At 37.8% G+C, this 144,179-nt stretch overlaps 7 protein-coding genes and 2 long non-coding RNA genes across 12 annotated transcripts in view; 7 read left to right on the forward strand and 2 right to left on the reverse strand.

Annotated features, from left to right (window-relative positions):
• Positions 1-1,715: 1,715 nt before the first annotated feature.
• gclc (glutamate-cysteine ligase, catalytic subunit) lies at positions 1,716-15,327 on the reverse strand. The gene is made up of 16 exons (XM_014981845.2): positions 14,715-15,327; positions 12,751-12,863; positions 9,714-9,896; positions 9,330-9,443; positions 9,044-9,102; positions 8,698-8,834; positions 8,514-8,588; positions 7,053-7,169; positions 4,802-4,940; positions 4,310-4,422; positions 4,124-4,216; positions 3,933-4,037; positions 3,767-3,848; positions 3,581-3,690; positions 2,544-2,664; positions 1,716-2,441 (listed from the first exon to the last, which is right to left on the reverse strand). The coding sequence occupies exons 1-16, from the start codon at positions 14,862-14,864 to the stop codon at positions 2,260-2,262; spliced, it is 1,893 nt and encodes a 630-aa protein (XP_014837331.1). The 5' UTR covers positions 14,865-15,327; the 3' UTR covers positions 1,716-2,259.
• Positions 15,328-19,152: 3,825 nt separating this feature from the next.
• On the reverse strand, positions 19,153-23,155 carry klhl31 (kelch-like family member 31). The gene is made up of 3 exons (XM_014981846.2): positions 22,880-23,155; positions 20,725-21,925; positions 19,153-20,653 (listed from the first exon to the last, which is right to left on the reverse strand). The coding sequence occupies exons 2-3, from the start codon at positions 21,891-21,893 to the stop codon at positions 19,921-19,923; spliced, it is 1,902 nt and encodes a 633-aa protein (XP_014837332.1). The 5' UTR covers positions 21,894-21,925; positions 22,880-23,155; the 3' UTR covers positions 19,153-19,920.
• Positions 23,156-23,250: 95 nt separating this feature from the next.
• Positions 23,251-31,023, forward strand: eloal (elongin A, like). 3 transcript variants are annotated; one of them, XM_014981848.2, is made up of 11 exons: positions 23,251-23,959; positions 25,418-25,474; positions 25,557-25,669; positions 25,740-26,631; positions 26,731-26,830; positions 26,901-27,068; positions 27,136-27,233; positions 28,898-29,078; positions 30,072-30,186; positions 30,535-30,644; positions 30,794-31,023. In XM_014981848.2, the coding sequence occupies exons 1-11, from the start codon at positions 23,882-23,884 to the stop codon at positions 30,853-30,855; spliced, it is 1,974 nt and encodes a 657-aa protein (XP_014837334.2). In that variant the 5' UTR covers positions 23,251-23,881; the 3' UTR covers positions 30,856-31,023. The 3 variants fall into 3 exon arrangements, with proteins under 3 accessions (XP_014837334.2, XP_014837336.2, XP_014837333.2); XM_014981850.2 differs by having other exon boundaries at positions 23,253-23,959; positions 25,821-26,631; positions 26,728-26,830; XM_014981847.2 differs by having other exon boundaries at positions 23,254-23,959; positions 26,728-26,830.
• Positions 31,024-32,630: 1,607 nt separating this feature from the next.
• On the forward strand, positions 32,631-60,254 carry lrrc1 (leucine rich repeat containing 1). The gene is made up of 14 exons (XM_014981851.2): positions 32,631-33,391; positions 41,652-41,769; positions 42,987-43,065; positions 44,641-44,730; positions 49,011-49,067; positions 49,147-49,210; positions 50,176-50,250; positions 50,831-50,975; positions 51,918-52,036; positions 53,426-53,509; positions 54,942-55,057; positions 55,796-55,959; positions 56,839-56,978; positions 58,860-60,254. The coding sequence occupies exons 1-14, from the start codon at positions 33,233-33,235 to the stop codon at positions 59,016-59,018; spliced, it is 1,569 nt and encodes a 522-aa protein (XP_014837337.1). The 5' UTR covers positions 32,631-33,232; the 3' UTR covers positions 59,019-60,254.
• A 149-nt stretch (positions 60,255-60,403) lies between these two features.
• Positions 60,404-66,097, forward strand: LOC106914805 (uncharacterized). Of its 2 annotated transcripts, XM_088012794.1 has the most exons (5): positions 60,404-62,477; positions 62,666-62,743; positions 63,028-63,288; positions 63,471-63,566; positions 64,559-66,097. In XM_088012794.1, exons 3-5 carry the CDS (start codon positions 63,043-63,045, stop codon positions 64,649-64,651), a joined length of 435 nt encoding a protein of 144 aa, XP_087868920.1. In that variant the 5' UTR covers positions 60,404-62,477; positions 62,666-62,743; positions 63,028-63,042; the 3' UTR covers positions 64,652-66,097. The 2 variants fall into 2 exon arrangements, with proteins under 2 accessions (XP_087868920.1, XP_087868919.1); XM_088012793.1 differs by lacking the exon at positions 60,404-62,477 and having other exon boundaries at positions 62,484-63,288.
• A 9,907-nt stretch (positions 66,098-76,004) lies between these two features.
• On the forward strand, positions 76,005-105,855 carry mlip (muscular LMNA-interacting protein). The gene is made up of 12 exons (XM_014981854.2): positions 76,005-76,197; positions 79,021-79,146; positions 85,986-86,123; positions 86,410-87,975; positions 89,037-89,111; positions 90,531-90,608; positions 90,689-90,772; positions 90,895-90,939; positions 92,429-92,473; positions 93,425-93,487; positions 93,564-93,686; positions 105,409-105,855. The coding sequence occupies exons 2-12, from the start codon at positions 79,033-79,035 to the stop codon at positions 105,625-105,627; spliced, it is 2,550 nt and encodes an 849-aa protein (XP_014837340.1). The 5' UTR covers positions 76,005-76,197; positions 79,021-79,032; the 3' UTR covers positions 105,628-105,855.
• A 10,885-nt stretch (positions 105,856-116,740) lies between these two features.
• LOC148155322 (uncharacterized) lies at positions 116,741-118,032 on the forward strand. The gene is made up of 3 exons (XR_015765403.1): positions 116,741-117,044; positions 117,143-117,205; positions 117,469-118,032. It is a non-coding gene; the product is annotated as an uncharacterized LOC148155322 (long non-coding RNA).
• A 7,701-nt stretch (positions 118,033-125,733) lies between these two features.
• Positions 125,734-127,082, forward strand: LOC148155323 (uncharacterized). The gene is made up of 3 exons (XR_015765404.1): positions 125,734-126,094; positions 126,193-126,255; positions 126,519-127,082. It is a non-coding gene; the product is annotated as an uncharacterized LOC148155323 (long non-coding RNA).
• An 11,049-nt stretch (positions 127,083-138,131) lies between these two features.
• The window catches only part of sack1b (scaffolding CK1 anchoring protein B), a 7,582-nt gene continuing 1,534 nt past the window's right edge, over positions 138,132-144,179 (forward strand). Inside the window, exons 1-5 of the mRNA XM_014981858.2 lie at positions 138,132-138,297; positions 139,768-140,241; positions 141,539-141,703; positions 142,463-142,587; positions 142,889-144,179. The exon at positions 142,889-144,179 is cut by the window's right edge and continues 1,534 nt beyond it. Of these exons, the coding sequence (XP_014837344.2) occupies positions 138,238-138,297; positions 139,768-140,241; positions 141,539-141,703; positions 142,463-142,587; positions 142,889-144,179 (2,115 nt within the window). The 5' untranslated portion in view covers positions 138,132-138,237. The remainder of the gene's footprint in view (positions 138,298-139,767; positions 140,242-141,538; positions 141,704-142,462; positions 142,588-142,888) is intronic.

Genomic DNA, 144,179 nt, shown 5'->3' on the forward strand with positions numbered 1-144,179 from the left:
ATAAAAAGGCACTCAAATCATTAGACCTCCCACTGTGGTCAAAAATGTGTGGTTTCTTCTCCCTTCAGGGTGGTGACATATCAAGATTCAGAAATCAAGGAGAAATTATGAATAAAGTAACAAACCTGTTGGTAGGAGGTTCCTTATGCCATGCAGTTCTTTAAACTGCTATTAATCATTCTCTGCATTTTTAGATAGTTATAGCTTTTCACATTAACACCAATTAGATAGAAATTGACAGATAAAAATGTGTTGCAGGTAATCAGTCATAATAGTCTCAGAGTTAAAATGTGGAATTTTAAAACATCAGAATTAATCTGTCTAAACCTACAAATGTTCCCAGAGCTGTGTGTCCACTGGGTAGGTCTGCATCAGCAATAATCATTATCTTATCTAAGAGGTCAAATTGAGGTAATACTCTCATCTGTCACTGCAACGCACTGTTGTATCAGACTCTGGTTCAACAGCACCACCTTGTGGTTGGACACACACATTTCACGATGTGCCTCAAGTTGTTTTTATGCACCGACATGTACAGTAGTCACACGTCTTAATGAACTAGAAAACGGTCAAAAAGTTAATATTGAGAATTTAATTAAAAGAACCGAACTCTTATGGTATAGATGTGTTACTTGGCAGACAGAAACCCTTCACAATCAGGGTAAGTCACAAAAGGCCATTGCTAACAATGCTTGCTGTTCAGGGGTCTATAACAAAGCCTATAAACGGAAAGTTCAGTTGAAGAAGAAAAACAAGTCATCTGACCGACGTGCCACAGAATCATTTGGTGTTACCAGGAAGATGAGAGACACCCAACCCAAAATTCCAGATATCCTGAGGGCTGCTGTTAAAGAAATCTGGTCTTGCCTAACCACTGCATGAAGCATCAGGCTGATCAATGTTTCATGCCACTTTGATGAAGTCATTCCTGTGAAGCCAATTGTTGAGCCTATCTAATGCACAATACCTTGATGACTTTAAAGTAGTCTGGCATTGTGCTTTAAAATCCATTTTTAATGGTTTATCCAATATTCTAATTTCTGAGAAACTAAAGGTTGGGGTTTCGTTAACTTTAAGCTCTCTAAAATTACACAGATGACTTGATGTCAAAATATTTCCCCATTGAAATAAATTTGCTAAAAATAAAACTATCCAACATTCAGTCTAATGTTGAATTATTTGGTAACACTTCATTTGAAGGGGGGTGAATAAGACTGTCATGACACTGATATAAATTTGTTATAAAAGAATTACTGATTGCACTTTAAAAATGAGGTAACTATGTTATTAAAGGTAAAGTTTAAACAGTAATGATTTCCTGGTTAATGTCAAGTTGTCATAACAAAGACATTTTGAATAATGTCAACTTTATATTAAAAGTGTCATAATTTACTGAATGACGCTTTATGACAACAGTCATAAATATTCATGAAGGCTTATTCATGTTCATGACATGTGTTATGTCATGTTTATGACAGTGTCATGACAGTCTTATTCAACCCCCTTCAAATAAAGTGTTACCAATTATTTTACTAATTTGATTTTGCTAATACATGTAGATAGATATTAATACCTATAGTTTCTAAAATTCTTATATCTGGTGAAAAATGATTAGCAAGTTTAGCTTTCCTGATTTGAACTGTGTAGCTGCTAATATGCAAGAGGCAACAAGGACAAACAAAAAAAACAATAAATAAATAAAATGACTAAATGACTTACAGATTTATAGATTTATTTGGAAAAAGAGTTGCGTTGCAAACAGTGCCTTAACATTTTCATTTGAATACAACAATAATTTCAAGGTCCCCTCTAAGAAGTCAGCAGAACGAAGCAACCGAAATGCAAAACAAAGAAAAATCAACCCTAATGTTAAACATCTAAATCAACAAATAGGAAAAACGATAAAGAAAAACAATTGTTAATGATTTAAAGAGCAAAAGGTTCGGTATTTACAGAAGATTAACAGCAGCCTACTGTACAGCTACATTTACAATTTCACACAGATATGCTTAATTTTCAGACAAAAATAAATACACATCTGATTTTCTATTACATTACCATTCCATAGTCCTATTAAAATAATTCTGTAATCATAAAAATCTCATACAGCGTATATATACACACACGTGATGCAGGTGTGCTTCTTCACAACACACACATGCAGCTGCATTCTTTTTAATTGGACCTCTTTCATTTGGTCTGTCTTCTTCGTGCATGATTGAAAAAATAATAATAATATGACGTGCGTTTGGAGCTCTCTCACTTCACCCGGTTGACTGGGTTACCAAAAAGCTCGGGGCACTGCTCTTCGCCTTTAGCAATCCTGTCGCACCTTTTGAGCAAGTCGTAGTTGATCTTGTCGGTAACGACACTGTCCTGCTTGTACTCGGGGTGCTTTGCAACAAATTCCCTCATCCACTTGGCCATGGTCATCAGTTCTCCTGTTTGGATCAACGGCGGATGGAATCAGTGGGAACAAATGAACATTGGAGCACAGACATTTTTTTTTTCTGCTTAAATAAAAACCATTACTGGTACTTTACCTGAGGCACGTTTCTTGATGAGCTTCAGATAATTTAAAATAGTGCACCTGGTGTCAACGTCAACTTCCATGTTTTCCAGATAGCAGTTAAGGATTGGGATAAGGCCTTGAAATACTCCCTCCTGATGATGTAAAACATAAAAATAAAGCTGAATTGATGTCTTGAAATAGGGCAAAGGAAAGTATAGACAGTTGTATAAATACCTTCCTTTACAATACAGTATTTTGCAAGTATTGATAAACCTTAAACTTTCCAGCTTTAGTCTTATAGCCACAAAAAAAATCTCTGATTTTATGTGAAAGACCAAAACAAAGCAGTGAATATTCTCTAAGCAGAAGGAAATAAACAGCTTTTACAATACTTAAATATAGCTTTTTTAATTGGTCTGATATAATACTCCAATATTAAATGTTATGTTTTGATTAACTATAAGCAGAAAATCATCATAATTGTCAAAAATTAACACTTTCAAACACCCATCTGTGTGTGATTAATCTACATAACGTGTTTCTCTTGGTGATAAAGTTCCTGAAATAAATGGGCTCTCCAAACATATTCTAATTTATTGAATGGGTTTTCATAGTTTATAAAACCATCTTTCTCTGCAACTAAAGCTACAGTTTTATTGAGATATGTCCCTGCATGCCTCAAATGGATTTAGTTCTGGACTTTGCTTGTCTTTTATAATCCAATCCAACTTTAAACTTCTCCACAGCTTTACCCCTGGCATGTCTGCTGTATTCCCTGGCCTTCATTTCAAATAAAATAAATCATCCATTGTAAAAGAAAAAAAAAATGTATCAACAGTTTCATGACTTTGTATTGGCCTACCACACAAAACCTCAAGAAAATATGTTTTCTTGTGGTTGTGACAAGTTTAACCGGTATGATTACCTTTGCAACACTTTCCTTTCACATATCTGAGGCCGAGTGTTGCTCGTTGCGATTGTTTGTGCGCTCAAATGTATCACTGAAGACTGGCATAGCAGGGGAGAGATGAACTCATCTGACTCGGGTTTAGTCACGAACAAACTCACCTTCCCGTTGATGATTGTGTCGATGCTCATCAGTGTGTAATCCTCGTTATTGCCCTCAAACTCTACGCCGTTCTGAGCAGAAGAAGCACAATCCAAGCCTGGGTTGCAGCCTGTTGGAAAACATCACAGTCATTTCCATCTGAACCATTCAACGACACTTTGAGTTCCACTTCCTGTTCAGCCCACCTTTAAACATGTCTTTGCGGAAATAAAACATGCCCTCCTGGACTGCGTTTCTCTTCTGTGCCACCTTCATGTTCTCATCCACCTGATAAATCATAGGTTTTATTCCGATTTAAATCTTAGAACTAATATTTTAATAAAAACAATGTATCCAAGCGGTTGTTAATACCTTTGATAAGGGGATTAGGAAATCCAGCTTGTAGGATAAGATCACTCTGGTAAGCAGGACAACAAAAACCACATATGCGGCATTTTCAAAGTCAGTTAGCTGAACCTGGAAAGTAAAACAAACAAACGTAACTCGTTATTAAAAGTCCTCCAAAATAAGCCCAGATAAACAAACGTCTATATCACAAATACCTCCATGGGGCGAAACTCGACCCTCCAGCCGATGTCGGAGTTCGGAGGTGGAGGTTTGAACCGCATCGTCTGCCAGTTGGTCGACTGAAGGTTCTGGATGAAAAATGAACGCCAACTGAGCTTAGACCCATGTTCCGTTTGTGGAAAGAGATTAGCTTCTTTGAAAGAGGTCTTAAAAATCCTCACCTCAAAGTGATCCGATTCGTTCTCATCGTCCAAATGTATTTTCTCCTCAAAGACGGAGAGCGGGTCTCGTATGAAGAGGTGAGCTATGTGTTGAGCCAGAAGCTTGTCAATCCCTGCAAACGAGACATATTTAATGCACATCGAGTAGAGCTGCTTGTCCTGGCAAAGTGGTGGAGGGGAGCGGGGCCTTGCTGGAGGACAGGTCATCAGTCCTCACAAGACACTGAAACATGCAGACATGGTAATTTAGATCAATTAACCCAACACGTGTTTTTTAACTGTGGGAGAAAGGAGTACTGGGTGAAAACCCACACATGCAACGGGAGGGCATACAAACTCCATGCAAAAGAATCAAACTCAGAACCTTCTTGCTGCAAAGTAACAGCGCCCCCGAAGGCACCACCAAGCAGTATCATTGCGCATTTATACACGTTCTTGTAGTTTTAAAAGTAGACTGTAACTTTAAAAAGCGCCGAAAAGAGACATCGGTACCTGCACCGAGCAGCTGCTTGTTTATCTCCTCGTCTATCGTCAAATCGATGTCGTTGTACTTCTCCCCGCAGCAAGACAGGTAGCTGTCAATCGAGTCATACCTGGACTTAAAGATCCTATACTTGTTGTTTTTCAGAGGCTGCAAAACAGAAACGAGAAAGCACGCTTACATTATAATATTCAACTATAAATCTATAAATTTGCCTGAAATTAAATATTTGCATCATACAAATTGTTTTTTTGTTTTGCTATTGACAACAGGGAAAAGATTGGGGAAAGAGGAGACTTTAAAAATCTTTCTCTGAATTAACTGTTGTACTCAGTGTATCCAGAGAATAAACACAGAAACGGCATTTAAGAAACTAAACCAAAAATAGCAACAAAACAAAGCTTCTTCCAATTAAAACCAAGACTCCAACATTGGGCTGTTATACTTCAGTTTGCCGGGTTTAAATAGGGAATTTAATAATCATTTGGTTTGAGCTGCTTAAATACTTGATTTTAGTAAAATCATGATCTATTCCCATAAACACAGTCTTAACCCATATTTGTCTGTTTATTATATTTTCTATTTCTTCCCTCAAATGTTTCCATGTTCAAAAGAAATGTTAAAAATGCATATACTCTAGGTTTATCAGTTTTACCGTTTTAATGTATGTAAAGTGAGACTCTTGATAAATTACATTGCTCATTATATTTCATTCAGCATATTTTGTTTTACATTCCTGCCTGGTTGTGGATTCATTCCACACCCATCGTGTGTGGGTCATTAGACCTATCGTCTAATGAATCACTAACCCTCACAGTTCATTATCTTGCCCCAGAATCTGAGAAGTAAAAAAAAAAAAATGCACTTCCTGGTGCACTGCTAGGAAACCAACAGCTCTTCCATTCAATAGACGGTGACAGATTGGGCTGTCTCAGTCACTAATTGATCTGCTTGAACTGAGCACGGTCGTTTTCACAGTTCAAATATAAAGCCACACATTAAGCCTTTCAGCACTCGCTAAAACTGCTGGAAGCTGCTGTGCTCCGTTTCGATAATGTACTCTCCTTAAGTAACACAATAAGTCTCCGAGCTGCATCAGGAAACAGTGTTTGAATCTTTGTTGGTTTTGGGGTTTTTTGGCATCAGTTGGACATGGGTCAGGTACCAGTGTTGAGATAAATCAAAGTTTAAAAAAATTATTAACAAGAAATCAGAGAAAGGGTTCTCTGGCTGTATGGAGGCTAGATTAGTCCGCTGGTGCCCCTCTTTTGCTGAAAGGGACAGTATTACGTTGTTTTCCAGGCACATAGTGTTATAAAATGTCACCATCAAGTAACTATGTTACTTTCAATAACAAAAATGCTGCATATATCAAACATAATTTCAAAGAAATTAGACTTTGCAATTTGATGCCTTTGAAACTCTTTCTCTTTAAGAAGCTCCTGCTCGTCGTCACAACAATGCTCCTTCTTTAAGTCGTTTATAACCGTTCTTAGGAGGGTTGGACTGAGAAGTGGTTCATATGATAAGCTCAGCAAATGAGCAGTTCCACCAGGAGTTTATTTTGTGAGAATAAGCATTTAGGGAGCCCTGAATGTCTGCCAAAGGAGTTTCAAGGATTTGGCAAACATGCATGAAAGAATCAAAGCAACACTCCAATGATTTTTGATGAGGGAAAAACAGTACAACATGACAAAAAGACAAAAACATAATACTGCCCTTTTAAATAAGATATCAATTGACAAAAATAAAAACATGGAAGGTGATGTCTAAAATAAAAATTTCCCAATCTCCATGTGCTTCGTGGAAGTAGTGATGTAGTTGGAGGGCAGAACTCCAACCAAAGTCTGCCATTGTTATGCTCCAACTCACCAAGGGAGTTGTTCACAGCCCACATCAGCTGACTTCTACAGCAAAGAGTCAGCTTCCTGCGTTGAGGAAGTGATGGTTGATGTGGCAACCAACAGCTTGATTTAAAAGTGTAAACAAGACATTTCTGATGAGAAATGAATTGGCTAATATGTGAACTAAATCTGAATTTTGTGCTTGGCTCTTATCAGGGTCGCTACACTGAGAGCTAACAGTATGGGGAGCGTTACAATAGTTACGTTTTCCCACAGTGCAGACGCCGACGCTGCATGCCACATCCTGTCTTCCTGCACTGTCAGCTATTGTTTGAACACTCTCAGCAGTGTGGAATTTCAGGTCTATATTTGCAATTTATAAACAGCCCGTGGGAGCAGAGAGGCAGCCTGTCCTCACCTTCAGGCCTCGTTCCTCTTGGGTCCTGTCGTCCACCGAGGCCGAGATAACTCCCCAGCGACAATCAATATCAGACATGTACCCTCTGTAGAAGGGTGAGGCAGCGCTCAGCGCCATCTGCAATGAAAGACAGGAGGTTTATTTACAGTAATTATTAGAGATGTGGCGATCAGGTTTTTTCCTGCTGATTCCGATCACCCATGAGGGCCGATCACGGCCGATCACCGATACCGATCATATAATTATTATTTTTTTTAATCATAAACACTACTGGTTACATTATGTGGAAAAAGGAACCATGAATTCACCTTAATTTAGACGAAAAACTTGTTTTTAATAACTTTTTTCCAAGTAAAAAAAAAAAACAAAACAAAACAGGCATTGTGCAAATTGTACTGCTATAGTAATACTATCTTTAACAGACTGAAAACATATGAAGGCTCTGAAGAGGCTAAATAATGCAAAAAGTCAAAATAAAACCTCTCAACATTGCCAAAAAATTCAAGTATAAAACTTAACATTCAAAGGCAAAAACAGGTACAATAAACAATCCAGAGTTACTGAATGAAAACTTCCTGATAGCATGGCGGCTAGCTGATTACTGCTAGTTCTGAGTGGCTGTTCCTGACTGAGCGGAGTAATTATGCAGATCAGGGAGGAGATCGATTATTTTTTTAGAGATTATCTGTCTCATGTTAGGACAGCGAAAGTTTTAATATGTATGTAAAATGTATTTTTTAAGGTTAGATCCTGCAGCTTTAAACAGAGATTCGGTGTGAGAGTCACTACCAAGTGGAGCTGAAGCGAAGCTCCGTCTGTGAAATATTACTACCTGTAGCGTAGCAGCGGTTCAACAGGAGAGCAGAACCAGCGTCTTACATCGCAGCTTGAAGACTTAAATTATTTTCCAGGTTACTTGTTTAGCTTTCTGACCGTCATGCTAATCCGGGTTAGTGTAGCTGTGCGCTGGTTTACCTGCTATCTCATCCTCTTTTTTTTACTGCAGTGAGCCTCGATGTAGCCAAAATCCGTCAAGTATGGCTTTGTTTTTATGCCAAATTAGATTCGTCGTGTTGATGCATTTTGACCGCAACACGCAAACTTCCCCGTTCACTCAGTGTGTTATAATTCCACACGACATCGCTTAGGATTTGTTGCTGCGGGTTTGCCAAGTGTGAAGGAAAGAGGAGACCAGCTATACAGGCAGGCTGCGAAATGAGATGCAGGTGATTGGTTTGTGTGATTGGCAACAAGAGACTGTGATCAGCGATCACCGATCATACACTTTTTCATGGAAATCGGCCGATTATGATCGGTGGCCGATCGATCGGCACACCTCTAGTAATTATGATCTAGTATTTTTAAAATAAAGATCTAGACATATACTAATATTTTTATGCATCTCTTGATCACAGCTGAATAATTTCTAATGGGAAGCGCAAATTTCATGCAACCACTCACCACGATGGGGCAGAATGTTGCTAGTTGGTCATAAAGATACCTTGCCTCATCAATGCTGCAAGCTTGGAATGTCACCTGCAAAAACATCATAAATGAGGCTGAAGTCCTTTTATAAATCACTGATTGAGACGGTGGAGCAGTCGGCATTCTCAGAACCCAGGTTTGCATATTCAAAAATACGTACTTGCAGGCAGCAGTTGCCCATGCCGAAACCCATGGCGTCCATGTAGATGTGGTCAGGAAGGGCTGCCCTCGCTGCTTCACCGTCGTCCTCAGGGAACTGCTCCACGAATGGAGACGGTGTGTTTTTATCTTTGTAGACTGCAAGAGGAAAAAGCAGCCAAATCGCATCTTTTGCTTTATTTATTCAAAATCCTGTTAAAGTCTAAGGAGTACTAAATCAAGCCCATGAGTCTGAATGTACAGCAGGAGAAATTAATTAATATAACACCGCTGACTTCACCCACATTTACAGCAGATTGTAAATGCAGTTAATGATAAGATGAAGCAAGAAAATGAATCAAACTTACTTGGCACATTTATCACAACTTTCTCTCCTCTTCGGTGCCGTATGTTTCTGGTCAGGGTGCTGAAGAGAAGAATTCAATGTTGACATATAGAGCCTTATAAAAGTGTTCATGTCCTTTGAACTTTTATTCCAATATAAAACTATTAAAATTAAAGCAATGATTCTTATAGCCATAATTTAATTTTCACATTATATTCAGGTCGATGCTTAATGTAACAAAATATTTAGAATATGGTATTTTGTATACTAGTAATTCATTTCAAACCTTAGAAAGTCAACCAGCCCACCTGAATCTGGGGTGTCTGTTTATGGCTTCATCTGGGAAAAACAAAGACTTTGACACTCCTTTTTCAACGGGAGTGGGTCGGTACTCTGGTTTGGTGAAACCTGGACAGCCTAACCTGAAAAAAAGGAAAGCACGCATCAGCTGCTAAGGGAAACAAACCTGTCAATTACACACATACTGGCCACTCAACATTCGACAACCTGCACTCAACCACCGTTCAGCTACCGTAAGCGCTTTTCTTAGGGGCACAAGTGTCAGGAGGAGGTTGGAATCAAATCCACAAGTTGTTGATTGCAAGATGACTACTACTAGCTGAGCAACAGTTGCCCTATTAAGTGAATTAATAACTAGTGGCTCTACGTTGATCAACACAACTGATAAAAACCTTGGGAAGGAGGTGATGGTGCAGAGCGTCATATTCTTCTTCAGGACAGACGAAGCCTCCAGACGTCTCTTCCTCATGTTGCCCTCCACCGTGTTGAACTCTGACATCGTTCCCCCGTACGGCTGCCCAGGAGTTCCCTCGATCATGTAGCTGCCATACTCCGGTCTCCAAAGTGTCGGATGACTGTGGAAGTGCAAAATGTGTTGCTAAATCTTTTGCTTCATCATGTCAGCCGGAGAGAACCCTGTTCTCAGTATCGCATTGACCTTTTTCAGAAAATAAACTACGCACTTTCCCTTTATGGAGACGGCACCAGTAATCCTGGCACCATAAACAAACACGACGCATTTGTGCTTCAGAGCGTGCTCTTTGGTGTGTGCAACAGAGGGGCAGTAATGAGGTATGCATGGGATCTACTATGGTCACTGCTGCTGGTATTTCTCTCCCCCTCCCCAGTCCAATTGGCCATACAGATTTACACTGACGTCAGAGGCAGGCAGACAGGAGCCTGTATAAACACAGTCAGGGACGACTCTTTAAACAGGGCTCCTACACATGTCTTCTCATGTCAAATTTCAGTACTTTTAGAGAGTTTGGGAGAAATAAAATTCAAAATAAAAGTACTGAAGATGTTTCAGTGGTCGGATTTTGTATATGGGTGAAATTCAGGTCTCTGAACAGCTTTAGGTATAGGAGTGCTGCAGAAAAAAAAAAAGATTTGCATAACATTTCCAAATTTAGAGTTTATTTTACCACGTCCTGCAGTATTCAAATTTGAAAAACTGCATTTCAAAAAAAGTAATCCTTGGAAAATTAGTTGTGGTATTTTCTTATTATATGTTACTGTTAAAATGGGAAACAAAATCCTCATCTAACTTGTGTCTAAAGTTAACAGAGTTTTAGAAAACAGTTTCAATCTAGTAGAAATTTCTTCAAAAAAAGTGTTTGTGTCTTTTTAAAAAAACACAAGCAGGAGGAACTTTTCCCACCTTTGGATGAGATGTAGTTGCTTTCTTCCTGCAATAATCAGTTACTGCTTTCAAATTGAAAACAATCTGATGCAACACTTTAAATATCAATAAGTCTGTGAATGGCTTAATGGGTAAAGTTCAAGTTATGTGATTCTAAGGAATTATGAGCGCTTTAACCTGTAAAAGCTTAAATCCAGTGGTAATGATTATAAACTCTCGGTGTCATCTAGGCTTGAGTTGTTTTAGGAAAAACAAAGCAGGCCACCGACACCTGGCAGAACTCATGGGAAAGAATGTGCTTTTCGTAGCGATACTAAAGGAAGCCCCCCAAAAAATAAAACCACAAATACTCCCAAATTAGCTGTTTTTTAAAGTCTATAAGTTCCTATACTGGCACATTTGTGTTTTTCCTTTTGGACAAATCGGTGGTAGAAGTATTTAAATCACAAGCTGATATTCATGTAACAATAACAATATAATAACTCTCACGCATGCGAGAGCGCATACTTTGAATGACGAGTATGAGCACGCTATACAGTGCATGCATGCCGACAGCAGCAAGAAAAATATAGAAGGTCCCAGCCAGTGATTAATGGATTTCATTAAAGACAGCGATAATGACGCAGCTGGATAATGAGGTTCAGAGTTTCACTTCAATAAACAAGATGGAAGAGGAGTGGCTTCTCACAGATTCAGACCTGGTATCTTAAGCATTTAACTTCTCATCTGACGGAGTTGTTCCATGACTCGGATTAATCAGATGTAAATCACAAAGAACGGAAGTTAGAACTAGATTCTACCATGATCCAAACTGATACAATCAACTTATGGGTTGAATTTTAGCTCCTATTACACATCTCTGAGCTTTTCTTTCATTAGTGATATATTCTGCTTGTGTGACACCAACAAGCAACATTACGTGTCAGTGTCAGGCACGGAACTTAGTTTTAGAGTTTTGGAGAATATCTAAATAAATATCTATCTCAAAAACATTCGTTATCTCATTACTTTCGGCCAAAGTTATTTAAAGCCACAGTGACGGGCCCACAGACTGCAGTGCAGGGTCTGCAGCAGCAGCAGCACCAGCGCTTCTTGTGGTTAACTAGCAGGATTAGGTCAATCAGAACTCATTATCACTGAAAACTACAGCGATTTGTAGCTGGTGTTCTTCCTATAATAGTAGGTGAATCAAAAATAAAAATGTAATGCCTTCATATAACTAAGATGCATATTTAAAAAGTCATATCAGCAAGATTTTTCTTTCAAAGGAAATTAGATTACTATACTTTATTGTATCACAATAAAAGTGGTGTGTTTATTTATACAATCTCCTTTGAAATGTGAGTGTTAGTCATTCTTAGTCGCATACTTCTCTCCTTGATTGTGTTGAAAAATGAGACAAAATAAGCCAGAGCAACTTTACTGTATGTCCTCACCAGAACCAAAGCTGGGTCAGATGTCGGGTCAGGTAGCAACTTTCCTCCTCAACACCACAAAAGTGTGAATTACAGAGTCACACTGACAAAAAGACGCCTACAGTAGCAGTGGCCTTTAATTTGATACGTTTTGATTTTAGAAGCATCTTAAACTAAAAAAAGAAAAATTCCCCCTTAAGGTAAATAAACAGCAGAAACAAACTGTGTTATTTCATGTCTCAGATTTTAACCGACCGAGTCAAGTAAGTGTTTCTCTTATACCAGGTTTTTAAATAATGCCGTGAGGCTGTAGGCGATGTTTGCTACTGGTTATTTGCGTAAATGCACGCCCAAGGGTGTACAGGTATGGGAACCATCTTCATTGCCAAAGCAAAATCATAAAAAAAGTGTTGATGAACACAACCGCTGTTCAAATATGTTGAAATTCAAGATTTTCAACAGATCTTATCTTCCACTTCAGTTCCTAGTATCAACTTAGACATAATCAAAGCTCTGAATTTCTCCTTACGCTGGTGTTTACATGCTTTCACATATACGACAAACGCCTCAGGAATCCTTTCATGACAGTGTTGTGAGTGAAGCTAATTAAAAAGAAGAGTGTGCATCAAGATCTCTGTACAGATGACTTACTTTGGGTTTGTATTTTCTCCCTGTTCTTGTAGAGTTTCCAAAACATCTCCACCATTCAGCACCAGCCGAACTTTCTCATCGTTGTCGTCCAGCTCCACCAGCATGTACTCAACCTAAACACACACACACACACACACAAAAAAACAAAGACACTGAAAATTTACATGCAAACACAGCACGCCTCCTAATCCTAGCACTGGCTTTACGTTGAGCAGACTGGGAAGCCATCACATCAATTCCAATTCATCAGGAAGGTTTCCTTGACTTTGACTCTGCTGGGCTGTAATCCCCCGTCTGAAAGAGGGATTAATCTATAACAACAGCATTCCATGTCGATTCAAATTAAAGACTCAGCATTCAAGTTGAAGCACAGTGAAGTTTTGTTACTCGGTAAAAGGCTGGAAAAAAAAGAAAAGAGATAAAAACTTTAAAGAATTGGTAAAGCAAACAGGGCGCTGATGAGTCAAGCACATAAATCTTAAGTATTTTGTGTAGGAGGGACTGTGCCTTCAGTCACTCAGCAACTGAATATTTTTCTTATTTACATTGGAAGAGGGGCTTTTTTTTCTTACAAGAAGTATTGTCTGAGAATTAACAGTTACACACAGTGAAATGCTGACGGGAGACATAGCTCATAAAAGCTGGACTTGCAAATGTTTGTGTTCAGGTCATGAGGAAGGCTGTTTGGACTTGCAGTAGATCAGGGCCATAAATGCAGCATTATTCTAAGAATGTTTGTCGAATATTGTTCTTGCATGGTGGAAATATACATGTCCTGTGTTTTCACGTGGCTGCGTTTCTCTACCTTCTGTATGCACTGACAGAGCTACTGCTACCATTAATGTTGTGTTATTAGCTGATCTTTAACAGAAAGTGCTGCTCTTAAACCACCGCTCCATCTCATGCTGTTCCAGCTGGAGGATTCCCCCTGCAAGACATGTTTTTTTTTTTTTTTTTGGTTTTATAGGTGTTACGGTTCTTAACAAAAACAACAAAAAGCTTAAGTAAATCAGTAAACTAAAACAGAAATGTATATCTGCCTAGAAAAGCCTCATCTATGCATCTCTATTCAACCCCCAGTGAGTCGGGGCAGTTGGGACGCTCCATCTCATGCTGTTCCAGCTGGAGGATTCCCCCTGTTAAAAGAGACGTCTTTCCCCACTGTTGTCACATGCTTGCCCAGGAGGACTAATCATTGACTTTATACAGTTGGCTGGGTTTCAAGACAGATGTATTTTTGAAGCTGAAGTGCACCTATTAGGCCTGTGTTAATATTTTTCTTATTTACATTGGATGTGCTTTCTTTTAATATGTAAAAAGACATATGACATGAGACAGCAGTTTGGAATCCAATAGAGAATCCCAGGCAGGTTCTGCTGGAGGTTTCTTCCTGTTAAGGGAGAGTTTTCCTCTCCACTGTCATTGTAGCCAGGCTCGGTATGAATGATGGCTGCAAAGTCGACGATAATGCCAGCAATTGTCTACAGTTGGTACATGCTGCAAGTACTTAGATAAAAAGACTCTCTCATTCTGATCTCTGTTCTACTGACTGGTGTACCACTAACCCAAAACTTGATCTGATCTTCAATAAATTAAACTAAATAAATAAATTTAATTATTGAATATTTATTTGATCATATCTTCATGTGGTAGACTCCCATGTCTTGTTAAACACTTTTAGATAACCTTTGTTTTAAAATTGGCACCATTTAAACAGACAAAAAAACAAACATATTAAACAACCTAAATGCAAACATTATGGAAAAAAATAAGTTTTTATAAAAAGTAATCAAACAAATGTAATAGTTTAACTTTACTGCACGTAAATAGCAAAGTTATTTACTATTTATATGCATCCGCATACTAGAAACATTCAAGAATGCGGATGAATCAGTAAGGGGGCCTTATTGCATCATGCCTCACTGATCAAAAGCATTGAGCATTGTTTAAAGTCATGTTTTTACCTCGTCTCCCCACTTCAACACATCTCTCTGACGATCCTTGACCTTATTGTAGATGTTGAGGAACTGGATGATGCCATGCTTTCGGATGTGGTCGGCATACTTCTTTGTTTCTTCCCAGTTCAGGGGAGATCCTTGCGACAGTAACCCCATGGCACAGACGGACAGTCGACCAGTGTCCTGCTGGCTGCTTATTAACTGCGAACTGCACGCCAAACGTTAGCTACCTAGCTAGTTGGTCCAACTTGCGGAGATCTAGCATGAAGTCTCAGTCCAAATAAGCGGTACAGTCTTGGTCCCACGGGATGAAGCAGGTAGCTCACAGGAAGAGTCTGTTGATGCTGGTTAAGCGGCGTGCCTGTTCCGTAACCTTAACTGGGTATCCAAGTACAGACAGGCCAGCCCCTGCTCATCACCTGCTAATTTCTGGTTAGCTCGGCCGAGCACAGTCAATAGTTGGGGACAAACTGAACCAGCTCGCCGGTGTCACGTAACGTCTGTTTGGTTGACGGCTACGCTCTGAAACTGTTTCTCCTAAGCTCCGTTACAAGGTGAGCCGTTGAACTTCGCCGTTGCCGAAACAGACTGCCGCTCCACGCAGAGTTACGCTGAGTTAAACATATGAACGCCCTCCTGGATTTACACACGTGACGCCTTTGGGAGGAGCGAAGTTACGTCATCATGACTCAGCATCCTTTCAGCTAAGCTCCTCCTGCCGACCTGTCAATCAGAGGGTAAGAGACAACGATTGCATTTAGAAATAATAATAATAATAATAATAATAATAATAATAATAATAATAATAATAATAATAATTATTATTATTATTATTATTATTATTATTATTATTATTATTATTATTATTATTATTATTATTTTATCTTTTAACATTTCAATGCTACCTCGGTGGTATCTATGTCACCAAGATCGCGCAGTGTGCATGAATTGTAAAATTAAAACATTTTTAAATATTATAGTCTGTGTATACTGGCATTTGCTCTGCTCTTCATAACATTACTGTTGATTGTTGTTGAATTTGTTGATAATTTACTCTAAATTGTGCCTATTTTTATGCTGTTTTTTATATATCAATCTTTGTCATATATTATAATGTATCTTTATTCTGTTAACATTGGTTTGCTCTTCTTCAAATTGATGCAGACTACATCATTTTGTTACAAAATAAATTTATCTTCATATGAATCTTAAAAACGAAAGAGGTAAGATAAAAACAGAGAAGTTTTTTCATTGTGATCTTTCCTTTTTTGCATTTAACTATATTTTTTGTGATTATAATTTTGTCATTTCCACTAATCATGCTAGTTCCAAAAGGATGAGGGCACCTGAATTACAGTTATTTTCAGTGCTCTTCCCACAAATATTTCTCTTATGCATCGAAACGACAAACTGATTACTGGGTACACATCATCTTCAGGGTTGTTTGAAAGAAACTATAATAATTCTAAAGCAATCTTTTGTATTCATCCTACATAGATAGTCACTCATGACCATGGGATAGTTCAGTGTTTTTCAACCCTGATCCTTCAAGGATGTGGGACGGCATTTTTTAGATGTTTCTGTGACTGGACACACCTGATTTCAGCTGATGGCTGATTAACAGACCTTGGCTGAACTGTAATCATCTGAATCAAGTGTGTTAAAGCAGAGAGACATCTAAAACCCGTAGGCCAGTGTGTCTTGAAGACAGGGTTGGAAATCATTGGCATACTTTATAGAAATGTCTTCAGTTTCATAAAAACAAAACTGCACTGAATTGTTTTAGTAACTATCATGTACGTTGTGGTGTAACAGTTACTGAAAGCTTGTTGTTATGTTTGAGATATTCAGGAACAACTTATAGGTCAGAGGTTGAGGTACAATATTACCATTTTCAGAATATTCCCTCTTGGTGATCCACATAAAAACAAACAAGTTTTTTTTAAAACATTTTTGAAGACATGAAAATATAAAAATATTTTGGAATCCCAAAACATCCAGTGGGCTAAAGTACAGCCTTGCCTTGCAACACAGTGTACAGACGGATGATTTCAAGCCTTTATTTTGTTAATAAGGTCTTTCTATAATAAATTAATAATGATTTATAGTAATTTAAGATTAGAATGTTACATCAGACCATTAACACTCTTTTAAAAGCAGAACATACTTTCTAATTTATTGAGTATAACTGTAATTGAGTGTGTACTTATAAATTGTACTTATAAATTGGACAAAGAAAATCTGTGTGAATGAAACACAGACCCAAGTGCTGTTGGCTGGTATTCGATGAAGTTAATTGTTGTACGATTTCCACGTTGTAAAAACACTTCAAAGGCACATTTGAAAAAACCCAGAATAAATATCTCAGTCATGCCCAGGGAGTAAATTTTTCACATGCATTCTGTACTACAGGCTATCAACAGAATTAAGACTTTATCAAGCCAGTGTTTATGTACAATGAGTAAAAATACAGAACAAAGAACAATGAAAAACAATTTTACATAAAAAATCTTTAAAGTTTAGGACACAAAATTAGGTCTCTTTATATTTGTATAAAAAAATCATATTTTTATGTGTTTTCCTTTGTGTTTTACTGCTGAGTGCAGTACAGTAGCAATAAGTTGCTTAGTCATATGACTCTGACCTCCTAGAAGTGAATGAGTCATGTTAATGACCAGAATGTCAAAGGTGACAGCGTTTCATAAATGCTTGAATGGACCATTATTCTAAGAAAAAAACCATGTGCAATAATGACACAGCAACTTCTATGGAATGGTGTGTTGACAGCAACTTCATGGTTCGGTGTTGAGCATTTTTTCTTTTGTCTTCATTCACACCCATCCCAAATATGGATGCAGTTTAGCTTGCAGTGTTGTGATTAATATGAGCTACTTATCCTCTGTTGGTTTTTTTTTGTTTGTTTGTTTTTTTTTGTTTTAATGCAAACACCCACACAGGAAACAGGAGAATCTAAGAGCTTACCATGTTTCACATTATACTCAATAACAATCTTATTGAGACTCCAAAGTTCTGGGTAAATGAATACTGCAAAAAAATTTACACCAAACATTTTTTCCCCCAATAATCTCAAGCGAAGCATGAAACATTTAAAAACAACACAATGGAGGCCCTTGGCATAGATGCCGCACCTGTGCCACCTGTATCACATTTCATCTAAAGTCAAAGATTATGTAAAGCAGCGACATGTTTCCGCTGGCTAGTTTGTAAAAGGTGTTCAATAATGGGAGTGCCTCTTGGTGATCAGTTTTGTGCAGCTCATTCATGACTAAGGGCAACTTTTACACACATTCAGATAAAGAGTATAATTGTACAGGCATGACATGAACTGTTATTGTATTCTTCTGAAAGCTTTGAGTCAGTACAAACAGGAGTGGGTGTGCAAGTCATGCTCTGGTTACAAGGCTAATGCAATATTTAAGCAGGGGAAATGTACTCTAATGACGTAGAACTAATACATCAATGACCACTAAATAAATGTTGTGCTGTGAATAAGTGTTTTTTTTTTCAACTTTTACCTCATGTTCTTACCTTTTTTCTTCCTGTGTTCTTAAATGATATGAGTTTCTAGTAGCTTGATTAGGATTATAAATGGCATGTTTCAAATTAAAGGTCAAATCCCTAGTCAATTTTAAATTCAAATTCAAACATGCTTTGTTAATCTCATAGGGAAATTAAATGTTGCAGCAATTTGAACTATATTGTTTTCTTCAAAAATTCAAAATAGAAAGCTGAGAGCAGAAAGGATCCTCTATTGTGGCTCTGTAATACACACAATCTGAGGAAGTATCAGACGAAACACTGTTATTGTTGGCTTAGAGAAGTTTTTTTCCATTATGTTCTTCATTTTGCAGTTTCTCAAAGATCAGAATTTTTTTTGCTGCTGTCCAAAGGGGCAGTGATTTGTTAAAAGTTCAGATTTACCAGAAGTAAATTCCCTTTTAATTCTGTAAATGTGGGTAAAACAACATAAAAAAAAAATACAAACATTTTTTCTCTTTTACAATAATACTGAAGCAGAGGCATTAATTTGCAAGGGAAGAAAACCCTCTAAACTTAATTTGTATTTGTTTCAGCTGCTCTACACAACCAAAACCAGAATAATTAAATTAATTCTCATGTTTCTGCTTTAAACTTTGGAGTTTTTAATAAAAGGAGAATCAGACGATACAGATTCGTTGAAGCAATATTTAACTCTTTTTCCTATCATACTGTAACGGTTTAAAATGAGATACCAAAAGCAAAATATTAATATTTAAACATCCTCATAATAAGAAGACCAGCCTAACATGCTGGTCGTTTTTAAGTTTTTTTGTTTTGCTCCACAATAAGACCTTGGATACCTGGACACCCGCGAAATATAATAAAAATAGCTGAAAAAATAATTTTACAAACTGTTCCTTTGTGATAAAACACAGTTCGCAGAGAAGATAACAAGTTGTCACTTTAATTTAAAAACAAACATAAAACATAAAGACATGAGCAGTCAGGAAATTTATGACCTTCAGGACAAGCTCAGGCTCTGAACTTTGTTGCTGTCTTGGATTTTTCTTTATATTTTTAAAAATAAATAATTCCCATCTGAACCCATTTATGAACCCAATCACCTACTTTCACCACAGAACCTGTTTGAATTGTACCAGCAGTTATTAAAACAGAAAATGCATACAGCTTAGGTGTACTGCATGCTGCAACTGAAATGCTAATTGAATAATTAATTAATTAATTGAATACGCTGAAGCACTGATCACAAGCACCTACTCCTGGTAGGTGTCATCACACTCATTCCTTCTGCAGCTTCTTATCCTATTCAAGTACAGTATGAGAAGATCACAGTAGCAAATTGCATTATAACCTGGATCAACATTGTTCTCATGTTTCTTTCAACGTATCATGTTTTTAGATGAAATTTGCCTTAGTTTAATTGTAGCGGCGGAAGTAAAAATATTCCAGTTGAATTGGCCCCTTTAAAAATTAGTTATGCGATATTATGTTTTGTATCATTTTAAAATATTTTGCATCAAAAAAGCAAAGTGTAGCAGTAATGAAATAGTTTCTAAACATGTGGTAAACCTTGCATTTTTGCTAAACTTTAGTTAAATAAAGAAACATGATGTCCATTTGGTACCAAGAATGCAACAGACAAAGTGGAGATCTGATCGACTGAACTATATCATTGTTGAGCTCTAAACCCTTATATACTGACTGGTGCAGATGAAACTGAACTGGCTCTGGATTCTCGTGTTTTCCTTGTAGGTATGGTGACGACACAGCATGAAATGCCAACTGTAGCTTCCGGCAACTCGTCATCTTCAGTCCACTCATTGAGATCAGGGTTGTAAACCTGGATGCACTTCTTGTACTTCTTCTCACCCTCGTTCCAGCCCCCCAGGAGATAGATCTTGTTGTTCAAAATGGAAATGCCAGCGGTGCTAACCCCTGTGTGAAGGGGTGCGCAGTAGCTCCACTGGCCACTGTGTGGGTTGTAAGATTCAACAACGAGGACATCAACTCTCTCTCCTCGCCCTCCAAGCTGGCTGCCGCCAAAAACATAGGCTCGATCTCCAATAGTAGCAGCACAGTGCCACCCTCTGGGAGTGCTCAGACTGCTTTTGTCCTGCCAGGTGTCGGTGGAGGGGTCATAGGCGCACACAGCTCTGGAGTAGGCATTGTTGATGTAGCCTCCTGATACTAGGATCTTACCATCAGTAACAGAGCTGGCATGACAGCAGCGTGGCACCTCCATGGCAGCTTTCATCTGCCACTGATTAGAGGAGGGTACATAGCACTCCATGGAGGCCTGGACACCATCAGCATTTCGACCGCCAATAGCAAACAGGAGGCCATTGAAGGTGTTGAGGCTGAAGTGGGTGCGTCTTTGGATCATGTTGTTCAAGTGAATCCAGGTGTTAAAGCGGGGGTCATACCTAAACAATGACAAGCAATAAGTCACCACAGAAAAGTGACGGAAAATAAACTCAAACAGAGTAGCTGGTACCTGCAGAAGTTGCTAACAGCATGTTTTGCCTGGTTCCTTGCATCATTCTGGTCCTCACCACCTGCTATGTACAGGAAGCCATCCAATACTGCCACACACTGGTTAAAACTCTTTGCTGGCATTTCCGTCAACTTATTCCAAACTTTATCTTCATCTCTGTAGAGCACATCTTTGCTGAGAGATTTCTCCGTCAAAGCAGGACGCCCTCCAACTGTGAGAATCACCTTGAGGCCACCGCGTACCTTTGTTCTACGTGACTGGAGGATGTTCTGCTGATACGGGAGGAGATGGTAATTCATGGCATCAACAAGTAACCGGTGGCATTCAGGGTCTTGCATCATCCTAGGAACACTCTGGACATGATTAACAAGGTCTTGAGCAGAGATTGTTCCAAAGCGGATGAGAGTTAGGAGATCTGCTGCGTACTTTAGCCTTTTCTCGTCAAAGTCCAACCATTTCATGGCAATTTGGAAGGCTGTGACTTCAGAGGGCAGCTGCAAGGAATCATCAGAGAGAAATTCACTGATCTGCTCATATGTTAGCTTCAGGAACTGCTCCATTTCAGAAAACTCAATGAAGTTCTCCCGCATGAACTTTTGAGCTGCTTCCTTGGTTTCTTTAAGGTCATAGGCATCGGCAATATTGGCCACATACATGCAGTTCTCTACACTGAGTTCCTGCATCAGGAAATCACTACACATTTTTACCAGGGTGTTGATCTGAAGCAACCTGGCTGCAGCAATCGTGCTGCCGATACTGTAAAGGGATAAAGTAAGCTTTCCTGAGTAGGCATATGTAATTGCAGTCGCCAGACCAACTGGTGAGAGATCGTTCAGGTCAATCTTCTGAAGGCTCGAATCCTTCTTCAAGATATTTCTAATGTACTCACTGCAAGAGACCATGACAACCTTGTGGACATCAAATGTTGTTGATTTGGTGGTGACAGTGAGGTCACAGAGGAAGCTTTCTTGTCGCATGTTGTTCAAACCCTCCAGAAGATTTGGTGCGTACACAGAATCTGTAACTTCAGTTGAGATGCAGCTGAAGCCATTTCCTCCCTCAATCAGAGTGTTTAGTCCATTAATCTTGTTAATGGGACTGTTTTCCACCATAATGTCATTTATGTCTCCTTTACTCTTCTTGGTCATCTTGTTCTTTTTGGGTGCCATGGTTGTAGCAGTGGAACACAGCCCGTATCCTTCTGAAAATGTGGACACATGTCAGAGTTTACCAGAAAATCATTTCAGAGATTAAGAAAAATGCAGAAATCATTCTGTGATGCAGCAAATGAGGTGTAACAAACTCTAATCAACATTGTGATTGCAGGCATAAAGTACACATTTCTGACCAGCTAAACCTCATAGAAGAACCATTACTCTGTGGCAGAACCCTCAGGGTCAAAACATTCACTCTTGAAGACACCAAAGTCATGAGTGAAGGTTCACCTGGCCCTGAAACCTCTTGTGATGTTTTAAAACAGTCAAAAGAAACCTCAAAAGATATTGACCCAATCTAAGTGGCAATACAAACAATTACTTCTATACTTTAAATTGTAGGAGCTATTTCAGGTGGCAAGGAACCAACATAACCAATATTAGGTTGGTAGTGGTTGTTAATTTTTTGTCCTGTTTACTTTACACTAATCTGTCCTTTCAAAGCTCTACAGTTCTTACTTATTTTTCTAAAAATTGAAATGAATTTTGATAAAACCATTCCTTGACACCTTAACATGAGTGCAACCAGTTTATTCTGCAAAGCAGGAGTATTTCAACATGCCCCCCATGCATCTGTCGCAGTTTATCAGTAGCAAGTCCAGGAATAGCATTGCTGGGTGGCTCTCTCATGACCCTCCTTTTATAGTCTTTAGGACTTGAGCAGCAGGCCTCCCTCGTGTCCTCTGGCAATTCAAACTGAAACTAAAAAAACTCTGTTGTATCCTTTTACTCATCATAAACATTTTAGATTATCCTAAATAAGTCTGCACCCTCCACATGGGAATAAAATCTCTTCACAGCATCGCATACTCAGTTGACTTAATACTTCCAGTATTTCTGTACAGAGCCCTATAATATATATTCAGCAATAAAATACTCCCTTTTCTCAGTTGCATTTTCAATGTCATCATCACGATAAAGGCTTATGAAGCTGAACTTACCTGAGAATGGAATTGAGGCCAAAGAAGAAGGAACCTGTGCCTCCAGTTACTGGAGCAGGAGAGAGAGAGACCAGCTTTCACCTCCACAGAAAGACATGGGGTAAACTCCTCCTCCATAGAACTGAGTGCCAATCAACAACTGTATAGCAGCAAGCAGGGACCAGAGATTCTCCTCAACAAATAGTTCCCCCCGGTAGTCTCCATTTATTATGACAAAACACTGTGAAACCAGTCAGTTAGGAAAGTTAAATCACTGGGTGACAACAATCACCACCATTCTGTAATCTGTGAAAGCACCTATTCCATCACTCCCTTCTTCTGCCTTGGTGAATTTTTTTAGGAACAAAGGATATAAAACAATATTCTCTCTACAATAACTACCTTGAACAAAAAAATAGCCCTCAATGTGATTTTGAAAACAATTTTGATTTGGCGAACTTGTCCTTCATAGAATTCTGTCTTCAGATAGGAAGAACAATTTTCACCCAACATCAGTGTCTTGCCTCACATTTGACAGGATATTCTAAATCTACAAGAAGTCACAGATTCCTAGAAGCCTAAATCTTGTGGAAAGACTTTTCTAAAGAATTGAAGCTTTCGTGGTCGCAAAGTGTTGACCGACTTCATACTCAATACTTAATCTTGTGAATTAAGAATTTATTGTTTTTAAATTTAGAGTTATAATTAACCTTTAAGTTAATTTAATGTATAGATAAGAGATCATCGTTGTTTTAGTCCCTGTTGTTGTTCACGTGACCCCTTTAGTATTTTATCTAGAATTTAATAAAAATTAAAAAAAAAAAAATAAAAAAAAAAAACAGAAGAAAATACAAAAATACAAGAACTTCTTCTCACAACTCCATTAAACAACACAAATGTTGTTTGATCTAATTTATTATCTCGAGTAGGGGTTGCGTTTTCTCGGTCCCGCCCATTATATTACTGTCATCAATGGGCGCGCGCTGCCCGGTGTGCGCAAGAGGTTGCACGTGAACCGTCGTGATGGCCAGAAGCTCAGATGTGGTGAAGAGAATCATGCGGTTCAAACTTCAGCTGTCAGACAAAGCAGAACCTACAACGGTAGATTTGATTTCTTTATTTATTTAAGTCCGCACATAAAACCGACAAAGCAGGGGGAAAAAAAAAGTTTAATTTTAGATTTTTCTTTTATAGCAGCCGATACAACCCTCTATTTAAGACCTTCAATTATCCTAATATACTAGAAAAGTTCCCAACCACTCGATTTAATCTCATAATGTTTGCCGTAATTAACATTAAATTTAAAAACATAAATTGGTACTGAGAGTGTATTCCAAGAAAGTGACTTAAAAGTGTTTTCTGTTCATCTTTAGGGCTAACGTAGAAGCTGAGAACATGCTCAAGTCTTAAAACGTATAGCTGTAAGAGTCCGTCCTGTTTATATGGGAAAGCCTCAGGCTAAAACTGGCATCTCATCCATCTGCTCAACTTATTGCTGTTGTCCGTCAACAGTGAAGGTGGGGGCGCTGTGCAGGCAGTTGTAACGCTGCATTTAAATATTGGACGAATTTTCACTGAAAGCACTTTAAATGCAGGCATGAAATGGAAATCGCATTAGTTTTTAAAGACATGAAGCCAGAAACCATTTATAGATTAGGGAGTGAGATTAGTGGGTGTGAGTATCCATACATAGATCTGCTCTAAATGTACAGTCAGCAGCTGTGTTGACCCCAACCCAGCACTGCCTTATTTGGTGCTTCAACTGTTAGTTTCAGTGCAGCCATCTACCTATTGGCCGGCTTATTCATAAAATAAATTTTATAGCCAACAATAATTGTATATTTCTCACCAGAAATGTCAAGGAAAAAAAGGTGGTAGTTTGATTTCTGTTTTCAAAATGAGAGGTATACAAATTAAACTGGCACCTTTTCTTCTTGTGCTCAATAAAGTAGAAAAATTTTAATACAACATAAGATGAACACACTTCAAAAATTCTGGTGAGTTTAGAAAAAATACAAGTCATTCTACTGAATGGGTTCCATGATTCCTTACAAACATAAATTATATTTATAAATATGCATGGAGATTATGTGGAATATATATATATATATATATATATATATATATATATATATATATATATATATATATATATTCCACATAATTTTTGTTATACTGTATAACAAAAATGTGCCACAGGTGATCTATTTGGAAACATTTATGATATTAAAGAAAAACAATAACTTTTTAATTTTAATTTGATGTAATTTTATTTTTTTAAGTAATAAAAAACAAATAAATTGCCCCTTTTCTTATATGTTAAGATCCTTTCACACCTCAGGTTTCAGCAAAGTATTTGCTTCACCCCTCAATGTCACTGCTCATAAATGGTTGAATTGCTCACAATTACAAATGTGCAAATAACTACATGAAAAAGAAAATGGGATTGTGTTTCATTCTGCACTTTCATTTTAAAATGACTCCTTACTGATTTTTCTTATAGAACAGCAACTTTCAAAAACATGAACTCACCCAATATGTCTCCTATTCTTCTTTCAGGTTCTAAAGATTTTGCAGAAACTAAAGGATCTGGATATCACACTAGATATTCTTTCTGTAAGTTTGTATGCTATAGAACAAGTACAGATATTTTAAAAATTTTACCGTATGCTCTAATGAGTTTTGAAATTCACAATAGGAAACTGGAATTGGCAAAACGGTTAACTCCCTGCGGAGACACAAACAAGCGGGGGAATTTGCCAAGTTGCTAGTTAAAGGCTGGAAAAAACTGATTCCAAAGGAATCCACAAGGTAATTTATTTAATTTTTGATTGTAAAATTTGCTTGAATATTCCTGAATTGATTTTTGCACTTTATGCAGTCATGGTGATGATGTAGCATGGTTGGATAGTGTTTCTGTTAAAAACAAAGAGGATGACCAAAGCTGTTCTGATTATGGGAGTCCACAGAATGACGATAACAATAACTGCCCTACATCTAATCATGAGGATCAATATACTTCAGATGAACAGGCCCACAAAATGCTGAGTAAGAAAGAAGAGTTGGAAGAGCAGAAAAGAAAACTCAGTGTGGACAAGAACGATAAAAAGCGTCAAGAAGAAAGCAAGACACAACTTTGGAAGGACATTTCAAAAAGCAGAGCTGAAATAGAAGAGGACAAGATGGACAACAATGTTGCCTCCAAGATGAGGAAACAAAACAGTGATAACATGCATGGAAACAAATCCTTTGAGGGTTCTTATAAAAAATCCAAATCTGAGTCTAGGGAAAAGTTGAAAGGAACCTCTGAGAGAGAACGAGAATCAAACACAAAATCAAAGCCATCAAAAGAATCAATGAAAAACAGAGAGACCTTTTCATCCAGTGACAAGCACTCAAAAACATTAAAATGGGCCAAAGAGGACAGACATCTGGAGATGTCGAGGAGCTCAGAGACTCGAAACAGAAAAAGGAAAAAAACAGACTATGAAAAGCATGACAATCTAAAACCCCATCCAGATCCTGAAAGTGAGAAATATTCAAAACACAAAAAGGCCAAAATGGGGCACCAAGATGCAGAGAGTAATGGTGATGAGGAGGAACCCTCCATGTCTTTTGAATCTTACTTGAACTATGACGTGAATGTGGAGAAGAAAAAAGAACATTCAGGAGTGAAGAAAACTCCGAAAATGGTCAAGACTGCGTCAAAAGAGCCAAAATCAAAGCATGCAGGGACCAAGCCTCTGAAGTCATCTGCTTCTTTTCCAGAACAGGTATACCTGATATTTAAAACTTTATGTGTAAACTGGATGCCATAGTTGTTGTTGTTGTTGTTGTTTTTTTTGTAACAATTCTTAAAAATATGCCAGAAGACACAGGAATCTTTAATGCATTTGATGGATGTCCCATTACCCGCCGCTCTCCCAGAACTGGAAAAGCCTTCACACAATGACTACTACTTCGAAAAGAAAGGTAATACTTGTTAGAAATTACATCTGTAATCTCTCTTTTAGTTGTTCTTGATATATTTTCTTTATTGAAGTTGATAAGGAGCCGGATTCTTGTGATGTTTCGGAGGAGTCTGTAGTCTTCACTGGTCAGCGGCTGAATAAGAAGATGCAAGTGTACTCTGGTGCAAAAACCCTTTTCCTCCCGACTATGATGAGCTTGTTTCAACAGTGTATACGCACACTCCAGAACAACCTCAACTGTGAGTAGTGTGAAAGCTTTTGCAAGGTATTTGGAGTTTACATTTAGAAGCATGCATCTCTTTTCAGTGCTCTATGAGACCGGTGGAGTCCCATTTGAACTTCTTGAGCCAGTACTGGAGAGGTGTACACCAGAGCAGCTGCTGCGAATAGAGGAATACAACCCAGTAAGAACGTTATTCAGTACTTTTTTGATTAATACCAGCACAATATTTAGAATGAAAGTGATGGTCAGCTGATGACTTCCAGCAAGCTTGTGGATGTGTTATAGTGACAGAGCTCTCATATTTAAAACTTTGTCTTTGTGCTTACATTGAGCTATGTAAATTTACCCCAAAAATTTCTTTACCTCTCTCATTGTGTAACTCTTAAGCTACATAACTAAACCTATAGTACGTTTTATTATTTTGAGCCAAAATAAGACAACAGGAATATATTTGGACCAGTTGATGTCCTGTTTGCTGTTTAAGAGCCCTGTCTGCCATCCTTCCAACTTCTAGTCCTGCGCTGGGGTAGATCACTTCCCCAACTAAGAAAAAAAACGTTAAAGTCCTGTCAGACAATGGAACGTATGGTGGCTACATGTGGGCAAATTCTGTGCTTCCTTGACACAAACAGGTTTGTAGAAATAATCACACCCATTTTTTTTCCCACAATTAGTAAAAATAGTGTCCTTGGTGTTTTATGGTGATTGAGTAACTGTCTTGGACAGGACAGGACAGGACCGACCTACTAGGTGTGCACAAGACCTATTTATTCAAACAGGACAAAACAGTGATCAAACTACTACTGCAGCTCTTCAGAGTATGACATTGATGGAAAGGTTTTGTTGCCTATCATTTATATCTGTGTGTAAGAGCCTTAATTTGTTGATCTTCTTAGCACTCCAGACTGCTAAGTTTTAAAAAAATGTCCTCTTGTAAATATAATTTAAAAACTAGAAATTTGTTTCCTATGATATGAAATTATTCTCACTCAAAATACTCTTAATCCTTTTAAAATGTAAGTATTCCAATATTTTATATTTTTTCACTAATAGTTTTAAGAGCACATCAGATATCAACTGATTGAAGGCTCTGAATCAAACCCCTTCAGGATAATGTAATGGCGTTAGACAGCCACTAAGTGTCGTACTTGAGCAGCAGGGGAAAGTAAATCTGAAGTAGCTCACAGATCAAACTAGCCAAATTCAAACAGATCAGTCTGAAGTCTGGTCTGATTATTGTTACTGTAGAAATTTTAACAATACATAATTTAGGTGCAGTAGGACTCAGAACTTGGATTACCTCAATAAGCTTACTTGCATAAACCAAAAGCTTTGTTGCAGATTAATTTTCCATTAATCAATTATTACAGATTATTTTACTGGCTCCCATGAGCACAACATTCAGGGGTGTGTTGAATTTAATCAAAGCTTAGTTCTACACTTTCCTTTGCACACTTGTTTTGTACGTGCCATTTTACTGCCCACATGTGATACTCTTATGACTTTATAGTCTGTCTGTAGATAAGCAATATCTACATACCATTTGTCATGTTTGTCAAGATGCTTAGCTTACTGGAGCATTGCTTTTTCTGAGATAATCATTCCATCTACCATCACAAAACCTCCCGCATTCATTCTTGAACTGCTTTCTTATGTGAAAAACAATTTAACGTTGCATGCCAGCTTGCAAATCACTTTCCCATACATCACATGTTTGCAAGCAATTCTCACTTTGGTTGTTTAATTTATCTTAAAATTTCTTTGTTCAAGTTATATACTCACTGTATGCACTGTTTTGGAATGCTTGAATGACTATGAGTTGACTTTTTCTTCTTCTTCCAACAGATATACATCGGAGTGACGGACCATTTATGGGGAAAACACTGCCAGAGGGATTTCAAAGACTGCAAACTTCAGGAATATGAGTCATGGAAAGAGATGTATATCAGACTGTCTGAGGAGAGGGAGAGGAAGCTCAAAAGACTGACAAAAACGATTGTCTCGGCACAATCTCAGAAGCCGAAGGGTGGGTTCTCTGCTCTGAAAACAGCTCTTCGCTTTCTTAAAGGACGAGTTTAATTTCATGATTGCACAATTTTGTAATGAGATGTTCACTTGGTGCAGGACTCTGGATTTATCTTTCAAACAGATTATTTCCCTCATTTGTGAGAAAATCTAAATCTACACAATCTCTGGGAATCTAGCAAGATCCTGAGCATGGCTAAAGTAGTAAAAAGCTCTTCAGGTTGTCTTTGATGTTTGACAAAAACTGAATCAGAAAAAAAAGTGGGATTCTGATCAATCTGACTGTTCATGTTGGCAAGATGAACTTGCGCCCTCATCTGGTCTTGTGATATTCCTAGTTTTAAAACCTTAATATTTCTCTCACTTTAGATGTAAGCAGGCTTCGATGAGTCAGTTTTCTTGAAACCATTTCTTAAAACACATCTGCCTTACTTGAATGGCTTGACATGTTCGCTCACATTTTAAAGGATTCCTAAGAGTGAGTAATGGGCCTCTGTTTTGAGACATTTTACAGCCAAGGAAACTGGGAAGACATGGATTACGATCGACAGTCGGAAGTGAACTATATATTAAAAAGTTACTGTACTACATTTATTTAATGGGAAGTTTAGACATTAATTATAGCACCAGAGGTGGTTAAAAACAGTCATGTCTTAAGAGGGAATATTTGACCAATTGACTTAATTAACTTTGTTTAATATCTAGGTGAAATTATACTACTACAATTAAACAATTAAAAAAAAGTTTTTACTCAACATCTACATGGCAAAATACAAATACCATTTTTTATTTAACTAAGCAACCAGACCATTTTAATAGTGGCATTTGTTTGAGAAAGACAATCACAAGACTATAAGTAAAAACTCACACTAAATAATTGGTCATATCAAGTAAAAACTATAGTTAAACATCACATAACATAATTAAAGTGCTATTTTAGATGTTCTTTTTAATGGCCTTCCAGTCACCATGCCCTGTTTTTTGCTCCTTTCAGGACGGCAGGTGAAGATGGCATTTATCCACACCGTTGCTAAGCCGCCAAGAGATGTGCGAATTCAGCAGGAAATTCATGGAACTGCTATGCACCAGCCTCATCAGCTCAAGTGCAGGTGGATGCCACCCACATACTAAATTTAAGGCTGTTTCTCAGTTGCTTGTTTGGAGTTCTTTATCTTTGACAAAACATGTACACCTGGCTCTTCCACATAAAAGCACAAAGTGATCACTACACCAGCAGCTTGTAAGGGTCAGACTCGTGTGATAACGGTGAATGAAATGCTTTTTGAGTGATGCTAAACAAACAAGAACTTGGGAGTGTGTGCCAGACAAATGGGTTTCTTCTGCTCGGAGGCAGTTTTAAGGCTTTTGTTGTTTAGCACTGCTTTAATCAGCACTCTTATTTTCTTTTTAAATATGTATATGAATCACTAAACCTATATATTTTTGCATGTTTACAGTAATAAACATCAGGAGAACCCAATGAGGTCCAGTTGCAATGAGCCCTACAGGTCTAGCAGCACCAGCGGCTCTGGCGGAAGCAACAACCAAGATCCTCGGAAAAAAATAAGTGAGCTGAGTGTTTGTGACTTGATAGCAATTTCTCAGATAAATGTTGCTACTTTTTTTCTGCAGTAAAATGAGAAAATGTAGTAGATGAGCATAATACTAAATAATGTCAAATTCCTGCTCTGTAATCCATTTTTGTCGTTTTCACAGAAGTTGCTCCAATGATGGCAAAATCCTTAAAGGCGTTTAAGAAACAGTTGGGACGGAGATGAACTCTAAGATGTTTCTATTTACAGGTTGCATATGAAGAATTATGTGCATTATCATTAACTTCAAATTATATTGTGTCTTTACTGTGATATACTGAAATTAAGGCTATTGGCATCCTTTTCTGTTTGATCTCAATGATATAAAACTGAGAATAAACTCTGCAAATTGAACCAGTTTCATATCGTCTTTAATGGGGGTGCCACATGGCTCAGCAGTATAACGGATGTACCATATAGAGGCTGCAGTTCTCAATGCAGTTGTCCCTGGTTTAATTCCTGACCATGGACCATTTGCTGCACTTTCTTCTCTTCTGTCTTCCCTACTTCCTTTCTGTTTACTGTTAAATAAAGGCCACCAATACTACAAAAACCTTTTAAGTCTTGAATGCTTCGATCTAAAACAGCTAACTGGGATGTGGCTCCCCCTAGAGGATTTATTTCTCTCAAACTTTTTAAGCTGGAAAACTGTTTTTTTTTTTATAAAATCAGACGTTTTAGTGAATGATCAGTTGTAAATATGTCACACTTCTACCCAGTAGCAACTGACTTGTCATCTGTAGGAGGTCTGTTGTGTGGGCCACAAAATGCTTCATCTTTTTTCTGCATGAACACACATTTGAACAATTGGGAGCATTTGCATATTTTCAATTGAACACATTTTAGTTATTTGTGATGAAACGAACCCATTGCACCTCGCATAACCATGATCTGTGATGATTTGCACTAAATTATGTAATAGAGATTACTCTAGAGTTTAATACGGTTTGATGGAACTAAGGTCAACTTTTGACCTGGAAAGAAGGAAGAAATTACGGATAAAAAACAGGGTGGATTTTCATCAGCATATATCCAGATCTGTTAGTCTGTAGGAATGCTTTTAGCATGATTTATTCGTGGAGTTACTTTGTCAGAGGATGGTTTTTGAGGAAACTCAAAATGGCTTCCTCAAAAACTTTTGAGGAAACTAATGCACATCTAATCACCTTTTTCCAAAGTGGTAAAAGCAAGCAGGTACCAGAAAAATGTGATTTTGACACAACACATTTTTTAATGTACAGTCCATGTGCATGATCACTTGCAGACATTTCTTTTAAAAGTTTATTTTTATCTAAATGCTGAGCTATGAATCAATTAATAAAAGGAACCTCAGCTCAAAGAATGAACAAGATAGTTGAAAATATGAAATTGTCTTATTTCCAACTATTTAAACAAATGGCTTAAGTGAGGTCTTCTGTTGAAACAAAATTTGGTCAAACTTTAAATTTAATTTTGATACAAGTTACTAGAAATTTGTTGCAACATGTCTCCCCTTTTCAAAAATGCTATTTTAAGCTCGTCAAACTCTTGCCCTTTTCAATTTTTAGACACACCAACTGGGAACAAGTTGTGCTTTTTGCAGGACTCTAGCTGCTCACGACTAAAGACGACAAATGAAATGAAGCATTGAAATGAAGCAATGAAAGGCATGTTAAACATGAATATGATAAGATCTATGGAGGACAACCACAATAAGAGTTATGGAAGACATTTTGAACAAAATTAAATAAAATATATTTGAAATTAAATATCCATATAAGCAGTCAAATTACAGGACAAAAATTCAAAGATAGGGTTAAATTATGAAAATACCACACGAGTGGTATTTTCATACCACTCTCATGTGTGGTGGGGGAGTAAACTGAATATCAGAAATGTTCAATTAGAAAATATTTAGAAAGTAATTTAAAAACTCCAGTATCCCCTAGAGAGAAGAAAACAGCATATCACAGTAAATTTGGATTCATAATTTGATTAGGCTGCCTCTGTGCACTCTGAGCTTATGGGCCATCATGGCGGCCTTGTGCGGGACGGGACTATCCAGAGGAGGGACCGGAGGGAGGAGCAGCTTGGAGCGATGACGCAGGATAGGAATGAGGGAGTGAATGTTCCGGGTCAGAAACTGGACGGGAGAGGAAATTAACTCCGGGACAAAACGAAAAAAACAAAAAAAAATCACAACATACCTACAGAATGCCACCCTCTGCTACGCAGAGATGTAACCCGTTGTTTTTACTCCGAAACTAGTTTTTTTTTTGGCGGCGAAGGTCGAGAAGAAGAAAACACAGGTGCCAAACTACGAACTACAAAGTGAGCCAACGACGGAGAGCGGATTCTCCTGTTCGTCGCGACTTGCCGAACGCCAGCTCGGTAGCCACTCGTTCACACCCGGAGTTTCAGTGTTTACTTCGCGGCGAGTTTCGCCTTCGTTTGTGCTCTGGTTGGTGAATCGAGTTTGAGGACTGTCCCGCCGTAGCAAACTGTTGCATCCCCCCTTTTCCTCCCCACAGTTTGTTTATCGCACGGATACGGGATTTATCTCCCTCTCCTTCCCCCCGCCGTGATGTTTCACTGCATCCCCCTGTGGCGGTGCAACCGTCACGTCGAAACGATCGATAAACGCCACTGCACTCTGAATTATGTTCCCGACGAGATTTATCGCTACGCCCGGAGTTTGGAGGAGCTGATGCTGGATGCCAACCAACTCCGAGACTTACCCAAGGTAAGCAGAAAGCGGCTTCCGCTCGTCCATTTAAATGGCAAGTTCAGATGTATGGTAGAAAAAAAAATGGCGTGTTTCTATTGATTAGAAATGTGTCCCAATGGTTAGTGATTCAGAGAACCGTACCGACAGAGCGGGCAGGGCATCCCGTGAGACAGCGGTGGGACACAGGGACAATAATTACGCAAGATCAGCAAGGCAGAGAGGTGGAAACTTTTCTCCTAAGCTACCTCCACCCATCACAGGTTAACTGAAAGTACGAGACAGAAAGCGATAAACATTTTTATGAGATTTCCAGATGTTTCATCCCGACGGCAGATCTCTGTCTATATGCCTAATAAATGTCAAGAGCTATTGACCTGTTGTGTTTAAGCTATTATCTTAAAAGAGGTTTATGATTCAAAGCCATGGCTGAATGCAGTGTTTAACTTCCTGAACAAAAAACAAACAAACAAAAAACCTAATAAATAAGTCTCCATATAGGACACGATGACTCTTATTGCAGTTTGTAAGCTTGAGGTTATTCTCGTTGCACTATTTCTCTTAGAGATTAACACTAGTATTTTAATATATTTGTCAAGACTGTGGATTTTAGAGAAACCATGGTGCAAATTAGGCATGGTAGCTAGAGGAACCACTTCTGGTTTCAGTAATCACCAAACTGTTCCTACAATTTAACGTCCTTCTGAAGGAAGGAGTGTCACACAACCACTCCAATGCTTTCTGTGGTTGTTTGAACCATCCGGTAACACAGTCCCTTCCTGTTCACTGCCAGTCAGCTGGCTGAAAGAAGTCTACAATGGGTTTCTCCTTGCCTTACAAAATAAGTATGAGTAAAATGAGTAATGCATTTGCTATGCTATAAGTGACTAGTATAAAAAAACAGATGCTGTAGAAACTGAATTTGTGTCACTCATCTTCTTTATTAAGGTAATGCTGTATTAAAGCTAGGGTTGAGAGGTTATTAGTAACTGTATCTGGTAAAATACTGACTGCTGGCTATCCTGTATTTAATTCTAAAATCAATGAATAAAAAAAGAAAATGTGCATACAGCAATTAATTCATGTTTCTTTTACACTGCTAGTGTAAGGCCATGCTAATTTTACTCAAGGTTATCTTACTGTAAGAATATTATACCACCAGCCCACGTCTGGTTTATATTTAACCATGCACATGGGATTGATATGACATGGTATCTTTTCACAAACGTCGTGAGATGTGACTAATGGGTATGGTTAAAAAAAAAAAAAAGGAAATTACTTAACATATTTTGAGAGTACATCTGCTTTTGCTGCCCACATGAATCGTTTTATCTAACTCTGAAATATGAAACTGCATTTTCGACATGTTTTTTCTTATAGGTATTTGTGTCATCAGCACCTCAGCATGAACAGATGCTAATATGGTGGTAGAGTCATGTTCATTAAATTATAAAGTCTGTAGTCAGATTATTCTTTCTTGAAATGACTTTTTCTACTTATTTCGATTTGGCAAGTGTTATTTTTGATTCCTGCAAACAAGTCTTTTACATTTATGTGACATTATTATTGATTTTTTTATGATCTCGCATTGACCTGTGGACTGCTATAAATTAGGACCTTTTATTAACCCAAAACATTGCGGAGGGACTATCTGTTTGTAGACATTTACTAGACCCACCACACGATCACATTTCTTTACTATAGAGTGTGAGAAAATTATAATCATCAGCAAGTATGAAATATCTTGCTGAGGTGGGAATGAGAGGATGCTTTGTCATATTGCCAAAAAGTTGGATATGTGAAGACCAAAACTGCTGAAATACAAACTAGCAAAGGATGTAAAATTAGAACTGTCCCTAAGGTTGAATCTTATTTCCATTTTTACTTTAATTTAGTGAAATAATGCTTCAATAAAAACATTTTTTTTTCTCACTACCATAAAACTGGGATGGTTATTATTATCTCCAGGCACAGGCTTTCCAGATTACATAAAGATAGAAGTTCTCAGTCACAGGGATTCTATTTTAGCTTCGCAGAAACCACAAAGAAGGACTGTTGACGAGCGGCGAGAGACATTTTTGAAAACTTGGGTTACACAAGTCTGCTCTTATATGCATCGGGGTTTTAAAAAAGTCTTCATGTCAGTGTTTGTAATCTAAGATGCCCAGTTTCTGTTGGTTTTCCTACCTTCTTATTTCTTGTGTTGCTGCGTTTGCTTTCTTAAACCTACCCAGGAAACTGTTTTAGTCGTAGAAAACATCGTCTGCTCAGCTCTTTGAGACACTGACCGTGTCCTTGCGATTGATGTCTCACTGTACTGTTAAAAAGCAAAGGGGTATGGTTACTAATTTATTGGATTCACAGCTGTTCTATACAAGTGGGCGAAGTATGAAATGAGACTTTAGCCCCCTTGAGAAACTCTCCTGAGCTCATAGCTGCAGGCATTGTGTGTCAGGTGGGAAGCTTAGCTGGATTGAAGAACTATTTTGTCTTTGCAGCATTTTTTTTCCTGCATTGATATGTGTGAGGCATGATCACTTAGTCCCGGTAGCATTATTAACTTCGTGTGCCTGTGGCACATTTCTTGGTTTCTTTGCTGAGGAACAGGTATCTGGACAGAAAACGAAGGACGGCATTATGTGTTCGGTTTTGATTGCCTCGATCAAGCTGTTGATTGTGTTGTGTTGGTTTTCCAATGAAGTCTTGGTAAAACGAGGACATGAGTAGTCACAATTAAAGTTTGTAAAACCATCAACCAACACAAAGGGAAGAATAAGACTAGATGCTTGGTAGAGGGAAGCAGTTTTTCCCCATTTGTGCTCGAAAGTTTGTGTTTAGCAGGTGCACTCTTATTGCGACAGGACTCATTAGCATGACTGCGAAACAGTTTAGTCACTTCGGGACTCAGTTTGCAAATATTCAAAGCATCTTCAGATAATGGAGCTGAATTATTTCCATGTCAACAAGATAAGATTTTATTGTGCTCCTTGGAATGTAAATTGAGTCTGAAGTGCTTGCTGACCGAACCCTTGCGGATGAACCTCAGGGCTCACTCTGCTCCTTCACCATGTTTTACTCAGAGGTTTTTCACTAGACGTGCCACTAACTTAATCATTGTATCAGGAGTGATGCAAGGGAACCAGGACACGACAACATGTTCCCAGTCAATCATTCACACCAGCAGGCGGATAAAAACACGCACCGGGAGTTTGAATGGGAAGAAAGGCGTGTTTGCAATAAAACAAGACAAGACAAGCTCAACTGGAGCGAATAGCTTCAATAGTTGTGAAAAGAGCAGGTTGAGGAGATAGACCAATGGGTTTATAATGTCCGGTCTGATTGTATAAATTCTTTTATACAATATGTTTATTGAGGAAGTTGAGCGGCTTGGCAAACATGAACTTGTTTCTCTAAAGTTATTCTTGCAGAATATGAACGGTGTGCTTGTATGGGTTTGCAAGCAGCACTTTAATTTAAATGAAAAGGCCGACATTTGAGACTGGTTGGTTGCTGAGAGGCTCTTGCCAGTTTACCCAGTTTAAAAATGAATGCAGTTTCCACCTTTCCCAGCTAAGGTAAAGCTGTAAGACAGGAGGTATTATTATTTTAGCTGCAAAGCTTCCAATGCTTCAAATGTTAAAACGGTAAAATAAAGTGACCAGTAGTTTCTTGATGCATTTTCCACCCCAAAATCCACAATTTTTTTAGTGATTTTGGCTAAATGTAAGAAGAATTTAGACTTTTATGCCTCGTTCCCACAGGCCGTTTCGGTACATGTCAACAAGATGTCTGTTTCCAGGGTAAAAACCCGTAAGCGACCCGTACAGCACTGTTCCAGACCCTTCTTCAGCTGTAGGTCCAGAGTACAATGAAACAGTAATGTTATGGTGAAGCTATTCGCAAAGCTAATCATACAATATGAAAGATTGTTGTAGAATAATATAATGACTGACTGACTTTTTTTTACGTCATCGTGACTGACAACACTCTCTATAAGTTACACGTGAAGCATCACATGTAACTTATAAGTAACGATTCCTCATATATTATTGACATCAAGACTGCTGATGCAAAGGAAATGTTAAAATTAAGCATTTATCTCAGACTTTTGCTCGCCGACACAAGTTTGTGGTTTTATTTTAGTCCGACCTGCCGATTTGTAAAGTGCATCAGTTCCTCCGGAAGCACAACATGGTACTGCTACCCACGTGCACGGGTGTTCTTATTGTTGCAAACTCCCACCATTTTTGTATAAATGACATAGCCAAAAACTTAAGTTTTAGTTTCATCAGACTACAAGACATGCCTTCAAGATGAAGGTATGTATCTCAGAGTGCATTTGAAACTGTAATCCGCCTTGCACGTAACTGATTGTGCAGATAAATAGGATATCTTCAGACATCTGGGATCCAGGGTGATCCAGACCTGTGGAGGTCCATCCTGGTATCTTGACGAATAGAAATAGTTTTGGTAATCTTCGCTGTCAGACAGCAAGGAGAAAAAAAGGCTTGTGTCTTTTTATTCTGTGCAAGTAGATATCTGGCTGCTGCAGAGCATTGTGAAATCAGCTGTTGTGCATCATTTGAAGCCTTTTGAATGTTTGCACACAGGGGTGAGGAGATTAGCGTAGAACAACATTGGGTTTTTCAACAGGAAGCTGCGGGGTTTATAACTTGTATGAAGTGGCAAAGGAAGAGCTGCTGCGAGTGCCGGTGGTCAAACCGACAGACTAACTCTAATGTGATTACTGGAAAAAGCGCTGTAAAAGGTGGTGCAGTTGTCAAGAGTCTGACCAATTACTGGACCGTTTTAACTCGAGCACGATATCTAATACAGAGTGCCCTCTGAAGCTGTGTACGTATTTAATTGACAAAATATCAAACTATGAGGTCTCTTAGTTTGAACATGTGCCTCTGGTGTTGTGGCTTGGAAGTCAACTTAGATTTTTAGTCACCAAAAGAAAAAAAGGCCCAGTGTTTATTGAAATTTGTCTGCTGCTCACGCTCTTCAGAAACACGCATGCGGGTGAAACTGGTGACTCAGACGCTGTCTGTAGATTTCAGAAATAGCTGTGTTTTCTTGACCGGACCTGTTTTTGTTTTTCTTTGTCGTTCACGGTGGTTGTTTTGGGGCGGGGTGCTGATGACACTTAACGGGAAGAACAGGTTTGCAGTCTGGCCTCTGAGCAGAAATCGTAAAGACTGGCGCTGTTTTGAAGCCAACAGCTGATAAGACCAGAGACGCCGATCAAGCACACCTCTAAGTTGTTTCGATTATTGTTTTTCACCATCATAGAGGAAAAGACGCCATTTCTTTTTCTGAAGCTGACTTTTTTCTGTAGTTTCTGGTTTTGGTTTCATTTGGTCTGATCTCACTCAGTTGAAAGGAGAGGAAAGAACAAGAGACAAACTTGAGCACTTCCCTTGTGGTTATTAAACCGGTTTTAACAGACCTGAAAGGGAAAATAATTATTGGAACCTAAATGCTAATCAAACATGGCACACAGGTTTGTTTGCAGGATGAAATGATGGATTAGGGGCTTTTCAAACTGTCTTAAGATGTTGGAATGTGTTTTGCTCCAGGGTGAAGTTTGACTTTTGGACTCTGGCTTTGTTTATTTTGCACGCATTATTTCTGTATCTGAATATCGTTCAGTTATTACAAGGAAAACAAGTTGCATATGTTATTCAGAGCTGGTTGACATAGGGATAGGCAGTATGACTTAATAAATATATATTTTTTCTCTTTTTTTGTTTCTTAAATAAATTAGAAGTGACTGAAAAACATGCTTTTATTTCAATCATTCTTTTAGAAAATTGACCTGAATTCAAAGTTGAAATAAATACAAGCTGTAAATCATGGTGGCATATTCAATTAATGCAGTCCTGGGTCTACACTGAGGTCACATCTCCTGGTACTTTATAGACAAAGTAACCAGGCACAGTGTTAAAAATTAAGCAGTGGGAGCAATGATTACATTTTGTTAAATTCATACTAAAGATCAGAAATGGGTTCTTATAAGATTCTCAATGTATGAAAACTTTGAGGAAAAACTACCACTATGATACAATTACAAAATGATCTTATGACTTTTATTTGGAACTAAAAAGCAACAATTATTCCTCCCGCTGCTAGAATCACTTGATTTTTTCGATTATAATAATCGTGTGTTGTTCTTTTAACATATGGACATATGCAAGCATAAAGAATATATACTTTTTAAATTTAGTAGTGGTTTTCAATTGGTTACTGTGCAGAATATAATTAATTTTTGCCATCTTGCCAAACAAATGCCAAACAACTTGATGTTAGCTTGTAAATTAGTCATGCTATCTGCTGTGGTAGAGCCTGCAACATACCACTCGCGGCTTGCCCATTGTAACTTTTAACCTAGGTTATGTTATTCAGTATTCTCTCCATGGCTCAACTAGAAAATATTTCCTACATTTTATAAGTTAAAATAAAGGTGTGATTTTTTTTTTTGCATGCAGCAACCTGTGGAGTAAGAGCAGTATTTGTTTTTTGCTTTGCTCCAAATGACTGGAAAAACCCCCTGGTTATTCCAGCAGATTTTTTAATCCGCAACTTTTTAAAATCTCGCTCTACCTTGATACCAGTAACCATACACACACACACACACACACACACATATATATATATATATATATATATATATATATATATATATATATATATATATATATATATATATATAATTATATATTAAATTAAAGTCTGAAAGAGTAACTGTGTGTCAGTCTGACAGTAGGAAACCAAAAGAGGAACAACAGTCTAGTTTCCTCCTTAAAATATAACATCCTCGAACTGTTGACGTCCACATGTTTAAAGGTTTTAAAATCTTTTCTCCTCCTCTCTCAGCCCCATAAAATATTAGTAGAACAAGTGTATGCATGAAGTGAAGCAACAGACATCTCTAAACTCTTTTAAGAAATAAAGACTTACAGTTAAATATAGCGTAGAATGTGTAGCAAACTAAGAGATTGATTTAATATTGAATATGTAGTGCAAAGTTAAGCGAAAGGCTTCATAGATAAGTCCTTATTGCTGTTGGTACCTGCGAAGCAGAGAAAATGCAAAGCCCCAAGGGAAAACTCCATTTCCTGCCAATATATTAAGGCAACCTGAAGCAATATTGTTAGCGAACTGCTGCACAGCTATGCAGGCGAGTTTCTGTCTGTTCTTGTCAGGACATCAACTTTTTGAACTGATTTTGTCCTTTTTAAATTCGGATGTGCATTTCTTCAGAATGGATCGGTGAAGATGCCATTGGATTTCTTCGCTTTATGAAATGGAAGTGTGCGCGTAAATTAAAATGTGGGCTTCATTAGTCAGTTTTGCTTCAATTATTCAGACTGATTAAAACTGAAGTGGAGGCTCAAAAGCCACAGGATGAACTAAAAAAATAAATCGTGATGCGAAATCTCAAAGACGGACATGCACTGATGAGGCATTTTTTTTGCAAATACCGGTTTATTAGAGGTGTCTGCTTGGATTTTGATCGATTTAGATTTTTTTTCTGAAATCTGACATTTGAGTGATTGATCTGCATGTAAGTCAGTTAAAGACAATTTTTTTGATTTTTATCTCTTGCTCTGTGTGCATAATTTCCCATTTGCTTCTTGTCCTTAGTCTTAATTTAGTGGGAAAATGATGAAAGACAATGACAAAGAAAAACAAAATAAAAATCTGTTTGCAATGAAGAGGTTGCATAATACCACAAGATTCTGATCACCTTATGTGCTGTCTCTATATGCAGGTTTGCATTTTTTTTAATTAATAAAAAAATCATGAAATGAAGCAGATTTATACCCCAGTTCAGCGTAGAAAAGCTTATCTGTAATTTTACCACCATGGATGTGTTGTATTGCTGTCTGGTGTGACAGCAAAGAGAGTCTGATGGGGCTAAATGTGTTTGGAAATCACTGATTTTATCTTTTGCTGTTGTAGGTTGCAAACTGACGCAGCAAAAATATTAAGCCTCTGCAGTTTTTCCTCTTCTAAACGCAGCCACAAATTATCTGTGGCAGAGAGTATTTTAGTATCTCTCAAAGTGTCAGCAGATACTGAAATGCAATGTTAGTTTATCAAGCAGTTGTGCAAAAATAACAACCCAATCATGTGGACGTAATTGTTGATCTTTAAACTTAAAAACCGTTGCAATTTGTTCAGGATATCCACAGTATTTTTTTGTGTGCGGTTTAAAATGTGCTTTCTCATAAAAGGTTTAACTGATTGTATGTCGTTTGTTTTTTTCCAGCCACTTTTCCAGCTGTTGAAACTGCGAAAACTCACTGTGAGTGATAACGAGATCGCAAGACTTCCGTCAGAGATCGGCAACCTTACGGAACTAGTCGAACTGGATCTTTCTCGAAACGGTAAAAGAAAGAAAACACCTGTGCAACACCGAAGTGAACCTGAGTAGTCAAGCGATACGACTGTACTTCTGTTGATTTTTGGAAACATCTTTATTCCTGACAGCCTAAGCATCCTGCGTTGAGCAACAGTGCAGAATTCAGCAAATGAATCAACGTTGACAGGTTTACTCCTCATTTGTGAAGCTGATGTAACCAGAGAGCATAAAAACACAGAATGGTTTCCATTAGCATGAGGCTCTGTGGCTTCGTTGAATTTAGGGTGTAGAAATACATTCAGAAGGGAAACCAAATTCCAAGTTGTGCTCTTTCAGATGATTTACAGTAGGCTTAAAACTAATTTTTCAGTGAAGTTTTTAATGTCATGTCAGAAATCCTGTGATCTTTTTCCCATTTTTACCTGTTTTAGCTTTGAAACTTACTGTATTTTAACATAATTATGTTGGATGGATCATTGCCATTCATTGTATGTTGCATAACTAACAAGATTTCTTGTGTGTGTAATTCAATCTCAATGTAAATGAAAATGTTCTCAAAAGGTCTCAGAGGTTTTTTAGTGAACAAACAGCACCAGGAAGATAAAAGTTAATAGTTACTGTTGAATGTCTTTTTGTCAAAAAAAAAAAAAAAACATTTTTGGGATTTAAAAATAAATAAATCTACATTTCATAATCTGAATAAAAGATGAAGAGGGAGACCTCTCTACTCATCTACAGAAAAGTTAAAAATAATCAATCAGCTGTGATGATCATCCCTTTCTCGTTGGCGATATTTCGTATCCGTTATGGTGCAGGCAAAACATTTTCATCTACTCCCTTGAGTATTTTTCATTCATAATTCAGGTTTTAACAGCAGCCTCACCTATTAGTGTCTATTCTAGGCAGTTTTTATTTGTGTTCTGTTGCTTTACAAATAAAAAAAGAAGGGTGGAAGATGTTTTTTCATTGAACAAAACTATCCGGAACATTTATATGGATTTGCAAATAAGTGAGAATGTGTGTGCTCACACTGCTGAGCTGACTGTAGCTCATTGTCAACACAGATGCATTTAAATGTTTCATCTCCCGTGTACCTCACACAGGATGTGATTTTAGTTTATAAATCTTTTTCTTCTTTTGTGAATTTCGCATATCACCTGCATGAAAACAGTTTTGTAATGTCTCATTACTTCTGTATCCTACATGTCTTATTAACAAAGATTTGCTTTTTCCTTTATTCAGATATTATAGAACTCCCAGAGAACATTTCAAACTGCAAATCCCTGCAAGTGGCAGATTTCAGTGGAAATCCATTATTAAGGTAACTTAATAGATATTATCTCTTTTTTTCCAAAATTAATTTTAGGGCTCAGTTAATTTGACAATACTGTAAATGTTTGCCTGCATTTCCCTACAGTAATGAAAAACACTTTGCATTGTTCATAGATTTTCAACTTCCTTTGCTGTTTTATTCACCGTTAGAAACATTTATGGGTCTAACATTTTACGCATTGAGCTTCTTTTTTTAGTTGAAATCCGGTCTAATCAACACCTCAGCGTGTGCAGCGCCACACGCCTTTGACAGTGTGATGCTTAGGAAGCTGCAGTGGGTGGAAGCAAAAGTCTTTGCAATTCAATATTTTACACATTTAACCCCATCAGCCCTTTTTCCACAGTAGGGACCCAATTTTCCACTTGTGCATCGCTTGTATTCCAGCACTTATTTTGCTGTGGTTCGTCTCTGGGTCTGTTGGGATGCGAAGCAATTTTGTCCATCAGCCTTAGACAAGAACAAGGTGCAGTGGGTAGAAAGAAATTAATTGCAAGAGCATAATAAACCTATCCTAACCAGTAGCATTCATTTCAGTTTTTCCTTAGGGCCTGGCCAGCTGATTCACATTTTAATTGATTCTCCATCTTTTATTTTTCCAATGCACAGCTGATGTTTTGAAGGTCTTGAATCCAATACAACATGGATATATATAAAAAAGAAGATCATATATAAATTATTTTCTTACTTAGATTGTGCAACCATGTTTGTAAAAAGCAACCTTTTAGGATTCTAGAAATCATGCCCTGAAAAAAGACAGACCTTTAAACCTTATCTGATTTTGAGCTTGACCATTTAGACCCTCATTTCATGCCCACATTTCGCCATTTTGTTCCTTTCTATACCCACTGAATCCATTTAAACAAACCATTTAGCACCAGATGCACTTATTTATTTTTCTTGTTAGTTTATCATTTTGATTAATTATGAAAGTAAATTCACATATAAATTCTCAGATTTCATCTCCTTCTGGTAGATATTATTTATTGGGGTCACGTGCTCACATTTTCCTAAATGAGCAAATGTTTGCAGATTTCTTTAATTCATATGTCGTCAAAGCAGGTCCAAATTATTGTATGGTTGTTGTGAAGGCTCCTATGACAGACAGCTCCGTTTTACATATTCAAAAGTCAGAAAAATACATACATTGCATATAATTTGGAAGTCTGAATTATGTTTTTGGTCCAAATGTTGCAAGGAAATTGTGTTTTTTTTATAGTTTTTTTAATAGGAGGCCAATAGGATGCCAAGCGCAATTAATTTTGCATAATGTATCTCCTCAGTAATAAAACAGGCATAATGAATCTAAAAAGCTTTAAATTATAACGCAGTGTGCAAAATGGTAGTAGTTGCTCCTAAAAGTTGGGTTAGTAAAAGTATCTGTACTGAAGAAGTGAAATGATGAAGTTTGCCCAAAGTTCCTAACCAAAACCTTTTGCTTCATGTCATTTTTACACCCCAAGAACAGGAGAAATCATTTGGATTATTCGTTAAAACATTCTGGACACTGATCTGCAAATGTATTTGGATTCTCAAATTGTGCTTTCTGTCTCTCTTTTTTTCCAGGTTACCCGAAAGCTTTGCACAGCTTCAACACCTAACAACCCTCTCTATCAATGATATTTCATTGCAGACTCTTCCAGAAAACATCGGAAGGTAAGGATTTGGACTTTATGTGCATGAGGAGTTGGCATTTATCGTATCGTATCACATAACCATAGGACTTTTATTTATTGTTGTCCCAATAAATTCCAATTAATGCTGTTTAAAAACCCCTAAAACTGTCCGTGTTGTTGGGATTGTTATTTTTACTGTGTCAGTCCGCTGTTTATTCAGTGAGAGTCTAAGAAAGGAAAAATGACTGTGAAAATATGATTAAATGGTAGTTACTGTGTCCAGTTGATCAACAAATCACACTTCATGTGACTGGTGTCCTGAAGAAGAATTTTATAAATGGGTGTGTTTTTCTGCACACCCATTTTCTACAAATGGGTGTATCTACACACCCATTTGCAGTGTATAACAGTGAGCAGTGATTGTCCACTGTTTCCTCTTTCCCCGCTGCTCCTTCCCTGCATGTGTGGTGTGTGTGGGGCAATGATTGCTACGTCAGCCAAAAAGTTACCTAAAACAGAAGTAATAAATAGTTCTTACTGTCACTTTTATTGGTATCACAACAGTAGCAAAAAACATTGTGATAATAAGTCCATATCACCTATCAAACAATAAAGATCATTACTTGCTTCAAAATGTTGCAGCCTTTCTTTTTGTGAATAACTCATGTGGGCTGTGAAACAAGCTTGCATACAATTGTTTCTGTTGTTTTAAATCCACTGGACTTTAAACCTCCCACACATTCTTGTTTTTGTTTCAGAAAAACATAACTATGTTCCTTTCAGATCATAACTGAACGCCCAGCTACTGAAATGCTGTCAGGAACAGGAACAGACACAGGAGGTCTGCTGTCTTTCATTGTCTCGATTTCTTCCCCAAACAACCACATCGCTGCTTCCAGATACATTAGTCACTGTCTGTTTCTGGGCTGCATTGTCTTAGTTCATAGTTCCCGAGTAGTGAATGACACGTCTGCCAATATTCTGCCTCTTGTAAGCTCGTCTTTATTGTGGAGTTGAGCTGTAAGTGAATTTAATAACAAAGCTATGAGTTTTTGGATGAAGGGGCCACAGGGGATGTTTCTTTTTTTAAAAAAAAAGGTCTGGAATGCAAGGATAAACTGGATTTGAACCTTACAGGGGAAGGATTTACAGAGATGCAGTTAATGAGAAAATGTATGGCGCTGGTTCGGGATTAGCATATGGCATGCTTTTCTTCAATTTATTTATTTGTTTTTCAATTTTTTTAAAAGGTTTTCATTGGCTCTAGTGGCCTTTATTTGAAAGTGGGTAATGAGAGAGGGGGAAGACATGCAGCAAGGGTCATCAAGCTGGGACTAAGGCCACATGGGCCACAATAAATATGAGAAAACTAAGCCTGGGTATACATGTTTAAATTTATTGTGGAGATAAGTACGGTCAAAATATTTACATAGACTCAGAGATTTACCCATACTCTTTTTTTATTGCTTTTGAAGTCCTATAGTGAGAAATCTCACACCGTTTGTAGAAATCAATGAGCTGCTGGCTTAATTCTGGCTGCATATTTGACCAGTCTTCTTATTGAAAGAGGGAGAGGTCATTTTTTTGTGGTTGTTTTTGAAGCATCATATCCAAATCCCATTCAGACGTGTTTTTGACAATTGTCTTCTTGGAACCATCTAGCTTTAGATTTGTGGTCGTAGACTTTGTGCAATGCATCAACACCACTGTCGATCTTCAGATCTCAGTGAAGCTTAAAGGTGTCTATGCTAAACTCTGCACAGCAACACTAGTGTTTTAGTATTTTCCAGTTTATGATGGACTGGAGCCACAGTGATTCCTGTGTCGCTCCAAAAACATCCTGACCAGCTTCCTTTCATTGCAGAGGACAGCTTGTGGTTTTTGTGTCTTTGTATCGTTATCTTTCACGTCTAGTTCCTTTGCTGACATTAAACTTCTTTGTCTACGTCAGACTCAGGGCATAGCTTTAGATGCATTTGAAGGAAAATTGGAAATTATACTATCACTAGAAAACTGCTGTTGTTCTGGAATAGTGGAGCTGATAATCTATGATGTGAACATGTTTTGTGTAACGTAAAGGTGAATAATAAATGTACGGTTTGGTAGGCTCTATGGATAAAGAAGTTATTTAAGGCAGTTTTATGAATCCATTTCATTCTAAGAGCTGTTCAATATTCTGGCTTATTTTTTTAAATTTATTTTTAAGACGCCAGTATGGAGTAATCTAGGAAATATTACATTCATGTTTATGATCAGTGAAAATTATTTTCCCAGATGTTAGTGTTCACAGCCCTGGAGAATCTACTTCTCCAGGGCTGTTCTTCTCTGGCTGTTCAGAACAGGTTCTGAACAGCCAGAACCTGTTCAGGTTCTGGCTTGAAAAACTCCATATGTTCAGGGATTATGGATGGCTACGGGATGAAACTGAGAGAGCTGTTCATGCCGTCATCCTTTTGTTTTATTTTGGGTTGCACTCAGCATCCCGTTCAGTAGCTTAAAAACCCAACTCTAAAAATAGTTTCACCAAACTAGGTAGGGATTTAGTCCTCTTTGGATTAAGCGTTGCAACTTTGAGAGATTCGTTCGTGGATTTGTTTTGGGAATCCTCATTCAGAGCAATTTTCTTGCACATCCCAAATTACTTCAAGATAAATTAATGTAAAAACAGGTTGCAGCAGTGTTCAGAGTGTCTCCCTCCTTTGCCCTGGAGTAGAGCCTATTCCCTAAACACGTGTTGTATTTCTCTTTTATAACACATTGGCTGGAATGTCTGCTCTGTGTCGAGGGAGAAGGTAATGAAAAGCAGAACCCAGTTGGCGTAAAAGGCTACAGGTTTTCAGAACAGATAAGATAAATGAACGAGGGGTTACAAGCCAGCAGTAGTTTATCTCTGGGATTGAATTTTTTTTTTTTTTCACTGACGAGAAATGTGTTCGGTAGCTTAGCGATCTGCTGTGGTCAGAAAGAATACAAAGAGTCATTAAGAAGAAGCTGGATTAAATAGCAGTTGTATTTCATTTGGGCTCAGGTGATAATCTGTTTGTGGTTCAAGAATGACTTTATATGGTTTAATGTGGGATCCAGTGAGAAAATACAAGATAATGGTTTTCTCCTTCACTCAGCCTGGTGAGAAAGGCTTATTTGCTTGAACTCTGCACAGACAGGAAGGTTTATCCTTCAATCACCAAATGACATTTATTATCCTGCATTGTTATGCAATAGGCATAAATAAGTAAGAGCGTTATCTCAGTTTTGAAGGAAAATGATACGCTGTTTGAGAAATTGTTTGGGCACAAGTAGACATCTAAAACATGTTGATGTGCATTTGTGTTCCCCCAAAGTCTGATACCCCAAATAAAATCCATTGCAGTCACTTGCCATCAGAAGTTGGGTAGTTAATCAACAGAATGCACCCGGGTGTATTTTATGCCTAAAATGTATACAGCTGTTCTGTGAAGACCACAGAGGTTTGTTAGAGAAAATCATCAAACAAGCAGCATCAAGAAGACAAAGGAGCACAGCAGACGGGTCAGGGAGAATGTTCTGGTGAGCTAAGGGCTTGTAGGATATAAAACAATATCCCAAGTTTTAAAAATCTCAGAGCAATCCATTCTTCTGAAATAAAAAAATAATATATATATATATATATATATATATATATATATATATATATATATATATATATATATATATATATATATATATATATATATATATATATATATATATATATATATATATATATTTGCAAACGGACAAATGAACACTGACTTTTCAGCTTATTTATAAGTTATTTTAAAAAGTATGTGTTATATTTTTTTTCCCACTTCACAATTTTGCAATAATTTTGTGTTGGACTGCAACATAAAATCTAAAATCATAATAATATACCTCCACATTTAACACATTAGTGTGAAAGGTACAAACATGTGTATCGTGTTAACATTTTCCCTCAAATTTCACAGACTCATTCAATACAAAAACATTTTTGCTCTACTTTCAGTTCTTCAGTCCTAAATTTCTGTCGCTAGTCTGTAGTGAACAGGCTAGACTTATAAAATCTGGTTTTAATTGGACTCTTGTTGACACAAAGATGTGTTGTACTTTGATCTGTCATAGTTGGTTAGACATTTCACTCTATAATTTCAAGTGTGGAGCGGTTGTTTATTCTGCTGCAATTTTGCAGTTTTCGATAAGACTGACACACCTCCAAAAGTACTTCCTGTTCCATGTTATCTGATTTCAAGGCCATATGGTCAATTTTGGCTGTTTTCATGAACCCTTTGATATAATCTTCCTCCTTTCGGTTTCTGATTTCAGCCTCTCTTATTTGGTATCGCTAGAACTTAGAGAAAATGTTCTGACATTCCTGCCAGAGTAAGTATTAAATCTATACGTGCAACATTTACTTTTTGTTGCTTTGTGTTTGGCTTTTAAAGTATTTGTCCACCCACAGGTCATTATCACAACTTCACAAGCTTGAAGAACTTGACATAGGCAATAATGAACTCTACAAGTTGGTGAGTTTTTTTAAATTGTTATTTTGTCTTTTTGTTTTTCAGAGATTTTGATTCTTGAGAAGCAAGCCAAGACAAAATGATAAAATATAAAAGAAAATAAAGGTCCTCCTATTTCCTGTTCTTGTCACATCCGGGCAGATTAGCATTCCCTGAGAACAGATTTCCCATCTTATCATGCAGATGGTAGGCCGTCTGTTTTAAGCCCTGGTTTTAAGTTGTAATCTCATGTTAATGGCTTAACTTCAGACGGCGATGGACATGGAGGCTACAAAGAGCAAAGACAAAATAAGACTTTTTTAAAAAATATATTTAGCTGAGTAATATCAGGATGTTTTTGTTTTCATTTAGAAAACTGATAAATAGGACTGATTAATGATCGTTTACAGTGTTGTCCCATCTATTCTTGTAGCCACAACATAGATGTAAACAATCATAGATAAAATTAAAACATCTAAAATTGCTATGAGTTTGGACAAAATTGTCAAGAACATTGTAACATTGTAGAACATTGTGAAAGGTAACAGAGTTACCTTTCACAATAAAATACGGTGATGAGGAAACCTGCCCATTGAATCGTCAAAATGTCCTCCATGTTTGGGTGACCGATCAGACAGTCCTGTGAGGAACCATCTTCCCCTGTTGTACAACCTTTTTCCGTATTTGAACTCGAAGTGAGATTTATCTGGTCAGTGACAGAGAAAAAGAGGAAGAGTGTGAGACCCGGGTTATTGTTCTCCTTATCACTCCCTGCTCAATCTGTAGAAATGTTTGTGGCATTTGGTATTACTCCTGCTCAATTGTCCCGTCTTTGTTGTGCTTTTCGCCGCTGCTGTGTTTGCGTCTTGACTCAAGCCATTAAAAATTGTAACGCTGAACTCACCATAATGCTGATTATTTTTTTCATTCTGCCTTATTGTTTCCTGTCTTCTGTTTCTTGGTCTCTTTCTCTTTTCCTTCGTCTTTAGCCTCAGTCAATCGGCTGCCTTATCAGCCTGAAGAACTTGTGGCTGGATGGAAACCACTTGTCCGAGATACCTGCTGTAAGTCATTCAGTCATTGTCTGCATCTCAGATTTTCGAACTTCGTCCCTTATGTTCTACTTTCTTAATAATATAGAAATGTAACTGATACAAATATTAAGTGTTTTATGTTAAATAAATATAAAAAAAATAATACCACAGCCCAAAATCACAATCTTTGCTTCTATTATTTCTCATGATTTCTTTTTAACAAAAAGAAAAGCATCTTGTTATTGCGAGAAAAGGAAAGTTGTTTCTGCAGGATAAAATCTGAACTTTATAGTGAGATATTTTTCTGCAATCATTTTGTTTTATAGAAATGAAATGAATTGAAGAACAGATGAGAAACAAAGTCATTGACTTCTGTTATACTGGAAACAGATAGATGATTGACATTTCTAAGGCTTTAGGACTTTGCTGCACCTTCCCTGGAGTGACTGATCTACCAAATTTACTCCAACAGGTTATTAGCAACTATTCCAGAAAGTCACAAAAAAACCTAGGGTAGAAATTTACCCCACAAATGGATTTTTGTTAGACCGGGGCTTTGTTTTTGTTATATGTACGTTCACCAATTACCTGCCTTTGTGTCACACTTTAGGAGCTGTGCAATATTAAAAGCCTGTTGTGTCTGGATCTATCTGAAAACAAGCTGGAGTTTCTTCCAGAAGAGCTGGGAGGACTGGTGTCACTTACTGATTTGCTGGTGTCACAAAACTCCCTTGAATATATTCCAGAAAGCATCGGTAAGCATCGGGATTCTTCTTGTTTCTTTTCACCATAATTGAACTCCCTATTTTGGTCATTTCTGAATGACTTGGTGATATTTTTGAAGTTGGCATTTTCCTCATCAAACGATTCTATTACACTTCTGATCAAAACCTCCAGGGTAGCAGTTCTTACTGGGTCCTGTTGATAGACCAAGTCAGAAGAAGATTCTCAGCCCAGATGGATGTTCGCTCTGTTGTTCCATTTAGGAGGAAACACCCCTTAGATTTTTGTGGAGCGTCCCTTCAGTGTCCTGTTGGGGCTTTGCACTTTTTAAAGTTGGAAAGGGCTAAATGTGGTGGTAGTCCTTTGTTTCATTTCCTGTCTTATGTTCATTGGGTTGCAGTCAGGATCAGTGTGGTTTATCATATTCTTGACAGGAAATTCTATGAAAACCAGATATTTGCTACAATCTACACATTTTAGGTTATGGCCTTCAAACTTAAACAAATAATAAGCGGTAGGACCACCTGAATTGAAATTTGCCTCCTTGTGTTGTAGTCATGCTATAAGTTGAGCTTTAATTAGATATTAGCACTAAATATCAATTCTTAACAATATAGTTATCATTTCCTCCCTGATTCTAAAATTTTGTTCGAGAGTGTATATTGAATACGTTCAGTCAGATTTAATTTAAAAGCTTGTTTTGGTGCGTTTGTATGTTAACTGATTGCACCATTTGTACAACTCTTCACAAAGAAGTTCAAATTTCACGGAGTTGTATTTGTGCTGATATTATTTACTGAAACCATGTTACATTTTATTACACGGATAAAGGAACATTTGAACAAGTTTTTACAGAGGTTTGTAAAACCAATTTCCCTCTATATGACGACTTCAGATTTCTGACGGGTTATGTTTTTGCCCGCCCCCCCAAAAAAATAATCATGTTTAACAAGACATGTTTTCTCTCTCTGCAGGAAAACTAAAGAATCTTTCCATTCTGAAAGCTGACCTAAACAAGTTAACGCTTCTTCCGGAAACAATTGGCAACTGTGAAAGTCTTACAGAGCTCGTACTCACAGAGAATCAAATACAGGTTGGTCTTTTGCTATTGTGTGCGAGTGCCTCAAAATGACAATAGTGTCTGATTGCTGTTTAAATTAGAGAGCAGCTTGTCTGGGCAGAGGCCTAAAAGCATGCCAGTCATCGGGGAAATGGGTCAAGCAACCATGTCTAGCGATTTAAATCCACTTTAGACTGACCTATTGGTCAGACTGCTTTATTATGACAACACCGGGTCAGAAACTGGGGTTGGGGCGAGTTTATTTACTCATTCTAATAATGGCATTACTTCCGATGTAATAGATAAAATATTTTCCACAATATATAAGATAAAATGTAATACATTTCTAAACAACTTTAATTATGTACATATGTTGCATAATGTTGTAACCAGTATAAATGCAGTATAAATGTCCCAGTAAGTGTTCACATTGGGTGATCTGGCTGAGATGTATAAAACACTTTACAATGAATTGATCTTTTATTGGAGTAGCATAATTTATTTGTGAAAAATATTCAGCAAATAATACTTTAATTAGTAATTAAATGAGTAGACTTTTTTTCTAGGTCTGAACCTGCGTGTTTTTTTTTCAGTTCCTTATAAATACCTATTTTAGCTGGGGGAACTCCAATATTTTCTATAAAAAAACATATTTCAAGGTCGATCCATCAAATTTGAACTGGTAATCCATGATTTTCTGCTTCTCTTATGTGATGTGACACAGCAGCTCATGTGTTGGCCAACTTTTCAAAGTAGGAAACCCAAGTGAACATGCCATTCAAGTGTGTGAATCCACGTCTAAAAAAGATCTTCATCTAAATTTGTCCACATTTAGAGGCATAGCTAGTTTAAAGCAAGCTGCCTAGTGCGGCCAGACTGATGTGATCCAAGTCTAGCTGAAGAGCTGCTACATAGTGGCATGCTGAGGTCATCATGTCTCCATAACGACCTCATTTACTTGGTTTAATACTCAGGGCTTAAGTATAAAATAAGTTATTGACCCACATCTGCTTTACTCTCCAGCCCTGTACTGTTAAAGTTTGCATGTACCTGTTGCACATCACATCTTTTAATTTCTGATGCATTAAAGATTCAAGTTCATGCAGGACATGTAGTTTAGCCCCGATAAGCACTGAAGCCTTTTAGGGGAGTCTATTTGCAATTTGCTTTGTGTAGTGATGTGTGAGTAACGGTACATGACACTGAATCCAACTGAAACCATATTGATGTGATTTCGTTAATTGTTCTTTGCTGATGTCTGATCAGTGAGGTAAATAACTAATTAAAGTTTGACTTAAAAATATATATTTATTTACAATATTCAAGTAAAGCACACATATATTCTGTGGTTTTATGAAGATACTGTTTTGTGTTTAAACTCAGGAGGATATGCTGTCTGATCACTGCTTTGTTTCCTCACAGACTTTGCCTGCTAGTATTGGAAAGTTAAAGCGACTCTCCAACCTGAACTGTGACCGAAACAATCTAACACTATTACCTAAGCAGGTATGCCTTTCACAATCACTTAGAAATCTGTCTTCAGCTGTTGATGCAAACCTCAAATTGAAAATGAGAAAGTAGGACAAACCAAGTGGTCCTCTACAGTGCTGCGTACTCACTTTATAAATTCAGTGGTTAAAACTGAATTAATTCATGTTCATCATTCATCACTGTGATATAACACTATGGATATCGGGTACAAGACTGAACTTATGCCTGGGAGAGAAAAATCTTGTAATTCCTTTTATCGTAAAGTTTGTTCTAAAAAACTTTTCAATTTAGATCCTTCTTCCACATCCAAAGCAAAACTTGTTTTAGAGTGCTTGAACTGTGCTCACTAACACCAAAACCCGCCAAGCGTTAGATCAACATTTCCCCAAAACTCTTAAACCACTCATCAGCTCATATTCGTTTGTTACGTTCACCTGTCTGCAGGGCGCTTGTCTTCAACCTGAAGCTTTTTAACAAAACTGGAGAAATGAATCTGACACCAAAGTTACACTGTTGTCAACACAACGGTCCAATAGATACTGCTGCGGTTGAATTAAAAACTAAACTGAAGCTCTTTATTTTTCTTTTCTCCCTACAATGCATTTGCTTGTTGTGCGTCTACTTGTTGGTTCAGCTTCAGCTCTGTCTTGAGTGTCTCCATTGTGTCAGAGTGTGTGACATTCTTCTCCAAGCCTCTTGTCTGTTTAAGTGAAGTCACGCTTGGTTTAAAGCTTCATCTGAAAGGCTTATTTAACGCTCATACAATGTCCCTGTGTGGGAAAGACGCAAAGCCTGCAGTGTGCGCACAAAAAAAATAACAGTTTGGTTATGAGGCAACAAGACCGCTGTCGTTGTGCAACCATTACCTCAGGTTCGCTTAGTTTTACAGATTGTGTTCATTATTGATTAGACTTGAATAAATATGTTTATAACTAGTCATTTGTTTAAGAAATATAAAATGTTTTAATATTTTTACAGCCTCTGTAATTTTGTGGTTTTCTTTTAAAATGTGTCGTTTTTGTTTTTTTATGGCTTTTCATGCCTTGTTAAGCTGATAAATCTAATAGTAATTGCAATAATTTTAACATCTGCATCACAGATGAAATAATGCAACAGCTGGAGTTCAGCCGGCCCATCAAATCCTTGTTTTGCCTGGCTCCCAGCCCTAGTTGTTCACTAAATTTAGGTCCCCCTGCCACATCCCATTAACACACAATTGCCTCTCCCTCATGATTACCAATTCTGGGACACACGGCCACCCACATGCTAACGGATTTCCTCTGGTTTCAGTTTTTCCCCCAGCTGTTTTCGCAACAAAAATAAGTCTAGCACCACGGCATTCACACTGCGTCTGCCATGTTTTTATTGAGCAGGCTTCTGATCATGTTGCCGTTCTTCACAGGATGTTTGTGCTGCGACTGACATGAATGCTTGTGTTGTTGTCTAGATCGGAGGCTGCAGCAGTCTTAACGTCTTCACTGTGCGCGACAACTACCTGAAAAAGATCCCGCCGGAGCTGTCGCAAGCCACCGAGCTGCATGTGCTCGACGTCTCTGGGAACCGGTACGCTTAGCGGCAGAAGTAGAGATCATGTTCAGACGACAAGATAACCTCTTATTAAAACTAAGAAAAACGTGCAGGGCTTTGTCTCGGTAATTCAATAGGTGATTTAATTCACCCGTAGGGATACATTTCAAATGGTTATTTCTTTTAATTTGATAATTTGATTTGATAATGTCGCCTTACAGCTAACAAAAATACAAAATTCATTAGAGAATTAAAACATCAGATCAATTAAAAAAAATATTTTTATGACAGAAATTCTATCTAATATGTATTGTATAAATTCAACATGTGGTCAGGCTCTTTTTGCATCAATTACTGTATTATTTTGGCGTGTCAGACGATCAACCTGCTGATTTCCTGAAGTGGTAGTGAAGCCCTTTTGCAGTTTAGGCCAAGTCTTCCTGGAAACTAAAATCCTGACCTTTGTAAAACTTGTCAACAGAGGTGTGCTTGAAGTTGCTCTAAGATCTCCTGGTAAACTTTCTCAAGTCTGGACTATGTATGTTCATTTCCTCTTCTTGATGCAGTTTTTTAGTCTGATTCGACTTACACTCTGAATATAAAGCATCTTTCACACTTTTAATTAAATTACTGAAAAAACATTTTCATGTTACCTGTTCCTTCTAATCCTCTTTCTTCTGTTGAGAATATTTAACATTTGACTTGATTATCACTCTAGCAACAATAACCTGAAGATTGTTGTTGGTTCTGTGGTTTCTATTTCGTTCCGTTTAGCCTGCCGTACTTGCCGATGTCGCTGACCACGCTGCATCTGAAGGCCCTGTGGTTGTCAGAAAACCAGTCCAAGCCGCTCCTCACTTTTCAGACGGATGAAGATCCTGACTCAGGAGAGAAGGTGCTCACCTGCGTTGTGCTGCCTCAGCAGCCTAGTGACTCAGGTACTTCATTTCTGTGAAAATCTTCGATAAGTTTTAAGTCATGCATGTGATTAGACGCAGAAACATTTTTTCTGATGCCAATTAATTACCTCCTGACTCAAATTACAATCCATTTTGATTACATTCAGAAGTGTCTCATCAGTTCTCGCCCAAGTATTTACCGCCCTGCGGTTTTGATGATATTATCACATGATCTGCTCGGCGAACCGCTGTGGGCTCTGTGCACTCTGATCCTGTGATATCTGACAAATTACAAGGTCCTCTAAAGGATCGCTGAGCCTTTGATGGATCAGACTCTCTCTTGTCCCCCGAGGCCGTCTTTGGCTGAGTTTTTCCAGAAATGTTGTGGATTGTGCAGCCAAAAGAGGCTTAACAGTGCCTGGCTGCCTGACATTGAACACTCACCAATATGGCATTGGGATGCGAATGACTGGCTGTAAAATCTCAGCGATTCTTGTTTGTATATTATTTCAGATTTTTGCAAGTATTCTTTTTTTTTTTTTATCAGTATGTTGCTCAAAAACCTGCTTGTTATGTGGCACGGTGTCCTTCTCTTGTGGCAGAGAAGCAGGTATTAAACAGACACAGTCAGCAGGTTGAGGCTGCGGTTGGGGGCAGGGGACCGTGTTGCTGTGAGCCTTTGACTAAGCTGGGATTTGAAACTGTGATCTGGCAGTTTCAGTCTCTCTCTTATTAGCAGCCGGGTGTGTGACAGCTCTCATTTATTGAGCTGGGAGCGGATTGTGACAAACATATCGACTGCTGAAATAACTTCCTTTAGTTTGCTATTGCTATTTTTAGATGTCATTGTCCTTTCTGTCAGAGCCTCATTAAGACAAGATATTTTGTTTCTTAAAAAAAAAAAAAAAAAACCTCCAGGTTACGACAACCTGGCCCGCTTTGGAGCTCTGGAGAGCCTTGTGAATGGGATGGCTGATGAGGCTTGGGACGGCAAAGCCATGAACAGAATCAGCTCCATTCACTTCCTGGATGAGGGTGAGGACGACGACGATGACCCGGTAAGATCAAGGAGCATAGACACAGAAACACCTCAGTAAATTTGAAGCTTGAAATATGTATGTATTCCTGTAATTACATTCATGAAGTGATGCTTCTTTATCATAGTGATTCATGACACGGACACATTTTCTTTTGTTTATAGGTGACTATAGTATGTTCTGCTCTGTAACTAAGCCCCCCTAAGAGAGATAATGGAAAGTTTAGTGGAAGGAAAAGGTTTTGGAAAAAATGACAAATACTGCAGCATTGAGATTAATGTGCAGCAAAACCTCTTTTAACGGTTAATGGGGAAATTGACAAAGTTAGGACAGTACCAATGCTAAATGCTCTGAGAACACACAGACACACCCAAAGAATGGTCTGCCGCAAAAGTTAGAAGCATTTTACCTGATTTAAGGAGAAAATGGACTGGAGGGCTGCACATTTGTCCGAGGTACACTTCTCACTTCTCAGATTGAGATACATTTTGCATTTGGTTTTGAAATCAAAGTTCCAGAGTCACGTGGCATTGCGCCTCTGCAATGACTTCCATGTCACCCTGCATTGATGCTGTAATATCTGCTTATTTACAACAGGACATCATTTCTGTTCTAAAACCCTTTCTTTGCTGCTCTAATATGATAGAATTAGATTCAGTTGTATGCCAAATCTTCAACATTTACAGAAATGTTTCTAAAAGACATAGTATGAAATGTATGCTTTAATTTCAGTCCTCTGTTTGAGGGATAAACAGGTTACAATGAGGGAGATGTTTGATCATTTCACAGCTCTTAAACGTATGTCCAAAAAACACCCAGAAACTAAACACGGGACCTGATTTATTTTTTAAATCATGAAGAATCATAACCTTTTGCATTTGGCCAAGTCCTATTTTTTTCCTAAAGTGAGGCTAATTAAGATGAGGAATGGACGCTCATTTGTTGCAAGTTTCAATCATTCATTTTCTCTAAGATAAGCCTAGGTTCTGTGTTTCTGCGCTTTCAGCACACTCTACATATAACCTATTGCACTCAGCATTACCTTATGGTACTTTCAAGCCATCTGGATCGTGTGTTTGAAAAAGAAAAACAAGACATTTCCACACGCGACCAAACACATGGATCTACACAGATTGAAAACATTTATTCGGTTGGGGTAAACAACTTGGGCAGAAATAAAAAAGGTTCCAAAGGTGTTTTCATTTATAAAGCTTCCTAAGAAATACATCTAACGGAAGCAATTTAACACATTCTTAAAGAGAATTACAGTATTGAGGAAGTTTTATTTAAAATCTATGACTTCGTGTTTCTCTGAGGTATACGTAAGACATCACAGTTTGTGGAATTTCCCTTCTCCACCTTTTTAAATTGGACAGTTTGTCCTAAGTTCATCTTACCAAAAGAGGTACATTGAGGAGAGAGCAATGTCTCCATAAGCAGACACTGTCTCTGTCGGACAAAGTACAAGGAAAAACAGTTAGTTTTTCCATCCTACCAAAAATGTTGGAATGAAGACTAGAATGAATCAAAGTGGGTTGATTTAAAAGAACTCAGTTTCAGCATTTTTACACTTTTCTGGATATTTGTTCCTTCTTTCTGCAACAGCAATATTCCCTACACATTTACCATCCTCCAACCTTCAGGTGCAGCTTTGCTCCTCTGCACCTGAATCTGTTTTCTGAACTTATAATCAGCGATTTTGTACAACACGATTAGTTGTTGATGTGGTCAGTTTACAGGTTTGCATTGTAGCAGATTATATTGCTACAAAAAAAAAGGATATATTTAAGACTTTTTTTGCTCACAATAACCAATGACTCTATTTCGCTTATGAACTGGTATTCTATGTTTAAAAATGTAAACCTGCAACCATAATTTACCCAATCTGCATCCGTCTCACAGGGAACTCTGCTACGAAGGGCCACTCCTCACCCCGGCGAGCTGAAAACCATGAAGAAGGCAGCCGAGAACCTCCGCAACGACCTGAACGCTGCCAAAGGCCTGGACTCCAACAAAAACGAGGTCAATAACGCTGCAGACGGAGTCACTACGTCTGTCTGACCTTTACCTCAGAAGTGTTTTTTTTTTTTTTTTAAATCCTTCTGTGTCTCGCCATATCGTCCTGCACAACCTTGCAGCCCTTCGTTGTTGCATTTTGATATTTTTTATTTTTTCCCTAGCTTTTCTTTTACCCACAAGTCCCAGTTTGACCTCCCCCTTCGTTTGGTCATGCCATGCAGGAGCCTAACACCTCCAACTTCCTGTGGAAAAATAAAGCTGTACCTGGGCCGCCGTGCCTTCCTCTTTTTAGCAAAACTCCACGGCAGAGAGATGCTCCTTTTTTGACAATATATTTTTAAGACGAAATACTTTTTTCAAAAGTGATCTTTAAAGGATTTTTAGGTAGTTGCACTATAAACCTCTTAAATGTTTTTTTTTTTGTTTTTTTTTAAACACTGGGTCTTTCTACATTTTGGGGCAAACAAAAGCAGGAGTGTTTTTGGACATTCTTATCTAAAAATTGTTGTAAATCTCTTGTGAATACTGATACTTTTATACTTTTTGGCAGCTCAGATGTAAATAAGTGTATAGCAAGTATCTTCTTAATCGGTTTAAGATTCCTGCTCTCTTTTACTTGGTACATCTTTATATGTTTTGCTTAAATCAAGGTAATGAACAAAACACTAATGTCTTATTTAATCCACTGGGTGATCTTATTTTTTGGATGTTTATTAGATTATTCAAATTGAAATTTGAGTACTGCACATCAAGTTTAAATTGCCATCTGCAGTGTTGTTACGCTGTAAGGATCATGTTTTATTTAAATGTGCTGTACCTGACTGCTTTGCATTGTTGTTTTTGTTTTTTTTAATAGATGCCAAAACAGATGTATTTGTACTTTTTTAAATTTTGCCTCCTTTTAAGGAGTACTGTGTAGATGATTTATCAAGAGCTTTGGGGAGGTTGAGGGTTTTATTTTTGTTTTTTAGCATAATGATCGCTCTAAAATGTTATGGTTTCTCTCGGATGCACTTCTTATTGTTGCTTTCCTCCTTTTTGTTTTTTTTTTTTTAATGGTACTTAAAAAACTGTTGTTTTGTTGTTAAATCAATGGCACCAAGTCAGCCAGAGCAAAAAGTTTAACCAGTTTTCCTTTTATTTTTTTTTATTTCTAATTATTCTCCGATGAAGCTGCACAGAACAGATCTCAGACTGGCTCTAAACCTTGAGATTTGCTGACTTTTTTTTTTTTTTTTAAACCACTGATCAATAAAAATGAGTGCAACACTAAATCCACATTTGGTATTCCTCCAGATTGCTTTTTGCCTCAAAGTGATGCGAGATAAACAGAGTGTAGCAAAATAAATGGCCCAACGGGTTCAAAATGACTCTTGTCGAAAGATAATCGGCTGCTGAGGAGAATCGAACCGTCTCGTTTGGAGGTAACGCAACAGATCCCAGATCCTTTTGTTTTTCCTGTTGCGTCCGACCAGCTGAGCATGATGTAGAGCATCTCCACCCTGCATGTCCTGCATGCCACTTCTGTTTTTGACGTCGTCTGTTCACATTCCAGGTTTGATCAAAGGTATGTAGTTGGAGAACAATTGTGGAGTTGCATTCTGAATCTCACTTTTTCTTTCAACCCTCTGCAAATTAAGCAGATTCTCTGGATAAGGAAGCAGGGTTTTAATATAGCTCCTGCTTTTTTGTCAAATTGGAGACTTTTTCCCTCCACAGATCCGCCATCTTCTTCAGCAATAGCTGATTTCTTGTGATTATCTATAGGAGATTGAAAATCTTCACAGTGACGAGCCCCCTGGGGCCGGCTGTCAAAGCTGGACCGTCCCGGACTTCAGCTGGATGAAGACCAAAGAGAGGCTGCAGGGGGGACCTCAGATGTTTGCCGTCAAGAACAATGTGTGCGCTCGCTGCTGTGAGCTGGAGAGGAGCAAAGAAAAAGCTGAACCAGCAGAGGAGGTCGGTTTCGGCAAAGTTATTTCATGTTCTGTGTAGATTCTGTTTCAGCTGGAGAACCAGGATTTGCTTTACTTTTTGTTCTTCGCTTGAGTTGCTCCAGGATGCCTGAGGGTCTTTCAATGACTGGTTTCCCCTTGATTTCCTGTGATATGATAAAATACAGTTTGCACACTGCGGAGCAGCACACATTGTGATTAAAAAGAAAAAAAAAATAACAGAAGGCTTCCTATCATATTGACGGCAAGCCTTTGTAAAATCAAACGGCAAATTTTAAACAAATGAAAAAAAAATCTCTTTAAGGAGAAATAAATATATTAGCTAGAGGGATCATTTTCCCAAGGTTTGGGTTCAGCTTTAAAATTGAAAATTTCTAGATCTGCTTAGATCAACAGGAATACTAAATCTTTTTTATGTGGTCCAGTCCAAACACTATAATCATTATTAAGATGTAAGAAACATTTCTTGAAGAAAACCAACATTGAAAGTCTGTTCATGCTTTCCATGAAAGTTTCATGAGTTCAGTCATTTCTAGTTGATCTGACAAATCCTGTAGACTGTGATCCCTCTGCAGCCACAGTTGAAAGTGTGAATTCTCCTCTTTTTTTCCTCTTTAAAACTTACTTCTGCTGAAATCAGTCAGTTTCTGTCTTTTTTTTAATCTGTAAAGACTGATAGTTGCTTAGCCTCTTAATAAATATTCTGTCAACATGTCCTCCTACCTGAGCTCCTAATCTTTGCAGCTCCTCTAGAGTTACCTCGAATCAGCACAGGCATTTCCCAAAATTAATATTTCTGTCACATAAATCCCAATAAAAGTCATCAAGGTTTGTAGTTGTAACCAGTCAAAATGTTCTAAGAAATTAGAAAACCTTTGAAAGACCTTCAGAAGTAAGAACTGTTGATCAAGAACACGTCAACCTATTAAGAGAATGTATTTGGAAGATATCTAAATGAAACGATAAATTATACGGTCTGGAAATGTTTGCATGTTTTTCGCCGGCGGTCAGTGAACGCACCAGTTTTTTTTGTTATCACCAGAGCTGTGCAGGTCGCCTGTCTGCAAGAGAAGCTGGGCCGTGCCCGTTTTGCCATCAGAGAGGTGAAGCCCAAGAAGGCAAGAATTTTTCACATCCCAGAGCTCTTAATTCAGGGTCCGGTCTCCATGGAGACCCTGTCTGCAAGACAAAGACGTCATCAGTCCCAGGCTTCCTGAGATCTTCTCCACTGAGCGAGACGAGTCTTCCTGCAGAATCATCCACCACTCAAGTGCCGTTAAGAGTAAATTCACTCTGCATCTTACGTAAATGTCAAAACGTCCCTCTGGCATCGTCTGAACCATATCAGGAGAGCCTCTCTGTGTACTCATAATCCATTTTTGCTTCTTGTTAGCTATACAGAGCTGCTCGTATCATAAAATCTAAGGTTTATTAGTGATGAAAGCATTTCTTTCAGTTGCAGATCAAAGTATCTGGCCAAAGCGGTCGTTTGGGGATCAGCATCGCTGGTGGGAAAGGTTCTCTGCCTTATAAAGATCAAGATGAAGTGAGTGGTGGAGTAGGAGAGCAAAAATTGCCCAATCTGTTGCAACATAGCTCATCAGTCATTCATTCAGTAGCTTCTTGGCTCTCTGGACGAATGTGATCTGAAGGAGCCAGGTTAGGGATAGGATAGGGTTAGGGTAAACTCTAACCCTATCCCCAACTTAGTTTGCTTTTTTTTTTTCCCCTCAGGGCATTTTTATTTCCAGAGTAGCTCAAGGAGGGCCATCCGAAAAGGCTGGGATCCATGTTGGAGACAGAGTACTTGAGGTAGAAAACAGAAACTTTAACTTCTTTTTGCTGTGGGAAAATATTGCATGGACAATCCGCTGTGCTATAAACCCTTGGTTTATCACTTCTCACCAGTGGGGGGCAGCACATGACCAACAGAGGATTCTCAGCTTGGACTTCCCTCAGTGACAATGTGATTGACAAAAAAAAAAAAAAAAAGAAATACAGAAAAAATGAATTCCCAGACATGTTATTTCCAGGCTTTGTGCTCACGCTTCCATTCTTCGTTGCAGCAATTTCTAACTTCACCTCTGCCCTTCCAGGTCAACGGCGTCAGCATGCAGGGTGCGACCCACCACGAAGCAGTCGCTGCCCTCAGGAATGCCGGGTGCTGCATTAAGCTGAAGGTGCTCAGAGAAAGGCTGCCGCCCTCAGACGTGTACGTCCCGGCCGTGTCTCAGGATCCACCGGACCCGGCGGCGGGTCGGCCGCTGTGCTCGATCAGCAAACAGTCACAGCTGGAGGAGTCAGAAAAATGTTTGCCCAAGAAGATTGAGGCTGTTGTCTGCAATGGGAACAGTGCTGTGGGTGTTTTGACTCAATTTTCAGCATGAGCAGAAAAAGTCTTTTAAAATCTGACATTGTTTTGCAGCTCCCAATCCCGACACATACAGAACAGAACAGAACACTGTTAATGTTTTCTCTTTCCTTGCACAGCTGGTTCAGTTTTGTTGATACTGCAGACTTTTTTTTTTATGTGTTTCAGTGTGATTCTGACAGTGATCTGAACAGAACCCTGTCTGAAATCGAAGCAGAGGAATTAAAACTGGACTCACTCAAAGAGATGAATCACATAATGTCCGTAAGTAGATTAGTGATTATCTACAATTTACTATTTATGCTCCCAGTATTTGCACCCCATGATTTCTTTCACAGTTTTCCTCTGGTTACATCCATAGGTGTTTTTGACTTCTTTTTGTTAGATATTGTGTTAAACCATTACAAATTGTATAATTTTTAATCTGGATTAAAAAAAGATTTGTTAAAATCCAAAAAGAATGGTGTGCATTTCTGGTAATTTGATGTTTTGTTGAATTGTTAGCAACACATCTTTACCAGCTTTGTACATTTTGAGAGTTACATATTTGCCCATTTTTCTTTTCAAAATAGCATAAATTCAGTCAAAACCAACTGATAGCCTTTATAATCAGGAACTTTCAAGTGAAGGACAAAGACTGAAGTTTGACTGGGTAATTCTAATGCGTGTCGCCCATCTCCCAGTGTGAGCGCTCTTCACATTTGAGGATCGCTTATCCTGGGAAAATCAATGTTACATTCAGCACCTGCAACTCTAAACTGAACAAATTAAAAGTGCTGCCTGGATGTGGACAGTACAGCTTTAAACAATGTTCATAAGGGATTATACAAGCAATGGCTACTTGGGTGTCCCAAGTCAGTCTTGCTAAGCAGAGCAGTTCACCTGGTCGTGAGCCGTCCATTTTCGCACACACCTTTCATACAGTGGCATAGATCACCTGGTTTTCACTATACATCTGTTTTCTAATTGGATACATTTTTGGAATAAATTACACATTTCACATTAAAACCATGTTAGCATTTCCTCGCCTTACAATGATGCTCAACTTGTGTTTGTCCATCATGCAAAATCCCAGTAAAACACCCTGATGTTTGTGGTCGTAACGTGACACTATGTGGAAAATGTCAAGGGGTAGAAATATGTTGCAAGGCGCTATAGTTAACACGTAAATTCCATTTCCCCCTTAAGCATATAAAAACTAACTCTTAAATACAACTTGCTTTCCCCCCCTCACTCTTTTCCTTTTCATCTTGCAGATCCCCCGGATTATACTCACTCACCCCTCTACCTCAGATGAAGATGTTGAGCTCTTGTCACAGATTCCCAGAAGACAGCGGCTTCGTGACTGACAAGCAGACCAGTGTGGGCACTTTGGGGTGTTATGATGGTGCTTTTTACTCATTTTGAGCCCATTTTGGAGCTTTGTGGATGCCGTACAGGGACCAGTGGTGGTTCCTCTCTTTTTCAGGGATATACATTGAAGCGTAGGAGTTTACATTCGCTCACCATGGGCTTGTTAACCATATTAATTTTAGGATTTTAAGGATTTACTTAAGATATTTTTAAACACAGGGACTGATAATACAAGACACAAATTAACAGATTTTTAGAAACAAGAATCTGATGCAAAAATGTATATTTATAGCAGATTTTCTCTGATGCAGGTTCAATTATAATACATTCCAATTAATATTTAGATAAATGTTCCTTAGGAAAGAAACCTCAACCAACACCCACAATGACGTCCCATTTTTATCCACTACATAAACTTACTGCTGCCAGGCTCTATCTGTTATAAAAATAATGTTGGAAATATTTTTTCTTTTGATAAACCTCAAAATAGATGCTAACTGTGAACATGTTTCAGTGCTCTAGTTGTTGAGTTGAGATTATGATAATGAATCTGGACATTGTGCTACTTCTGAAATAACCCCCACATTAACATTGAAACAGAATCTTAGCATAATACTGCCACCACCATCTGCCAAAAAGTTTAATCTTTGGTCTTATTTGACCAAGATTTTTAAATAACAGAAGAAATGTATCTACACAATTCAGCTTGTTTGTACTGTGTTTAGGAGGGAATATTGGCAATAAATTAAATTTTTTTAATATATATATAAATATATATATATATAATTTTTTTTTTTAATTTATATGTTGTATCATTATTTAAAAATGTCATAGGATGCACCAAAAGCCTCAAAAAAGCTCCAAGTCCACACCTAACATTCATGGTGATTTTTTTTAGCATACTTAAACTTAAGGATTATTGTAAAACCAGTGGAATGTATTTTTAGTGTCAACCACAATTGCTGCATTTAGAGTTGAATTTAAGTCTTTTTAAAACCTTTTTTTAATAGAACCAATTTGTGAAAGTGAAAACATTTGCTTTGTTTGTCAAAACCATTAAGCAACGACTGATGTTTGCTGTCTCTGTGTTACAGCGCTCTGCAAGATTTAGGCACCTCACACTTACATAAGTGTTTGTACCCAATGTGAAGCCTTTTACTTGTTTTGGCCTGTGCTGAGATGAAATGACTCATTGTTAAACAGATTGCGCAGCAGGAAATCTGATCTCACTGAGGCTTTATTTTCTGTCTTCAAGTTAAAGATAAATGATGTCTCGTGAGGATAAACACAATGCAGAAAAAAGATGATAGAGCTTTTTATTCACTTCTGAAGACAAAGATATGCAAATTGTAAATGTGGTTTATACTTTACTTTATGTTTCACATTTTATATTCTCACAGTAATAAAAGTGATTCTTTTTCTTAATAAACTGCAAACATCTGTTCCAGTTGTTGTTTTTGTCTTAAAGATGCAGCGGAAGGCATTTCCAAAGTGATGTTTAGGGTGAAAACAGGAAAATCACTGCAGATCACTGACTATTATCCACAAGTTCTTGAAATACATGACAACCTCCTGTAGGTTTGCAATTGGTAAGATTAAAATGCTTCTTCATCTTTTGGGTGAAACTCCTCTGAGGACACAGTCTTGTTGGAAAGCCCGTGCATTGTCACAATTTAATTTAGAGTCAATTAATGGAAGACCAGACTCGCTCTGGGGACGTGTCTCAGGAGGCCTTTCTGAAAGTCGGGGAGATGATTCCAGGGGGAGGAGCGCAGCTTTGACGGGAAAATTAGTTTTCCATCAGGACAGCAATTTTCCCAGGTGCCCTTGTTCAAGATGTAACACAGTCATTACAAAGCGAAAGTCCACCCTCTGCCATTTCTAGTTTTGCATAATAAATAATCTGGCATTCACCCAGAATGTACAATTATCTAGATATGAAATCAAGTGTACAAAAAACCATATCACAGCTTCCACTATGTCAATGTTATTCATAGGTTTTAAATTAGTTGTTTAATAAAATCTAATCTACCGTAATAGCTAATGTTGAATAAATGTAAAGGTTAATTTAGATAAAGTGATTTCCAGATGTTTGTTTTTTTTCACATGCAAAACTATGAATATAAATATCCCTAAAGTTACATAAGTATATTTAACACTTTGTTGGTGTTGCTGAAATCTTTAAATCTAAGGAAATTAGCCACCTTCATTGCTCGATGCGATTCTGACCCATTCTGCAGAATTGCAAGAATCAGAACCTCACACTCAAACTCCTTACCTCTCTTGGGTTCTGTGAGCTCCTTCCAGGACTTTTAGTCCTTTTCACAAATTTTCTATAGGACTCGGGTCAGGTGACTGACTGGGTCACAGCAGTCATATTTTCTTTCTATGAAGGTAATTGAGAGTTTTCTGGGCAGTGTGTTTCAGATCAATTTCTTGCTGAAACATCCATCCTGGTTTCATCTTCATCATCCTGGTTACTTGTATAACAGAAATGTCACAGCACATTTGTCCATTCATCCATCTTTCAATTCCATCAGGTCTGGCCGGTACCCAGTGCTTTTGCAGGCTTGTCTAAATCTTGCTCAAGTTTCCGCAGGCTCGGAAAAGTGCCACAATAAAAACTCTGTGCTGAAAAGTAAACCTCTCCACGGATGCATCAGTTGATTGATTCAAAAATAATTAGATAAATAAGCTACTACAGGTTTAGCAATTTGTTATGTTGAACACATCAAGTAGTCATTTAGTTTTTGCTTTTACTCTGCAGCCACAGGCAAATGACATCTTTCCTGAATGATCAAACCAACATCCATCAAATTTGTCTACAAGTGGAAACTCTAAATTTTACTTTGCAAATAAAATGGACAAACCTTTAAACATTTCTGAACTTCCACAACATCAGAAAACGATAATCTCTGTTAATTTTAAAAACTATCCTTCACACTTCTATTATTAAAAAGGATGAATAAAGTTTTTCACAGGGAACAAAGACCACAACCAAGTATTTTTTATTCAACTTGTCTGGAGGACATTAAAGTTGAAATGGCTTAATTATATATTTAAAACTTTAGTCTATTAACACAGGGGGTACCAGGTGCTGCAGTCCAAAGTGTAGTCTGTCCTTTGGCACCAAAAAGGAATGAGAAAAATTGGGATGAACATATTGTAATTATACAGAATCGTATTGCTGTCACTTCAGAATACAAGGTTTTGAGCACTTTCCTGTTGCAACATAGCAATTATACTGTGCAAAAGTCATGATATATTTTATAAACTTAGGAATTAGATTGTGTAAATGTGATAACTTCATCCACCATCATCCAATTGGAGGCGGTACTCTGCATTTAGTGCATGCAAACTAAAGAAGGCATAATGACGAGTTTACAGGAAGGGGTCAAATTTTACTTCATGCTTGGTGTAAGACATGGGAAGACACTGATATCCCCTTTAAATACTTTTTATAGCAGTGTATAAAATAATTATTTCTTATCCATCAGTGTTTGAGTATTTTGGATAACATCATTTTTCTGTGTTGATTAATTCTGCATTGATCAGATAAAGAGCAAGAGGACACCTGTGCTCAAACCAAGTGGTAGTGACTAAGTGAGACATGTCTAAATAAAACTTTAAATTCAACAGAACTGTTTACTGACGGACCCTACATAAGAGAACAGGATTGGATTAGGTTGAGAGACTACAAAAGAGAGATGTTTTTTTGGGAAATATTTGGAAAGTGTAATTGGAAATGTCAGAAAAGGCCCTGGGGATCCTCTCTTGCACTCTCCATTTGGCAAATATTTCAAAAAAGAGGTATGGTTAGGCACTTCTCACACCTTTCTAATGCCAGAGAAACTTGAAAGAAGCCTCTGGAGAGATGTGTGGAACATCTACAGTCATTTTTTAACCCCAAAGAGCCTAAATGTGGACTAAGGATGAATGACTGAAAAATAGAAATTATGAAAAGATGGAAGCTGCAACAAAGACATTTTTGCTATTCATCTTATTTTGAAGTCAACCCACAGGCCAGTTAAGGTGACAAACGAAAGATAAACAAGAAGAGCTTTGACAAATGGGAAGATATTGACTGTAAGAAGTTTAAAGTGTATGAAATCTGGCTAACTTTAAAGTAATATTAATCTACTCCATCTGTGAGTGGAAGTGCTTATGCTCAAAGAGAAAAAAAAACACAGACAATCCCTGTAACCTGGCTAATAAGACAACAAAATGACGTTTAGAAAAATCTATAAAGCATAAATGCACAAAGAAAGAAAGGGCTTGGATACAAAGACCCCTTGAAGAATGAAAACTGACTGACTGACTAAAGAAAACCAAAAATCAGATCCATAAAAGCTATTAAATAACTTAACAATAGCCCTGAACAAGAAAGAAAACAATAAACTCAAAATGTCTATTTAAAAAGATTTTTTTTTGTACTGCTTCTTTCAGAGTGTTTATTGTCTTTTCTTCATCTCTGTAGACATCAAACTTCAAACTGGAATACTTATAGTATTGTGCTGGTGCAGAAGAGGTTTTTTAAGCTTCTACTTAAAATAACAAAGAATGTCAGCAAATGCATTTACATAGTCCTAACAAATGATAACACTTTGCATGAGTCGCAGCTATGTTTTCAAAAATAAAACCTTTCATGAACACCAAAATAGTTTGTACAGTTATTAATTTAATTAAAACCATCTCATGAATTCAATTTGACGATTCACATTTTTAAGATTTAAGAAAGCAAAGTCAGGTATCTTCAGAGACAAGAGCAGGGAAACGAACTCTTGATGCATGAAGTCCTCTTTCTGTCTTTTTGATGCCCCTGTCCACCATCAGTCAGTAGGCCAGTACAGGGATCAGACCACAGTGATTTTAGAAAATGAAACAAAGTTTTATCTAATCATAGTGGGCAATGACTGTTTTGCATGAAAGTTTATCTCCCCAGTTCTTTAAAGTACTTCACTGCAGTGACAATGGAAACAAATCGCAACATTTTTTGTTCAAAATGGGAATTATTCTATTATTACTGTGGATTTTAAAACATTTTCCAACCCAAAAAAATTATCTTAGCTCTTAAGCCACTCGTGCAACTGCATCAGATTCTTAGAGGGCCAGATTTAAACTCTAGAAAAAAAATCCTAAAGAAAATGGATATGAAACTACTTTATAAGAGGTCAGAGAAGTCTGACAGGGTAATTATGGGATGCAGCAGCTTAGTCCCTCTCTGATAATATATTGTCCAATCAATTGAGTTTCCAATTGCGTATCGGCAGTTTGTGTTTGTTGACAGCATTTACAAACGGAAAGATGAACAGCAGGGTGTGCGTTGATGAATTCAGGGATGATGAAGGAAGTCATTTTGCACAAGACAGGAAGTTAAAATCTTCAGTGTTGAAAGAGAGGAGGAAATCTAAGTGGGTAATATCAACAACGACCAAACATGCCAATGCTGAATAAGTAAGAGGCCCAAACGTGTTCCAGAAAACGACGTCGAGAAGGTGTTGCAAAAATGCAGCCCGGATTTCTGTGCTGAGTTTAGCTTATGATGTCCCACTTCTGTTGGTATTCTCACTGAGGAAACACATGTCTTAATACCTGCAGAGATGGGAGCAGATGATTGTGGGCGTGGTCCACTATTGTGACCAAAGTGTAAAGGTTATTGACATTAGGAAACACATTTCAGATTTAAGGTCAGGAGCTGTGGGGAAGATGAAAGAAAGAAAATGGTGAGGAAAAAAAAGAGACAAAATGTGGGCTAAAATTGGACCAAAACTACAAGTGTACCAGCAGCAGAATGAGAGGAAATGAATGTTTCTGGAGCTGTGTTTCTGTTACTCACCTCGTAACATTTGTACTCCACCATGCTCAAAACACGATGACATCTTTTCACTTGACTCAATATTTGCTTGACTGTTAGTTGTTGATTTTTGACTGCTTTATAATGACTCTTATTGTGTCACTTTCTTCTGTTTTTATGTCTTAGCAAAAACATTTCCTGCCTTGTTTCATAGATTGTCTGTCGCATCAAAGCCCTTTTAGAACCAAGTAATGCAATCTCCTATCTTTAATCATTAATTAAACCAGCATCACTCTTCTTCTGCATACCAGTATTATCTCTACTCCCTCTTGCATCTTGTTAAAATGAAAAACATCCCCCTCTATGCATCAACAGAATAGACCAGCACACCAACAAGTAATATCGTGATGTAAAGTGGAAATTAGTGCGCCAGGCACACAGAGCACTGTGACAAGTGGTTCACGTAGTGCAGCAGGATTAATTGCAAGAAAACCAAACTGTTTTTTTGTAGCCTTATTTTTTTTGGGATTTCGCTTTCTCTTTCAGAATTCAGATCCAGGATTGTTCAGAAAAAACACTTTGAAGCACGAGAAAACAAAATGTCCTGTCTATCTGTCTATCTGAGGAAACCAGGAGTTTACATACACTGAAGAAAAAAACAACAACAACAACAACAAAAAAACACTGTCTGAAGGTAAATCTGAGTCAAATCCCTCTCTTCTTTAGGTCTGTTAGAAATACAAATTTTTCCATTTACTAAATGCCACAGTAATGACATAACATGTTAGGGATTTATTGTAGAAGTTAACATTCATTTCATCAGTATTTGGCAAGATTCATCCTCAGTGACCTTTCAGTTCATGTCAGTGCAGGGCACGCTTCTTGTGGATACTGATAATAACACTGTTTTACTTCAGCAGCATCAAAAATCTTTGACATAAGATCTTTCACTTTTGTCCTGGGGTCAATCAACACATTTCAAACCAAAACATGCTCTTCTCTGGGCAGTATGATGACTGGACATTTCCTATCATGCCTATACTTGAATATAATCATTTGAACAGATGAACGCGGTTCCTTCTAGTGTCGGTAAATTGTTCCCAAGGAGGAACCAGAATTATGCAGCTGCCCAGTTCTCTGCCTGATATCTTGGTTGACTTCTTTTGACTTTGCAATCATGTCAAATCAGAAAGCAGTGATTCAGGTGTGGTCTTAAAATAAATCCACAGGTGTGCCTCCAGTTTACTCAAATGTGTCTGTCTACCTATAATAAATGATGTTAACCAGAGAAAATACTCAATTTACAAGGAAGCACAAAGAGCAGTGGAGCGTCATGTGCTCTGATGAGTCCAGGTTTATCCTCTTCCAGAGTGATGGGTGCATCAGGACAAGAAGAGAGGCAATTGAATTGATATACCCATCATGCATAGAGTCGTCTCCAAGTTCAGCTGACCTAAAGAATGAGGTCAGCTGGCTGCCTGAATGTACTGAAAATATAGTGATTTTTTTTCCTTCTCTGATTGCACAGAAAGTAAAAATACATAACACATCCATATTTTCTTTCTTGGAATTTTGGCATGCAGCTCTGAGTCCGCTCCATGCCAGAGAGCATGGAGCTGAAACAAGAGTTCAGTATGAGTTGGATCAACTAGTAGAGACACTTCCAGCACATCGTCACCTCTGCTCTGTACTTGGCTCCTCTTGCTAGCTAATCCACAAGGTGGCAATTAGCTGACAGCTTAGCTCCTTTTCAAGTGTTGCAAGAACGCACGTCCACCGACTCAACTGCAAACTCATTAAACAGCATCAATTTCAGGGTGCTCTAAAGCCAAGATGTCTGACATACGGAAAACATACTTGGTTTGGATTGGACGGAATGTTCTTGCACTTCTATTATATGGCCATTTTTATTACTAGAGCATAAGAGCCGCTAAGCAGATCATTTTCCTGGCGACTCCAAAAAGGCCACTTACTTCAATCTAAAACTAGGCACGTAAACACAAACAAAAATCTCTGCCTGAGGAACCAGAGACTGACCTGAGGAAAGACGCAGATGGCGTCTCGTATAACAGTGACCTACAAAGCTTAGGAGCCAAGCTTGATGCTGCTCTAAGGCCACTACTGCTTTTTACCTCCTGGGGTAGCTCCAGACCCGAACAGAGTCCAGCCCCTGACCATGAGGCTGGTAGGGTCTCTGGCAATAAACCAAGGTGGACTTAATTATACTGAGTTGATATCTCCCATATTTTACATCTTATGTAATCTCAGCCAATATTATGCACATGGGCTCCAATCAATTCAAATATATTTTTGGAAAACAGAAACTTAAAATTCTGACAACTTGGAATTGGCATATTTTATCACAACTTGATGCTGTAAATGTTTTTCAGAGATTTTTTTTTGGCAAAACTTGCCCATTTTAATGCAGAAATAAGTTTTTCCCTTCCTGACTTGATCAGGCCGTCTGCTGATTAAACCGTTTGATCAGGCTGCTGCACATGCAACGCTTCCTCTGTGTGCTGTTATTATTTCTCTTTCTCACTGTTTACGTTTTAATTATGTTTTGTAAATCTCTTTCTCACATGCTGTTTTTATTTTAATTATGTAAAGCACTTTGAAATGCCTTGCTGCTGAAATGTGCTATACAAATAAAATTTGATTGATTTTTGATTGATTAACAAAATATATGCCTTAACCCCAGTCAGTAGATTATTCTGCCAACACGCTGTGGCTCTGAAAAGTGTGTAATGACTGTCAAAATGCCAGGATTAGTAATTTTAAAGATTGTCAACAAATATTGTGACATTTACATTACAATTGAAAACTGACACCATTGTTGTAAATGCGTCCACACCATTAAGCTTATGCTTTGTTGAATTACTGTTTGATCTAATTCCAGCGCCCAATCTTTAATTTGGAGTCTATTAGAATGCCAGATCTTAACTAGCCAACATTCTGCCTTGAAACATGTCGAGGTTGTGAGGACAGCTCTTGTTCGCTGCCCTCCTCAGTGGACCCCTACACAGGGTTTCTGTCAAGTTTAATTCTGGACTTTGAACAACACAATTTTCCTTCCACGAAGTCGTTCTGATGTTGATTTAAAAGCCTTCTTGGACTCTTTGTAATCAGATACAATGAAATCTTTCTTCATCTTCAAGTTTCTATCACAGATCTCTGCGCTGCTCCTGACAGGCGAGCAAGACAGAAGTTTTTTTTTTTATCTCTTGGGCTTCATTAACTTAAAAACCAATTTTTCCTCTTTGCAGGAAAATGTAATGAACCTCCATCCTAAAATCTAAAACCTAGCTGGACATTTGAATTATAAGTAGATTTACTGACTTAGAGTTACTTAAAAAAAACTTAGAGCTTTATTTTTTACACATATTCATAATTATAATGCTGTTTTTTTTGGAGTGTAGTTGTTTGATTTTTAATTGGGGAAACATCTTTGACTTTTAGAATCGAAGGATGTGAGGAATGTTTACATGTGACAGGAGGAAACTGGACATGCAACCTTCTGACAAACATTTAGCCACAGTCACCTTCATTGTACATCGAAATTCAAATCAAAGTTGCACAAAAAGTTATATTTTTTGTCTCATATTTTATCTTCACTGTTCCTTTGGGTTTCCTTCCCTGTCTTCCTGTCACTGCAGGTCTGGTTAGATGGTAGAGAAAACTCTACATAACATGCTTTGTTACTACGTCTTGGTAAATAGTCAGTTTGGGTCCCACTAATCTACACTTCATATGCCATCTTCTTATTAATATGCAACACCAAAAGTGGCTTAAATGCAAACAGGTGGCAGCATTGGACCATGCTTTAAGTCATTGTAGTTTCCTGTGTGGGTAGACAGGGGGAAATACCCAGCAGGAAGAAAAACAGACGAGAGCAGCTTTGACAGAAATGAAGACGTCAGTAAGAAGGATTAGAACAGAGGTCTGCTTTCTCTCACTGATAAGGGAGATACACGAACAAACAACCGAGCAGTAGAATTAGACTCATGCTGCCAGGCAGCTTATTATTGGAAACCACCATATCAGTCACAGCAGACTGTTGAATAGTTTGGATTTGGATCACTTTGAAGCAAACAGAATATTTGATACTGTTTAAACAGATGCGTAAATACAGAAGTGCATTTAACACTTTAACAATATTCAAACTTAAGACATTCTTTAGTCTATATAAGTTTATTTTTTACTGCCAGTTAAATTGAAGGACAAAGACAGAGGCTTGTGTATTTTTCTGAAATAAGTCACAGTACATCTGTGGTTAGAACAGTTAAAAACTGAGATTTACGTATCATCTGACACTAAATCAGAATAAATGCTTCCTGTTTCAGGTGAGAAATGCTATAAATATTATAATATTATAATATTAATCCTCTCTTGGGGTCTTTCTGCGTGGAGCTAGCATGTTCTCCCTGAGTATGCATGTATCCTCTCTGGCTACTCTTGCTTCCTCCTACAGTCCAGAAACATATCTGTTAGGTGAACTGGTTTCCTTTTAGCATGAGGCGCCCCAGAGTCCTGCCAGAATAAGTAATAACAGACAATGAATGTCCAAATAATGTCACACAGCACATAACCCCCCCCCCAGTCCAATTATAATGTTTAATTATACTGCATTCAAGCTATTTTTTAAAAGCCTAAATGATGATGTCATGCTTTTTTTGTTTTGTTTTTTTTTGTTAAGACACCACAACTTCAAAACCCACATTACAGGGTACAAATGCACTCTGAGAAAAAACATGTTTGTTTTTGGAGACATTTGATTTGGTTGGATGCAATTGAGATTGCAGTGTTTGTCAAAAAAAATGACCTGCATCACATTTGGAGGGAAGAGGCAAGTGGGGTGTTTTGCTGCAGGCGAGCCTGGTGCACTTGGATTCATTGTGAGTTTATAATTAAGTTGGCTCAGGTATTTTCAGATATTACCCAATCACGGCATCAAAAGATCCTTCCAGATGAGACCAAGACATCGTGCTTTGATATAGAAAAACCTGCCAGGGCAAATTTCCATCTATCAATTAAATTAAACTTGTGGAGATTTCATTATTCTCAGTCGAACGGTTCTTCTGCCCTCCGATGCGACTTCAAGATTTCTCGTCGTCTGTGTGGGGGAACATGAAAGAGAGTTTAAACACATGTGTTTTCCAAATTAGCTACAGAGAAGCTTCATGTACTAAAGTTAGTGTTTTTGGAGCGGTCATAGTAAACCTCTGATCTCAGTCCCATAGAAAATTCATGGGCAAAGCTAAAATGTTTTTGGGACAAGCCGGAAGGACAGCCCGAATGTTTGAAATATATGTAAGCTTTGCATTTTAAGACAGTGAAAGACAAACAAACAAAAAGTTTATTATTCTTTTGTCTTTTTATAAAGTGTTTGCAAATATGTGTTTTCAGATGGGTGGTAAAAAAAAAAAACAACTTATGTCATTCATAAAGTAAAATAAATGAGCTACAGTGGAGCTGTCAGTTTGTCCTGGCATGTCACACATTGTTTCTGCTTCCCAGCACACAGACTGGTGTCTGCAGGCTATTTGTGGATATAAGGCATCTATAAAAGGAAATCTGTTGGACAACACAGGTTGACACTATTGCTCTTTCAGATTCATGATAGGAGCTGAACAGCTGGCACCTTACTTTGATGGGACGTGAAGCTTTGTTTCTGAACCCGAGGCTGTTGGAAAACCCTTTAAATGGAGAAGAACCAGAGCAGAACAGTTGAATAAGAATGTGGGAAAGGTAAGAAGGTTTTAAACTATATGATTTCATAGATGTTCATTTGAAAACATGTAAAGTAATCATCCTCTCGGGTGTTTTCTGTTGAATGATCTCAGCTAACTGCTTTGGTTCTTTGTTGATCTTCGGAAACATAAGGTCTATAAAAGTATTTTAGCCTAAAGTCAAATAGAGCTGCAATATGAAACAAGCTAATTGGGTTATTTTACGTTACGACACCGTTCGGTGCTGCCTTCTCACGTTACCCCCTACTAACCATTACCACCCTGCAGGCTTACACACATAAACAAATGGACAACATAGTGACGGACACTGTCACTTGATACTTAACTTGGCTTTCCGCCTGGACTGAAGCGGAAAATCACTTCAGATACATTTAGAAAGTCAGAGTTACTCTTATAAACCAATTTAATGTCAGAATTACATAATAAGCAAAGTAAAAATATTAGCACGGACCTAATATTTATACATTTCTATATTATATTTGTTTATTCTGTGCCACTTATTATTGGAAAACTGCAACTGAAAATCCCACTGACTGAAATATGTACAGTACTTATATTTTTTTACTTAGCTAATTCTTGCGTAAGGTGCGTATTATAATCTCAGTATATGTTTGTAGTCCATATTTAGCGCCCTGTGGGCTCAGTAGCAGCTGTTGGGTGTCTAAATTTACACCCACTTTCCCGTCTGACAGGAGGGGCTGTCTGTAATTAAACTCATTACTTTGCAACACGCCCAACAGTTCATACATACATCAACTATCTTGATAAACACACGCTAAGGTCATTGGAGCACCGCAGTCACAGGCCTGAGCTTTAATTAAGGTAATGATATAAGCATTCACGAATAAATGTGGATGTTAGCAGGAGGACAACGCTAAACTTCTCAAAACCATTACAAAAAACATCATTAGACAAAAGAAAAACAGAAGGGAAACTTTTACATTTTTTAATAGCATTTCTTCCTTTAGTTTCATTAAGGTTCATTTGTCACTTTCTGGAAGGTCACAGTTAATGTGAGTGGCCGTAAAAACCCACACGCAGGGGTGCGGGCTCTCCAGGAAGTGATTTAGTGGCTCTTACGTTGGGCTAACATGCCAGCAGCAATAACTGGGCACACACACACACACACACACACACCTACACACCCCCACACACACGCACACACACGCACACACACAGTGACGACACGCAACAGATTGAACCAGGACCAGCTCTAGAATGTGACCTATGAGAACGGTATGATCTCGGCAGCCCTGACAGCGATTAGTTTACAGGAGGGCTTCACCGGCCAAGCAGGAAACACATGCTCAGTCTGTCACGGGGTAAACTTACTCCACTGAGATGATGAGCAAACAAAGGGTTTGCAATGACATAACAGTATAAAAGGGGATTGTAAAACAGCATGCAACCATTTTAACTAAAAAAGATAAACTGTATGTCACTGAAGGTCTCACTGCTCTCGCTGCCATTACTAAACTCATATATAAATACATTAATTGTTTAAAATGTATTCATTCACAGGATACTTTATAATGTATACTCTCACATTTAGTCATGTAGATGTGATGAAAACAAGAAGCTGAAGTTCATGCTGAGCATCAGAACGGAGGATGGGGGGGTTGGAGGGGTAAATGTGGATCTAGCATGGTTGTTGGTGCCAGACGTGCCGGTCTGAAACTCCTGACCTGCAGTGATTTTAACGAGGAAGCATATTTTAGAATTACAGGAAAAGGTCTAAGAAGCAGATGTATCCAGTGAGCATCTGAAAATACTTTGATGGTGTCAAAGGGTAAATGGCCAGAGTGTTTAAAAATGCTAGAAAGCCAATAACATCTCATTACTCTAAAAGCACAGCCAACGTTGAAGCAGTTGGGATGCCGCTCCTGTGGGAAAAAAGGGATGTTGAGGCTAAATTTAAAAGTAACAGAGTGGAAAAACTGTGATTGGTCTGATTGGTCTTCAATGATCATAGAGTAAGAATTTCATAAAACATGGATATGTATGTATGGACACCTAATCAAATGACAATAGCTATGAATGCACCTCTTCTGATGAGATTAATTTATGAGTCACACAATCGCTTTTTCTTACAGATGAATATGAGTTGATTAACAAAAAAGTTATTTTAATTCATTAGTTAAAATATTTTAAATCTGAAACGTTTCCAAGATGTGTGTAAATAAAATATATATCCTTTTTCTGCCTAAACCATTGAGTACAAAAGCAATGGGCAAACCTAGGCAGGCAGCTTTCCCCCCACCTTAAGAAATCCGTTTGATCATCTGGAGTCATTTTCTTCAACATTTTCTTTCCTCACATTGGTTCTTGATTATTAAAGTAATTAAGATCTAGCACTGTTTTGTTTCAAATAAAGGCTGTGGGGGGGGGGGGGTTCAATTGAATGCCTATTTGTTATTTTTAAACTTGGGCTGGATGAGAGCATGAACTGATGTGACAGCAGCTAAATGGTTCCCAAGAATCTGGGCATGTCAAAGCTTTGAACTACACTGTTTAATTAACTCGCCTCCCTCTGAGTGCGTGCGTGTGTGGGTGTGTGTGTGGGTGTGTGTGTGTGTGTGTGTCTGAGTAATGATACATCATATGGTGAGGAATATCACCCTATAAAGGAGAGACGTAACCGAGAGAACAACTTTCAAACTCAACGGGTTCTGCCACTTTTTGTAGCAGCAGTTTTCATTGTATTTCACTCAGCATGAACTGCATTGCTCGTATGTATTTCAGTGACATTAGAAGGAGGGCCTTTCCAAGTATGTGTTACATTAAGATATATTTATTTTTTTCTCTCCAATAACATTTGCAGGTTGCAGTAAGGATGCCCGCTAAGCCTGCAGCGTTTACCTTTGTGCCTGTGGTGCAGAAGCTACCAATTAAAAACATTCTTGCCAGTGACGAGAAGTTTTCTGTTCAGAAAGGAAAATCAGATGAGGTAAAGCCGCAGCAGTGACATGCTGGTACTTTGTGCAACTGATTTTACAACCTACGGTTCAGGGTTAAAAGACATAAACTTTTAATTAACAGACTAAGGCTATGTTCACCCAGTAGGTGTTGACGTTTAATTCCTGTTTTTACTGAAATCTGATTTATTTTATTTAAAATTTTTTTTTTTGCTTGGTCATACTAAATTATGCAAACGCAACTCTGTATGAATGGCTTAGGACTTGAAAGTGAACTGCATGTACAGAAGAAGAACGTAGACCTCACACTCCAATGCACATTTTACATATATAATAATGGATGCCAGCATCTATGGATAAATGTCAAAGTTACTCAGCAATGAAGCGTACAGTAATGTCACAAGATCAGAAGACAAAAAGAAAACATAACTAATAGCAGTGGCCTTTTGTGGAATTTCAATGGCAAATGTTTTTTGTAAATTTAATAATAATGCATGTCTCAAATCAATGACGTAAAAATCTGATAAAATTCAACATGACTGTTCAGACATCAGACAGTCTTAAAACAACTTGATATGTATCTGAATTAGTAACACATGTGGAATTTAGTCATAGTTTTAGCAGGGCGAGAAGGTTGGAATTGAGCTTTTCAAAGTTGGATATGGTTGGCATTTGCCTGCTTTGTGAAGAAAACCTTAGATTTTCATATTTTTAAGGTTTCATATGTGAAAACACTTGAAAGAACATATACACAACTTCCCTTAGACATTTTTTAAGTAACCATCATTTCTGACTTTGACTGAAGTTTATAAGATTATTTACAAAAATATGATCTAAGAAGATTTGTTAAAAAGCCACAGCCTATAGGATTTAAGTTGGCCTAAAAGTGTGTAAGTTATTTATGTCCCAGTTAGCTAACATCACTTTTGATCCCATTGTGAAGGAAATCAAATGTCCATCTTCAGATTATCTGATGACAGATTAAAAGCTACTTTAACATAATCCAAAATTTAAAGAAAGTTGTTCATTCTGGATTACAGTCCTCACCAATTCTTCATCAAACAGAAAGTTTGATGGCCAGATACTATTCAGTAAGATTTTTACGGCTTCATTATAAATCTCAGCAAAATGTCAAAGTAATCTCTAAGGTTCACAACACAAACAGTGCCATCATCTTCCAGGAACCTCATAAAAAACATTTCTAATCTGAAGGTTAAAACAAAGGTTGATGATCTGGTTTAGCGAGGTTGGTGTATGAACACGCCGACGTAACGGTGGTACAAGGATTTGCTTCCAAGGTGAAATATTTATTGGAATTTTGCTTTTCAATTTTTTTTTTTTTTTAAATAAAAAATAGATTGTTTCTCTAAAATCGAACTTCTTCAAATTGAAACAAATAAATCCTCAAACTCAAACAGGTTAATAAAGGAGAAAATCTCTTTCAGCAACTGTCGATTGTGTTAAAAGATTTTCATCTGAAGTGATTTATCATGTCAGAGAACTGAAGATTAAATTTGTTCACCACAGGCGTATAATCAATCTCACTTTTAATGTACCTATGGTGCTTTTGTACCTCATCTTTGGGAACAAGCAGGCAAAAAACAATTCAGTTGTAGGAGCAGCTGGTGAGGTTTTGTTACATTTCTACAACATCCTTTCGATAGAAAAGTGATTGTAAAAATATAAACACATGCAATTCCCATAGGTATTCACTCATCCTCCAAATTTGGGAATTCCAGTCAGTTTTTTTTCTTTTTGTTTTAACAGCATCTAGGTATGTACAGACATTTGTGAAAGAATGGGTGACTGTCAGGAGTCCATTGAATTTCAGGATAGTGATGAGCCAGGATGCAACCTGTGCAATAAATCCAGTCATTAAAAAAAAAAGAAAAGAAATCTAAATACTCCACTAGATAATAAGACATTAGCAGCTTCTGGAAAAAAAACAAAAAACAAACAAACAAACAAAAAAAAAACAACAACTGAGCCATTTGGCAAGTACAGGTCAACAAGTCCCAGTAGCTATTTATCTTCATAAGGTCTTTGGATGAGCTCCTTTTTGATGGAACGGGTTTTCATGTGTGAGTGGCTGGATTTAAGCCTTTCTGACTTAAAAATGCACATTTAGAAGAAAAGTCCAAATGTTCCATAAGCACACTCCAAAACATTGAGGAAAACTTTCCTAAAAATGTGGGATCTGTTACAGCTGCAGTGAGAGAGTCGACGTCGTGTTGGGGATTCCTCTTAAAAACATTTGTGTGAAATTGAAATGAGGAAACAAGCTAACCGCATTTAGATTACATCCCTGTTGCATCATTTCCAATATAATGTGAGATTCTGGTTCAAACATTGCAGAAATTGCATCCTTATCTATGTAAAGTCAACATCAAATACTTTTCTAAAGCAACCATAGAAATCCAGTAATCCAGTTCTACCATAAAAGTGAACATCAAAGTCTAAATATAGCATCCTTACACAATTTAACCAAATATTAAAAGAAATATCTTCTTTTCAGAGCTATTTTTTCTGAATCACACCATAACAAAATGTACAGGTACATGAAAGTGCACTGTGATATTAAAAGTAACCTTTCCAGGGAGCTGGTGTTGACCCCCTGTGGTGCAGCTTGCTGGAGGGCTTAAAGTGCTAAAAGATGTTTATCCAGCATCGCTGTCGTAACAGCACTACGGTGCTGGAAGCTTGACGTCAGCTTGCTGGCTGCCAGCATCTAGACTTCAAAGGTGACACCATTAATTTTTGAATTTCCTCCAAGGTTATTATCCCAAGGATTGGCAGGCCTTTGGGAAGTCACAGTGAGAAAGAGCTCCGACATGTAAAAACAGACGGTCTTTTTAAGAAAAAACTTTTGTCTTAATGATTTGTGCATCTAAATGAGCAGTTGGCATAACTCTCACATGTTTGGATCCTGGTTTTCACTTTAAAAGTGGCTTGCTGTCAAAGAAAAGTAATTTAAACTAAACTAAGCTAAACTGCGAAGTTTGGAGCATCAATATCTGGAGATAATACAAAAACTGAATAATAGGAAAGTGGTCGGGGCGTCCACAAGCAATCTGAACCCACAGTGATAACTACAGAGAAAGCTCAGGATAACCTGAGCCCCTCTAATTATAAGTTTTATCAAAATGGTTTTCAGCTGAGTCCTAAAAGTAGACATGGTGCCTGTCTGTCTCAGATGGAGCTGGTTCTACAGGAGAGGAGTGTCATGGCTCTTCCTGCAGCCTTTTGGATCAGCTGAAGGCGTTTTGTAGATTTATCCAGTAATTGGGGTTGCCTTCTACACAGAAAGGACTCACAACAGTCCAGCCTTTAATTGACAAACACATGGAATATTTCCCTGCATTATCCTGTTATTTCGTGACAGGATAATCTTAATTTGGCAGGAATGAACAGATAAAATAAGGAAGTGGAAACCACAGTGTGAAATATTCAGATCGTTGTCTTTAGCAGGCAAAGTTTATGAGTTTACTGCGATTTCTGGTTAATCGTATTTAAGTCTTATATTAAATATATATTAACATGAATCCAACATGTAACAAACTTTAAAAAGGAGGCATAAAATAATGTATTTTAGTCAGAAATACACAAATTCCGAGAACAAAATTCTGTTCATCATGTTAAAAATTCTGGATCGTATGCAAAGTAACACTTTTTTGGCAGTTTTAGGCCATCAGTGTTTCAATAAAACTTATTCTCAAAGTAAAAAAAAAAAAATGCAACAGAGTTATTTTGTATTATCTGTACTGAATGTAGGACTGAAACAATTAATTAGATTAATTGTTGATTGAAATAATTGTCAACTAATTCAGTAATCAAAAATCATTCTCTAAAAATAGTAGATTCTAAAACAGGCAATTTAAACTTTTTGCTGTCCAATTTTTAACCAGTTAGTCAAAAAGACAAACAAACAAACAAAAAAAATCAACAGATAATCTCTACAACGAATTGACTTGCTGTAAAGTCTAAAGTACAAAAGATGCGGTTTGTATTTATTATGAGCACACATCACTACATCACGCAGAGGATGCATGGGATCTTTTTTGACAGGGATGATTTTTGTTCTTCTATCTGGGTCAGATTGGATCAGGGCATACTTTGTTTATATTTGTTTTCTTACACTTCAGCTTGGTAATTTGACTGACATTTATGAAGAATATCATATCAAAGAAGATCAGAAAGAATATCAGAACCTTGTAGAAAGAGGTGTTATACAAACTGAGATACAGAGTATGACTCTATCAACCCAAATATGGCTAAATTTAGAACTGAAGATACAGAAACGTCAACAAGAGTTACAATGTCAGTAAAAGTGTAAGATAAATGTAAGGGAAAGAACATCCATAAATAATTCGTTAAAAGTTTTCATGTGAAAGAAACACTGTACAGTTGTGGAAGTGTGGACTCCAACTCCTATGGAAAAGTTGAGAGTGAAGAAAGGCACATTTCTTCAAAGTAACTTTATACTGACCACAGATTCACGGAGGCATAACCCAGAAGAGTAAAGTTTGTGGTTCTGCCTTGATGTTTTTATTTGCCTGACCAGAGCATTAGAAGCTTCTGTGCATGGCCCTCAAGAGAGTGATGCCTCCATCTCAAATAATCAAACACGATGCACGACACAGAGTTCACACCCAGGCACAATAAGTCACAGGCTGCTCTAGAAATAGCTACCAAAAGTGATTCTTTGAAGTCCTGAAAACCAAGGAGATAAGGAAAATGTCATCAAAAATCTCAAAGATATACGAGAAAGGTTACGTTTGGACATTTGGCTGCAAATCACTTTGTCTCTGTGATATTTTCTCACTGCCGAAAGTTAAAGCTGCTGAAGGTTTCTCAAACCTCCGGCTGCTGTTAAAAAAAAAAGTTTAGGAAGAGCACTCTCAAGTTCGGATCATCAATTTGCATTCATGTCTCTGACAAGAGCTTTGTGACACAAGTGTATAAATTCTGTGTCCAATTACAGAGCCACTTTAAATTAGACAGTGTTCTCTTTGGTTCTTTGTGAATCCCAGATTGCCTTCAGCGTTTGAAACTACTTGAGGTGGAAGCACAAAGGAAGATATCTTTGAATTCACAGTATATATGTGAATTTAATAAAATTACTTTAACAAAATGTAATTATTAAAGTAAGCTTTAATAAAATTACTAGAGCTGAGACAAAGTAGACATGACATGGAGCATTCCCAGAGTAACAGACAAAAGAATGGAAGATTCCAGCAATAACTAATGAAAAACCGGAACCTTAAAGCAGCACTATGTAACTTTTATAGTCTTTACATATTTGTTGAACTGTCACCATGTTGTGACAGTATAACATGAGACAGATCATCTGTGAACAGATCAATCTCCTCCACCTACTCCCTGTTGAAGAAATGCCCCAAATCATTTTTCTTTTGCTAATAAATAGTCTTAAGGGTGATATATTCATATTTCTGTGCAAACTTTGACATTTTCACATACATTTGTTTTGTTCTTCAATTTGTTGCCTAAAACAATCTCAATCTTGCCTTCTTAGGGTTCTGCAGTTCTCATTGTCGAGAGACAGAATTGTAGGTATCAGAATATTTATGTTGCCATGTAGCATTTCAAAACTTTTCATGTTTTCAACTCATTACATACATTAAAAGCGTAAAACCATCAGGCATCAAATTGCATGAGAAATAATTAAACTAACTTAATTAACTTTTCTCTATCCAGGCTCCATCTTGCTTAACATGAAAAAATAAATAAAATAAATTGTCAGTCTTCCAGGAAGCTCTCATCTGGAAGCCTTTCATTTCTCTGACTGTTGGTTATTTAAAGAAAAGCAAGAGAGCCCCAAACAACATTTTAAATGAGTTCAGATGACTGACAGCTGCCAATCGACTGATGTGTATTTTTAGGACGATCATCACCATGAAGTTCTTGGCAATAATTTTGCACCCTAGAAGTTATTGCTCCTTTGAGCTCCCTAGATGTGGGCAAACAACCTTCCCAACAAAATAGATATCAACTTTTCTTAATTTAAGAATTACATTTTCTGCAGATTTTTTATTTTTATTTTTTTGCCTTTGCTTGGTTTTTGAATGTATTCATACAATTGTGAGAATATATTTTAGTTTAAACTACAAAAGTAGACATACAGTAGAAGGAAAACATTACAATTTGATAAATCTTACGTAGGCTGGACAATGATTATGTCATAACTGAGTTTTTATCTTTAATCATCAGATGTTTCATTAAAGACAGGTTCAGTTTAATACAAATATCAGCATTTGACCCTTCAAAGATATTCAAGAAATGGGTTAAATTTCAGACATTTTTAAAATGAAGCCCAAAACTGTCAATAGCGCTAGTAGATTTAGATCGAAAGCTGTTTTTATTAAATCAAGACGTCTCTTTGATGTCATTAAAACAGTCTTATTTTGAAGGGACCCGGAGGAAAGTTATTAAAATATGTCAATAGTCACATGCGCATGTTTATGTACTCTACGCATTTGGCTTTCACGAAGGCTTGAATCTTGTTTACTTGCTATTAAAACACCAAAGTGCAAATCCTATAAATCTGCTACACTAAACTGAAAGCCAGTGCATATCATTTTAAATACATTTTACTCTGCATAAAATAAACTTGAACTCAAACAAGTAATAATTACAGGAAAACAAATACGTCTCAAACAAATCAGCATCGTCTCCAGATGGAATGAGTTGCTACATTAATGCCAGCAGAGCATGTGAATTATCTGGAGCGTGTGTTGTGGTGAACCCATGCTCAGCCTTGAAGCTCAGCCAGGCTCTGTGAAGTTCACCTCAGCTCCTCTCAGGTTTCACATGCTCTCCTCCACATAAATGTTTTCGCTTTCTACCCGGTCAGAGCATAGCTGTGTCCCGGGAGAGGACAGCCAGAGAGACCATGTCAGAGGGAGACATTTACAAAGCGGAGATTGTCTTTATCAAGGACGTCTTAGAGGGAGGAGAGCGAAACACAGTGCAGCTGGATGCAAAACCACGAGTAAGACAGAAATAAAATATTCTGCATGACAGTTTTATTAAATTTACACATACAGAAGAAATACTGATATTGCCTGGCATGAATATGTAGTTTCTAATCCATTTAATTTGAACCTTTTTTGTTTAAAAACGTAGAAGGAAGATGATAAATGGATTAAAATGACCTTTCAGATGTACATGCTCTGTAACTGACAGAAAATGTAACTCTGCATGTCCAATATTCAATTTAAACAAAATTAGAAATAAAATGTAAAAATTAACACAAATGTGATATGTTTTTTTTCCAGTTTAGTTCTTTGCCAGATCATAAGAGCCTCTCTCGAGCCAAGGCGTCTCCTTCAGTCGGCGCCCCATCTGAAAATACACCCGACCATGAGGCCGTAGCGACTGTCTCTATGGAAACAGTTGTTGACAAATGCAGAGGCAGTCCCTGGCTGCAGCGCCACGGTATCTCTGGACATTCTGAACATAGCTTGGGCTACTTTGCAAACAGAGCGTCTGCGCCAGAAGACAGAGCGAGCCCCGCAAACTCTCCAGACCTCTTCCCCACCCCGTCTTCCTCCAGAGAGTCCATCCTGTCAGAGGGCTTGGATAAAGAGCGGGGTTGGTACACCATGCAGTCTTCCTCTGTGGCTTCTCCCGCTTCTTTTAGCAGAACTGTTTCTCAGTGCTCATCTATCCGCTCTGGAGTCTTCTCCCCTGCTGTGGTTCAGATCAGGAAGCACTCTCTCGCGCCCGGCTCTAGCCTGATTCACACTCCTCAGACCTGTTTCTCGTCCTGTGACAGCCTGTCCTCCTCCACGTGTCTGCAGACACCCACTTCCCGGCATCGCCCCCCTCTCACCCGGCTGTCCCTCCTCACTGCCATCCTCAGAAAAGGTCGTCTTCCTGTGCTGTCTGCCGCGCTGCAGAGGCCTTACACCCCCTGCTGGCCTGTTAACCCCGTGACTCTGTCTGTGTGCAATGCATGCTCAGCCGCCTGCAGCGTGGCTTCTATTCCTCTGGAGTTTTCATCTCAGTTTTCCTCGTCCACCTCCGTAGACAGTCAAAACCCCGTTTGCCGAGAGCCCAGCGGCGTTGTCAGTGCTCCTTTGACGAGTAAGCATCATGTAAAACGTCTTCAAACTCAGGTGACGAGCGGTGAACTTAGAAAAGCTCAGGTAAAGTCACCTCCACTGGCGAAGGCCAACAATCTCCCCCAAACCACCCCACCCCTGTTTCCAGATTTGAAATTAATTTCTGTGACACAGCATGAACAACCAGCCACGGCGGCTGCAACAAAGAGTTTTATTTCAAAGCGGCATGAGCAGAGGCTCACCGTGCTCCTCAAGGACCATATTAATAATAACTCCAGAAAACTCCTATCGCCAACCTCTTCATCTATTAAGGAGCCAGAGACCTCTGCGCCGCGGAAATCGACTTGCCAACCAAACTCCTCTCTCTCAAGGCTCCGAATGCTCTCTCAGCAGCTCAGATCGCCGCCCGTCTCCCCTCCACATCTCCACCCTCCTCTGCCACACATCACACCTTTGAACACACGTTCCTCTCTCCCTCATTTACAACAAACAACAAAGGTTGGAGGACATGAGTCAGAGGTGAGCGGCCATGTTTCCAGAGGACCCACACCTTCTCAGACCTTTCCAAAGCCCCGCAGCCTGTCTCCTTTTTGCTACACAACCATAGCTTTTCCCGGATGGTCGTCGCCCACAAGTACGCCCACACCTACACCCTCTCCTGCTCCACCAATCAGAGACCTCACCTCTTCTCCTTCCTTGTCCCTCTGCTCCACGCCGTCCCCCAGGCCAGGGAGTGGAATATCAGACTGCAGTGACAGGGAGGGTAAAAAAAGGAAGGTAGTGTCCTTGTCTATCACAAGCATGACTTTGATGCACTAATGGTGGTGTTTTTTTTTCCTGGCACACACTGTTCTCTCATGCTGTGTGATTAAAATGAGCTATTGTCTGCTGTTAGGATGTCAGGTTTTGTTCTCTGTATTTAGATGTCTGTCTGTGTTTTGTCACATGAGCCATTGCTGCTGCTACGGATTATCAATCTGCACAGGTTTCCACATCTGGAAAAGCCGTTTGGTGTCAAAACTTTGGATTTATGAACACCAATAATGCAGCATGTCTAGTAATGTTTTTACTGTCTAGTAATGTTTTGGGGGGATGGACGAGATGCCTGACACATAGGGCCAAGCAATTGGACTTAATTTTTTATTTTTGTTGTTTGTTTTTTTTTACAATTTCTCACATTGCAGAAGATGAAAACCAACATATTTTGCTCTAATTTTCTTCTTTTTGTTAAATTAAAATCTGAAAAAGCCTGTATGCATAATTCATCTCCCCTGAACCAATAATTGTAGCTTTTCGCTGCAATTAACAAAAATAGTCCCAATTAGTCCAATTGATTTGGGTCTGGACTGTGACAGGGTCATTGTAACACACACTTACATTGTACCTCTGGCTGTATTTCAGTGTATCTCCTTCTTCCCTTCAACTTTTAACCGCTACACTGTTCATGACAAGGAAAAGCATCCCCATATCATAATACTTTATCTGGTTTGCCCGGATTAATGTGTTGTTAGTTTTCCTCCACACATGGGCCAAAAATGTTCATTTTGGTCTCACCTGACTAGAGCAACATCTTCCACTGGTTTCCTGTTATCATAAGTAGATTTATAAAGCTTTGAGGGGTATGAATATTTATTTTCTTAACAGGTTCTAATTTTTACTAATTTGGAAAATTTTTTGATGTAGTTTTGCATTAGGGGTGAGATACAAAGCTGAAATGCTCTATGAGGTGCATCTCCAGACATTTTACATGGATATTCTTTCATAAAATGACAGAAATCTGACTCATAATTAATTTGTATTCATTATCTGCTTTTTTTTCTCTCCCTCTCCCTAAACAGCATGCACACAAGATTAAGTCAAGCTACAAATCACTGGCTGCAATACCAACAAACACGATTCTCTTGGATCAGCAAGTGAGTTCATATATTTAACTCTAATCCCTCTAATTCACCCTGTTATCCTGTCTAACATCCAGAAGATGTTAGTAATCCCCAACAAATTTGCAAAGTGTTGGTAAGAATAATTTACATGCTAATATCTGCAAAAGGGCAAATAAAAGTTTAAATAAAATCTCCAAAGTTTTTGAGTTGACATGAGAAAAACAAAACAAAAAAACAATGAAATATTTCTTGAAGACATTCTGTAGCATGTTTATTTTTCTCTCTCTTTTTTTTAATACTCCTTGTATGAGAAAATACATTTTTTGTAGTCAGTGAAAATCTTCCTGCAGCTAAGTGCTTCTTAGCTGCTTGAAGATTTTCCCAATACATTGATTTTAGACACTTTGCACGATTTCTTGTAGAAAGCACAGATTTTCCTTTTCTTCTACTGCTTCCCAGTTGAAAATTGTCCTGCCTTTTTTACTTCACCAATACTTTTTTGGTAAATCATGTTTTCTATGTGATTATCTCAGAGAAGCAACACAAAGCAACAGTACGACTTTCCAGCGTTATAGAAACTTTGAATTGTATGCAGTTGCTTTCCTTGGCTTATTTCACCTTGCAAACTTTCCTCGAGCATTGTTTTTGAAAGAAACGAATTGCAAGAATCTATAGAAAACAAAATCTGTCCACTTTAGAAATCCCTGGTCTCTGTGTGCTGGTTCAGTGTGCTATGCATGGTTTGGGTAAAAAAAAAACATAAAAAAAATAAAAAACATGTATTTCTGTTTGCTTGCTCAGGTTTTGTTTTTCTACAATCTGCACTATTCTTCACAGACACTGATCTTTCAAGTTCTTATTTAATAATGGTCAATAAACTCTTGTCTGTTTTCCAGTAATGTGTAATACATGCTTGCTTTTGAATTTCAATTTAAAGTCCACTGAACTTATAAAGGTTTGGTGGTTCTTTGACTATTTAGAAAATTTAATAGATGCTTTATTCTTCATCTTCAAAGGTATGAACCTAAAATTCAGAGTGCAGCAACAAATGTAAACAATGCTGCAAAGGATCTCTAAAAATACATGATACAGTAGCATAATAAAAATAAAAATAAAAAACATGTCTTTAATTCCAGTGCTTACAAATAGTCTAACAAAAAAATTAAACATACTTGATTAAAAATCAGCTGTGCCACAGTTGTTGTTAGTTCTGCTTTTCAAACTTTGTACAACTCCATTTTGACAATAAGTGAGTGTTTCATCATTTTTATAATGTTATGCAACAAGATGTTTGACGTGGGCATGAAGAACTGTTAATAAGTGCTAAATGCAAATAAAGTTTGTATTATTTTTCAGAATTTTTAAATTATGTACAGACAATAATTGATGGATGATGTATTTTGTATTCTTTGGTTGAAACTTGGCACTTTTTTTCTTTCTTTGTTTTCATAGGCAATAGATGAAGAAGTGGAAAGAAAAATGAACGACTGTAACTCCATGGACAGAAGTCCTACAGACACCCATGCAGAGGTCAAAGGGCACAAAGCTTCTTATCGTATTCATGCGTCATACTTCATGCAAAAGTCTTAATAATTCTGTCCTGTCTGCAGATGTGCTCTCCTGCTGAGCTCCGTCAAAAGTCAGAGGACCTTTATGCAGTTATTGATGAGATACTGTCAAATTCCAATCCACCAGTGAGTTCTGTCATTGATTGCTGAAATTGAAACCAGATTATTCAACAGCAAATTGTGAAGCACAATATTGAAAGTGAATTAATGGGATAATTTATTCACCTTGTAATTGCAAAACATCCCAGTGCCAGAAAACCTCCAAGTCTTCGACTACCAAGGAGCATTTTCAGGTAATTTGTAACAGTGTGCTGTAGATTCTGGATTACCACAACTTTTGCTTTTATTTTACTTGAAAACCAGAAATAATTTACAAACAAAGCACAACTCGGAACATGTTGTGGGTGTTTGTATTAAATTTATGCCTCCTTCACAAAAAATTAACTAATGACATTCATCTCTAGAAAATTGATAGTTTAGCATGCAGTCTTTCAAAAACACAGATTGTTCTTTTTAAAACGATGGCAGGTAATTCACATAATGTAAAGCCTGAAGCAAAGATGCTAAGTGCATGAAAATATTAGGCACCCATTGCCTATACCTGGTTTTGTATATACATATTATTTTTATTTATTTATTTATTTTACAGTACTTGATAAGGTCTCCTTTGGCACAAATTTGTGCATTAATATGGAGACAGCTAGCTTGTGGCTATGATAATCAAGGTTGCTATAGTAGCTGCCTTCATCGCGTCTGCATTGTTGTTGCCATCTGTCGTCTTTCTCTGAACAATATTTCAATGGTGTGCTTTGGGGTTCAGTACTAGGATATTCAATCAGAATTTTCTTTGTGTTTCTGAACAGCTGAGCATGATTTTGGACTTAATAAAACAGAGTTAAACAGCAACAATTACCTGGTTCCTAAATAATCACTATCTGTGAAAACATAACTCTGAATCACCTTTGGACCACTGAGAAACGGTCCAATCCCCTCAACTCAAGAAATGCAACATTGGTAGTTCATGTCCTCATTCAGAGAATCTGCCCTCTAATCGGGGCTTGTTAACCCAGCTTTCTGAAATGGGGCCCTATTGGCTTATGAAGCACCGACTCCAGCCGGAGTCCATGTCTTGACAATCTTCCCAAATGTTTGAAAAGGTTTTGCATCAAAATCCTTTAACTGGTTATAGGCAAATTGTTTTTCTTTCCACTGTTTTTTTATTTAACATGCTTTGATGCAGCATGTTTACTAAATAGGACACAGAGAGTAGAGATCATCAGCTTTCACGTTCAGTCAGAGTTTGAATTAAAATGGGGAATTACCACAGATGGAAACACTTCCTGCAAAACTGCTCTGGACTTTTGTAAAATAGATATTCTCATTCATGCTGTGATATTAACTGTAAGAGCGATTAAAGGGAATTTTGACTCTATAAAGTTGGTATGTATGAGGAAAAAACATAGATTTTTGATCAAAGGAGACTGGCTCATGTAGTTTTCAGAAGAAACAAGATCAGCTCAAAGTGGTAAACAATATTTGTCAGTGTGCTCTGGATTGAAGGCAGATGGCTGTCCAGACTTAACTGGGTCAGAAATATTCAGACATAAATCATGGCTGATAAAAAATAAATCATTTAGGAATTTTAAAAAAACCAATTAAATAAAAAAGTTCCCTTTTTTATTTAATTGATTACACTTTTGAAAATGAGTTTACTTACTGTTAGGTGGAGCATGTCTCATTTTCACACTAGATTTTTTTTCACGCCTTACTTTTCATTTTCAGCACAAGCCTTCATTTTCAAAATCCTTGGGCCGTGAAACCAAATATGTGAGTAGTTGACTGATTTTCTTTTCATTTATTTCCAGCTGTTACTCCCAACAGAACCCCTGCAACATCTTGCTACTGCTTGTATTTTACTATTTATATTATGCAATATTGCTCTCCAATTAGTTTTGTCCCTGAATTTAGGACTATTAAGTCGGACTTTTGTCATCCAAAGAATATATTTTGCAATAGAAAGCTTATTTATAACAACATGAAAAATATGGGCGTTATCTACACGAAAAAGAAGCTCTTTTCTAAAAGTAAGACCTGGTAGTTAAAACCAAAATCTTTACCTTGACAAAATAAATTTAAAAGAACTGTTCAGAAAATGCAAAAAGGTTTCCAATTGAGTGAGGTGAGAATACCAATGAGGGATAATTTATTTTGGCTGAGTATGAACACAGAAAGAAAGTAAGAAAATATTCATCTAGCTGATTTTGGCCCTCAAAAAGTCCCATAAATTCAATCTTTCTTTGTTAAATAAACTGTGGTTGTTATTTTTTGACATTTCAAATAAATGCATTTAAGTATATTTGGTCAATAAATGTACATTTGCTCCCACGAAAACACTGTTTGGGAATTCATGAGTATTTCATTAAAGATATTTTAATAAAAAAGATAACTGGAGTGTCTGCTGAAAGTTTCATTCAAAATCTGATTGACATTGTTATATTTCATATGTATTTAATCAGAACTGGCATACAGGAAAAATTATAGAAAATAGCTTTTGTGTTTTATGTAAATATCTCTTAAATACACAATGATAAAGTGCTATTAAGTTGTATTTCTTGTTTGCACAATTATTGCATAGTTAGGAGGACGACATGTTTTTTTTATACAGTACTTTGTATTCTATAAATGTACACACCAATGAAGTAAACAACTAGCTGTACACACGGTATTTTTTTATACTCCATGCAATCTTCTGTCATTCACTGCTTTCTTTTTATTCAGGCATCGTTATGCAGCCTGCATCCATCTGCCAATAAGCAGAGGAATCTAACAGATGTTGAAAAGGTACAAAATATTTTACCTTGTAAATGTTGGTATATTAAAACTCTGCCCGTAACAGATCGTTGTTGTTTTTGTTTAGACAAAACCTGGGATGGTTCGTCCGATGTCGGCTATTCCAAGACTTACAGAGGAGATCGAAGATCGGTTTAAATCAATTTCCTTGAGGAAGTATTTTCAACAAGCCATGCCTGATAAGAAAAAGGTGAGATTCATGATGAGTTTGATGGAAAAAAAAAAAAAAATCTAATTTTGAGTAACAGAAAACACTTTTTTTTTTTATAACTATCCTATTTGGTGTCGTGTTTGAGAAATTTAGTACCAAATATCTGCATGCTGGGATACAAATATATAGTAGTATCGTTAAGGTTCACCAGACTCCTTCCTTACTTTAACTAATGAACCTTCTCTTCTCTGAGCATCAATTAGATATGTAACATATCAAACATAAACTGCTGAGTTTAGTAGCTCTATCGTAGTAGAGGGCAAAGATACATCCAGTTTGTGACACTGGACCAGCAGAGCAAACTATAGGTTTAGACATCAGTAACTGAGAGGATATTCTGTTCCTTTATATCAAAATAATGAGGTGTCTGACCCAGAGCAGGAGGACACAGATTCAGACTGCATATTTTACAATATCTGCCTATGAGTGGAGATGTGCAAGCTGTCCATAAAACAAAGACACTGCTCTACATGGAGCAGGGCTGGCCCTAGACATGTTGGTACCCTAGGTGAGATTTTATTTGGTGCCTGCCTCCCCCATCACCACCATCTGTCATTTTATCAATTATATATGGCTACTCTACCCTTTTGTTGTCATTTTTAAACTTTTTAAAAAATGTCGCCAGTTATAAATACGCGGAAAAACTTCAAAATACTGATCTGAACTGGTTTAGGTGCGACTGAACTGAATCAAATGGTCAATTTTCCAGAGTTCTGCTAATGACCTGATTATTTGGCTCAGGTGTGTCAAAGCAGAGCCAGTTCTAAAAGTTGCAGGACTCTGGTCCTCAATGACTGGAGCTGAAGATCTCAGGAATACACACGTTTTCTTAGTTTAATTTCAAATACTTGGCTTTCCTGACGACTGAAGCAACCAACCGTCTGCTCCTTGTTAAGTAATCAACTCCCCAATCACTTCTTAAATGTGTCTCAGTTGGTTGCTATCAGCCTGTTTTGTTCATGTTTTCTTTTATGCTTTTTACATTTTCTCCTGGTTTTGATTTTCCAAATTTTTAGTAACAAGTTATTATTGTTTATGTGCCTGTTTTAGAAGGACTATGAGTCACAGTAGTTGTAAGGAATACATTTTTGGTTTATTTATTATCATTGTCCAAGAGCAGTGTTTCAAAATCCTGGTCCTCATGAGCTCCTACCCTGCATGTTTAAGGTGGTTTTCTTTTTGACCTGAACTGAGTAAGTGGGCGATAAACAGGTCTCTGCAGCACTTGTTGGCTGGCAGGAGCTAATGCTATCATTTGAATCAGGTGTGCCAAAGCACAGTAGTTGTGTCTGAGGACCAGGATTGACGAAATCTGCCCAAGAAAGAGCAATGCCCTTATCTAGAATGTGTCCACTGTGACCAAACCACAGTTTATATACACAGTGTGCAGAACGTTCTCTATGTCCACCTTCAGCTGATAGATGTTTAGTCGGGGAATCAAAACAGATCTAAAATTGATCTGTTATGGTCAAAGCTTGGAAGGATGGTTTTTTCCCTCCTGCTGTCTCTTCTTGTAATACACGAATTACAAGAAGATTGTGTTGCACTTTATCATTGTGTATTTAAGAGACATTTACATAAAACACAAAAGCTATTTTCTATCATTTTTCCTGTATGCCAGTTCTGATGCATGTGTTGCCTAGCCTGTATCATAATTATGGAGCGCAGTAACGTATCCACTGTTATTAGAACCTGGCGCAGGTAAATTCTGGGCACTCACAAAGCAAACACATTACAGAGTTGTTTTTATGTTCAGCAAAGACAGAAGTGAAACCTCTTCTTTCTAGGTAACTGAGAAATTTAACAACTCTGTGTATGTCAGTGCTTCAGTTTTGAACACACACAGCATGTGAACACACATTGTGATTGATTATTTGTGTGTCCATTTACAAGATGCATGCGGATTATTTAATCTAATGCATTTTAATTTGATAAAGTGGAGCTATCAGCTACTATATCACCAGACTTTTTGCTCTAGAAACATCTTCCTTTCCACAACCAGGGGTGACAAAAGTGTCATTTAATACAGAACAGATCAAACAATAGGATGCCTTGGAGAAGCTCAGCTTAATGTCAGTGGCAGGTGTGTGTCTAAAAGGAACGAATGAGTCTGAACGTACTCATCAACTAAGTGGCTTGTTTCAAAAGGTTTTCTTTCTGCTCACTCAAAAGTTTTAACACAGTTTGAAAACTTTATCAGAACATTCTTCTGTTATAGTTAGCATTTTCCCCAAGCAAATTCAATGTAGGTTTGGTTTTCATCTTTGAAATACTTGGGAAAAAATAGCCCTAAGAGTTTTGGACTAACTCATTAGTATGGAAAATGCTAGCATCACAGTGAGTGTTTTTCAGGCAGCTCAAGCTGTGCTGCTTCATACACAATTTTTTACACACTGCTGAATATATTTAGTATAACCCTTGGCTGGTCTATATCATCCTGCTGCCTCTGCCTTTCATGCCCTGCTGATTGCTGGTTCTGCTGCGTTCTTTTAAAGCCCTCCATCCTGCCTAGCCAAACTGTCCAAACTCAGAGACCCTCTTCACACTTTGACATTCAGAAACATTTTTACAGGCTAGAGGTTCACCCATCACTTCTTAACAACTTACCCTTGCTTTTGAATGAAGTCCAGCTACAGGAAGTTCTACGCTTTTTAAGTTTCTGACAAATGTTTTGATGACAACATTTTTGTTGGTTTATATTTTACAACTGGAAACAGCAGATCAGCATCTGTTAAATTTAAATAATACCTGAACTATAACCCCAAATCTTAGAGTTGACATGAGGTGAAACAGGCATCATGGATGAAGAACAAGATCAGCCCACGCCATACCTTATGCACACCTAGTCAGACAGTCAAAGCCACACTCAGAAGAAGAAAGAATCTCTGGCAATAAAGGTGCTTTAACACAAAGATGGCACAGACAGACAGTGGCTCACATACTGTGAAGAAAACCATACACAAACCATGTGGTTTGGCGGTATGTCTGCCAAACCCACTGTAAGAAATCCCTTCTTGTGTGGAAAGCAGAACTGGAGTCATATACGGTCCATTCATCAACATCAGTGTAATTTAAATGGTGTATTGTAGTGAGTCATGATTCTATTAGTGTGATACCTGTGCCAGGCATTGACAGCTTTCCGTATATTGATAGTTGTGGGTCACTAAGTCAAAGTCCAGGGCTGTTTTGTTGCCCCACTCCATCCCTGCTTGCCAGACTGAACCACTACCTGAGATTTTTCTGCCCAATGCATCACCATGGACAACGACTCTTTAACGATACTGGCATGAAATGAGTTATGATAACATTTAATATCCCCTTTGGGGGGAGGGGGATATATTTGTGAATTGAATTGAAGTTGGAATCTGTCGTTCGTAGTTTTGGATTGTCATATTTAATTTTATATGAATTATTTCAAAACCCTGAGGAAAAACCTCAACATTTATATGTTGTACTCTATAACCGACAAAAGCTGCACTTTTCTTTCTGCCACGACAACAGACATCAAAGCTGATGCAGATCTGGTCAGAGTTGATTTTCTGAATTTGTATTTTTATTGTTCAGTGTGTTGACAACAGGAGAGACTGCACAACTGAGCTATGGTTGATTAGACTTATCGCTTTATTTGCACACAAAGCCAGGAAGATGCATCTAATTACAGACACTCACCGGGGATTGTGCATATGCATTCTAATGCCAGAGCTGAAGCGATGTACCTCTGCAGTTAAGTAGCTATCTGCTGAACAGTTTTCTAGCGTATTGGCTGACAGGATTCCCAGAGCAACACACCAGGAGGGATTATATCCACAGTTTACTAAAGAACTCAAGTCTCTTCAACTTAAGCACGTCCAGGACCCTGGAAGAGGAAGAAGGTGAACCATACAACGTGTTTAATTACACATCTCAGACAGCTATCTATGAAAGGTTGGGGAATTCCTTACCAGAGATCATTAACAATTCATACATATTTCATAATATAATGATTAAAATGCTTCTTTAATTGTAATACACCTACACACACACCTACACACACACGCGCGCACACACACAATACAAAATAATAAGTATCAGAAACATGATTTTGTTATTTCTGATGTTGCACTGTAGACTGTGAGGTGAACATTTCCTCTCCAGTATATCAAGTCACTGACACTCCACAGTATGAGGCAACATTGCCTTCACTGCAAATAAACTCATCAACCATATACCACAGCATTAAAACACAATTTTGGCAATGTTGCACATTTTGCAGATGTTCGTCAGCTTATCCGCTGCCTACTCTTTCCTATTTTGGGCCCCGCTCTGTCAGTAACACTTACAATGTGTTTCAGTGATTGCTGCCAAAAGAAGGCAGCTGCATCACCGCTCTGTGTGGTATTCTATTGGCTCAAAATTTTGAGGCTCTACGATGGGGAAAAACTGAAAGAGAAAACCTCATAAGCAAAAGAAGAAAAGGCTTGAAGGAGATGGAGAAACCTTTGTGCAGGCAGGCTTATGTGAAACCAAGCATTCCATTTTTTTCGCACATTTTGAGCTGGGAGACGACAGGTGGAAGGGAGAGAAGAGATGATAGATCTCTATAGATTAACTATAGACACAAATTCAAAATACAATGAATTTTAAATCTAACTTAAAGCCAAACATTCCTTTTCCATTAGTTAGCTGGAATGAATAAAAGTCATAATTAATCAATTAAAAAAGGATGAGTGTCTCTACCAATACATTTACTGGAAAAGTGTAGCTGAATGTATTTTCTTTCTGGATGGACTTTAATTTCAATGTCAGGGACGGGGAAACTCAGTGACCTGGAATGCCTTGCACCCACAAACTGCAACATATTTATTTTGTATGAGACCAACAGTGCATAGCAGTAAAGTGGAAGCAAATGGAATATGCAAAAAGTTTAATTCTTGGTGCCTTTCCACCAAGACAATGCTTAATGTAATTGTTCCTCATATTATTACAGTTACATGTGAAGCACTTAAACAGGTGGCGTTGGATTATTTTTTCCTTTCCTCCACGCAGAAAAGCACAGCCTCGGTCAGATTTGTTCCAGTCTGGATTTTGACTGTGATGACTAAAAATAGCAATAAATGTTTTGATGATTTAAAGTGTTTTATTGTTGCTCTAGCTGTAGGTTTAAGTTTATTTTACTGCTGAAGACTGAACCTCCACTTCAGTGTCAAATGTTTTCCAGCCTCCCACAGATTTTCTTGTAGGCAGTGTGGCATGTTAGATGGCTGTGGAGCAGTTTGGCAAAGAGCAGATAAGCAAACAGTTGCCCCATAATGGTGACCATGTATGACTATTTATAAAGAGAGAGAGACTTATAAACTGTGGAACTGGTTAGAGAGGGCTAAAGAGTAATAAACTGGAAACAGCAAAGCAACTGGGATAGAGAGAACCACTCCGCTCCACCCCAGGCTAAAGAGAGCACAGGCAGGGGTGGTGATGAGGTTTGTGGTGAGGGAGGAAGAGCGGAGCTGTCAGCCAAATCGCCCAAGGCAGTGTGTCCATGGTGGGACATTTGGGGAGGGTGGGATGGGTGGTGAGAGGAAAAACTCTGAAGCTGATTGAAGGTCTTGGTGGAGGGGATGTCGCTGGGAAGGCATCCACAAGGTCTGTGATCTGCTTCCACATCTGCTGGCAGATCTAGCATGAGAAAAGAGGAATGATGAGAAATTCATATCGGCATTTCATCAAACAATCATCCACCACAGTGGAGCACCTTCAAACGGGGACAAAGCTGATCATGTCAAAGAATTAACTCTATCTATCACTATCAATTCACGTGATTTCTCAAGAAGCTAAACTCAGTGTGTCATTGTGGTCTTCATCTTATTAGCTGTGGAACTTGAGTTCACCATTTGCAGTCAAGTGGGACTACGTTTCTCCAAGCTGACTAATTTTATAATTAGGTCCCACACGCAGTTTGGACTTCATTTCCGTGTGTTTCTCTATTATGTTTGTTCCCAGAGTTGAGACAAATCTGGGTAAGTAAAAATGTTGCTCACATCAGCCTTGAATGTCTTTCAACAAGAGACACCTAGTGAACTAAAAGTAATAAGGCTGTGAAGAAGAGTGCAATTGCTTTTGACAGTCAATCAGTTTTAATCATCTTTTTTTTTATTTTATGCTTTGATGCTTTTAAGCTAAACAAATGTATGTTGCGGAGTGAATGACAACATCACTGCTATCTTGCCAGGTCCCTCTAAAAAATGAGATTGTAGGTCAGGTCTGGATAAATAAATGTTATTATTATTATTATTATTATTATTATTATTATTATTATTATTATTATTATTATTATTATTATTATTATTATTAATCAATTGAATAGAGAGCTTAAGGAACTGGGCAAAACCAACGTCTGGCATGGAGTCAAGGAAGCCGTGAGGCTCTTATATTCTGGGCAATAGGAAACGTATCAAAATAATCCAAATACAAACCAAACAAAGACACAAACCCAGACAAATATATATTTTTTTATATATTTGTCTAATCAATATAACCGTCAACTCTGAACAGCTTGCCTTTTCAAGAAAAACATTTCCACAGCATGATACTGCCACCACCATAGTTCTCCCTTGGAGATGAAGGGAACTTGGTGGATAATGTTAATTACTGATTCACACTTTGTTTACTCCCTACTACATTTTGTTAAACCCTGTATGGAAGGAAAAAAAAAGGAAAAAAAAAAACATGCATCCTTTTCCTTTTGCTCCACAGATACAATTGCATGAAATACATAATTTAACCTCAAATTAGATGAACAGTGGCATTTACTAGAAATTTGGAAAGTCCCCAGTAGTATTTCTTCAACCATTTATTCGTTTTCCTGTATTTGTTTTCTAACCCATTGCCTCTCACATCAGATGCTCAGAGGGTGATTCAATTTTTCCTTCACAAGCTGGTGATTTTCTGGCCTATTCCCCAAACTTCTTGTCAGAAAGATTCAACTGGAGAGCAGTGGAAAATTGTGACTCCTCTTGTTGCCGTCATGCAGTTTTGTAAATTTGCATCCTTCCCTTCTCATGTTAAGCACACTTCACTTGAGTGAGTCTATAATAAAAGGAAATGGTGTTTCGTTCTGCCGAGGAAAGAAAGGTTGGAGGAGCTGAAAGTAAAAAAAAAAAAAAGCTGACAATTCTGCACTGATATTTCTGAAAACGTCCAACAAAGAGACTAAGGGCTGAGAATTATTTTCCTTTTCCTATAAAGGACTGATGTGAACTTTTCAAGACCTTCAAACTTTCTTACACAGAACATAGCTTATATAAAACTGGTAGCCAAAAAAATCTGAGCATCTGCAAAATGAACAGGCTTTAAAAAATCATGAAAAAAACATCTAATTTGAGTTTGTAGTTATTAAAAAAAAACTACAAACTCATTACTTAATTAATGAAATGTAAATAAGTTATATATATGTGTATATATAAACAAATAGCAAAATCAGCATTGCCCAGTTTCCTTTGTTCCCACAACAACTTTCATTTTATGTCAAAGAACTGATATCTGTGACACGTCAATGATTGATCATTGTATTAAGCTAACCTTTTTGTTCACTTCAAGCTAGGTTCAAGTGCACATAAATTGAAACCGCAACAGCTGTGACATTCATTAAGCATAAGCACCCAGAGGCTAAAAGTCTTTCTCAAAAGCACCCAGAGTTTATGGCACAATATGCAGATTTAGGCTGCAGTGAGAAGACAGTTGTGACAAGGTTGTGTTTTGGGTCACATAGAAAATAAGCCAGTGGTGTAAATCAACAGCCACTGAATGAATGGGAGTTTACTGTGGTTTAAATGTTGCAAGTCTGATCTATATTTAACTCAAAAACACTTTAAAAGAGCTTTTGAGGTGAACGTATTTTTATTTTTTTTTTAACTCTGTGAATGTTTACATATTTTCAGAAAAAAAACACAAGATGGTCCTTTTTTGAAATTCAGACAGCACACGACTGATGAAGCAGATTCAAAAAAGAAAATGCTAACAGACATGCAGAATCAAGCCAGATTACGTTGAAGTCAAGGATGAGAGGTTTGAAGGAGTTATGGACAGCTGGACATGTAGCTTCACAGCAGAGCTGACAAAGCATGGACCCAGGAAGAGGTGAGGTGGCTCCATCATGCAGGTAGAGGTTAATGCACAGGAGGCGAGAATAGCCGGTGGCTCCAGGGAGTTCATCATTATAGAATCAGAACAGAGGCTTTGGCAGAAGCAGCATAACTGTGAGACAACAAACCAATGAGATACAATCACTTAGCTGACAGAGAAATTACATGTTTCAGATTGTTTTGGGGGGCAGTGAAATTTGGGCTTCACTTCTCTTGAAACATTTGATGTAAAAATGATTGTTTTTCCATGAGAAACAACAGTCTTGTCTACTTGCCTATTTCCCCAATTTTCTTTTTGCTTTAAATAATGAATGTTGCTTCACTAACGCTAACACATAATCCACAAGTAAAACAGGTACATTTCATGTCTCATTAGATAAAATATAATGCTTCAGCAGGTTCAATTTTGTCTAAAGGGTAAAATTTCTCCATCAAGCAACCTAAATTGCTCATGTCATGAAAGGAAAAATTTATATAAATACCCAACACCTTAATAGGAATTTTGATTAAGCTGTACCTACTCACAAAAAAAATCAACTATTTAACAATTTGTAACCATGATTAATGATTAATTCACACAGAAGACAGAAACAAACAAAGAAGAAACCTCACTATTGAAATGTAGAAAGAGTTGGAGGATTACTGTTCAGACAGTTTTAAGTCAAAAGTATTTTCTTTTATTTTTAAAGGCCTTTCACTCTGTCTCTTTCTTTCTATCTGGATGGGAGACTGACAGTTTGTCGGCATAACTTGGATTTTCTGAATACCTAAAAGAAGTCTGAGGAAAGACTTTAAAAGAATTTACAAATAGACAAAAAAAGAAAGGCTTCTTGATCGGGCTCCAGAAACATCGGACACAAGGGAGTTTCTCCAGTTGGGTCAGACACCTTTTTCTTTCTTGGAACCAGCTTTGGCTTCTGCTCTGGGTTTCAACACTTCTGTGAGTTTGGTTTCTCTCAGCTGAAAAGGGTCATCAGCCATGACTCACACAGTTTGCTGTCTGTCAGGGGATTTACTCTGAGGCTAGAAGGATGCCCAGGCTCCCTCTCTTTTGAATTTTGAACCCAACTATAAGCAGAAACAAAAACTGCTTCACTGAAAGTTTAAAGAGTGTTCAGGTGAATATGAAAATGCAATCAACACGTGAACAAGTGAATCTTAAGTTGTCAGGATGCGATTGGGCAGAGCTTCGCGTTTCTCTCTGCAACTGTCTAGCTTTAGTCTGCCTCCGTCTTTTTCTCCATCTCATTTTTCTTACTCTGATCACACCCCCAGTTACACTTTAACCTACAGAACAAAACGTGTTGTAATATTTACCCATAAAGCATCCCCAATTACTGTGACCCTAAGCCTAGTAAGTGTTATGTAATCCTTCATATGAAACAAAAAAGACACTGTTGCTGCAGAGAAGGGAAAGTTAAAATTAAATTCAAGACATATGTAAAAAAAATGTGCTTTTCATATTTACTCAGTTATGATTTGTTGTTATTTTAAGATACAGCTTGTAAATAATTAGCAGGTTAGTGCCTTGGAGACACATCAAATTCTGAGACACAAATTCAGCTCATTTAACAGCAACCTGTAAACACAATGTGTATAAGAAAAAGAAAGAAACACCAACTTCCCTGTTATCGAAATATATTGCTTCAGACAGTCAGAAAATATCCAAACTTTTGTTTCAGGGAAAGCAAAACAAAATGTCGTCCACAATACTGTTTTGGAGAAATAAATGCATTAACACTGTGCTTACTAGGAAACATCCATTAAGAGACTTAAAATGCTGACTTGCATGGCTTACAGTGTGAGGAATTTGTCAATACATTTACTGCCTTCACTTTTTCCAAGGTTTAAAATGTAGTAATGTCTTTTCCAAACTGCTTTATTTGTGACAAAAGCACAAGACAGAAGTATTAGAAAATGTAATAGAACATTGAAAAGAAAGAAATGTACCTTGGTCCAGTCATCTCTGAGTTCTTTTATCATGCTGGAGTCCTTAATGTGAAGTGAACCTTGGTGACTGGAATGATTTTATTTTCTGCTAAATTCAAGGCTGTATTCCTTCACTTCACAATTCTGTAAAGAATCTTTGTACTTAATACAACTATACATGATTTTCAAAACATTTTTATTCATTTATTTTTGGTCATTTAATTTGTTTCCCCTGTTGTACACTCAACACAACAGGCAGATGTTGGTGAATGACTACTTTTACCTATGGAGAACTCCAAAACCATCAAAATGTGTTAAATTTAGGCCATGCAAATGAAGGAGATGCATACAGGCATTACATTCAGACAGATATATTTGCCTATTCTTCTTTGCAATAACAGCTACAGCTTTAGTTTACTGACTTCAGTGCCAAAGGGTATTTTGCACAAGAACACAAAGTGGATCAGCACAACTTTGCTGACATTTTTTTGCTTGTTTGTTCTTTATATTTTTGATGGAATAGAGAGTTATGTCAAGGTGGATGAAATATCAGTTTTAGACTAAATCCTCCAAGTGTCTCTTAGCTGAAGATGGAGAGATTAAATTTTTCAGCACACAGTGAGTCTTAGCGTGTGTTGAAACCAACAAAAGAGTGACGGCCCTGTCAGAAACACCTGCAGAAAGTAAAGGTTTTGGAAAGAAAGAATATATTTTTTTTATTGTAAGTGCTGGACATGTTTGGTCCAATGACAATTTGGTATAATCAGTAAGCAAATAAATGAATAAAAACATGTAATATTTTTTGTAGTTGAGCAGCTCTCAGCCTGGCTTGGTGCTTTTAAATAGAGAATTGGCCTTAGAAAGAGAAAGCAGCAGGTGGTAAGAAGAAACACATCTTCCAATAACGCTAAAGCCCATCTCCTCTATTCAGTTCAAAGTCAGTTCTAGTTATCTTTTCTCCCACAATGAAACCAATATTTGTTGTTCACCTGTCAGACTGTGCCTTTTACAGAGCCAGAACTCTAACCTCACCCTGAACTCACACATTGCTACACGTCTGAAAATTCAACAAGCTAACTACACAAACTTCAAAGAAACAGGAAAAAAGCAAATTGTGTGAATGGATGAATGAGAAACATGCAGGTTGTTTTGCAGAAGTTTGAAAAAGAGGAGGAATATTTGAGAAGTATGGAACATTTTCTGTTCGCAGCATTTTTAAATTCAGAATAAGACTTTTTTCCCCCTCTGGCTCAAAGCTCTGTGCGCAGCATGAATAAAACTCTGTAATGACTCCAGAATAATGACTCTTTATTGATCATTTCTTCCAACTTGTGGAACCAATATGAGTTTTTCAAAAAGTTCAGTGCCAATAGTTTCTAAGAGCTCTGTCAGCAGTTAATTTAAAACTACAATAGCCATGTGAAGACGCTGCGCAGAATAAGAGATTTTATCTGCGAGTCTCTCAAATGCCACACCAGCTTAGAGCAACTTCATTTTGTTGATAAGCCTAAAACTCATCTATAACCAGTGATATTTGGTCATCACACTGAAGTCAAAAGAAGATGATGATCACAAAAATGCTATTCTGTCCATCTGGCCTACATTACTGTCACAGCATTGACTTAGAGACAAATGTATATCCTCTTTCATTCCAGGTAGAAAATACCAGACTAGCAGCGCAGACGGATACCGTTATGGACTCAAAAGAGAAATTGGTGGAAGATAAGACGGCAGCAGAAAGGAGAGGTCTGTTCTCGGTTTGTGAGCTGCACATTAAAGAGCCTGATGAGCAGCTCGGTCTGACTGGAAAAGAAGCAGGGACATCTTTTGGTACAACTGACAGGAGCATGGAAGTGTTTGAAGTGTGTATGTAAAGCATTACATTAGCTGCTAAAGTTCAGTCTATCAAAACTCTGAATGATTAAGGAACAGATTTGCAACCTGTCAGAGTAAGCAATTGAATAATTTTGTATGGCTGCTAACAGTTGCTGGCAGTAAATGTGAAAAAAAAGAGGTAATGAATCTGCCATAAATCAAAATTCTATGTAATTCTTTAAAACAACAACTGTTTTAATACAGAATAAAGATGTTGTCGACTGGTCTGTGGTTAATTTTTAATGCTTTCTTCTGACACATTAAGATGCAGTATTGTCAACTTGAAAAGGTTTCAGAAATGTGATAGCTGTTTCTTCATTAATCAGCAAAACATTGAAGCATGTTGTTGAAATTCAATACTTACAGATGAAGGTTGACATAATATCTCTTGAAGAGAGGACGCTGTGGAATACATAAACACATTTTACAAAAACAGAACGAGCAAGTAATTCAGATTTGACACAGACCTATTTGACCGTCAAGAAAACAGAAAAGTAGCTCTGCTTAGAAGGGGTTTATGACGCATTTTATTCAATAAGTAGTCCATAGTGCAGCAAGGTTACCCCATACTTTAATAAAGAGGCTTTCAGCCTCCCCCGCAGAGCATGGCATCATTATAAAATATGAAATATCTCTTGTAAAAATCTGCAATTAAGTTTAAGAAGAGAAAGTTTAGTTGTGATGTAAATCCGGTTTTGCTTGATTTTATTTTATTTCAGGTTAATCTATGCATGTTGCATCATTTCAATGAGGAAGTGTTGGCTGGAAATGATCTCTTATCTAGTCTAAGTTACACTTCCGCTCATGTTTTTGGCCTTTTGATATCTTCTGAACATCAGGTCTGGATTAAAAAGAAGCCTGGCCAAAAAGTGGCTAAGTGTCTTCTGACACAGCAACGCATACACATTAGGTTGACCCAGTTAAGAACAGTGGTGAATGACTGGAAGAGTTTTCTTAACGCGCATCGGAAGTTAGACATACCTATGAGGTTGATTCTGTGTCCAGTGATCAGTTTCTGGGCTGATTTGAAGGAATATTTTGATGAGCTTCTGAAAAAACGAGCAGGCGACAAATCCTGCCACTTATCTCCTTATTGAAGGTTTTGGTAACAACATGTGAAAAGACCAATCAGGCTGCAGTTACAGTGAGAAGTTAGCATTGCCCCTTTAGCTACTGGTTTGACTGCAGAAATTTAAATAAAGTTTATATGAAAAGGGAGGAGAAATGGGTCAAGAAATAGCAAGTCATGTATAAGTTAATAAAATGTTATAAATGTGCTGATAAACCTAAAAGGTCAAATGTGAGAAGTCTCTCAGTGAACTGATTTTATAAGAATGGTTTGAGATGCCAGTAACTAAGGCAAAAACTTGGTTAAAACATGTTTATTCTTGCAATATGGGATTTATTCCCCCACTGAATAAATATATTCAAATTTATTAATTTCCTCTTGTGAGACTATGCCACAGCAATTATAAATACATTTGTCTGAAGGCTTTTCACACTTTTTCTAATATGGAGGACGCTAAAGCAGTAATTCTGAGCCAACGAGCCAGTGGATGTTTTTCTCACATCACAGGATGATGTACTAAATTATTTAGGCAATTCTGTGACCTCTGCAAGTCCTATGGTTTATCCCTTTCTACAAGCACTGCATGCGCAGGCTTCAGTTTATCTTTGCCCCTTTTATTTATATGTCGTGCTGTGACAGCAAGAAACATTGAAACTTTGTAGCGTATAGTTACCAAAATATTCAGTGTCAAATTATGAGCCACACTAATGTGTCCTTTGTTACAGCTGCCAATATCTTACTATTTCACTTGAAGTCAGTGATTTATAGATGTGACACTGACAGGAAGTTAGTTCTCTGGAAAGTTGTAGATCAGAGGGAGCCAGCAGTCCCTGTAAGTTTGAACTTGACCATTCTGTCACCTCGGCTGCTGTTCTGAAAGACATGCAGTGAGAACCAGACAGTCCATAAAAAGTTGTCAGTGCAGCGGTTACTTTTTGTGTTTTCAACCTCTTTCTGGACTGAAGATGGCAGAACGTGTTTGTTCTCTAAAAGAGGATCTAATTGAGTTCCTCTTGGTGTGTCGTTGGGGGTTTTCATAAATCTTCAAATACAAGAGTTCTGCAATCTAATGTAACACTCAGTGGACTTCAGCAGTCTTTGTGGGTCTTACAAGGGAGTTCAGAAAAGCTTACAGTGTTTTGGCTCAAATGTAAGGGGAAGCTTGTTTTACGCTACAGTGCAACGGTCCAGCAGTTTATATATCTTGAACTCTGTATAAACTCTGCATTCTCCTGTAAAGCCCTCAAAGGTTCGCTGGAGAACTTCAGTGAAAAACCGCCTCATTAAGAGGAAAGAACACTTCAGACAGGTCAAGAATGAAGAATGATGCAAGGCTGTGGTATGTAGGGGTCTGGAGGGTGTTGCAGAATCTCCCATGTGAAGGACAGATGTCATACATTTTAAAATATGCAAAAAGTATATGACTGTATTACCTTGAACATGCTAAGAGGATTAAAATTGAACTTGATCTCTTCCTTTTCTGGAGCAACTGGTATCCAAAGATTGTCTTCTCTAAAAAGTATTTTAAATTTGGTGAAGCAGTGACAATTATGGCACACTTTTTTGCATTTCTTACCATAATCTCTTAAATAATAATTTTGCAACATACATCCATAAAGGAACGATGCTATTTTTGGCATTCAGAACTTCAAGAACACAAAGCACCGGATGACTTGGCCTTATAAACATAACAACACCATTCCTGCAATATTACTAGATGCAGAAAAAGATGTGGATAAACATCCAACTCCACATGGTTTTGCAATTAGTTTGGTATTTGTCTCACCAGTGCAGTCATTTTATATTTTTTCCCCACTAAAAATATAAAGTTAAATTAATTTCACTTTTCAATTTTTATATAATCCATTGCAAGTTTGCATTACATCAGATTCCAGAAAACTTGTGCATTTGTTGAAAAAGGAACTGAACCTCTTCAGTATCAAGTCAGTAAAGATTTACATGTTAGTTGAACCTGTTAGTTGATGTCTTCGATGTTTTTATGTCTTCGATGTTTTTAATGTTTTTATCTTTACTTTTTATCTATTTATTAATTTATTTTATTCCTCTTTCTACGGAACCTGGTGCTGCAAGGTTGGAGACCTTGTCCTGTCAGTCTATGGGGCCTGAATAATACCCGTGTTAAACGGACGGCGGAGTCCGGTGACAACAGGCGCTTAAATTCCATAACAAAAGTATGTTTTTATCTTTTTTAATCTTTTTCTTTTTTAAAAAAAAATCTCTTTCTCTTTCTTACTGTTTATTCAATGTCATGCTATTTTTATTTTTTCTTTAATTATGTAAAGCACCTTGAAATGCCTTGCTGCTGAAATGCATTGCATCCATTTGCAGGTATTTTGTTGAACTTGTGCGGCTAGAGAAGGATTCTACTACATTTTTGCAGATTTCTTTTAGCAGTTTTTTTGTTTCCTTTTAAAGCATACTTTCAATTTTGCCATTTCTTTTTTTGTTGTTTTTAACACTTTATTATTTATGACTAAAATGGAGCAGTTTCCAGCAGCAGAAGCAGCAGACACTAAATTCTCATATCCTGTGCAGGTAGGAGCTACTGCCAAGGCCTCTTTATGTTTAGCAAAGTAAAAATTTATGATTTTGGCATTATCTCACTTTAGTGCACCCAAAATTCAATTAAATGCTTATTGCTAAAAGATACATTGATACATTTTAATTAGTAAACCTCTTAGGTTTGAATTCTAGTTTCATTTCTCAGCTTTACTTAACCGGAACAAGGAAGAAGCTCAGCAGAGGAAGATAAAGAACCACCAGAGAGCCTCTGAGGCAATGGTGATTAAAATCAAGGTGACTGGAGTGGCTTAACCAAATCTGCAGTGAGGATGTTATCATTTGAAAAATGATCAGACTGATGTTTTCACTTTTTATATTTCTGTATCTAGACCTTCCTTAGTTAATATTTCCTTAATGGTATTATACAATAAAGGTTCAGACAGTGATGAAGGTAGGGAAATGTCTTATTTTATTGCAATTAGGAGTTTATAGGGCTCCCTTCATTGTTTCTGCAGCTGAGAGGAGAGCTGTTCACTGAATGTCTAAGTCCTGTGGAGAAACTTTCAGCAATAAGAACATAACAGAGGAAAGTGTCAAAAAATTGCCACAAGATCATCTGACGAAAGCGACACAAAATGAAAATCTGATGGCCCAAGCAGCCCACCTCTGACTGGAAGCAGAAACAACCTTTAAAAGTGGCAGTCTTAGTAGAAAGTCATGCAGCAGCAATACATTTGTTTTTAGATACTAACAATATTTTGTTAATATCTAAATATACAAAACCAAGTTTGACCTCTCAGATTTTCTCACATTTTACATGAAATAAATGTTTTGTTTAGAGAAAATTACATGAGAAAACCATGGAATAGCCTGTAGTTTTGAACAAGCACATCCTAGAGGTCCCTCCTTCTTGCTCTGTGCTGCAGCCCTCCTCCCTCATAGCGGACTCTGCTGAGAACTCGAGAAATTTACAGTTTTCTTGGAAGGTTGTTTCTCTGCAGTTAGGACGGCTTCAACACATTGGCAATCTTGTGCGAGGGGAGGGTGTGATCATCATGTAAACGATCATGATAGACAGCGCTAAAACTGTTCTCCTGGCTATGATTGGTTGTTTGTGACTAGGAGTGTTATATGTTTGCAAATGACAGTAGAACCACTGGGAGAAGGAAAATAAGCTTGATTTGATAGTGATAATTTTAACAAATATTTTTGGTCTGCCTTAAAGTGCAGCTCTAAGGCATGTGGAAATCCTACTCCATGCTACTCTGTTGATTCCAATCCAGCAGCTTGTAAAGACAAAAATAAACCAATGCCTTATTAAAAACAGGATCAAATTGAGATGAACAGGTCTTACATGTTTATTTGATACACACGTAATGTGACGAAACATCCTACATATTAAAGCTATCAGTCTTCTACCTTGTTCTGGTCACACAATTCAGTTTGATTATAATTCCTTCAATGTGACTCATCTAAAGTATGTTAGATTCTTGATCTTCCAAACAGCTGAACAATAGCAGCTAAATTTTGTCACTTGTCATACAGCAAAGTTTCACAATGAATGAATTCAAACTCTTTTCTTCACTTAACGGCGGAAGTTTCTTTTAAAAGCTAAGTAGAAGTAAGATTGACTCAGTAATTATTGTTCTCTTTTGTCCATTTTAAATATGAATAATTTTAGTTTCTGTCTGATGTGCAAAAGCTAGTGAATTGCTGAGCATCCCTTTTTACCCCTCTCTGGGAAGGAGGTGCCTTCAAAATAAGGTGAGCCACTTTTCTGACAATCCTTATGACATCAGGCAAAAAAAGATATGTGACAAACTGCTCGTTGAATCCTTTAAATGCCAATTATGAAATTTGCACATAGGAAATACTGCCAGACCTTATATAATTGAAGGAAGGATGAAAGTATAGTTGAATTGAACATTTGGTAGGACAATCTGAAGATGGAGATGGTCAGGATCCCCAGGCTAGAAAATGGTAACAAGTAGGCACATATATGAGGTCAAACATGATATATTGTGTTGTGGCGGTTTCTTCTTGAATCTCAAGTCTCCACCAGAGGGTGCAGTACAGCACAGCTGACACCCTGTAATATCCTGCAGGATGTCAGCTGAGGAGGTGTGCTCCCACGCACCTGCAGACAATCAAGACAATCTCCTGGCGTATATGAGTCAGTCCCTCAAAGCTAGAATGTTAAACCTCGTGGTAAATTGTGCCTGTGAAACACAGTGGCCTAATGTTATCTTTTGAGCCTAATCATCTCAGTGTTTCTCTCCTTTGAAGGAACTTCTCAAGGTTATTCATTTCCCCCCAATTTAATGTATGAAGTTTGACACATCTGGCTCACTTTCAAGGTTATTCAAAAGCAACATTTCTCTGCTCACCTCACTTCTCCCTGCTCAGACACTAAGTCCTCCCAACCCATCAGAAAACCTCTCCTGGACCAAGATCATCTACACATTTCATTGCGTAATAAATATGTTTCTCTTTTTGTCTGCTGAGAGCATTTGTGTATGTGGGTCAGGCATTTAAACAAGATCATGACATAGGAATAACCTAGAAGCAGAGAGAACAATATTTTACAATTATGCAACATGGTAGGTGTGCTCTATTCAGACTGTAATCCTTTATCATGCTGCTGGCATTCCTTTCCTTGTTCATCCTCTTTCTAACTAAATATGCCTTTGCTTTCCAGTTGAGAAAAAATAAATTTGTGTTTTACCTGAGGCTCGAACACTTGTTCTCAAAGTAGCCAGCTTATAGGGGCAATTTGGAGGTGTGGGTGCTTCTTTCCAGCTTGGAGCCCTAGCCCATGGCAAGAAATATATAGAGTCAACTAACAAACAACCCTAAGAATAGCAACATTTTGGATCTTTGTTTTGAAAGGATTTCTCATCTCAGTTACTTGAGAGCATTTTTGGTTCAACCAGAGCATTGACAGCACAATTGTACATAGAAGTGTGACATAAATTGCAAAATCAATTTCAAGTGATACTGGACATGCTGAAACTTTAAATATGGACAACTACATCTCTCCATAGTGGACACTTTACACTGTCATTACAAATCCATCCTCCATCTGGTTCCATTATGCTTGTCATGTTACATTTTATGCAAAAAGCAATTCCACAGCATTTGCCCTCAGGAATTTATAAAAATTTTTTTACATGATTTCCATCAGTGGGTATTAAGCTTGGCAAAAAAGCATTTTCCTTCGTTTGGTCCCTCCACTTGCAACATCATTCAGCAAGACCTGAAGCTGTCCAGTCTGGTCACACTTGTGGAATTCAAATTTTTAGCGAAGGGATTTGAAAATACATCTTCTGTACCTGCATTTGTTATCAGTGACAACCGTTCTGTTATTGATTTTCAGAATTGCTAAGCAGCATTTACGTTATTGTTGTTGATGTGACAGGTCTCTCATGAATTTTGAGAATTTCCCCCTGTGTAAAGCAAGGATTCATAATAAGTAATAAAAACATGTGTGCATGTTTAAGGAGCGCTCTGCATTCTCAATGGATCCCAGAATACATGCTAAGATCTTGAAGGGACCTTACATTTAGTGGGAAAAAAAAATAATATTAATTCTATCTTTGAGTACTGTACTTGTTTAACTGAAAGAAAAAAATTAAACCAGGGTTTTAGCAGAATAATATAATGCATTATTGTGAGGAATGGGAATCAGCATGTTCACATTTTTCTTTTAGCTGAAACTTTATGGCAGTGAGCATTTTATTTAAAGGAGGGTCAAAGGTATCAGTAATTTGTGTGCATTAATCAACCTCTGTTGAAGCCTTTATTGTTCATACCTTGACCCCAGAACCCACAACTGTGTTAGCATAATGTAGGTACTGTAGAATCTCTAAAATACATTTTATATCCTAATTGCATTATACTGTATTTTAATATTTGTAGTTTTTGGTCAAGCATAATTTGATGTAGATCATGCTAATCCTGCAAATTTAAAATGAGTCTACCTTATGTCATGCAGACAACAGTCTGCATTGGGAAAGAGATAATAAAAAAAATGAAAAAGACATGATAACAAAAATATTTTTGATATTACGTAATAGTGAAATGCTTTCACTGTGAAGGAATTCATCTTTTATGTTCTAAATGACTGTGGCAGTTGTTCATAATCAGGACCAGTCATTAACATCACATTTAGATCTTAGGTGAAAGGATTGAACATAATTTTTGTTTTGTCCCATAAAGTTTTGCACCTGCATACCAGCAGTAAATACCAGAGATAAAGCTGAAAGACAAAACTAAGACTGAGCTTAATGTTACTCATAGCACTAAAACAAGTCAGCAAAGGTCACGTTTGGATGACTAAAAGGATTATATCATCACCGATTTGCTTGACTTTAAGTGGCTCTTTTGATTCGGCCGATCAGACTACATTCTTTGGACGTGCATCCAGCAGTGGATAGGCATTTGGAGAAGAGCACTAAAAGGCAAATGGTCTGTGCACCATTTTACTGCTCCTTAAATCCTCATCTGTATTCCATAAGGAGCCTAGAAATGTGTTTCTGAATCGCCATTCTCTTCACCCACAGAAAGCACAGAAGGCTCTTATCATTCTGTGTGTCTACCATGAAGATCATACACCATTTTATGTATTATTGATATTCTTACATGTGCATATTGGGAAAAGTAGGATTCTCAATGAGACGTATGCTGAGGACAAAACCAATGGCCATTCGATAGGAGCACAAACACTCTAAAAGCCTTCTAATGACAGAGGACATAAAGACAGGCAATTATTACGTAAGCAATGCCACAATGCATGCATCATAATCCACAAATGCATTCAGAGTCAGATTCTGTTTATTTAGGTAAACTAAACAAAAGGAAAACAAAAATAACCAATAATTTGGCAAAAAAAAGGCTTGTACTTGAATTCTCTATTCATAGACCCAGCATCCTACAGTAATGAACAATATTCTGTCCATATACATAAGTACACATATTCACATTTATATTTAAATATGCATGTATGTATAAGCATACACGTACATAAATGAATTCTCATGACTGTTTCAGACCAACTGCATCATCAAGTGACAAATTACTTCTTTAGATTGTTTTTAGATGTCTCTTGTTGCTCTGCTCTTCCTCTTCCTCCTCCTCACTGCTACTCTAACTGGCATATTTTTCTGTCCCTCTTTTCCAACTCCACAATCTGTCCTTGTCTGCCACTTAGCAGCAACAATGATAAACTTTCTAACACTTTTGCAAAGAATTCATAGTGCTACAACACAAATACAATATAAAAATCAACTTAAGAAAATTGCCAAACACAAAGGAAGTGAATTACTGTGTTTGTTTGTGTTTGTCCTGAGATGGCAGAAAAAAAAATAATCAAAAAACACAATTGGGGAACTAGATGTATAGTTTGTATACTCAGACAATGAACATAGACTTTCTTATAAAATGTTTTCTTTTGGATTAAAAAATATGTGCCTCTTTCTCATTATTCAGATGAATTATTTATGCACCTATAGTCTGGTGCATAAAGTGTGTTAATTTTCTCTGTGCCCTGAACACATCCAAAAACACTATGTGTGTTAAGTCTGGTATGAAAGAACCATGTAGGCAGTGCTTGCTAGTCTACTGTAGTCCTGGTGTTTGGTCCCCTGTCATCACTGACATTGACTCCTCTACCAGGGATACTTATTAGTTAATTTGACACATTTGGCTTCATCCTGCACTTATATCTTTGTGTTTTATCCCCCTAAGTTTTTCAGATCTTTCTCCTTTCTTTTTGGCATTTTGAGCAATTTGGCCCGGTCCCCTTTCTTCCCTTCTTTTTCTTTTTCAGATCTCCACTTCACATGCAAAATATCAGACTGATCCAGAGCTTCTGCTGTTAAACTCCTGAAGATTCCTGTTGACTGCATCCACAATGGCCTCCGACCGAATGAGTCTTCCTCATGTAGAATGTAGAATGGAAAACCTGTTGACCTGGTGTAAGAAATAAAATCAAAATGAATGCAGACTTTGAGAAGAGCCCTGCCGGAACTGTTCCTCATTCAAAGTGAAATTTAACCTGTCAAAAGAAACTGATGGTGCATTTTTACCGGCCCATCACTGAGTCCATCTTCTCCTCATCCACCGCTGTTTGGTACATTGCTGCCTCTCTCTGGGATAAAAGGAGGTCCTGATGTGTCATTCGGCTTGCAGAGAAGGTGATTGGATGTAATTTGGCAAGGCTAACGGACATGCATGTCTCCAGGACTTTTAGATTGGCAGGAAAAGAGTGGCCACCCACTCTGGTCATTAACTGTTTTTCACTTTGCTCTGAGACAAGACTGCAACCCATCAGGACCTGAACCTCCCAACACAGGAATACAAGCAGTTTCTCACTACTGCTTCGCTGTTTGGACATTCAGGTGTCACAACATGCATAAGGTATTTTTATTTTTTAATATTAGTATTAGTATTTATATATTGTGCTGTCGCTGGCTCTTGGACACAACTCCCTTGAAAAAGAGAAAAAAGAGATTTTTAAACTGGAGCTCAATAGGATTTTATCCTGATAAAGTAAGGGTTAAATAATAAAAAAATATATATATTTATTATTCTTCTCATGGTTATATGTTTTGTAATGTTAGCTTAATTGTTGCTTTTTTAATGAACTCCTTCAAAAACAAATATCTACGTCATTGTTAAGATATACATACATTTAGTTAATTTAAATTAGTCCTAAATATGACACATATTTGATACTTGCATTCAAAAATACCGGCAGCATAATTTCACACTTGATGTTTCACAAATACAGAACCTCCTTCATCCTCCGTCTCTGCTTTTAAATCAAGTCTAAATATTTTATATTTCAATAACTGAGCTACAGTTTATATTTGCACATTTGCAATTTTTTATGTTGTGATTTTTTTTCTTAAATTTAAAGCTATTCATATTCAATTGTGCAGCCCTCTGGTTTGCTTTTAAATTATCCCTAACTTAAGCCCGAGATCAGAACTTTCTTAAAATATAAGCAATTAATAGTTAACCCTAAACAACTAAATTAATTATTTTTTTTTATGTTGAGTAGATCAATATGACTCTTAAGTGTACATTTTTCAAGACTTAAGACTTTTTAAAGATAATCCAGTTGTTTTTCTGTTTTTTTTTTTGTTTTTTTTTTGAGAGTTTATACTTTTAGTTTAATTTGGTTTGGTAAATGATTACTTGACACTGTAGAATTATACATTTGCCAACATTTGAAAATAGGCATTAAAGAGGTTACCTCTGTAGATGCAAGTAGTAAAAGGTCACCTTTTGATGAATTAATTTCTTTAAAATTAGTTCACAAACAGCTGGGCTGCTCTTTGTATGTTTCAACATGGTCTTTGTAGCTCCTGAGGTTTTGTATAAGTCTATGTGTAACCCACATAAAATGTGGATGCCTCTTTAAGAAACAGAGGTTAGGGAAGCTAGGTGGTCTACCTAGCCAATAGGAAGCTTAGTTTCCAGTGAGTTTAGACCAATCAGAATTCAGACTGCCGCTGCAAGACCCGCCCTTCCGCAGCATTGAGTGTGTAAGCGAGAGAGATCCGGAAACGATTAAGCTGGGCAGCGTGAGAGTCTCTGTTTTAAAACAGTTATATAACTAAACAAACGCTTTCCCAGATCATCCGACTTCTAAGCTGGATGCGTGAAGTGGAAAGAAAAAGGAAAAGGAAAGACAAGTTAACTTTTTCTGCTGAACACCGTTAGAGCTGACTCGTTAGCTCTAACGGCCAACGGCTACTAGTTTAGCCCTAACGGCTACTAGGCTGACGGTTTAAGTTCATGTTCTCCGTTCAGTTGAAGGTAAAACCTAATTTATATTATATTCTTACTTTGTTCACAATGAAAGCTCATATTATCAAGGTTAAAGCACGGAAAATATGCCTTATTACACTATCTAGTGCCTCACGGGTCCGGACTGAGAGCCACCATATTGTTGTCCCTAACGTGTCGCATTGAGATCGGTGAGCATATTCTGTGCCTTTCATTTGGGTTTTTGTTCTGTTTATCACATTTTTGTTGAATAATATTGTTTATCTGAACTATTTGATTATTAAAATGTAAACTTTTACTGATTTTGGATAAAATGTAATGTTTAATATTGTTTGAAGAAATGCTTTTGTAATTTACAGTAATTGATGTCAAATATACAGAAACATGATTTAAGGATTAAAGCTAGAACAGCTTAATAAAATCCTATGATTCTGCTGGTCCTGTCTGTTGACAGGTCAGGTTTTTTTGTTTATACTGGATTGTTCCTGAGTTGGATTCCTCCTGTGACTTTGATGGCGAGCCTTCCCACCTGGACTTAGAAAGAACTGGATTCCTGGATTCCTTCTTTCCCATTTGGAGTCCTGCTGCACCCCACGGTGTGGTAGGCCGGTACCACTCACATCTTCACACACAGTTAGTTATGAGTGAGACCACTGACTGACATTTTTCTTTTTATTGTTTAATCCTGGAATTTCTGATCTCACCTTTTGGACTGGTTTTTATTTGGTACTTTGTAACAAACTGCTGTGTAGGAAATTCTCCTCATGTGAATGGTGTGGAGTTGAACCTAATTGGAACTGGAACTGATTGATCTGTTGCCTATTACAATTTAGAATTCAGATTACCAGGGTGCACCCAAAAGATTCAAAACTGAGAACTAGCACTTGGCCAAGTATTTGTATTATTTTTTTTTGTATTTTATTGTGTGTAATTTTATTTTCATAATTGTGTGTCTTGTATAACTGTTTGTTAATTTCATGGTTTATGTCACTAAAGCCAGTTGTTTTTTTAAAATTCATTTAACTGCCTTTGTGTGTCATTTAAACACCCCACTATGCTCCGATAGTCGAACCTATTGGCCCATTCATCTAATACACATATGTCAGAGTCAAGGCCCGCGGGCCACATCCGGCCCGCGAGAAGGTTTTTTGCGGCCCCTGGGATGATCTTGATTTATTATTAGAACCGGCCCGCAGACCGCAGCAAGCCGGCACCCCGTCTGAAAAAAAATATCTTCCTTATTTGAACTGTAAGTAGTTCTTTAAATGTTCTGTGAGATGATGTACTTACCCATGTATCCATAACAACCGGAACTTTCAATATCCACCAAGTTATTGCCGAAATATACCGTCTATTAAACGAGTGCCCCCCGGATTAATTACATTCTCTGCAGCTGCAGCTGCGAAGTTACCGTATTAACCCGATACTTGCTGGAAAGTGCAACGTCTCCCCTTTCAGAAACCGTTGGAATTTTTCCACTTAGCGCTACGTGTGGCGGAATTACGGTACTGCAAATTTAGATGTGTCGCCAGCGACACATCTAAATTTGCAGTACCGTAATTCGCCGGCGACACATCTAAATGCCTTGACTCTGACATATGTGGATTAATAGATTTTTGCACTTTATTTTATTGTATTTCAATCCAATTATATTTTAAAAATATTTCAGTTGTGTCTGTTGAAAATTAAAGATTACTGACAGAGCCATAAGAAAATATTGCTTTATTTATCTGATCATATTGGAATATATTTGTTAGGTTTTCAGTAGGTTCAATTAGGTTCACTAGACTATATGAGTCATTTAAAAAAATTTCAATGAACATTCGATCAGTCCGGCCCTCGGCTTGTAGCTAAATTTTTTATTTGGCCCTCCGTCCATTTGACTTTGACACCCCTGATCTAATATATAAAATACCCTTCTCATCTGTGTTACAGAGGAAGCTTTGGCGAGCCAAGCCAGGAGCTAGAGTGTGTGTTTAAGTGTCAGACATCTTACCCCTGTTGTTCGCACGTCCCAAGTACTTTTTCTGAAAAGAAAAATGGATGTGGTACTCCGGGAATCCGTACAAATTTCCCATTCTGTGGTTGTTAGTGGTTTAACAGGGTCAGAGACAGATGAGGAAGTGTCCACCTTTCTCCAGAAGTATGGGTCCATTAATCGTTACATTCACTTGGATGATCCTAAGTCAGATTTCCATAAAAACATGATTATTGAGTTTTCACATGAGACTGCCATGCAGACATTGGAGCCATTGTTGCCTCTTCAGCTTCCAAGCACGACTCAAGCAGGCATTGTGTATGAGTTAAAGGCTTTAGGAAGTGTCTACACATTAGATACCAGAAGCAAAGCCACTAAGATGTACATGGAACAGCTCTCTGAAATTGCCAGGCTGAGTGGAAATTCATTAGGGGAAATGTTGAAGGAGGAACTTAAAAATCTGGTTTCATCTGCAGAACGTGCTTTTGCCCAATCACCTGAGACTGATCCAGAATCCTCAGCTTCACAGAGTCCAACCCCACGAAAAGACTCAACTAGCCAAAGAGATGTTTCATCTTCTGAAAACCCTCAACCAGTGACGCCTACCAAATCCACGATTTTGACACCGGCAAGTGATCCAAGTGAGCCTCTTACCCCTTCCATTTCCAGTAAAAACCTGATTGATCTCAACCCCCCACAGACTTTTTCTGTTTCATCTGAATCCACCGCTATGCCCCTAATCGATGTTAACCCACCTGCAGTTCAGCGAGTGGTGGTTGAGCATGTGGTGCGCAGCAATGATAACTCACCCCAGTTTGCTTCACCCAGTAGACTCAGAGCTTTTTCAGGCAAGAGTCCACGTCCAAGCCATGAAGCAGATTATGATACATGGCGTGCAAGTGTTGAAATTCTTATCAGAGACCCATCTGTGTCAGACTTGCATTGCACACATCGTATATTAGACAGTCTTCTTCCTCCTGCTTCTGAAATGATCAAACATTTGAGCCCACAGTCTAGTCCCTCAACTTATCTCAAGTTGCTTGACTCCGCTTACGGTACAGTTGAAGATGGTGACGAGCTTTATGCTAGGTTCATGAGCACGTTCCAGAATGATGGAGAGCTACCTTCTGTTTTCCTGCAGAGACTGCACACTGCTCTAAGCAAAACAATGAGACGTGGTGGTGTGTCCGCTCATGAGTTTGACCAACAGCTTTTAAAGCAGTTCTGTAGAGGTTGTTGGGAAAACACTTTAATAGTTGATCTTCAGTTGGAACAAAAGAAAGAAAAACCACCTACCTTTGCAGAACTGTTGCTCCTTCTTAGGACAGAAGAAGATAAACAGGCTGCAAAAATGACTCGCATGCGACAGCATTTTGGCCATGCTAAGTCTGGCCATAACCCCAGCAGGCAGCGTGCCATGTCACAAGTGCATATTGCACATGACACTAATGATTTGATAAATAAAACTGATTTTGAGATGCTCAAGCAACAAATTGCTGACCTCAGCATTCAGGTGAAGAGCATGGTGTCCGCGGGCCAAAAGCCAAAACAACCTAAGGAACAAAAAGCAAAGTCTGTTCCTCTAAGTGTCACACATGAAGCCCATGTGGTGAAACCAAAAACAGCCCATCAGCATCCCTCCACATTTAAAGCAAATGGCAGACCACGTCCCTGGTACTGTTTCCAATGTGGAGAGGATGGCCATGTTGTTTCAGTTTGTGATAAAGCACCAAATCCTTCCCTTGTAGCAGCTAAGAAAAAACTGCTAAAAGAAAAGCAGGCTGCTTGGGAAGCCTCTAATGCTTCTAATAGTGAGACACATTTAAACTAGTGTCGGCTCCCATAGAGGGACGTATGGGAGCAAAGTTACAAAACTCCAGTCCCAAAACCATGAAATCTGTTGTCAAGAGTGTTGAGGTAGAAGGGTCAAAATTACCACATGGCCTTGTGGGAACTAAAACCACAGCTCAATTATCCATTGCAGGGAAAGACACAAACTGTCTACTGGACACAGGTTCACAAGTCACAACTGTGCCCCAGTCCTTTTATGAAGAACACCTTTCTGATCTGACCATTCATTCTTTAAATGATTTGCTTGAAGTGGAGGGTGCTAATGGCCAGTTTGTTCCCTATTTAGGATATGTTGAGCTTACCATCACCTTTCCTAAAGAGTTTGTTGGCTCTGATATTGAAATTAATACTTTGGCCTTGATTATTCCACACCTCCGCTCTACAGCCCATGAACAGGTGCTTATAGGCACAAACACACTCGACGTTCTTTACGCTGATTACCAGAAACTTTCACCTTTTCAGCCTTTGATGAATGGATATCAGGCTGTTCTCAAAATACTTGAGATACGACAAAGGGAGTCTAACCACAGCCTTGGTTGTGCAAAACTAATAGGCAAGCTGCCTAAAGTCGTTCCTGCAAGACAGACCGCTGTCGTTGAGGCTTTTGCTCATGTTGATCGTTTCAACATTCAAAGAGATGTCATTATTGAGCAACCATCAGCTTCTTCTCTACCGAATGGGTTGCTGGTTTCAGCGGTTGCAGTAACTTTACCAAGCAAGCGCTCATGTCATCTTCCTGTCGTACTGAGAAATGACACCAATCATGACATTGTCATTCCCCCCAAAACTATTGTGGCAGATGTTAATGCTGTAGTACAAGTGTTACACAAAGAACATGCTGCCAGTGAGCTAGACTGTTCTCAGTCTCCAGCAAAGTCTTCCCGAGAGCTAAGCTTTGATTTTGGAGACTCACCCTTATCCACTGAATGGAGAGACCGAATAACAAAAATGTTAAACACCATGCCAAACGTTTTCTCTCAGAATGACCTGGATTTTGGCCATACTGATAAGGTAAAACACAGAATCAAGCTCAGTGATGAGACGCCTTTTAAGCAAAGAGCCCGCCCGATACACCCCAATGATGTGGATGCTGTGAGACAACATCTACAGGAACTCCTAGATTCTGGAGTCATCCGGGAATCTGAGTCCCCATTCGCTTCCCCAATCGTTGTGGTTCGCAAAAAGAATGGTTCTGTTCGTCTGTGTGTAGATTACAGAAAGCTGAATCTACAGACCATTAAAGACGCCTACGCTCTTCCAAAACTGGAAGATGCTTTCACTGCACTTGCTGGTTCTAAGTGGTTCTCCGTCCTAGACCTCAAGTCAGGTTACTACCAGGTCGAAATGGAAGAAGCAGACAAGTATAAGACCGCATTTGTGTGTCCAGTTGGATTCTGGGAATTTAACAGGATGCCCCAAGGAATAACAAATGCGCCTTCAACCTTCCAAAGACTGATGGAAAAGTGTGTTGGTGATATGAACCTAAAGGAAGTTTTAGTGTTCATTGATGACCTGATCATTTTCTCATCATCACTGGAAGAACATGAACAGCGCTTGCAGCGTGTCCTTGAACGATTGATGACATATGGTTTGAAACTGGCACCAGAAAAGTGCAAATTCTTTCAAACGTCAGTAAAATACCTTGGCCACATTGTTTCTGAGAGAGGTGTTGAAACCGACCCAGAGAAAGTTCAGGCCTTAAAGACCTGGCCAATCCCCACAAATCTTAAAGAGCTTCAATCCTTTTTAGGATTTGCTGGATACTACCGACGATTCATTCAAGGGTACTCTACTATTGTAAAGCCCCTTAATGAATTAACTTCCGGTTATCCACCACTCAGAAAGTTGAACAAGAGACAGAAGGTAAATGCAGGTTCAGAGTATCGCGACCCAAAGGAGTCCTTTGGTCAGCGGTGGACATCCCAATGTCAGGGAGCCTTTGATGATATAATAAGAAAGCTATCATCAGCTCCAGTCTTGGGATTTGCAGACCCCCAACTTCCGTATGTCCTACATACAGATGCCAGCACTGTTGGCCTTGGGGCTGCATTATATCAGGTTCAAGATGGTCAATCTCGAGTCATAGCTTTTGCAAGTCGAGGACTTTCCAAGAGTGAGAGAAAGTACCCAGCTCATAAGCTTGAATTCTTGGCCCTTAAGTGGGCAGTCACAGAAAAATTTTCTGATTACCTTTATGGTACAGATTTCACAGTAGTGACTGACAGCAACCCACTTACATATATTTTAACATCCGCAAAGCTTGATGCGACGGGGTACAGGTGGTTGTCCAGTCTTTCTACTTACTCATTCAGTCTTCAGTACAGATCGGGTAAGCAAAATCTTGATGCCGACGCACTCTCTCGCCGACCTCACGATCCACCAAAGGATGATTATGCATCCAAGAAGGAAAGCGAGAGAATCCGGCAGTTCACACTGTACCATCTGAGTAACCTTCAAAATCCAGAAACTGTTTCCCAGGAGGTGATCAAGGCTATTTGTGAACGTCATATGGTCACTTCATCAGTACCTGATGTTCAAGCTACCACTCCTGGATTGACTTTGGTTGAATCCCTTACTCACCAGTCCTCAGCAATTCCCGACTGCTTCCTGCAGGAGCAAGTAGATGGGTCCCCTCTTGTCCATTCATTTTCAGAAGAAGAGTTGAGGCAAAAACAAACCTTAGATCCTGCTATCAATGCAGTCATTGTACTTTTGGAGTCTGGTGAAACTCCATGTCCCAGCCTTAAGCTGGAGTTACCAGAACTACCCTTGTTACTCAGAGAGTTGTCTCGGTTGGAAATACAGAATGGAGTGCTCTATCGTAAGCGACAGGATGGTCCAAACATCTCATATCAGCTCGTGCTGCCTGAGGAGCTAAGAGCTACGGCACTTAGGAGTCTTCATCATGATATGGGCCATCTTGGAGTCGAACGAACAGTAGATTTGGCAAGAACCAGATTTTATTGGCCAAAAATGTACATGACCATAGAGAAAATGGTTAAAACCTGTGAGCGATGTGTTCGCCGAAAAACACATCCAGAGAGAGCCGCTCCACTAATGAACATTAAGACCTGCCGACCCCTTGAACTGGTGTGCATTGACTTTTTGTCAATAGAGCCAGACTGCTCAAACACAAAAGATGTTCTTGTAATAACTGATCATTTTACAAAATATGCAGTGGCTATGCCAACTCCAAACCAGCGAGCACAGACCGTAGCAAAGTGCCTCTGGGAAAACTTCATTGTTCACTATGGTTTTCCTGAAAAGCTCCTTAGTGATCAGGGTGCTGATTTCGAATCAAAAACCATTAAAGAACTCTGTGAACTTATTGGCATGAGGAAAGTGCGCACAACCCCTTACCATCCCAGGGGAAATCCGGTTGAAAGATTCAATCGCACTCTTCTTCAGATGCTTGGAACACTTGATAAGTCAGATAAACTCCGCTGGAAAGACTTTGTCAAACCTCTGGTACATGCTTATAATTGTACAAAGAGTGACGTGACTGGATTCTCCCCGTACGAATTAATGTTCGGGAGACAACCCAGACTGCCCATTGACTTGATCTTCAGATTGCCCACCAATGATAGTAAGCAGACTCATTCCCAGTATGTTGGCAATCTAAAATCTCGGTTGGAAGAAAGTTACCATATTGCTACTAGTAATGCAGCAAAGAATGCAAGTCGCAATAAAGCCAGATTTGACCGGCGGGTGATTGAATCAACCTTGCAGACAGGAGACAGAGTTCTCATACGAAATGTGAAGCTGCGTGGAAAACATAAGTTGGCAGACAAGTGGGAGGAGGATGTTTATATTGTCCTCAAGCGAGCTGGAGAAATGCCAGTTTATACTGTCAAACCTGAAAGTAAAGATGGACCAGTGCGGACTCTGCACAGAGACTTGCTTCTGCCATGTGGATTCCTGTCAGCAGCTGCAGAACCTGAAACAGTCAAACCTCGTCCAAACAAGAGACCAAGAACAAGACAATGTCCAGTCGTCGAGAGTGAAGAGGAGATCATCTCAGATTTGGATGATGTACCTGATTGGACATTCTTCCCTCGTATTATATCAAAACCTGATACATATGTTGTAGTGCCTGAAACTCACAAGTCGAGTGAGCCTCCTTGTGCAGCCCAGAAAGCAGCAGAAACAGAGGAGTCTGTAGTTTCCCTCTCACCTGATGCTCCAGCAACTCAGTCCCTTGTAGGAGATGGAAGTACTGGAGATATTCACGGTGCATCAAGTGTCAACTCACCTGAAAGTGTCAACTCACCTGAAAGTGTCAACTCACCTGAAAGTGTCAACTCACCTGAAAGTGTCAACTCACCTGAAAGTGTCAACTTACCTGAAAATGTCAACTTACCTGAACATGACAACTCACCTGAACAAGCAGAAGTTTTGCCTGAACTGAACTCAGTTAACAGATCCCCCCAGTGGATTCACAGCAGTCTGAGGAAACTCCTCCAGATAATGAAATAAGCTCAGATGCAGCATATGATGATGGGTGTTGTGATGCAAATGCACCTGTTACTGCCCAGCCTGAACCCTTAAAGTTTCAGACTGATGGACTTCAAGATGGTGAAACATCCCTCCGTCGCTCTCAAAGAGTGCACACAAAGCCTAATAGATTAGAATATGTAAAACTTGGAAATCCGCTGATAATGGTGGTGAATTCTCTTTTCCAGGGTCTTAGTGAGGCATTGACTAGCTCCCTGAATGGTTTTGAGAATGTACCCCATAATTCCGTCAGGCATGTGTAAGCCGTGTGACACAGTGTCACATTGCAGATGCCCAGGGACGGGCATACCCTTCAGAGGGGAGGGTGTAACCCACATAAAATGTGGATGCCTCTTTAAGAAACAGAGGTTAGGGAAGCTAGGTGGTCTACCTAGCCAATAGGAAGCTTAGTTTCCAGTGAGTTTAGACCAATCAGAATTCAGACTGCCGCTGCAAGACCCGCCCTTCCGCAGCATTGAGTGTGTAAGCGAGAGAGATCCGGAAACGATTAAGCTGGGCAGCGTGAGAGTCTCTGTTTTAAAACAGTTATATAACTAAACAAACGCTTTCCCAGATCATCCGACTTCTAAGCTGGATGCGTGAAGTGGAAAGAAAAAGGAAAAGGAAAGACAAGTTAACTTTTTCTGCTGAACACCGTTAGAGCTGACTCGTTAGCTCTAACGGCCAACGGCTACTAGTTTAGCCCTAACGGCTACTAGGCTGACGGTTTAAGTTCATGTTCTCCGTTCAGTTGAAGGTAAAACCTAATTTATATTATATTCTTACTTTGTTCACAATGAAAGCTCATATTATCAAGGTTAAAGCACGGAAAATATGCCTTATTACACTATCTAGTGCCTCACGGGTCCGGACTGAGAGCCACCATATTGTTGTCCCTAACGTGTCGCATTGAGATCGGTGAGCATATTCTGTGCCTTTCATTTGGGTTTTTGTTCTGTTTATCACATTTTTGTTGAATAATATTGTTTATCTGAACTATTTGATTATTAAAATGTAAACTTTTACTGATTTTGGATAAAATGTAATGTTTAATATTGTTTGAAGAAATGCTTTTGTAATTTACAGTAATTGATGTCAAATATACAGAAACATGATTTAAGGATTAAAGCTAGAACAGCTTAATAAAATCCTATGATTCTGCTGGTCCTGTCTGTTGACAGGTCAGGTTTTTTTGTTTATACTGGATTGTTCCTGAGTTGGATTCCTCCTGTGACTTTGATGGCGAGCCTTCCCACCTGGACTTAGAAAGAACTGGATTCCTGGATTCCTTCTTTCCCATTTGGAGTCCTGCTGCACCCCACGGTGTGGTAGGCCGGTACCACTCACATCTTCACACACAGTTAGTTATGAGTGAGACCACTGACTGACATTTTTCTTTTTATTGTTTAATCCTGGAATTTCTGATCTCACCTTTTGGACTGGTTTTTATTTGGTACTTTGTAACAAACTGCTGTGTAGGAAATTCTCCTCATGTGAATGGTGTGGAGTTGAACCTAATTGGAACTGGAACTGATTGATCTGTTGCCTATTACAATTTAGAATTCAGATTACCAGGGTGCACCCAAAAGATTCAAAACTGAGAACTAGCACTTGGCCAAGTATTTGTATTATTTTTTTTTGTATTTTATTGTGTGTAATTTTATTTTCATAATTGTGTGTCTTGTATAACTGTTTGTTAATTTCATGGTTTATGTCACTAAAGCCAGTTGTTTTTTAAAAATTCATTTAACTGCCTTTGTGTGTCATTTAAACACCCCACTATGCTCCGATAGTCGAACCTATTGGCCCATTCATCTAATATATAAAATACCCTTCTCATCTGTGTTACATATGCAAATTGTTTTTTCACTCTTTACACTTTGTTCCCTTATTTTCCATCTGCTCTTCATTGTCTTCTGAAAATTACACTACTCCTTTCATCCTCCACTCAGCTGCTTTGTTACCACACACTGCACAATAAGCTGTCAGCATCAGCTCTGTTCTCATGTTTCCTTTGCAATTACAGGAATTAACAGAATAAAGTGTTTTCCTTCTCTTTTGTATTCTACTTTGAATCACCGTGTTGAATGTTGAAAAGACAAGAAAGAATTAAAAGTGATACCAAGACATATTCTATTTTTTCTTCTGCTGTAAACTTGGGGACTTCATTATAGCAATATCTTTCAGACAATTGAAAAATGACTGCTGACTCACAATAATAATTTAACTTCCTTCACAACATCCACAGTTTAATAGATGAAGTCAATTTAAAGCTACATTGTGCTCCATCTAAGCTTTGGAATGGAAATGTTCCAAATGCAACATAATACTCTTACCACAGGTTTACAGCAAGGGTATGATGTCACCTTAATGCATACAAATCACCCAGTATGTGTGTAGGAAAGGAGATGAGGTGAGGGGTTGGAGGGTGGTAGAGAGTGTGTGTGTGTGAATAACAGAGAGATAGAGGGAAGGTTTGTAAGATGAGTGTGGAAATACGTGATTATTTGGAAAGAGAGAGAGAGAAGTGGTGTGTGTGTGTGCATCTGTGAAAATTTCTCAGTGAGAGAGTGACCATGATGTGTATGAGTCATGTTACCTTACTATATTACTTACTATTGTTGGATCCCAGCTCTTAACATGGATTTTTTTCCATCATTTTTGTCCTTATCATTGAAGAGTAGATGTGCAGGTTTGCAATTATTAAACTGCTAAGTTACTTATAAATTCATGTCCCTGAGGTCAGCAGCGAATAACATTTTAAAATGTAAAGCAGCAGCAGCATGAAGTTTGAAGCTGAAATTTAAACAATGGAAACATTCCATCTGAAATCCTTAAAGCATGAAAAAGAAATCTGAAAGATAGATGAAAATCCTCAGTTCTTCAACTATCAGATTGCATTCCTGGAAGGAAGTGTATTTAATGTCAGTCATGATCCTTTTCTACTGGTCTCTATCAGTAGAAAAAAAACAGCCATCAATCAAGAAACATCATGGCTTTAAGCAAACAGATCTTTTTGGTAAATTTATAGAATGATGCTATGGAAAAAAATTGTTTCTTTTTGACACAAGGTGCTACAATGCTACACTTTTCAGAGAACCAAGGATAACTCCTTCGATGTATAATAAATAATATAATTTTTGTTTGTTGAGTAGAAGCCTAGCGACTGGTTGAAAGGGTACAAAGTTCCCCAGGTCAGAGCAGAAAGTAACCACACCTTAGCTGTTTCCCACTGACGTTACTCCTCTGAATAGTAGGACGGATTATTTACAGCTCTAAGTACACATGGCGCAGTTACAGTACAATGTTTTTGTTATTGTCTGGTGCCATGGCAACTTTTTATTAAACTTGGATTTACCACTTGGATGACACCAAGCTGGTGGATGAATCAGTAGCTCTACTTCGAAGGCTGTTCCTGTGTGTGATCCATATATATGATCTACACTCATATTCAATAAATTAAGATATGGTTCCAATGAGGCTGTTTGGTCAGACTAAAAGTACCTTTTGAAAATAACTACTTTTAAGCAAGTATTAAACATATTTTTCATTAGAGCTGCATTAAACTTCTTTTATTGATCTGATGTGACATTCTAATCTAGTCATGTTTTAGCTGTTAGCAAGAAATCGACAGAAATAAAAGCTTCAAAACATCGTTCTGCGTAATTCATATATGTACCAACTATTCAGAGAGAGAGGGGAGATATTTGGGGTTTGAGAAGGGAGAGTGAAACTCGGGTAGTTTATGATGAGAAAAGGTGACTTCCTGTATTGTGATTAGAGGTAAAGGTTTGCTGTGAAGTGAGGAGCAAGAACATGCGGAGGGAAGCATGGAGGTTAACAGTGAGTTTGAGAATCTAGATCTAATCTAATGATGGGAAGCTTTGATGGAGGGCAGGCAGTTAGGAGAGAAACTGATGACATCAGAGCTGCAGAGAGCAACCAAGGAGACACTCTGTTGCACAGGTGACTCTGGAGAAGCTCACGAGATTGAGATGAACCTTAGAGCACAAGACAGTAAAGATGACTGACACAACAATCCACAACAGACAAGCTCGAGACTACCATCTAAGTTCCTCAATGGTTCTGAAATTATTGATAAAGGTCCTACTGGTCCTGAAGTCCCCAGTCTCCTGATGATCTGATTAACCCCAGATGTACAGGCCGAGCAGATCCAGTAACGTCTTTCCTCTAAGATGCTCTCTAAAAGAATACTCACACAAAAACAAACTAACACACCAGAATCTGACAACTGGAGCCAATGCTTTACTCTCATTGTACATTAAAACGGTCTGAAATCTATTACGCCCAGTGAGATGTAGCAGCTGGACGACACTTATAAAGCTGATTCTGAACAAAATTTTACGGTTGTCTGCTGAACCTACTCGTACAATAATAAACACTAAAGATTCATCAGATGAAAACAGAGTTTTAGAAAATAAAACAGCTCTAAAAAAGGAGATTAAAGCTGAGTTAGCGCAAAACACAACACAGAAACTTTGCATTGTTCTGTTTAAATCACAGGCAGCTCTAAGAATGTGAGACTACATATTTTATTTACATATGCAGCTATCTTTTGAACTATTAAATTGTCTGCAACTAACACAATCAAAGTATGACCTCTAGCAACAAAGGACAGTGTTGCTTTGATGACTTGGTGCCCTGAGGCTGATATCTGATCTGATAAGCATCAGATGGAGGATCAGATTAAAAGACTGGCCCCAGCTCTATAGCTGTGTATAATATTTGATTGTGGTACTTTCTAGACACAAGCAACGTTTGAGTGGTGTCATGGCACACCTTTTACACACTCTCAGGTACTATGATTGGGTGCATCACTACAGCTGCTATTCTTCTCTCAAAGTTGAAGACATGCTTGAAGACATACTTCATTAAACTTTGTAAACTCTGAGTGCTTATGGAAAGTAAAGCATCCAAGTTATGTCCTTCAGGAGAAAAAAATAAATTCCAACTTTCTCTTGGACTTAGTGACACAGGAAGGAATGCGTATATTTAAGTGATGACTATAAAATGCTGCAGCACCTTAAATTGTAGTACAATAATTCCTTTTTACATCTTCAGGTTTTAGCTACTTCAAAACCAGGTCTTTTCCTTCACTCTATAAAACAGAGCAATGCTCAAGAGAAAAGCAAACAACTAGAACCCCACCTGACCACAGCAGCTAATAATGTTCGGATGTTTTACCACCTGTCTGTAAGTTTACACTAAGGCTCACTGGAGGGTTATCTCCCTCAGCAGCCTGTGACGGGCATATTAGCTCTGAGCTAAATTTCAGATCTCAAAAGGGCACGTCTTCATTTAATAAACTTCAGATTTGTCTGTGGCTAAAGGCCAAATGTGAACGTTCAGGTTGTCTTGAACCAATATGCAATAAAAATGTAAAGCCATTCACAATGTTTCTATAATGAACAAGGTTGCTTGGTTACGGATATTTTATTGTTTTGCTTAAAAACATTTAGTAGCGTAGTAGTTGACTTAAAATGGTCCATTTCATCATGTTAAGCAAACAAAAGGTCCCGAAGAAAGCACCGACTGCTGGGTTGAAACACTGAACTCCCCCTGTTCGGTTCTGGTCCACTACAGTACGCAAACCTCCCACCAACACCTTCTACGGTAATACGAGAAATAAATTAGATGTTGACGCTTGTCGATCATTATTTCTTCTTCCTCTGAACTTGTAACAGTACTGGCACGAAACATCTGTGGATGTCTTCTTATTGCTTTGATAAATTTAACCAGCTCTCTGCTAACTTTTCTATTATCCCTCGGTATTTTGCTGCAGTATTAATCTGATATCCCGAATGTGTGAGCCAAAGATCAACACATTTTACTAGCACTTTCACTTTTTGGACTCACATTCAAGCACGTTCACTACTTCCGCCATGTGTAGTGATTATATCCTTGCCTCGATGAGCTAATTCATAAAATATGTGAACAGTTATTCAGTTCCTTTGGTTATTCATCCATCTTGGGTCTCCTTACTGAAAAGATAAAGTGAAAGATTTATAATACACAGTTGAAACCAGATATTTTCAGGAACAGTGTGAAAAGACATATAACTTTAGGGTATGAATATAACCTGAGTTCTCTTATAATAATACAACAGTCTCACCGTTTAGATCTCCGTCTGAATGACCTCATCAGAAACATAAACACTATCACAGTAATCCTGAGCTACAGATGGGATTGGCGTTTTTTCAATTGTGAGAATCTTATGGGAGGACACCAAACACTGAAGAAGCCTTTGGATGCAAGTGAAAACATTTACAAAAAAACAAAAGAAAAAGTCCGGTTGCCCTCTACTTAAGCATTTAGGATTGTCGGGACTGAGAATTAAAGACAGAATACTAAGAAAATGAAGAGGTGCCCAAGAAATGTCTCATTAAGGCAAGAAATGCCCACAGAGAGTTAAAAGAAGACAAGTTCAGTCTGATTTAATGTCACAGAATAAGAGAAAAAGTGTGTAAATATATCATTTAAACTTAAAGTTGCATTATTATGAATATTTCAGGCTCATAAAGCCATTTTATGGCACAGTTAAGTCACTATGTTACTTTCTGTTGTAAAAAATGCTGTTTATCTCAATCTTGACTTAAAATAATTCTGACTTCGCAATTTGACGCCTTGAAATTGGCCTCTGTCTCTTTAAGAACCTTCTTCAGCTCATTTACAACCATTCTTGGGAGCTTTGTGCTCAAAAGTAGTTTACAGAAGCACCTCAGTAAACACACTGTTACATGAGGTGTTTGCTAATTACCGCTGCTGCTAGTCTTGAGGAGCTGTGTGGGGGAAAAGGCTTTTCTGGAGCTTTGGGTAAATAGGCGTCGTTATGTGGAAAAAAAAATAAACATATGGACACTCCTGGATGGGAGCCATGGGAGGTTCAAGGATTCCTCAAATGTGTTAAAAAAAATCAAATTAACACCTCAGGTATGTCAATTTTGAGGGAATATTAAAACATGAAATAAATCTCAAAAAAGTTTATTTCACACAATACTACACCCTCTTCCCCTCCCCTGCCTTTAATACTAAAACCAGGGTTACTTCTTGTGAGCACGTTTGAAATCATGCTACAGTCCAGCTTGTGGCAAAAAGATAAACGAGCAGCCAGATCAGTTTTGCTGAAACTGGCTGGATGGAGTTTTTACATGATAAAGTAAAGGTCATTTTTAGCCAGCAAGGAAATGATAATGATGTCCCTGAATGAGATAAGGACGTCTGTCTGGCACTCTGAATGAGATCTTGTTAGGGTTATGGGGTCAGAAGAACTCCCAGTGGGGTAAAAGATTTAGGCTGTTTACACTGTTTGTATTCAGAGAATAGATGGTAACAATGAAGTGATATCTCCAGCTGCAGTTTCATGGACAAATATAAATTAGTTTCCTCACAGCTGCATTAAAACATGCTTCATTTACCTGTGAGTTGAGTTACTGAATCTTGGATTTACTTCCTAATCCCATCGCTCTCGTCATTTATAGGGAAAAGTCTGTCACCTTATGGATGAAAAAAAAAAATAAATAAACAAAAACACAATAACGTGCCAAGTCCCAATGTCTTTGTGTTATTTAACACTACTACAGATTAAAATACTATGAGATGATGTCATAAAATATTTAAGAACAACAAAAATATATTTAAACGTTACGAGCTTCAAGAGTGCAAGGGATGTATTTGTTTATTTATTCTAGCACCCCCTTCTTGTGTCCTTAATGTGTTAATGAAACAATCCTGTTGCAGTTCATGCAGCTTGTTTTCAATGCAGTTCTAATTTTGGTGTGAGCACAAGCAAAGCCCCAGTTATATGATTCATTGTAAGAGTCTTAAAGAAAAAAAACACTGTGTTCTGGGTGAGAGATTACAGAAGAAGAGGGCTCTCAACAGGTGATGGCTACAGAGCATATTTTTCATCCTTGGTTTCATCTGAATGTTTAGCTTTATTGAAAAAGATGAGAATCTTATTATTTTATGGAAGGTTACATCTTAAATGGCAATTAATTTTTTCCAGTTTATCAGATCAAGACATACAAGCATGCTAAAAAACAATGCAAACAAGTAAAAAGATATGTGGTTTAAGAACAGCTTTGTAAAAATGGACGTGCGCCCCACCAGCTGAGTGTCAAACTGCGCTTTCATGTTCTTCTTTCTAACAAGAGTTCTCGGCTGGAGATCGGTGTTGTCTGACAGAATGAGTTAGCAATGCTGTTTGAGAGCATAGTGGTCCTAACTTGCAGCACAACACAAAAGGAATTTCACGTTTTTTTTTTTTTGTTTGTTTTTTTTGTTTTTTTTGCTTATTATCCTTATTATTTTGTGATTCATTAAAATAACTTTTCAGTTGAAACGCCTGTGAGGGCTAGATGTTTCAATGAGTCAGATGAGCTCAGCTTTCCATTCTTTGCGAGACCCATACTGTATGTACTTAAATGAAACACAGGCAATTCACAAGCAATGAGCCATCATAATCACTGTTTTTGTTGGAAAGATGTCACATCCTAAATTGCTAATGGGATGTGACTTATTTCCAACTAATTCCCAAATTACTAATTTGGCAATTAGTAATCCCAAATTACCTGTGAAAAATCATGCCGTACTCACAAGTAGCTCCCAGTGATGTCATAAAAAAAATAAAAATAGATGACGTAATAAAATGATTGACATGGTGAAAAGCCATGCATGATAAATCACAAAAATAATGTGGGTGTGAATAAGGCTTGGCCAAAAATGGTGATCCTGTGTGTCAATTATTTCAATTTTGCTTAGTTTAAATTGCAGTCTATGGATTAACATAGAAACTAATCCAGTGTAGCTTTTATGTTAGGTACATTTCTGTCAACTGATTACTGGGGCATACATCACTTTTTCTTTATATGTGTAACAACCAGAACTCGAGCTTATTTTAGAAAAACTTTAGAAGTAAAAGTTGACAAGAACCAAGCGTGGCGTGATCAGGGACCAGTGTGGTACCAGTGGCTCATTTAGCTCTTCACTCATCTTCAAAATGTCTTATGTTTAAATACATTTTCCCATGTCTGAATAAAGCTGTACATGTAGGATGGCTGTCTTTTATGTTTTTAGTTATGAAAGACTTAATTCAGATGACTCGGATGCAAATCTAATAACTTTTTTTATTTTGCAAATGTAAGCCTCTGTAGAATACAAATATCTAGCATTAGCGGTCTGCTGCCATTGTTCAATGCTGTGTGGATTTGTAATTCTCGTGGTATTACTGAGAGGTGCAGGGTCAGTGTACCATTCAGCTTTATGATAGGACCATGTGCAGCAACCATGGCCAGAGTGTCTTTTAGCCAGTAATTAAATCCTAGTTAGATGCTCAACTTGTTGAACCCAGAGAGAGAAAATGAGATGTAATGAGACACTATAGCAAACAGTAAATGTATGTATAAAATTCTTATCTTTATTAGTTAATTCTCTTTGTTTGTTCATGTTAAGAATTGCAAATGATGCTGTGGTTACCGACTACATAATGATGTGGTCTCCACACATTTGCACATTTAAATCCATGCTATGCCCATATAAACCACTGTGCAAAGTGTGACAACCACACATGAAAAACTGGCTAAGCAGCTTTCGTTGCTGTTCTTTAAGCTGCACCTCTGCAGAGAAGTAGAGATTAAACTGTGCATGTTTCACAGTAATTGAAGGAGTTACTGTCAAACATATGCTTTACATCTGTTGTCATCTTTGATGGTGCTCTTTTTATGGGTTGTAAACAATCCTCTGAGAATGACATTCCTGAATCTGTTGTGAAGTTTGGACTTGTGTTTTTACTGTCGAAAACAAATAGCACTAAAACAGAGCAAAGGTGACGCAAAAACACACAAGTAACACAAACTCTTTGTGTTCCTACAGCTTGATTATATTCATGTTTACCCAAATGTCATAGCAGCAGGTAACTGATCGTGGGACTTGCTAAGACTTGCCAGCGGCAGCTGAGAACAGACTGAAGACTTTGCAGAGACTGGGTGTCACCAGAGGTGATTCATAAGGAGGAAACTTAAGGACAAATAAACTCTTGATAACTTTGTGGTGGGAAAATAAGCATATCCGGACTCTGTTAAGGTGAAAATCTTTCACCTTAACAGGTGAAAGATTGTACAACATTAAAGTCTGTTGTACAAGATGAGAGGAAAGACTTCAACACAAAACATCTAGCCTGTACATTCTTACCTACAGATTCAGTGCATTTTTTTCATACCCACTCAGTCTATAAACATGATAAACTCAAGCTATAAGGTCAAAGAAGCAAGAAGCCAAAGTTCAACACAGTCTTGAAACAATAGCCAGCAACAGCATTTATCACCACACACCCAAGATTACAGGCATAACAAGCCATACTGCAGTTATCTCTTTCTTCCTGACTTTTGTGCTTGAAGCACACAGAAGGAACAGACTGTTTGAAAGACTGTTGTTGCTCCATTTCTCAACTTTTTAAAATAATAGCTGCTTTACTTTATATACATTTCTGATGTTTTAATAGGATCTTATAAAAGTATTCCAATGAATTGCTTAATTTTTCTGTGCACACAAAGTGCAATCTTATACAACTCCCAAATTGCAGTGGCTCCTTATAAATGTAAACATTTTTAAAAGAAATTTTCTGAATCATTTTTTGTTTTCAAAGAAAGAAAGGATTCTGCTTTTTTCAAAAATGTCAGTGTTGTTATAAATGAGCATCATGGTAAATGGCCTGCTCTTGTATAGCATTTCACCAAGTCCAGAGGACCCAAAAGTTTTCCAGTCAACATTCATTCACCCATTCACACACACATTCACACACTAATTGTTGAATTGAATGTTAAGCTGCAGATAGGAGCTTAAACCACCTGTACTTTAAGTTCCCAGGGCATTTTATTGAGTGTTGAGAATGTGTGAGGTGTTATTTAACCAAATGTTATATGAAGCCTCTGGAGAGTTTTGAAATGCAAAACCTGCATGCTTGTCCGAGTTAAAAAAAAAAGCTTCAGGGCTGACAACATATAGATGGAGTAAAGGTTTTTGTCCTGATGGTTGTTAAAACATTTTCCGTGAACAGCTGTCTTTCAAAGCAGCCTGTTCTACAGGTATAATGCAACATGTTGAGTCATGTCTTTGTTTGTCTTTTTTTTTGCTCTGGGTTTTTCTGTGTCTGTTATTTTATGACATAGGCTAAAGAAAATGAAACCTTATCTTGAAATTTAACCAAACTACAGAAAGTTCTTGGGTTACTTCAAAAGGAAGTTCTGACCTGACCTCCGACTTTCCCAGATCTTTATCCAATTCATCAGGTGTCAACATGTTCTGGGAAAACAAGTTTGATCCACGAAACTCCCATCTTGCAGCACTGAAAGACTCTGCTGCAAACATTTTGGTGCCAGATATCACATCAGGCTTTTTTTGTAATCCAGTGGCATTAAGGATCTGCAGAGCAGGGCTGCTTAGGCTGAAAAAAAAAAAAAAGATCCATAAGCACTTAATCCTTATGTCTAATCTGGACATATTTAACTGTTGAGGCCTTTACAGAAGATACACAAAACTAATTCAGACTCAATTTAACTATTTTGAGAAAAACAACCATGTTGTATTCATTTGAAGTATGCAGAATGCAAATTTATTTTACAAGGTGACATCTGTTTTTTTTTTTTTCTTCAGCATGTAAGTTTCTTTGCTGCAGAAAAGTGCAATACAAATAATCTGCCATGCCTTGCCTTTTGAGTAGCAGAATAAATAAACTCCGTTAATAAAGTCCTGGCAGACCTTTTGTTGCTGAGTTTAGTTAATGTCCCATTTATCCTTTGTTTGCTAGAAGGATTTGCATTCCTTTATTCATGATCTTTGATTGAATTTAAAGAAAATAATTTAGACTTAATGTCAAATATGCTAATGTCTGCTCAATGTGAGCTGCACTTTTGAGCAATGTTGTAAGAAGGAGGGGTTCCATGGATGATAACATTTGATTAGATTTATTGTCAGAGATTATTTAATCATTATTTAATGTACTTTGTGTTAAACCAAGGCTGGCTCTGACCCAATATACTGTGCCTTGTAAATGAAAATTTACTTTTTGAAAATGTTAAAGTTTAGATATTGTGTAACCTCAAACTTTTTGGTATTTTTATTTTACAGGTAAAAATCTACAAAATAAAATGATAGTTATATTTAGAAAAAAACAAACACTTGGAGCATTTATTGTTTTTACAATGATGCATATTTATTTCTGTGGACAAATGCTAACTTGCAGTACCGTTCTGCTCTGTGCCTCCCATAAAGTCACATCAAGTGAAAAGGCCTCAACTTCCCATGAAAAATGCAGACTCCATATAAAGAAACTCTTTGTCCAAGCATTGACACAGTTGAGGCACAAAATGCTGAACAAGAATTCACAAATTGACATTTTTATCTCTCATCTGCACACTCCAGTGAACAAGAACTAGTAAACAAAAAGGAAAACGACAGTGTACTCATCCAGGAATCGGTTGCAACTGAGATAAACAGTTGATAAAATTAACTAAATTAACTAAAATCTACCTTAAATAGTTATTATTAAGTCATGGATGATGGATTTAATCTCCAGGAGTCCCAGAACAGTGTAAGCAGCTGACAAGAACTAACGCTGAAGCAATTCAATAAAACCTCCTCATGTCGTCATTATCTTGATTTTCCTTAGAGTGAACTTTGTTCTTGTAGGCAAGAAGGGGAGTGGCTTAATGTCTCAAACAGGTTTATGTCTGCATAGGAGCCAGTTTCAAACCAGACTATTTGCATGTTGAAACAAGAATCCACACCCTCCCACTTCAGACTGCTGATCAAGTTCAGATGCCTCCTGTCTTTGTCTCTCCCAGCTGGGTCTCACAAGCCGCCCCAACACGGAACACAAGCTAAATGGAAGTAGGATATTTTACGAGCAGTCTTGGGGATTTCCACAAAGGTCACTATCAAAATGTAAGTCATTGTTGAACATAACACTCCTATGATTACTTTTTTGTGCTTTGGGGCTCTTTAAGAACGAAAAGGTTTTTCTTTATAAGTATAGCAATTTATTTTACTGGAATGTGAGAGTTTGGAATAAAATGTGTGACTAAAGAGTCTTTCTCTGGGTTGTGTTTTAGCTTGTGGATACAATTTATTAATGCTGCTACAACAGTTGTTTTTTTGACAATTTAAAATATTTGCTTACTTCCTTTCACATCTACAGCTTTGTTTTTCAAAGTGCAAATTTTATTAGTCAAGCAACAATTTTCATTAAGAAAATTTTAACATTTTCTGCTAAATAGTCAGAAAATGCCAATGGCTTCTAATCCGTCTGATTATTACTCGTCAGACTCTGAATGAATGCTGAATCTGCTGATCAGCTTTGTCTATTTTGGCAACTAATTCAGCCTAACATGAATATTTTCAAAAAACAGATTCATGTATAGAGAGATAAGGCTCAACATAAAAACTCATAATTACATTTGTGGGAATGAAAAACAGACTATTTGAAAAACTGATAGAAAATAATTTGGATTTATTTTTCTGTTTATTTATACACTTTTTCACTATTAAAGAATACATGAGTTCTGTATAATAAAAAAAAATCCCCACAGGTGTGAACTTCAACTGGGAAAGTTAAATCATTCAAATCCAAGATGGCTGCCATATGTCCAAAACAAAGTGTTTGATGCAATAATAATATGAATAATATGCTTAGTTGTACTTTTCATTGTTTGTATCTCAGTAATTCTTTCATACACATATTGCTATGTATGAATCCTCTGCAATTAGACACATTGCTTTAGAGTAAACATAGATAAAATGCACAAATACATAATTAGCAATGTGCATGTCTAATGGTAATTAGCTTGTAATTAGGCACAGCAGTTATATTCCACTGATTCTTCCTCTTGCCACAAAACTGTGGTTAAGTTGTGGTCGAAGTTATTACTTGATTGATGATCGCACTTCAGCCATAAGTATCCCACTTCCGTGTAAAGTTGAAGTACTTCAAATATTCCTCACCGCACTTTGCTTTTCTAGTTAAAGCCAGGATTATTTATGTGTTGAGAGATGCAACAGTAGTTGACATACCACAACAGTACCATGTGATTTGGCTGTATTTAGAAATGACAGGATATATATATTTTTTTGATAATTTGCTCAGAGATCTATTGCTTTTCTCTCTATGTTTAAAATATAAGTAGTAAACATCAATGTTCCATTGTTATACTTTAAGTTATCTGTATTTAAAAATCTTGTTTTTCTTGCTAAATCCAATAATCAACTTGAATAGACTGCAATTAAAACACTGGTACAACGAAGGACATTTAAGAAATTGACACCAGCACGCCTTTTTCCGTAAATGCACCAGCATTTTTTATTTTGTTTCGATGTTTGCTCACTGACAGGACCTTGTGTTTCTATCGCCTCCAACAGGTCGTAAACAAACAGTCCGGGGAGATGGACTCAACAGAGTTTTCCCTGCTGTCATCACTGAGAGGCGAGGTTAAACATGAGGATTTTGTCCAGCCTCATTATAAGGAGTCATATCGCCTGGCGATCGATCGTCTTATTAAAGACGGCAGAGAAAGTTATTTTGAGTTCCTAAAAGAAGAACGTATCGCGAACTTCCTTTCAGAAGATGAGATTGTCTTCCTCACCTCCAATGTCGAACAGTTGCCATCCCAAAACCAGACAGAAGAAATCGTCGACCCAACAGACAACCAGTCGTCATCTGGGACGTACTGGCCCACTCACTCAGATGTGGAAATGCCAAATCTGGATTTGGGTTGGCCACCTGTCCAGCATGAAAAACATCCGACTAATATCAATCTGCTCTACCATCCACCTAGACTCAACAACCCGACCATAAAGGAGGTGATCCGGAAGCACATTCAGGATGCAAGAACGGTAATTAAAACAGCCTGCAACTGTACACTTACAGAGGCAGCAAAGCTAAACAAAAAAATCAGGCAATAGGCCCTTTCCACTCTAAAGCAGTTATTTTACAATATGGACTCTCTATGGTTTGGATCCACAATTCACATTAAACAGAGTTTTTTGTAAGAAAAAATGCTGTTCAATAGAAAACCACCTATTCAGGATTTTTTACATGCAATTCTCCATTTAAGCCCCGAAGTAGTTATATCAGAATAAACTGCAGTAGTTGGACATATTGTCCACTGACTTAATGTTAGCCCAAAAGCATAAATAATGTCAATCAACATCAATCTTATATTTTCTCCATTTAAACCCTAATTTTTCTGTTTCTGTGATTGTCCAAAGTATGTTGTAAGCTCTCCCTCCCTCTATGCAGCCAGATTGCTGCTGATGACTGCTGCTCTTCTTTTCAGAGTAAAGGAGTGTCTTCTGGGCTGGATTAGGAAATATCTGGTTCTACAGCTTAGTTTCTTAAGGAAACACAAAGAACCATTTTCCAGAAATGCCACAAAGTCGCAAGGCCAAACCTTTCTCAAATTCTCAGTTACCGTCATCAGACTGAGTCAGAGGACATGAGAAACAAATTCTGTTTCAGACAAGTGTGTAAGATTTGGATATTCTAAAACAAAAAAAAGGTTTGTTCTAAATGAGCCGAAGAGCTTTCAAAACTCAACTTTCTGTAACTATTTCTCATGCAGTCTAAATCAAATGTTTGACAGACATATCAAAATATTTAAATACACTTAGTTTTTTTTTATTAATACTTAATATCTAATAGGGGTTGTAGTTAAAATGACAATTGCTTTTAGGTTTTTAAATGGAACAAATCAAATTGTTTGTGTTCTTTTGTCAAATTGTGTGTACTGAATGCAAATAAAAAGAAAATACGTTAGTTTAATCAATAATTTCACCTTAATCACAGGAATAAATTGTATGCAGCATTTTTACCACTCTTTTCACTGGTAAAATATAATTTTTACAAGTTTTATAATAAGAACTTGTAAAAAATAAATCTCTGACGTCTCTCCTGACTGAAATAATCAATGGTTTTAGTATTGATAAATATTCTGTGATATGCTTCTTTCACTTTCTTTTTACTATAAAGCTTCATTTGCAATACACATTGCACGTCCTCATTTGATCTTTGATGTTAGAACATGTGTACATTTGTTTTAATAGGTCCTGTTTTAATTTCTTTGCACATGCACACATGTAATTGCAATAGAATGACAAAATGATCTATATTTATTCTGCTTTCTCTTTGAAGGTCATTGCTATTGTGATGGACAAGTTCACAGATGTTGATATTTTCAAAGAAATCGTGGATGCTTCTGTGCGAGGCGTGCCAGTCTACGTGTTGCTAGACGATGACAATTTTAAAAGCTTCCTCAAGATGGCAGATGATCACGATATCAAACTACAGCAGCTAAGAGTGAGTTCATAAAATATGCAAAATGTAAAAAAAATGGCCAGTAAGCAGAACATATTTATTCTGCATATACACTGCTCAAAAAAATAAAGGGAACACTCAAATAACACATCCTAGATCTGAATGAATGAAATATTCTCATTGAATACTTTGTTCTGTACAAAGTTGAATGTGCTGACAACAAAATCACACAAAAATAATCAATGGAAATCAAATTTATTAACCAATGGAGGCCTGGATTTGGAGCCACACACAAAATTAAAGTGAAATGTTCCCTTTATTTTTTTGAGCAGTATATATATATATATATATACAATTACATCTGTTCAAATTAAATGTAACATCTAAGTTGTCACGTTACGTAGATGTGACCAAACTGAACTGAAAGAGAGAGATACCTGCTGCCTGGTAGTTGACTTTGTACATTGTGTAGAACCTCACCACTTAAGTTTTGCAACTGCAAAAGCTAAAAAACTGTTGTGTGAAACAGGTCTTGTCTTTTGTGACTCAAGAAGAGGAAAAATTATTTGATGATACGTGTTTTTTTGGGGTGGAGTCATAATTATTACCAAGGTATTCACAAGTGTCAAACACACCCATAACATTACCCTTTGAGAGCACATTACGTGCCAATAAAAATGAACTCGGTGACTCATCAAACTGAAGGCAGCATTTTCGCTGAATGCCTTACATGAACTTTTGTTTGTTGTTAGCAGTTGTGATTTTAAAGTTGACATGATCCTTTCACTTCTCTGGCAACAGAACATGAGGGTGCGCACAGTGAAAGGTCCGGATTACCTCTGTCGATCAGGAGCCAAATTTCATGGAGCAATGGAGCAGAAGTTTCTTTTAATCGATTGCCACACGGCAATTTATGGCTCATACAGGTAAATAATGTCAGATTTAGCAGCATAGGGCTGCTTCCATCGTCAGAGTTTAGACATTGCAGAATCATTTGTCACCGACATTTTGTGAGGAAAAGTTTATATCTTGTACTTCTAAGAAAAATACACATTTTTGTGGTTTTTGTGGTAATTGTTTATTTTATGCAAAGCTTTTAAAAAGCTGTAAAATCCAACCCAGCACCAAAAGCCAGCGATTAATAACATTTAATGAACAGCTGGATTTTTTCTTTTTTTAAATCTCTAGGTCAAATAAATTAAGATTTGTTTGGTTTTGTTTTTACAGCTTCTCTTGGTCTTTTGAGAAGATCCATCTAAGCATGGTTCAGGTCATCACAGGCCGGCTTGTAAAGTCCTACGATGAGGAGTTTCGGACACTTTACGCCCAGTCGATTGTCCGAGCCGAGCTCGGTACCCCACTGGAAGGGACAAACAACAGCAGCTTTTTTGGGCAGCATATGTTGTCAAGACATCATTCTGCTCCAAAGATTGGACGAAATGACCATATGAGGCATACCTTGGATGTAGCAAATTGGAAAACCGGTGAAATGAATTCCGGGACAAGAGACAGACTCATTAAAGAGGGCGGTATATTCCTTAGTCCCTTAATGAAGACATCACAGTTGGAACTTGAAACCCTAGGTGAGATGAATTTGTGTAAAAGGCACAGCTACGCCTGGGAAACACAAGATGGATGCATCCCACAGAACACGAGGCCGAGAGGAAGCAACTGGAACATCCAGAGAGACTCTAGCATTCTACCACACAATTATGCAATGGATAATTATTTGCAAGTACAACAAATACGCAGAGGTCAACGTCAGTCTTATAATGGCCTTGATAAACAAGTCCTTTCCATGCAACAAAACTTGCCAACATTGGAGAAAACCTCAAAGTCGTTCATGCGTACATGGAGGATTGAATCTTATCTTAAAAATCCTGACACTCCCTCTCCAGACACATTTGACTATCTAGACCAGTTTGAAACCGTGGATAAAGCTAACTCCTTCATGCAGGGACATATGCGTAACTCAATTTCTGTCAGGAGCCCCATACCAGAACGCCTGGAGCCAAGCAGACTAATAAACACCCCTTCATGCCATACTGGTTACTCAGCAGCACCCAACGCACCGCTGCACTACAATTCAATGTACTGGGATGGTGCAGCAGCTGAGAACAGAATGAACACCAATGAAATCATGTTAAAGCGAAAGAGCTTGCAAATTTTAGACAACTTTGACAGCTACAGCTCAGGTAAAAACTCTTACCACTCTACATATTCCAGTTTAAGCAGAAGTAAACATGGGCAGATGAATACAAACCCGGACATGTTGACAGACAGTTGGCAGAAGAGGCACAGTGTGGCTGATCCGAGGTCGAGTACGGAGCACCCATATGAAACCTCGAGTCACATGTATGGACATTTTGTCAGGACAGAAGTAAACAGGAGCACCGCGGAGATTCCTGTTCAGAATGGCGGTTACAAAACAAGCATGAATGAAGATCAGCGATCTCTCTCCCACTATGATGTTAAGAAAATTGCAGACAAAAAGGGCCCAAATATTCGTATTTTTCAC

Source organism: Poecilia mexicana, unplaced genomic scaffold, assembly GCF_051168715.1.
Source record: "Poecilia mexicana isolate PSO_F unplaced genomic scaffold, ASM5116871v1 scaffold_15, whole genome shotgun sequence".
In the NCBI taxonomy this organism is placed as follows: Eukaryota; Metazoa; Chordata; class Actinopteri; order Cyprinodontiformes; family Poeciliidae; genus Poecilia; species Poecilia mexicana.

What these genes read in the sequence shown, in the direction of transcription:
- lrrc1 (XM_014981851.2), top strand. Translation starts at nt 33,233, where the DNA reads ATGTTTCACTGCATCCCCCTGTGGCGGTGCAACCGTCACGTCGAAACG. An exon ending in AGTGGAAATCCATTATTAAG is followed by an intron (nt 43,066 to 44,640) that starts GTAACTTAATAG and finishes CTTTTTTTCCAG; the next exon opens with GTTACCCGAAAGCTTTGCAC. An exon ending in ATAATGAACTCTACAAGTTG is followed by an intron (nt 49,211 to 50,175) that starts GTGAGTTTTTTT and finishes CTTCGTCTTTAG; the next exon opens with CCTCAGTCAATCGGCTGCCT.
- klhl31 (XM_014981846.2), bottom strand. Translation starts at nt 21,893, where the DNA reads ATGGCACCCAAAAAGAACAAGATGACCAAGAAGAGTAAAGGAGACATA. An exon ending in GCTGTTAGCAACTTCTGCAG is followed by an intron (nt 20,654 to 20,724) that starts GTACCAGCTACT and finishes GTCATTGTTTAG; the next exon opens with GTATGACCCCCGCTTTAACA.
- eloal (XM_014981847.2), top strand. Translation starts at nt 23,882, where the DNA reads ATGGCCAGAAGCTCAGATGTGGTGAAGAGAATCATGCGGTTCAAACTT. An exon ending in GAATAGAGGAATACAACCCA is followed by an intron (nt 27,234 to 28,897) that starts GTAAGAACGTTA and finishes TTCTTCCAACAG; the next exon opens with ATATACATCGGAGTGACGGA. An exon ending in ACAATCTCAGAAGCCGAAGG is followed by an intron (nt 29,079 to 30,071) that starts GTGGGTTCTCTG and finishes TGCTCCTTTCAG; the next exon opens with GACGGCAGGTGAAGATGGCA.
- gclc (XM_014981845.2), bottom strand. Translation starts at nt 14,864, where the DNA reads ATGGGGTTACTGTCGCAAGGATCTCCCCTGAACTGGGAAGAAACAAAG. An exon ending in TGTTGAAGTGGGGAGACGAG is followed by an intron (nt 12,864 to 14,714) that starts GTAAAAACATGA and finishes GTGTGTGTTTAG; the next exon opens with GTTGAGTACATGCTGGTGGA. An exon ending in TCCTAATCCCCTTATCAAAG is followed by an intron (nt 3,849 to 3,932) that starts GTATTAACAACC and finishes ATGATTTATCAG; the next exon opens with GTGGATGAGAACATGAAGGT.
- mlip (XM_014981854.2), top strand. Translation starts at nt 79,033, where the DNA reads ATGCCCGCTAAGCCTGCAGCGTTTACCTTTGTGCCTGTGGTGCAGAAG. An exon ending in AGCTGGATGCAAAACCACGA is followed by an intron (nt 86,124 to 86,409) that starts GTAAGACAGAAA and finishes TTTTTTTTCCAG; the next exon opens with TTTAGTTCTTTGCCAGATCA. An exon ending in CTACAGACACCCATGCAGAG is followed by an intron (nt 90,609 to 90,688) that starts GTCAAAGGGCAC and finishes TCCTGTCTGCAG; the next exon opens with ATGTGCTCTCCTGCTGAGCT.
- LOC106914805 (XM_088012793.1), top strand. Translation starts at nt 62,938, where the DNA reads ATGAATTCCCAGACATGTTATTTCCAGGCTTTGTGCTCACGCTTCCAT. An exon ending in TCTGCAATGGGAACAGTGCT is followed by an intron (nt 63,289 to 63,470) that starts GTGGGTGTTTTG and finishes TATGTGTTTCAG; the next exon opens with TGTGATTCTGACAGTGATCT. An exon ending in AGATGAATCACATAATGTCC is followed by an intron (nt 63,567 to 64,558) that starts GTAAGTAGATTA and finishes TTCATCTTGCAG; the next exon opens with ATCCCCCGGATTATACTCAC.